General features: G+C 40.7%; 3 protein-coding genes across 4 annotated transcripts in view; 2 read left to right on the top strand and 1 right to left on the bottom strand.

The window, feature by feature from the left end:
• Positions 1-22,696: 22,696 nt before the first annotated feature.
• LOC146665864 (uncharacterized) lies at positions 22,697-55,135 on the bottom strand. The gene is made up of 11 exons (XM_085413649.1): positions 54,781-55,135; positions 54,012-54,089; positions 53,788-53,872; positions 48,038-48,073; positions 46,293-46,432; positions 45,828-45,951; positions 45,337-45,481; positions 44,269-44,379; positions 41,648-41,775; positions 33,947-34,034; positions 22,697-24,863 (listed from the first exon to the last, which is right to left on the bottom strand). Exons 1-11 carry the CDS (start codon positions 54,968-54,970, stop codon positions 24,702-24,704), a joined length of 1,287 nt encoding a protein of 428 aa, XP_085269775.1. The 5' UTR covers positions 54,971-55,135; the 3' UTR covers positions 22,697-24,701.
• Positions 55,136-56,337: 1,202 nt separating this feature from the next.
• On the top strand, positions 56,338-119,177 carry LOC146665863 (5-hydroxytryptamine receptor 4). The gene is made up of 7 exons (XM_085413648.1): positions 56,338-56,446; positions 74,883-74,964; positions 78,449-78,625; positions 79,306-79,506; positions 80,606-80,759; positions 84,327-84,991; positions 118,162-119,177. The coding sequence occupies exons 2-7, from the start codon at positions 74,942-74,944 to the stop codon at positions 118,253-118,255; spliced, it is 1,314 nt and encodes a 437-aa protein (XP_085269774.1). The 5' UTR covers positions 56,338-56,446; positions 74,883-74,941; the 3' UTR covers positions 118,256-119,177.
• Positions 119,178-135,395: 16,218 nt separating this feature from the next.
• The window catches only part of slc26a1 (solute carrier family 26 member 1), a 17,968-nt gene continuing 9,184 nt past the window's right edge, over positions 135,396-144,179 (top strand). The window contains exon 1 of one of the 2 annotated variants that reach the window (XM_085413647.1): positions 135,396-135,532. The gene's annotated coding sequence lies outside the window, so the exon portion shown is untranslated. Of the gene's footprint in view, positions 135,533-141,377; positions 141,517-144,179 lie in introns of those variants that run through there. The other variant, XM_085413646.1, reaches the window with a different exon arrangement.

Raw genomic sequence — 144,179 nt, 5'->3', positions numbered from 1 at the left:
AGTATTCACCTGACAAGGGATATATCCTTGGTTTGATTCCAGGAGAAGACAGAAATCCCTTTGGGGTTGCACGAGGAAGGCCATCTGATGTAAAATTGTGACAAACGTCATTGTTTGCCAATTTTCTACCAAGGTTTTTCCTCTTTATTTGTCACCTTATCAGACTTGATACTTTACATCTGATTTGCCCATTTTATATATAAAAAGAAACCGAGAGTTGGAACACCATGTTTAGCGTATGTGTATGGACTGCAATGGGCAAACAGCAGGAAAAAAATGAATGAAAGGACTGTGACTGTGAGCCGGAGAGTTGACAGAAGGTGAGATGGAAGCCGACACAAAGAAAGGCAGGGTGGGAAGGAAAACGGAGAAGGTGAGGAAGAGGAGGAGGAGGGCGGGAGGTAGAAGAACAAAAGAAGAGGTGTCTACTTGTGCTGGACTGCAGCCTCTGGCATCCCATATAAACACAGACACACACGCACAACACCGCACATTACTATCAAGCCTAAACAATGCCTCCAACAGACGGGATGGTGCTGCTGCCGTAGCAACAAGGGAGAGGTGTGGGAAGGCGGAGACAGAAGCCAGGGGGGCTGCGAGGGGATTGGCCGGAAATCAGTTCTGTGCTGATGTCATCCTCCCTCCCTTTGCGCTCTCATGTCCACCCATTCATCCCCTCACATCACATCCCTCGCTGGCATGCCGTCATCTGTCAATACAGCAGACGGGAGAGAGACAGAAACACAAAGAGGGAGGATATCTCCCGCTTCTGTTTACTCCGTTTCCATCTCACACATCTGACTCTGCCCATTCCACGTTTAATTTTTGCTTATTCACAAGCTCTCCTTGTGAATAAGCTCAGGAGGACAACAGGGCTGTGAATGCAGCAGAGGCAACCAAAGGGTTATTTATTTACCCTTGTTTTTAATTGTGCACTAATGAAAGTAACAACAATGCAATAATAATAAATGTCAGTGTAAATTATATATTCACATACACAGCACAAGTATACTGTTGACTGATAGCAAGATTACAACAGCATATAAGAACAAGACACAAAAAAGGTCGCCTCTCACAGGCCCAGCTCCTTATGCCTGGATATCAAAGTGCCTTTGAGCAAAACACTGATTCCTTCTTTAGTGACAGTTTAGGTTCTGGAAAATTACTCATGGTCTTTCCTTGTCAATTCTGTGTGATATAATAAACTGGAATGTAGAGACCAGAAAATGAAGGAACACAGAAAAGAGTTTACATAAGAATGAAATAACTGAGTGTTTCAGAACAAACAAGTGGATAATGGCAATAAGACCTGTGACATTAGAGGAAAAAAAGAGTAGGAAAATTGTGGAATCTAAGATTTACAGAGTCTGTCTATGTGTGCAGCAAGCATTTTGTCACTGAGGAGTCAAATATCCAAATGTCAAAGGCCACTATGTATCTGTAAAATACACAAAAGCATTTGTGTTATAGTGCAGATCATTCAGAAAGTTGTTTGCAATTCTAGTCTTGTAGCAAAACGTTTTGGTGTTTAATAATTATCACCGAAATTCAAAATGATGCTTTAAGTTCACGGTTGGTTCAAGTTTTCATTTTAAGCTACCATGTACAGTGGGGCAAAAAAGTATTTAGTCAGCCACCGATTGTGCAAGTTCCCCCACTTAAAATGATGACAGAGGTCAGTAATTTGCACCAGAGGTACACTTCAACTGTGAGAGACAGAATGTGAAAAAAAAATCCATGAATCCACATGGTAGGATTTGTAAAGAATTTATTCGTAAATCAGGGTGGAAAATAAGTATTTGGTCACCTCAAACAAGGAAAATCTCTGGCTCTCACAGACCTGTAACGTCTTCTGTAAGAAGCTTTTCTGTCCCCCACTCGTTACCTGTATGAATGGCACCTGTTTGAACTCATCATCTGTATAAAAGACACCTGTCCACAGCCTCAAACAGTCAGACTCCAAACTCCGCCATGGCCAAGACCAAAGAGCTTTCGAAGGACACCAGGAAAAGTATTGTAGACCTGCACCAGACTGGGAAGAGTGAATCTACAATAGGCAAGCAGCTTGGTGTGAAAAAATCAACTGTGGGAGCAATCATCAGAAAATGGAAGACATACAAGACCACTGATAATCTCCCTCGATCTGGGGCTCCACGCAAGATCTCATCCTGTGGGGTCAAAATGATCATGAGAACGGTGAGCAAAGATCCCAGAACCACACGGGGGGACCTGGTGAATGACCTGCAGAGAGCTGGGACCAAAGTAACAAAGGTCACCATCAGTAACACACTACAACGGCAGGGAATCAAATCCCGCAGTGCCAGACGTGTTCCGCTGCTGAAGCCAGTGCATGTCCAGGCCCGTCTGAAGTTTGCCAGAGAGCACATGGATGATACAGCAGAGGATTGGGAGAATGTCATGTGGTCAGATGAAACCAAAGTAGAACTTTTTGGTATAAACTCAACTCGTCGTGTTTGGAGGAAGAAGAATACTGAGTTGCATCCCAAGAACACCATACCTACTGTGAAGCATGGGGGTGGAAACATCATGCTATGGGGCTGTTTTTCTGCCAAGGGGACAGGACGACTGATCCGTGTTAAGGACAGAATGAATGGGGCCATGTATCGTGAGATTTTGAGCCAAAACCTCCTTCCATCAGTGAGAACTTTGAAGATGAAACGAGGCTGGGTCTTCCAACATGACAATGATCCAAAACACACCGCCCGGGCAACAAAGGAGTGGCTCCGTAAGAAGCATTTGAAAGTCCTGGAGTGGCCTAGCCAGTCTCCAGACCTCAACCCCATAGAAAATCTGTGGCGGGAGTTGAAAGTCTGTGTTGCTCGGCGACAGCCCCAAAACATCACTGCTCTCGAGAAGATCTGCATGGAGGAATGGGCCAAAATACCAGCTACTGTGTGTGCAAACCTGGTAAAGACCTATAGTAAACGTTTGACCTCTGTTATTGCCAACAAAGGTTATGTTACAAAGTATTGAGTTGTATTTTTGTTATTGACCAAATACTTATTTTCCACCCTGATTTACAAATAAATTCTTTACAAATCCTACCATGTGGATTCATGGATTTTTTTTTCACATTCTGTCTCTCACAGTTGAAGTGTACCTCTGGTGCAAATTACTGACCTCTGTCATCATTTTAAGTGGGGGAACTTGCACAATCGGTGGCTGACTAAATACTTTTTTGCCCCACTGTACATCCTGAGACCAAAAGTTCTTTGGTTTGGTTGTGGAGACTTGCACAGACAGACATGCAGCTAAGTGATGAAACCAACATATCTACATGTCATAGTATTCAGGGTAACTGATGAAACTCCACACTACAGGTGAAATGTTATCATATCGAGCGACCATACACAGGTGTAGAATGTAAATATCTTGGAAATCAGTTATTGTAATTGACACATATTTGAAATCCAGAAGAACTAGCACATTTTTAGCAAATTTGTGAGCAGTGTAATTAATTGCATGAATGGACAAAAAAAAACAAAAAACGCTCTGTCTGGAAACAAAAATGACACAAAGCTTTCCAAATATCTGTGAACCTAGCATGCTAACCACTTTTATACACAATCTATGACCCTAACACAAAGCTAGCAGACAAAGAACTCTGGACCTAACATGACGGGTGCGCAACCAAGCAGCTAGAACTCAATTTACAACAACAGCAGAAATGAAAAAGGCTTGTGGGATTGTACATGTCCGCCTGTAGTCTTTCCTACACTAGAATCACTATCACCAAATTTGTTGTGACTTGCACCATGGCTTGTTTTTCTCTGACTTTGTGCCCAAACGATATTGTGCGACGTATCGAGTGATTTAAAAGTGTCGCTATTTTGAGATTACATTTTTTTATTGCATGTACATGCATGCTATGAGTAGTCAGCCATCGATGAGAGTGTGCTGAATTTCCCCATATATAGAATACAAAGTCCAAGATATGAGATAACTTAAACACCAGCATACTATAATAAAACAACACACACACACACACACACACACACACACACACACACACACACACACACACACACACACACACACACACACACGTATAGCCAAATCCATGCCTCCCTTTAATCCCATAATCCAGTGGTTAAGCCTTGACTGAGTGCTGCTACGCTCTCATGAATGAGTTCGTGTTTTGTCATGTGTGACTTTGACAGAGGCAGAGAGGCAGATGTGTGTGCTTTTTTGAGAGTGAAAGTAACATGTAAGAAAAAAAATGTCCAAAAAAAAGCACGAGGAAGCAATAAAGAAAGCAAAAGAATAAAGTAAAGAGAAAGGGTGAGGGAGAGAGGTGGCATGATTTAAGCAGCGGAAGTGGGCAAGCGATGAGGTGGGGGTTGTTCCTGTTTGCAGCTGATCTATTTTTTCTCTCAGAGACATGTTGATGCTTATGCAGTGGAGATATCGCTTTTTTTTTAGCTACTAAGAAATTTAACCTTGCCAGAGGAATGCTTAAAAATGCTGATTTTTAAATCAGTCATAAAGTAGTGCCCCACCAAATAATGGCAGCAGTTTCAGAGGCCTAAAGGGGTAAATTATTTACTCCTCACAAGAGCAAATGGAAACCGTCTTGCTACGTAGGAGAATATTTCTTCTCTTTTGTAACCAGTAGTACCAACTCTGGCCTGAGTTTGTGATCAGCAATGAGTGAAGTGAGGAATTATCTCCAAATCTACATTTTAGTATTTAGAAAAGCTAAAAATGCAGTCTTGATTTTAAGGAACTGTTCTAATAAACTCATATTTTATAGGTTTGAACTATTTTAAGAAAAATAGTGAGCGTATTTTAAATTTGATGGCAGCAACAAGTCTCAAAAAAATCAAGATGGGGCAACAAAAAGTTGGAAAAGTAAGCGGTACTAAAACGAAACAGCAGGTGGAACTGGCAAAAGGTAAGTAAAATGATTGGGTATAACAATTTCACAATAATGTTTCACAATTAATAGATGCAGTAGTTTTTTTTAAGCTTATTTAATTGCAAAGACTTTGAATATCTCATCCTCTACAGCACAAGGTTCAGAAAGTCTGGAGAAATCTTTGTGCGCAAGACAAAAAGCCAAAAATCAATACTGGACAATGGATCTCCCCGGGCCCTCAGGTGGCACTGCATTAAAACAGGCATGATTCTGTCATTGAACTCACTGCATAGACTCAGGAACACTTTCAGAAATCATTTTTTGTGATGCCGTGCCATCCACAACTGCAGGTTACAGCTCTATCATGCACAGAAGAAGGCATATGTGAACATGATCCAGAAACATCATCATCTTCTCGGGCTCATCAAAGCTCATTCAACATGAAATGAGGCAAAGTGGGAAACTGACCTATGGTCAGATGAACCAACATGGATGCCACTTTCCCCACAATGAAGAAGAGAGGGACCATCCAGCTCGTTCACAGTTTTCAGTTCAAAACACTGCATGGTATGGAGGTGCGTTAGTGCCTATGAAATTGGCATCTACATATCTAAAAGGCACATCAATCCTGGGAAGTATATACAGGTTTTAAAGCCACATATGTTCCTATCTTTTAGGCCATATTTTATTACTGCATCTATTCCAACAGCATGCGTCACAGTGGAAGAGTCCAGATGCTGAAGTTGCGTGACTGCAGTCCAGACCTTTCATCAGCTGAAAATATTCGGTAAATCATGAAATGAAAACATAACAAAGAAGACCAGAACTGTTGGAAAAGAAAACTTTTGTGAAAAGAATGTGAATAAGATGTTGGGTTTATGAGATTTACAAATGGTTGGATTCTGTTTGTATTTGCATTTTACACAGCAACCCAACTTTCTCAGGGTTGGGTTTGTATATTATAGATTTATCTGCATTTCTCTTGCTTGTCTGTCACAGACAACAAATGTTGCTTTTATACCTTCATTCTTCGTGATTGAGTTCAATGGCAAAATGCTTTGGGCTTTCGTGCCAGTGTAATGTTTGCCCAGTCCTGTTTGTGGAGACTGCATGCGTTAATGAGTAATACATCTAACAGGTCACCAGCTACTTATCCCCATTTCAATGCAACTTAGCAGGGACACACACACACACACACACACACACACACACACACACACACACACACACACACACACACACACACACACACACACACACACTCCCACCAGTTTCCTTATTTGTTTTTTTTCTTGCCCACTTCCTTCTTAGCCTTAAGCACAAACAGCCTGACTTCTCCCATGAATGAGCCTCAGTTTGTGGAAACTATTTGTGCAATTTTCAGTTTTATCCTAAAGGCTGTTACTTTTAATTGAATGCAAACCCCCCCAAACAATAAATACGATAACCACAGAAAATATAATAGAAGTAAAATTGTAGTTTTCAAAAGATTCATATAGAAATTGAACCCTTTTTGTAAAGTATCTTTGGACAGAGACTAGCTTTGTTTAGCTGCTGAGCACACTATCTCTGGTCATTGCTCCAGATTCACTGACAAGATGAGAAAGTGGTGACAAACAACTAAATGTTTTTTTCTTTTTTTCTAAGACGCTAAATAAATTAACCTCTGTGAGGAGCACTATGAATACCTACAATCCACATTACAGTGTGAATCAGCTTGGTTTCCCCTTTGCCTCTATCTCTTTCTCTCTCTGTCTTTCTCACACACACACACACACACACACAGAAAAACTCACTCGTCATTCAAATATCACTGCATATTTTGAATAGTCAAAGCAGCACAGGATGAAACAGTGAGATATATTCAAAGCTATTCACATTGTGTATGACTACAGCATTCAAACTATGTTTTTTAAATTACCGCATTAAGACAAATATTGTTTCAGTTGATGTGAACACGATTACGATCGTGGCCAAGATGAAGCTATTGCTCTTTTGTGGTACCTTCCTGTCATAAATACTGTCTCACAGCCTGGGCATGAGTCCAGAATGCTTTAATATTTGGCATTTGGCATAATATAAACAGTCTAGTGCGGAGGGGTGTACAGACAGTTGGACTGCCAAAGAGCAATGACGATAGGCAGTCATCATGTAGTGGAAGATATTAAACAGTGCCCACCAGAGTTTTGCATCACTTACTGTTAATGCTTACGTTCTATTGGAAGCTTTTCTCCTGTACTGAATACTTGTACTTGGTGTGTGTGAATGGGCTGTTACCTGACGTCAAAACTGAAGCCTTCTCCCACACCGAACAGTCCATTTGACTGTTTTTATATGAATAGCTTGGGTTAAATGCACCAACAGAGACATTAATGAATGCCCCGATGACACTAGAGTGAAAACAGGAAAATCTATGGTTGCCTGTGGATTGCATTGATTTATTTTGCTAATGGAGAACAATTAAAAATAGTTGTGGTAACCAACTGGTTGCTCAGAGGTTGGCCATGCAAGACCCTCAACCTCTAAGCAACCATCTTTTGATCGTAATACGATTGCACAGGTCACCTGGTGGGGGGCAGCCTATTTCCAAGCCTATTTGGAAGAGAGTTCCAACAGATTGTTCTGATTCAACTGGATGACAAATATTGCATGATACTAACCCCAGGTTGTTCTGCGGTGCATCCTTCTGAGTGTGAACATTAGATAGAAAGCACTTACGTGGAAAGAGCATAGAAAAAAAGTGCTTGGGTGAATGAGGCAAGTTGTGTAAAGCACTTTGAGTGCTCAGAGTAGAAAAGCACTATGTAAGAACCAGTCCATTTACCATTTAATTGTCAGCTTGAACCAAACTGATAGCAGACTGACTCTGTCTGACTGATAGACCAAAATTGCCCTGAAGATGATAAGTGGTCACAGACCTAGTCCCTGTCTTTGAAGCAACCATTTCAAAGACAAAGACACAGCAAGTTCATGGCGGCCATAGCTTTTATTGTGCCATAGTCTCTAACCATTATTTTCCCCAAAGTGACTGCAGCATAATTTTACGAGTAACTTTAATGGCGGCAACTATTCACTAGCATTAAACTCAGACACACAGTTCGCACAACAAGCTAACTGCAAGTTGTTTGTCAGCTAGCTGCTAAGCTAGGAAGCTTGTCTGCTTATGCGCCACATAAGCAGACAAGCTTCCCTTTGCTAAAATTTGCCAGAAGAACGAGTTAGGTCATGTTACATCTAGCGATGCCGGAATGTGACCAAAAAATGCAAAAAATCAAGTTCAACATCCGCAGGTCATTCAGTTCATGGAGGAAGCTTTATTTTGGTCTGCAGATCAAAAGAGTTCCCATAATCTTAAGTCAAATAATAAGGGATAAATAAACACTCACTGTCAACATGCCTTACTATTGGTACACAGCATGAGTTTGCCATTCAAAGTTCACCAGTCTTGATTGAGTCAATCCACTGGAATAAACGGCCTTTTACCTAGATTTGCAACTTGATATCCACCTATTTAAGACAATAAAACAAAATGAAACGAAATATACAGCATACAATAAACACTTGAATGTGTGCACAAAGTAAACCGTTTAATAACCGTTAAAAACCTTTACATTTTAATGGGTCATCTTCTTCTTCTTCTTTTTGTGACTGGCTCATCCACAGTGTATTTGTGAATGAATGACTGTGAGGATTATCTGCAGGTCAAAAACAGGGAGGACTAACGCGTGACAGGCCGCATGTGTGTATGTGAGTGTGTGTGTGTCTGACATGTGGCAGTGTAAGCAGAACACAGACGCAGGGATTAAAGACAGGAAACAGCTTGCTGTTGAAACCCTTTCCACATCTGCACAACAACACACACACACACACACACACACACACACACACACACACACACACACACACACACACACACTGTTGGCTGTTTACGTGTCACTCTCTTGTAGTTTGTTTGTAAACGGTGCAATTAATTTGGAAATCTGTATGCAAAAGTTGTAAATTTTCCTACTGCACACAAACAAAGACACACACAACCAGGCACCACTCTCTGTGTTATGTGGCAGAGGTGCATCTGACCTGACACAGGTTGACGTCATTAGTCTGTCATATTTTTTTGTCTGAGAGTGTGACAGAGCAACAAACTGTGGTTACTAAGGCAACGACTGGGTGTGGTAGCAAGTATGACCAGAAATGACAGGTAGAGACGCAAAAATACGTATTTGTACATAGGTCCTCAAATGCATTTATAAAGAAAAGCAAACTACGCTGAACTCACGCTGACCTGTGTCTCCTATGACGTCCTGTTTATTTTCCTAGAAAACAACAAGAAGGCCAGCTGACCATGATACAGGATATAGGAGGAGGGGAGACAGGGGTAGGACGGGAGATTAATAGGGGAGGAACAGGAGGAAGTGGAGTGTCCTTGTTAATGTGACATTGTCACATTTAAGTGACTAGATTTCCTGTGTGTGACTGTGTGTGTTTGTGTATGAGTGCATTGAGTCAACTGCCCAATTGCTTGACAGCCAACATTACCAACACACAAGTGAAAATCTCCCTCCCCGCCTCCCTGGTGGCTCCTTGGTGGCTCAGAATGAAACTCTGGGTTTGAGGTGTTATCACAATCTGCCGCAGTACAGCATCGCTGAATCACTCTATGTACTGTCTGTGGTAAGATTTGACAAGCTATCATTTCCTGTCTGTTTCCTACAGTACTCATGTGTCTCCCTCAGCAGTAAAAATAAGCACCAACAAAGTCACGATGAAATGTAAGGTTTTAGTTGTTTCCACCCTTTTATTCAAACTCTGTGGTGCCCCATGAGATTTAAATAATAAAGCCGTTAACTGTTAAAACTAATGTTGCTTTTTAACTGTTTTTTGTTTTTGTTTTTTTTTTGTTTTTGTTTTTTTTTTGTTTTTTGCTATAGTCTGCAGTGTGGGAAGATTTCTTTTCACCTACGCTTCTTCAAAATGAATTCAAGACATGCAGATTTGAAAATTTGGTTGTATTATGCAATCATGTCAAAGTTTGGTTTAGTTCCAGTTAGTTTCCACTGTGGGTTTGTTTGGAACAATTATCACATTACAGACACAACATATAATCTGTAGCCAGTCACAAAAATACATATACATCAATGGATCCTAGAACATGTTGGGTTAAAAGATTTAACAACACTGATAAACACATGATTTTTAATAAACATGTTTCTCAGCAACTCTGTACTACACTGTAAGAAATTGTTAACTGTTACGAACTAACTACTTCTGTCAACTTTTCTATTTCAGCTAATTTAGTGACTCATATATGGTATATTTTTACATTAAAACCTTGGATAGTGCAACTCAAGATCAGAAAAAAGCAGTGAGAATTGGACTGGCTGCTAAAGACGACCAATTTAAATTCACGGAACGATAAAAATACTAAGTAGATGGAGGCGAGAGCAGTGCAATCATGACTCTGATGCATGCGTTTTATTTTTAATTCTATGAGTCAACGTTTCAGCAAATACTGCCCCGGAAAAACCCACAGTAGTGTATAGGGCATATTCACCTACAACTTGAATCACCACATAGGAAAAAACAAAAATCTAAACAGAGGTCATTAACAGCCAGACTTTTCAGTTCATATTGATGTTTATGCTCGGATAAATGAAAAACATAAAGGAAAAGATTTATTCCAATTAGTCAGTGATTTGCCCATACTGCATGACTACTATATAAATATAGACGATGGAGAAACTAACAACCAACACCACACTATCCAGTGGCCCTACCGTTGAGGGCACTGCTGTTCTGAAAATGACTAATCACATTAGGATAGAAATGTTTATCTGCAACAATACAACTTTGTATGGAATCATGTGGGTCTAAATCACGACACCAAATGACTCCACGGCACAGCAGAGCCACTCATTCCTCACTGTAAGTCAAGGATTAAGATTTTTGTTTCATTTAACCCCATGATTATCATTTGGTATTTTACTGCTCAAACTTAGCAGCTTTTTAATTTAAATAACACGAACTTTTTCATGCTCTTTTGCCTAAGTTTGTTGTAACAACTGGCTAGTATAGTTACTGTTACCTTCCTATTCCATTTTCTCTGACCTCCGCAACACTTTTTTATTTTGCTCAAAGATTTATTCAAAACTTTTTTCCACACCTTAGCACTTTCACACACATTCACACTCCAATGAAAGAGAGCTGCTCATTGGATTCTTTCTTTTTTTTAGACAACTCTCTGTAAACGTAAAGATGGTTGTGCAGTGAAATCCCAGTAGATCAGCATTTTCTGACATACTCAACAACCAACAACAATACAAATGTGTATTCCCTTTCATGTGATTGGCTGATTAGATATTTGTCTTAATGAACAGTTGAACAAGTACACTTAATAAAGTCTGTGAGTGTATGTATCATAAAACCATGAGGGTAAACAAAGGCATAATTGATCTGAGTAAGTTAACCTCCATTAAGCTGTGTCATGTTCCTCATCACATGGGAAATTGTTAACACTATAACACATGTGCTTTTGTGTTTTTTCTTAAAAGTTGCTGAACTTCCCGAGTCACCTGTAATGGTCAAACTGCTCTCTGCTGTAACAGGTTAGTGCAACTTCACATGGTTCTCATTCTGCTTAATCTAATCTGACGTATCCTTTTTTAGGATTAACTTCCAAGCAGGCCACAAAATAGCATTATATTTCAGAAGTGAGGGTCAAGTCACATTTACTGGACCTCTCCGCTGACCTTATTGTGTTGTGGCTGATATGACATGATATTTTGCTCTTTAAAAGCACACTCCATTATCCACTTTGACTTTGCCATGGATACCAATTGTATGTTTTCGCTGCAAGCCATTTTGCCTGTGCCCTTTGCTTTAACGTGTTGTCTATAAATACCTACCCCTTGGTAAGGGCAACTTTTGAACAATATTTATCGTGTTTTGCTGTGAGAATGTGAGGACCTTACGTAATTGGACCAGAGATTGGACCAAATTCAGGGAACCAAAGATAGTTAAAGGGATTTTCTTTTAAAAAAAAAAAAAAAAAAAAGATGACAGCATTGCTTGTTTCAGATACGTCCTACTAATCAGTGCCCACTCTCACCGCAGGGGAAATGCTTCCATACTGAAAATGTTTCCCATGAATTAAGCCTTGAGCAGCGTCACACAAATGCCTCAGGATTGTGCTTTAAAGGAACTGAAACTTGTGGTTGCCAGAAAACACTTGATAATATTTTAGGCCACTTCTCTCATTTGCTGTCTCCGGCTGGGAATTCTTCCCATCTGTGCTGCTCTTGAAATTCACCTTGTTTATCATATTCAGCAAAGACACTATTGTGGGTAGTTTACTTAATTATATCTTTAACTCTTGAAACCATTGAAACCCCAAGAGGGAAATACACTGAAGGTTTTGTTGGAAGTCAGTCCTACATCCACACAGAGGCCATCCTTCAGTCTCTAAAAATATATATTTTTGTGCAAGTATTTTCCCAGTGTTGAAACGGCTGTTATCCTTTCTAATTATCCAAAGACAAACATCTCCTCCTAAGCTCCCAATGGGATACATTTCCAAGGAAAAACAGGATGGGGAACACAGGGATGACACAATTAAAATAAGTCTAAATGTGTCTTATTCTGTCCAAAGACAGTTCTTACATAATAAAAACACAAATATTACATTTCACCACATGTGCTCAGATTGGACATTTTTAGATGGGCTAAACTAAAATCGAACTAAAAACTTGAAGAATTACTCTATGAGAGTTTGTTGTTTTTGATCTTCTGTATTTATCCCCTTTGTCGTGGTGGTGTTAAGTACTATTTTTGTTTGCTTCATTTTTTCTTAGCTTTTTTAATCTATAAAGTAAGTATGTCCACTTTCAGTCCTCTGATTATTATTACAGTGTATTTCTGCACTATAATGGCATATTTCTATATGTCATATAATGGTAAATTGTACTGTTCGTTTCTTGTGACCTTGCTTTGCTGCTTGTGGTCAATAGTGTGGTTAGACTCACTGCATTAGTCTAAAAACAAAATGTTGAAACAAGGAAACTGACCCTCCAAAAGTTGATTCTGTTCATCTGGACGTAGCGTTTTGTGGGAGAAACGTTTCGTCACGGAAACTGACATATTATTATCAATTTCCTAATAATATTGTATCAGTTCTGTGTTCCTGTTGACAACGCACTTCTTTAGGCAGTTAAATCACTGTACTTAACAGGGACATTGTGTTCATTCACATTACTTTAGTCTGCATGAACACATTTGCATGCCGATATTTTCACCTACTATGTGAAATACAATAGAGGCTCTTTCCAAAAAGAAAGAGTGCTGTCATTGGTCAGCTGTCTTTAGCACTAGGAGTGCAACTAAAGAAGATTTAGACGCCTACATGCTTAAGTTTTACATAATTTGCAATGCTTTCATCTTATGGATATGAACTTACTTATTAAACTGTGAAAACACTCAATTATCAACACAGCTCCAGTTCGATCTCTTCACATATTTATGTATATTGTTACAAACCCCCATTTTCTCACTTTTTTCATTATCAGTTGTGGACATCAGCTTAAAAATTTAAATTAACACTAACATAAACAGAATATTTGTAGGACGAACGCCAAGGTGTGAGGAAAAAAATGTGTATTCCCTATTCGTTTAGTAAGCGGTTGCTGGTAGTTTCTAAAATTGAAATTGGTTGCGAGATATTTGTGGTCTTGCAGGGTCTTTCTGTGTGGAGTGCATGTCCTCCCCGTGTTTGCGTGGGTTCTCCCCGGGTACTCCGGCTTCCTCCCACAGTCCAAAGACATGCACTTTGTGGGGATAGGTTAATTGAAAAATCTAAATTGTCCATAGGTGTGAATGCGGGAGTGAATGTGAGTGCGACTGGTTGTCTGTCCTGTGTGTTGGCCCTGCGACAGACTGGTGACCTGTCCAGGGCGTACCCCGCCTCTCGCCCTATGACAGCAGGGATAGGCTCCTGCGACCCTGAAGAGGATAAGCGGAAGCGAATGGATGGATATTTGTGGTCTTACACTGAAACCCTCCTAATTTCTTTGATTACTAGCAGAATATCGCAGTTGCCTGTTGCATGGAAGATGTCAAATTTTCTCTTAACCCTTACCAACTGTTCACTAAGCAGTACTGAAACAGTCAAAACTGCAACACAAACTGGAAACTGAGACAAATTCCCATCAAAGTAAAAGCTGTGCTTTCTGAAAGCTGTTGGCTGCAGCAGTAAGGCACAACTTCTACTTTGAAGATGAACATTCTTCATTTCTGGTTTCTGTTCTAACCCTTTTTTCAAGTTAGTTAGTAGCTGGCAAGTGTTTGCAAGACAAGTTAGCATTTTCAGTGGACACTGTTACTTTCCCCTATAAAAGGTCCAGGTGATGAGGGAAAGTAACAAACGGTGTCCAGGTTGAAAAAAGGAGACAGGGAGGCAAAATGGTTAGATTTAAAAAAAAAAAAAAGAAAAGGATTTTATAAATGTTTCTATTACTAACTAAACGAAATGAGACGGAAAAGCCGCTAACACATTTTAAAGAAAGAAAACAACAAAGCTCAGATGTTGGTCAATAAAATGAAAAAAGGGGTTAGTACCAAAACACACTCCTCTCCACAGAGTCAGAGCAATCAACCACCATACACACAGCTAACTAGCTGCAACCCAACAAGGCTCTCTGGCAGTAAAGCTCACCTTTCTCTGGCCTTAAGTATTCTTAACTGCTGATGGGAGTCAGCTGTACAAAAAAATGTGGCAAAAAGGCAGGAGAGATGTCCATTTTTTTAAAACCTGTATCGCTTAACATCCATCAGGTCACTGGCAAAATGCTTTGATTAAACCCCGCACCCTTTTTCAGCCTCACAATTTACGTGTCACTTACACTACAGTGAGCTAAGCTGGCACTCTATAGTTTCCCCCTTTTAAAGAATTTACACTTTTTGCAATACCTAAATAGAACAACTTTTTGTGCAAACATTTTAATGCTAAAATGTACGAGACTTCATTTTAAATGTAACATTTTGTAATTTCTTACAATTTGCCTTTTCAGTATGCAGCTATAACAAAACCCAAGCCTGTCATGTGAGGCTGTATGCAGGAAGGAGTGGTGGTAAGGAGGACTCAATGTGCAGACGCTCGGAGGCAGAAAGTAAAGTCAAACTTAGATTTATTGCTAGATGGCAAATAGAGAACTGGTAAGAGCGAGCGGGCAGGCGGGCACAGCATGAAATGAGGGTAGATCACAACACAGACCAAAGAAAACACAGGGTTTAAATCCACAGAGGGAGCAATCGTGGAATGAGAGACAGGAGGGAAACACAGCTGGGGCAAATCAGGGCTAACGAGACAAAGGAAGCAAAACCAGACGCATTAACATGAGATACGGACTTTCAAAGTAAAACAGGAACCACAGACTGAACTCACAGACACAGACTCACAAGCAGGCACTGCAACAGAGGGAAGAGAGACGTGGGACCGGGGCAGGCACAGACACTGACTGGACACAGAATAGGGGGAGTATGGAAACCAAAACGTAAGAACTGCATAATCACACACCAAGAAGAACTGGGGAAAACAGAAATGCAAAACAGAAACCAAAACCATCGCAATAATAAACTAAGATCAGAACACAAATAAAGGTACAAAACTGAACGCTGAACGGAATGCTGTTGTTATTTGACACTATATAAATAATATTTAATTTACTTTAAATTTAGCAAGAGAAGCTGCTCTGGCAATTACAAAAAGGTCAGACTATAATGCAGCTTCTCATTCTTTTTGTGAGGCATACCAAAGTACCTGTATGTTACATAGTGATGTGAATAAGTCACAGAAATAAAAGCTGGACTTCAAATGAGGTGGGTATTGGATAACTGGATACTGGGTTTTGCAACTACAGAATTTTTATCACGTGCAAAATAAACAGAAGTGAAAGTTGGACTCTTAGTGTCAGTGTCCTGACATTTTAATCTGAACTGTGTGAGCATGGTTAAAGCTGTAAAACAAACAAGCCTGGTATTGCTGTCTCTGTAACTCAGCGTGTTAGCAGGCGACTTTCCTAATGGCTAAGGATAAACATGCTTTTCAGAGGTGTAACTCCAAGGAAAACTGCACTGCACTGAGGGTAAAAAAACAGCAGTATTTGTGGATGCTGTTTCCTTGTTTCTTTTTACTCCTTGTCTGCTCAATTGCGTGCACACTGAGGGGAATGGGGCATGATCTGTTTTTTAAATATGAATATATATATCTCATATATATATATATATATATATATCACTGTCTGAGCAAAAACATGGCTCTTTTCCTGGACAAATATCTTATTTTATGTAAAATGTTAACTCTAACTAACAACACAAAGGAACATATTTACCGTTAAACATGCATATCATTACCAAAATCCCAAACTTAAGCAAAAATTTCATTTTAGTAGCAATACTTAAGAGATTTTATATTCTTAGTAGACTCCCGTACACTTTCTCTGGCATCACAGATTCATGTTTTAGTGACAGTTTTAAAAGGTGGATCATTATAAATGATTATATAAGTATCTGCAACACCACATTGGAACATTTTGCCCTTTGCAACACTGTATAGCTCCTGGATGTTTTTAACAGTCCCCTCCAATTCCGCCTCCTCCTCTTTTTTCTTCTCGAGCGGACGTCACCAGAGACATAACTATTACCCCGGCAGCTAAAAACAGGTCAAGTGTTGCTCCGTGATGTTGGCTGCAGTCCCAAGGAGAGGAAAAGGTGGTGAGATGGAGGGCAGCGATATGGGAGCAGTAGAAAGTGTTTAAAAGACAGAGTGAGTACATGTCACAGAGAGAGCGAGGGGGGAGTCTAGAGAGCGATGCTTTTACTCAACTGTGTTCCCGGCCTGCAACTCCCCTGTTTCCTCTCTGGCTCTCCCACTCTCCCTCTCACATTACGACCGGAACATCATGGAACGACACTTTGATTTTGAAATCATAATGACAGTCACAACAGGATAGTGAGTCTTAAAATAGTCTCCATGCACAGTAGCCTACGATTTTCAAGGTCAAGGTATTGCCTATGCAAAGACTAAAAGCAGCAGGGCAGATTGGTTTAATTAATTCCTATCCACACATCAGAGTGATCATTTCAGTTCAATTTTGTTGATGCCAGAGGTCACAGGAGGATGGCCAGATTGATTCGTGCTGATAGGAAGGCAACAATAGCCCAAATACCCACTTGTTCCAACCAATGTATGCTGAATGCACAACACATGGGACCTTAAAGCAGATGGGCTACAGCGGCAGAAGACCACACTGTGTGTCACTCCTGTCAGCTAAGAACTGGAAATTGAGGCTACAGTTCACACTGGCTCACCAAAACTGGGCAACAGATGACTGGAACAATGTTGCCTGGTCTGATAAGTCTTGATTTCTGATGCAATATTCAGATGGTATGGTTCAAATCTGCCATAATATACATGAAAGCATGGACCTATCCTGCATTGTATTAATGGTTCAGGCTGCTGGTAGTCATGTAGTGGGATGTGGGGGATGTTTTCTTGGAACATTTTGGCCCCTTAGTACCAAATGAGCATTGTTTAAGCACCACAGCCTGCTTCCAACAGGATAAGACATCATGTCACAAAGCTCAAATCATCTCAGACTGGTTTCTTGAATATGACAATGAGTTCACTGTACTCCTCCGCAGTCACCAGATGTCAGTTTTATAGAGCACCTTTGGGATGGGGAGGTGTGAGGAGATTCGCATCATGGATGTGCAGCTGACAAATCTGCAGCAGCTGTGTGATATTGTCATTTCAGTATAGACAACAATCTCAGAGGAAGGCTGCAAACCACCTTATGGAATCTGGGCCACTAAGAATTAAGGCTAAAAGGGCATTTAAACCAGTCACAGGAAGATGTACTTAATGAAGTGGCCAGTGGGCTTATTTGTAGTACACAGACATTGCAGACCTTTGGCTTTCTAGCTTTTTAGTTTGTTGAAGAATTTGAAGAAATACGACTACATGCTTTCCAAATCTCTTCCCACAAGTTGGACTGGAATGATGGCAGGGTCACGTCAAGAGTAGGGCCTGGCCTTGGATAAGCCCCTCCACCAATGCCAATAAACTAGAATACTGTTAACCTTACAATGCGCAACTCTACTGGTCGAGAGCATGGGTAGGACCAGTGGTGAGTGTCACTGACTAAATTTGTTTGAGTAAAAGTACTAAAGTAGAGATTTAATATAGCTTATTTAAATATATCTATTTTATGCTTACTCCTAATTCTACTACACATTTGAAAGCAAATGTTATACTTTGTACTCTGTACCATTCATTTGAAAGCTTTAGGCACTTATTGTTTTGCAGATTTTAAAATATAATTCTGCTTTGGTTCTGTATTAGTATAAAGATACCCAGCAGTCTATAAGAAATTACAATCTCCAGCAGTTACCTTAGAGTGAGTACATTTACTTTAGATACTAATAATATTTAATAAATAATATAATCACATTCAGCACGGTGGCACGGTGGTTAGCACTGTTGCCGCACAGCAAGAAGGTCCTGAGTTCAATTCCAACATCAGGCCGGGGTCTTTCTGTGTGGAGTTTGCATGTTCTCCCCGTGTTTGCGTGGGTTCCCTCCGGGTACTCCGGCTTCCTCCCACCGTCCAAAGACATGCAGCTTGTGGGGATAGGTTAATTGGATAATCCAAATTGTCACTAGGTGTGAATGTGAGTGTGAATGGTTGTCTGTCCCTGTGTGTTGGCCCTGCGACAGACTGGCGACCTGTCCAGGGTGTACCCCGCCTTTCGCCCTATGACAGCTGGGATAGGCTCCAGCGCCCCCCGCGACCCTGAAAAGGATAAGCGGAAGCGAATGGATGGATGGATGGATAATCACATTCTGAATAAAGTTGGGGGGCTATGCCACAGGGCAGTTAGTAGGTCTGGGCCTGAATTCTTCTGAACGTCGAATCATCAGCAGAGCTCCTTTTTCATTTCATAAACATAACATATTAACTTGTGGACACGCCATTTAGAGTCAGGAAAAGGTGAGTCAATACCATGGAACTTGGCTTTTTGACATATTTGCACATGTATTTGCATATTTGCAAATCCATGACCCCTTGGAGGCAGTACGTGCAGATATAGGGGATGCACTGATGACAAACTGATCACACGAAAGTTCACTTTTCATAATCATTTTCATAAATACAACAAAACTGCATTCCCAAACAAAGCTGGTTTTGTGCTTTTGTTGACGGAGTGAAAAAGTCTGGCCGCAGTTACAGTAGACGGCTTTTCAGAGGAACCTTAAACCATCTGTGAATTGGTCGGGGTTTGGAGTTGCTTCGCTGCCTCAGGCACAACGCAGCTTGCAGTTATTGATCAACAATGAGTTGTACATCATGTGAAAGATTACTTGAAGATAAGGTGAGGACATCTGCCTGACAGTGAACCTGAATCAGAAGTGGACCTTTTGGCTCATATTCCTTCTTGAAAATTAGCAGAGAGTTACGTCCCGGTCAAAGCTTACATCTGAATCCCACTGACACTTTATGGAGTGATTTGAAACAGACATAAAAGACAAAAAAGCCCTCAAAACATCATTGAACTGAAGGAATTTTGCATGGGAGCAAATCAGAGACTGGTTGAATATTCCATCTGTAAATATTGAGTATACATATCAAGAAATGTCCAAATATGTCAAAAAAGCAAAAAGGTTTTCTACTGGACGTGCTAACTTTTTCTGCGTAGCTTGAACTAGTTAGATTACTTCTACACATGTTCAGCATAAAAGCTAAATATGAGCTTTTCCTCTTAATTAAAGAAAACATAATACAGGCACAATTTTAAATTCATACAGCTAAATCCTCTCATGAAGGCTTTCATTCTTTGAGCAACCTGAAACTACCACCTCAGTTTCTATCAGACACAGACTGGGATATTATATGAACAATTTTCTGTAATAAATGATGATCTACTTGTATCTGCTCCTGAGGCCTCCCAGGGTGAATTCGAGCGGCAGTGCAAGGTTTAGCAGCAAAGGGAAGATAAATGAGACAATTAAACAGGGCTCGATGGCACCTCTGTGACTAAAGGCTTTTCCTTCCTGCCTGCTTAAGTACAGACAAACAATAGTAAGCAGCAAAGGACAGTGTGTCCAACACTGACGGGCACACACTTAGGTGTTTATGTGCATGAGAGTGTGACTTCTCAGGTTTGCTGTAGGAATTCAGTCAGCAAACAGGCAAAGACCTGTAGACACCTAACAACACTGTGGCTGTACTGAAACATATCATCAGTAATGTATCAATTGATAATTTCTTACACATAGTATTACTGTGACAGAGCTCAGTCTTATCATTTTGTACTGAAGAACATTTGTTATTTTTGAATTCATCCAGAAGTTTGTTTTCAGTCTTTTCAAATATTATAAATAAAGCACCGAGAAATTCTATACTGAAAACAAGAGCATCTTTTTTTAAAATAAATAAATAAATAAAAGTCAGCAAGTTCAAGACAGATCTGCTTTAGTTCTGCTTTTGAAAATGGTTAGTTTCAGTTTAATTTTTTATTAGTTTCACTATTAGTTTTTAGGGGTTTTTTTTATTATTGCAGTGTGGTTGGTATTTGTCATCAGCAGAAGCTTCAGAACAGTTTAATATGTCAGCTGGTTTTATATTATTTCTGATAGTTTATTCTTATTCTATTTTTTCTCATGTAGTGTTAGTTTTTAGTTTGGTTTTACTATGACACCCAATAAACATCTACTACATAATGTTATCAAATCGTGTGTAGGCCATTTGTAGATGTTGGGTTTCTTGTCTTTACTTCCTGTTGTACACCTCGCTGCAGGCCAAGAGCTCACTGGAAGTGGACAGATGGACAGTGAACAGTGGTGTAGTAGTTAGCCCTGCTCATTAAAACTGACCTCAGGCTTTGTTTTATCATCTGGATGCACTGTCCTCCCCCAGTCCTGTCTGCCATGTGACTGATGTGACTGCCTGGTCCTTGATGGTGCTGTTTTTTAAAAACCCTCACAGAAGTAAACTGTTTTCAAAGCTTTGCAGCTAAGCGGCAACCGGAGAGCAAACAAAGTCAATGTTTTTTTCTCAATTTTTAGCAATTAAAGTCCTTACTAATGGCACTGCATCTGACAGGCTAGTAAATATGTTAGTTTACCTATGAATGTGCAGCCTAGAATGTACTCTATCAACCGCTATCAGCTTCAGAGTGATGCTGCCACTTGATCACGTCTTCACTGCACAGAAAGCCAATTTACGACCCTGACTTTTTCTCTATAGATCCACACTGTTGTTGCAGCGTGTAGTTTGGCATTTTCTTGGTCCAATAAGCAATGCATTACCTGAAAAATACGCTGAACCATTTTTGGCACCTCCACAGACGTTCTTGTTATCTGTGGCATGTGCACTGATCCATCCCCGCACCTCTCAGATGTTGAGTTTTGAACTGTCATAGCTGAAAATGGGTGCTTTTGGATAATCTTTATGTATGTATTATCTTTGCAAGTGGCAACTTTTGCAAAAAAGCAAAAAACTTGTTCAGCCTTCTTCTACTCGAACTTTAGCATTTAGCTAACTCGGGCCTGTACAGTCTGAGATGTGAGATGTGTTTTTTGCAGTTTCTCTGAGTGTTGCATTGCCTGACCTTGGGGTGAATCTGCTGGGATGTCCACTCCTGGGAAGACTGGAAACTGTCGACGTAGAATGATGGACTTAAAAATGTATGGAAAAGGCTTAATAACCCTTCCCAGATTGATGGGCAGCAACAGTTTTTTCTCTGAGATCAATTATTTCTGAGATCATTGCTGATGTCTTTCCTTCTTGGCATTGTGCTATCAAATACCTGAATTCTCCATGTCTTTCATAGAGGTGCTGATGCTCAATTAATCACTTGCACTTGATTAGAGTCCTATGAAAGCAGTAAGGGGCTAATTCGTTTTTTCACACACTGCTTCTGTTTTTGGTTTCTGTTATTGAAATAATGACACTGGTAATGTGTCATGTGTTGTTAATTTTAGAACCTGCTAACGACCAGCTGATCTTTATTATGTCCTGTTACATAAAATCTTGGGATTGAAAGAGGGTATACTTTCTTTGTTACCATGTACTCAGTTGCAAGATGTTTCAACAAACCTTTTTTTTTAAATATTAAATGGCCTTCGAGCCTTTTAGTTTCTCTGTGCCAGCTTTAGTGAAATATTTTTGCAGCACCATATTCAAAATAAGAAAGAAAACTCTTAGTTTTGACATTGCTTATATTGCATTTCAATAAAATACTGAGTTTAAATGGTTCGCATATTTTCACATTCTCTTTAATTTCACACATCGGGTCAAATCTTATCATCTGACCATTTTATAATACATAACATGTCAGAGACAATGGAAACACTCTGTCTTTGGACAACAATAAGCCCTTAGTTTTAACTCTACAATCTGTGGATGTGATCTATCTGTTAGGACCTCCTTCACTCCAGTGTGCATGACAAACAGTGTACATTGTACTGCAAGATCCTTTCTACATAATGAACACTAGAGCTTTCACCTACTTCTGGATGAACTGAATGAACTTATCATTATCTAGCACATTCCTGAAAGTCACTCAATGCTGAATTCACAAAAACAGCTTAGAAGATCATTGTTTAAACTAGACCTAATTTTTAAATCACGTTTTAAAATATGATTATGTGGGCAACAAGACAGAGTGGTATGCAATAAAACTGCAGATATCTCAATAAGGCAAGTTAAAGGGTGCACAAAGGTTGAATGACGAGAGAATTTCACCAATTTATTTTTCAGGCTATGAACTTTTATTTCTGTACAGACGGAAACATCAAGAAAATGACAAGTCTCTCTAAGTATATTTTCTACCATAATGACGTAAATTTAAAATAAGCCAGTGAAAGAATCTTTAGACTAACTGAGCATACTCTGAAAAATAAACTGCTGGACTTAAACAGGGAGCATTTTACCCAGCGCACTTGAACACTTTAGTCTGCCAGTATCTCGACGGTGTTTTAAACTAGAAGCAGAAAGTGGACGGTTAAATGACGAGGAAAAAAAAGCTCCAATAAATAAAACAGAGCCATATGTCCTTATGCATAAGAGGATACACTCTAAGTCGCTTTTGCCTGTCATAAACTGCGAGTAGGAGCGTCAGCTAATGGACAAGTGCAGGCAGAAGAGTGAGTCATACCAGTCTGCTCACAAGAACCTCATTTTCTGCCAGATCCTGTGTGATGTATGTCTGCAAGTGTGCGCGTTAGAGAGAAACAGTGAAAAACACGGAGACGAGCAACATGCATGGCGGCAGCTTAGCCGAGTGCGTGCGAGAGAGAGAGAGAGGAGTGCAGCAAAGAGAACAGTAGGTTTGTTGAGCAGCTCCCACAGGACAAGAACATCTTTCCGAGACGTGCTTTTAGCTGATTATGCAGACAGCGCAGCTTACATTCCACATGTTAGACAGCTTAGGTGTTACTTCACTGACAAATCTTTATTGGAACAAAACAAAACAAAAAAACAGAAAAAAGAGTGCTCTTGCAGCACCTCCAACACTTCATAAATTACAGCATTAATAACTTGTTTTTAAATTGGGACATTTTAACTGTATGTGTTTTTAATACACTTCAAAATGCTTTTAAAAATACTGGCCTGTAAACAGTCTTTTCCCTGTCACCATTTTTTGCTTGACGACCTCTTAGAACCATCCTGTGGAAAATCACTGCACAGTAAAACCTAAAATCTTGAGGTCAGAAAAATAAATACTAATATTTACTAATATAATGCATAAAAATACTACAAGAATTAAATTTTAAAGTTTTTTTCAGCCAATAAGATAACATTCAGATATTCAGAACATTGCATGAATCCTCTGTCAAACCTTACGATAACATAAAAACACTACTAAAGGCAAAATGCAAGTAACAACAAGGTATCTAAGTGATACAGCACAAGATGATGCATGTATACTTCAGCTGCACATTAATAAATATGACATTAAACTGATTCTTATAAATGTAGGAGGCACAGAATCGTTTCCATTTATGACTCAAATCATTCATGGTGCTTAAAATTCAGACGCGTGCTCTGAATTGCCTTCTGGCGTCATTTACATGGAATTCAGATGGCGTGCCAAGTGAACGCTTTCAAAAATAACCAGGTTAGTGTGTGTATGTGTGCGCGTGTGAGACTTGCATACTAAAAGGAGGCAAGTCGGTATGACGAACTGTTGCTAAGCACTGTTGGTTGCTAGGTGGTGGTGGTGGGGGAGACAGGTTTGCAGTCAGTGATGGAATCTGAGGGTTTACCTCGATTTTCATCCGTGCACGTGTCCCCCCTGGATGGATTTTTATTTTTTGGAGCTTTTTCACATTCTGCTCTCATATATACAAACACATAAATGAGCACAAGGGAATTTTAAGCAAGAGGCAATGTTCATATAAAGATTTTCTCGTCAAAAATCTGGTCAATGTTTTTAAAATGTTGCATATTACTCATTAAAAAAGGCAGAACACAAACATCCGTTTGGCAGTTTCAGAGTCAACAACTGAAGAATGACTCATTTATCTCGTCTCCCATTGCAGTCATCAAGGAAAGCTGCAGAATATCTGGCAGAGGAACAGACAGAGGGAAAACCAGCACTCTCTCCGGCTTTCCCCGGGATGATTACTGTATTATATACAGCGGGGGAAAGCCTCACAGTTTGCTGGCTTCCCTCGGCGTGTCTTAAGATATTCTCCAGCGTTTTCTGCACAGGCATGTGTGACTTTTAGTAGAGTTTTTAGGTGCATCATGGAGCATACTGTGCATCCCTAGCTGGTGTCACTTCTGCCAGATAGGGTGTGATCCCGCTGGGTAAAGGTGACGGTGGGGGGGTTGGCAGGGCGAGACACGGGCAGCCATTTGTACTCGAGGTTCTGCATTGGAGGGTCCAAACACCAGTCAAAGTTGTTTAACAGGTACACGCACGCTTCCTGGCAGCGAAACACAAAAATACTGTTTTCTGGTTGTGCTTGCTCCATTTTACATAAACGAAACTTATGTAGAGTGAAGAGCTACATGGGTGTAAGTGACAATTTTCTATTTTAAAGCCGAGCGAAAACAAAATGTTAAAACTGAAGGCACTTGGCAGACCTAGAGCATCCACCAACGCTGAATAAGTCTCCAACTTGCAAAGCTACAGCCTCCACATCACTTCAAGCCTGTTTTTGTGTGTTCCTTTCCAGGTTTGAAAATAGCAATGCAACAACTTTTACCAGGCAAGCTGTAATGGAACATTTGGTCCTTTAGACCTGGAATCAACAATGCTTACATTCAGACACAAAATCGTACAGTTAGAAACACATTTTCCTTTGAGCAACACAGAAATTTGCATAATTTGAGGAGAAGACCTTTATTTCATTCCATATCATTTCTCTCAGTGTCACTCCTTTGTATTCCCTTCTCTTTCACTCATTCAATATATTGTTCTAGTCATCATTCTGTTTTATATATAACTATTATTCCATTCTATTACTCTATTTTAATATTTTCCAAATAACTCTATTCTATTTTGTTTAATTACTTTTTGTGCTATTTGTATTATTTTCTATTTTACTGTATTTCAATTTTCACTTCTGTTCAGTTCGTCTAGATTCTTTGCTTTCCCTCCAATACCCCATCATTCTATTGTATTATATTTGTTGTATTTATTCTATTCTATTTCATTACTTTCTATTTTATTATGTTTTTTCTACTGTGTTTCATAGCATTTCACATAATTCTATTCTCTTGTATTCAATTCTATTACTTTTTTCATGTAATTATATATATTCCTATTTTAATCTATTTTCTTCTATTCCACATAATTCTACATTCTATTCTATTATTGCCAGTCTATTATTCTATATTATCCTATATTATGAAGCATTACTTTCCATTCTCTATTCTATTTCATTTTCCCCATATATATACTATTCTATTCTATTTTATTCTAGTGAGAGCACTGAGAGCTCAGAACTGGTGATGTCATAGACAACACTCCTTACCGGCTTATCCTCAGCCATGGACCTGTCTAACCAACACATATTTCCCCTGCGTCTCTCCACTTTATGAATGAAGATTTTCCTTGTGAGGGGGAGGATGAATGAACGGGGAAGGATCAAGGGAGTAACGGAGAGGAGAGGAGAGGGAATGAAGGGAGAATTATGAGAGGGGGGTGGGTAGCGAGGACGACAGGGGGAAGGATGAAGTGAGGCGATGAGTCACATCTCTGACCTAGATCCCTGCAGTCTACTTTTTACTCTGGTCATGCCCTCATCCTTCTGTGTGTGTGTGTGTGTGTGTGTGTGTGCAAATGGTCACCCTGCTGAAAGCCAAGCAGATGTACTTTAATCTGCCAGTCTGATCTTTTCTGTAATTAAGCACGGTAAGAGACGTAATCAAACACATGCATCATTAAAGCAAAGCAGATAGCTCTGTTATAAATTTATCATAATTAACTATTTAAAGACAGGATTAACAACTTAAAAACTGAGATAAGGGAAGATTCTGTTTGAGCAGCAAAATAAAAGCAGTAAAAATATAGTGTACATTTGTGTTGTGAAGCAGCATCAAACACTGTTTCAGTCCTCTCTAAACTAAGAGGCAACGCTGCTGATGGATGCCAGTCTGTATCATTTAATTTAGAATGTACTTAAAAATATCCAGTAAAGTCAAATAAAAGAAATTTTATTAAAACTGTACACATCAAAAGTAGAATAATTTTTATAAATGTAAATTAAATATATAAAAGTGTAAATAGTAAAACAGGAAGAGAACACCTGTGCGATCTATTCCGAGCTCTACATCTATACAGCTTTAATAAACTACATCATTTCTTAAGCATCTGCATTTAACACTTTTTCATTTTTTTAAGTATCAGAGAGGTGGTAATTCTACTTTGTGTATTCACTACTGTGGCCAAATATATCGATATCTCCAGAGACAGAGACAAATCATGACAATCGTAAATAATCCAAAACAAGCAACTGATTATCTATGATGAGTAATCCAATTTGAAACAATAACTGTCCTGCTGAAGAGGGACAATAGCCGAACGAGGAGAGACATTAAACTGCTTTGAACTACACCTGAGCTCCACTCAATCACACCCAACATTTTCAGTGACTCATAAGTGTGAGTGCAGGGTTGAGTCATCCCTCACTGTTGCATTTTAGATAGCGTGCATTAACACCCCCATGTATCTTGCTGTTTTTACTGTTAAATAATCTGAGAACAAAAACATATAAATGATGTCTTAGTGCAGTGGTTCCCAATCTTTTTTTGCTGGGCCCCCCTTTGTTTTACAAGAAAAATGTTTGCACATCCTCCAACCACACACACCCATATTTTGCTCCATTGCGGGGTTTTTTCACACCTCAAACATTTAGTAAACAATTAAACAAATACAAGTAATCTGCAATAAATTACAGGTAGTAATAAAATAAACTACTAACTCTTTTAGGCTACGTCCGGACCTACACGGGTATTTTTGAAAATCACCGAAAATGGAGATTTTTTAAAACTCATTTTTTTGCTTTTACGTGTGGACGAGGAATACAGAGTTAGTCACGCAACATCAAAGGTATGTGCCTTTTTTCACGTCACGCTGTGCGCCCCGTTTACATGAGATGAATTGCAGAATGGCAGATAGAGACAAAATACTGTCAATCTTACTATCTTTAGGTTTTACACGCTTACATTTACACACGAAGTTACTGTCCCTCCATTTAGAAAGGCAGAGTCACGGTGTAATTATTTTACATGTAGTTTTTTTTTTCATGTGTAATAATATTCAACGTTGCTATCAATGCATTTTTCAAAAAATGCCTCTCTGTGCAAAATGGGTTTAAAAATATAAACAACTTTAGGATACTGTTAGTCCATGATTTGAACAGCCCAGCGCTGCTCGAGACACAGGGAAAACCAATTCTGCAGGGAGACCTACCTCGGCACTTGTGCAGGTGAAACCAAAGGGAAGACCTGCTTCACCATATTTTCTAGTCTTTGGCTTAGAATGAAGTTGGTTTGGAAGCATATTCAGCGATGCTTCATCTCCTGCTTTGCGTTTCTGTGGGCGCCCTGTGCTAGCAATGTCTTTCAGTGAAGAAAACAGGACAGCTCTTGACCTTGGGAGACTGCTGCCCACTGGCTAACAATAAAATGCAAAATATGAGCCCTGTCACCCATCCAAAGATTTTTCTTTTTTTCAGAAATGTGCTTGCTCTTTTAGATGTTTACTGGCAAAGTCTATTATTTTTGTTTGTTGGTTGGTTATAGACTTTGACAATGATGCACCTGCCTCCTCAAGAGCAGCGGTCCAAACCCCCGGGCCATGGATCGGTACTGGGCCGTGAGGGCTGAGGCTCGGGTGTGAAATTTATGGTTTTCATGTTTTTTACCATTAACTCGGTTTCCCTGGATCTTTTCCTGTGTTGCAGTTGTGTGTCTTATTTTGAAAGAAATATTTACGTGTTACCATTGCGACCAGAAAGCATTAAGGGGCAGAGAGGAGGATGTTACTCTTAATGTTGTTGGCACATTTCAGGAGGACGCTGCTAATAAAGTTACACAATTACACAGTGAATTCGCATTTATTATTATAGTTACAAAATACCACCGTTTTTGTCTTGGTGATATCATTTTATTTTGTTGTATTTATCCGCGACACCTTAAAGGCTGGCCCATGAAAATATTGTCTGACATTAAACTGGTCCATGGCACAAAAAGGTTGGGGACCGCTGCCCAAGAGGGTTCCTCACTTGGTGAGGTGTTGTGAAGCAGTTTTTCTCAACCATGAAAATAATTCTGTGATCATCCACATCAGTTGTCTTCTGTGGTCTTTCACTGAAGCAGTTTTTCTTTTTTGGTTTTTAGCCACTCCTGAAATTTTTGCTATCACTTTGATACGTTTGCTTTTCATCCTTTACTTGCATTCGATATATTTTTAGATTTTATATTGCCAGTACCAGCAAAAAGCTACCAAATGCAAGTTAAACAACTCCAAGGCTTAAATGTCCATGAAAATGCCGATCAGTCAATTGCACAATAAGTTTTCAGCCTCTGAAAATGGGCGATTATATCTATAAAGAATTTCCCCTAGGGATCAATAAAGTATTCTGATTCTGATTCTATAAAAATCGCTGTAATTCCTAAACAGTTAATGCAATACTTACTTTAAACCCCTTGAAATAAAGCTGAAAGCCTGCACATCAATAACATCCTGATTATTTAATTAAAAATAAACTGAGTAGGTGAACTAGTTTAACTAATTAGTTTTAGTAGATTTTAGTCTAAGTAGATTTATTAGCCAACTACATTTTGTACAGATATAGTTAAATACTAATCACACATATATGCTCTGCTTTTCCTGGGTGTGTGGGAGATATTCCTGTGTGTCCTTCATTGCGGTAATGTTAGCATCTGAGTACCTCTTTTGAGGAGGTTTAGAAAAAACTGAAACACCGTTCTAACAGTGCTCTGAGAATCCAGACTGAGTTATTACAGTCACACTAATATATGACAGAGCAATACAAGAACAAAAACGCTCCTTTACTTCAAAGTCTTGTACACAAGCAAGCGTTGTTGTCTTGTGAGCAAGGGGATTTTCTTTTCCTGAGGCATGCATGCATGCAGCTAGGCTTTTCATGGCCATCGAAACATTTAATTCATATTTATGAGTAATTTAACAGGACTCTTGTTTTGAAAAGAAACATTGTAATACATAAAAATTCATGGTGCTAACGTTATCAAATGACCTACTGGATAAAATCTGTAGCCATTTCAACCAAATCTTTGGCAAATATGCAGAAATAAGAAGCCTGCTTTCATCTACCACAGCCTAAAAACAAAGCTGGTCACAGATAAATCTGTAAATCAGTGACAACTGAAAGTCTGTAATATTTCCTGGAAATCCACTGGCTCACAGTATTTGTTGTTGACTTGGTGTCACCACTTTGACTTTCCAGTGTCAAGCTGACAACACATACGCACACGTTTATTTACGTGCCCTCCTCTTTCTAGAAGGAATGCCCCCACATGGGAAATTAAATCTCTTTGCTTCCTGTTGTCACACCTGTAACACACCTGTCTTGTTCTCATGGCTGCGTGTGTATATGCGTGTGCCCAGTATATAGGCAACGGCAGCTATGGTGAATATGCCTTTGGGATTGTGAGGTGGTTAAAAGGGGACAGTCAGTGCCCGGATCTTTCCCTCTGGTATATCTAATAAACACACAGCCAGCCAAGCATTTCGTCATTCCCATGAGCAGTGCTCTATTTACTGAATGGTTGGGGGATGGTTTCCTTCTCTGACTGGTTTTTCCACTGTGTGTGTGTGGGCATGTGTGTTGGGGGGGTTGCACAGCCACAATCAGTTGAGCCGCAGCTGTCATCCACAGCTGGCTCGCTGTGAGCGTTTTTCCCAGTGCACTTCAGAGAAAGGTAAAGTAGTTGACCTGTTCTGCTAATGAAGCTCTGCTAACTCTGTGTTAAACTGTAGGCTATAAAAGAAAGATGCGGCCACCAGGTCTAAAAAAACCCCAAAACAATGAAGCCAATACAGAAGTGCTGCAAACCTGGACTCTAATGTCTAATGGCCAGCCGGGGGTTGAGTTCTTTGATTACCCAAGGAAAAAGGCCAGTTACATATCAGTCAATTACCTTTCTGCTCACATGGCATGCAATCTCAGTGGACTCTTTATTGGTAACTCTGTGGGCTCAATCACTGGTTTCACGTCTTAATATATATGTCATGATGTCTATGTTGTAACTTGTGGTCCTTGCTAGTATAGGGTTGGACCGTAGCCACAGTTTCTTGTTCTTAGCAGACAAAGTTCAATGTGTTGTGTGTTCAATACACATTAGTTGGAGCAAGTAGGTATTTAAGCTACTGCTACCTTTCTATCATCTTGAAGCAGTCTGGCCGGACTCTAGTCTTTTTTGGACGGTTCTCTATAAAACCTAGAGATGGTTGTGTGTGAAAATCCCAGCAGATCAGCAGTTTCTGGATTACTCAGACCAGCCCATCTGACGCCAACAACCTTACCACATTCAAAGTCACTTAAATCACCTTTCTTCCCCATTCTGATGCTCTGTCTGATCTAAGGAAGGTCATATTGACCATGTCCATACATTAATGAGTGTTTGAACAGGTATACCAAAATAAGTGGCCCCATGGTGTGGAGGTTTACACATTCGCTTAGCAAGCAATTCTCCTTTTGAATTGCGTCAGAAAGGAGATCCAACATAAAACTTTGCCAACTTTGCATGTGGAGCAACTTGCTGTGGTGACCCCTTGTCATTAAGGAGCAGCTTATCAAAGTAGCTTGATAAACTGCTATGCACAAGGTAGCATTATCCTCTGTTTCTCTGTTCTGACTCACACGTTTCATCTACGTTATATTTCCTCTAACTTTGAACAATAACAGCATCTGTCAGTTTACTAGCTTAAGCTATTACTGTAACCGCTACAAATAGCAACCTCTTTACAAATGACAGATATGGTTAGTTTAGACCCCCCTCCCCCATTTACATACACAATTAATTACAGTTAAAATAATATCTAAACATACAACAATAACTGAATCCTTTAATCACACTTAACACAGATGCAGTAAACAGGTTCACGCTTAGCTGTTTTTGCATTAAAGGATTGACATGAGAAGCTCGAATCAGATCTCAGTGCAGGAAAATTTAGTAAAGATGCTGTTACAGTGGGGCAAAAAAGTATTTAGTCAGCCACTGATTGTGCAAGTGCCCCCACTTAAAATGATGACAGAGGTCAGTAATTTGCACCAGAGGTACACTTCAACTGTGAGAGACAGAATGTGAAAAAAAAATCCATGAATTCACATGGTAGGATTTGTAAAGAATTTATTCGTAAATCAGGGTGGAAAATAACTATTTGGTCACCTCAAACATGGAAAATCTCTGGCTCTCACAGACCTGTAACGTCTTCTGTAAGACGCTTTTCTGTCCCCCACTCGTTACCTGTATGAATGGCACCTGTTTGAACTCATCATCTGTATAAAAGACACCTGTCCACAGCCTCAAACAGTCAGACTCCAAACTCCACCATGGCCAAGACCAAAGAGGTTTCGAAGGACACCAGGAAAAGTATTGTAGACCTGCACCAGACTGGGAAGAGTGAATCTACAATAGGCAAGCAGCTTGGTGTGAAAAAATCAACTGTGGGAGCAATCATCAGAAAATGGAAGACATACAAGACCACTGATAATCTCCCTCGATCTGGGGCTCCACGCAAGATCTCATCCCGTGGGGTCAAAATGATCATGAGAACGGTGAGCAAAGATCCCAGAACCACACGGGGGGACCTGGTGAATGACCTGCAGAGAGCTGGGACCAAAGTAACAAAGGTCACCATCAGTAACACACTACAACGGCAGGGAATCAAATCCCGCAGTGCCAGACGTGTTCCGCTGCTGAAGCCAGTGCATGTCCAGGCCCGTCTGAGGTTTGCCACAGAGCACATGGATGATACAGCAGAGGATTGGGAGAATGTCATGTGGTCAGATGAAACCAAAGTAGAACTTTTTGGTATAAACTCAACTCGTCGTGTTTGGAGGAAGAAGAATACTGAGTTGCATCCAAAGAACACCATACCTACTGTGAAGCATGGGGGTGGAAACATCATGCTATGGGGCTGTTTTTCTGCCAAGGGGACAGGACGACTGATCCGTGTTAAGGACAGAATGAATGGGGCCATGTATCGTGAGATTTTGAGCCAAAACCTCCTTCCATCAGTGAGAACTTTGAAGATGAAACGAGGCTGGGTCTTCCAACATGACAATGATCCAAAACACACCGCCCGGGCAACAAAGGAGTGGCTCCGTAAGAAGCATTTGAAAGTCCTGGAGTGGCCTAGCCAGTCTCCAGACCTCAACCCCATAGAAAATCTGTGGCGGGAGTTGAAAGTCCGTGTTGCTCGGCGACAGCCCCAAAACATCACTGCTCTCGAGAAGATCTGCATGGAGGAATGGGCCAAAATACCAGCTACTGTGTGTGCAAACCTGGTAAAGACCTATAGTAAACGTTTGACCTCTGTTATTGCCAACAAAGGTTATGTTACAAAGTATTGAGTTGTATTTTTGTTATTGACCAAATACTTATTTTCCACCCTGATTTACGAATAAATTCTTTACAAATCCTACCATGTGGATTCATGGATTTTTTTTTTTTCACATTCTGTCTCTCACAGTTGAAGTGTACCTCTGGTGCAAATTACTGACCTCTGTCATCATTTTAAGTGGGGGAACTTGCACAATCGGTGGCTGACTAAATACTTTTTTGCCCCACTGTATAGGTGCCGTATCTCTGTGGTTTGCATAACGTTTTAACGCATATGGCCTACATATTCCCCAAAAAACCCCAAACAAGACACTGAATTTTTGTTTGACTGCGGCAAACACAAATATCTTTTTAAGAGGATTATGAAGTTTCTATTTTTACATTTAATGATAACTCTTTAACTAATTTAACTAAACGTTTAAGACTTGTTTACACAACATCTAGAAATTATATTGCTGATGTTCAGCATCCGGAGTGTGAAAATCTAAATTAAGAACTTCTTGTCAATTCTTTTTTGAAAGATATTAGTTTTGTTAGTCAAATTATTGGGGACAACTACAGACAACCTAACTGGATGCCTCAGTCTCACATCAGTAATATTTCGCTCAACTGAGACCTTACTTCACATCTGATCAGCTGCATCGCTTGCTTCGTCTCTAAAGAGGATAAATCCATTGCAAGTAAACTTTCCATCGACTTTTCAGCCGATTTCCCTCCACATGTAACCCAGAAGCCCAAAATATAAAATGCAGAGCTGAGGCTCAGAGACCACAAATCTTTCAACAAGCCATTAAATGCACCAGAGTCTCAGAGAGGAAGTAAAAAAAAAACCCCAAACCCCCCCAGAACCCACATAAAAAACCTTTTATGTTAAAGAAGTCACTTTTACAGTGATAATTAAAGAGTGTGTGTCGATGTATTCTTTGTCACGCTTGTGTGTGAAGGTCACCTTCAGAAAGACGTTGGTAAGTTTAGCTCCGATGCAGCTCCTGGGCCCGTTGCCAAAGGAACACAGGAAGTGCTCATGGCCTTCGTTCCTGCATATGCAAAACACAAGAGCTACAATTAAATTTTGCATAGGGTAGACAAATCAGAGATGCAAAAATCAATCAATAATCTATCTTGAACAGACTTCACAAACGTCAATCAAAAGGTATATCTTGAAAAAATGATTTTTAAAAAAGATGCACGTTATGCAAACTTATCCCAAATGGTATTTGAGGTTGTTTAAAAAAAATAGCTATTTAAAGTTGTGTTTCATCCATGAGAAATTCACAGCATGGCATATGACCATATTTAAATCTGATATAGACCAACCAGAGATGTATCTTGTAGATTTTTTTGTCAATACAAAGTATTTTTTAAGTTAGTTGTTCAAACTAAAACACCCTGACTGTTTTTTTCAGGTCATTGTTTCACTTTATGTTTCACTTTACTAATGACAAAAAAAAGGGCACTAAGAGAAAGCAGGTCTCCCACCAAAGCCAATTCTCTCATCTCTCACTTTTAAAGACAATGAACTGCAGCTTCTCTGTGGGCTCTTCTTTTGCCCACACTCCACCTCTGCACCAAGTTTTATGGCTTTGTAGTTGTTTGTCTATCTGATAGAAATGCTGACAAATGGCACCAATCGCTTGCCTCCATCTCAGCTCTTGGCTGGGTGAAGAAAAAATGTGTACAAAGAATAAGGAGAGCATTGCTGCACGGTGATGCTCATCATCAAAAACTCTACAATGCATCATATAAAACACCCAGAATTCTCGATCAATCCAGCTGACCCCTCTCTCTTTGGCACAAAAGACAAATAAATTAGACCTCAAAGGAAACCAACCAAGAGTGCAGCTTAGAATGAAGTTCCACAAGACAAATGAACAAAAATCAGGGACCCAACTTTACTTCATCATGCCTGCTTTCTAATATTTCTTAAAAATATACTTAAGAAAGCAGGTCCTTTCCAACCATTACTCAATATCCATCTGATGCAGGCCGTGTCTTGCCTCTAATGGATCCTGTCTTCCTGAAACCTGAGCTCTGATTAAAAGCAAACAGGAAGCATTAGTGGTGCGTATAGTCTGGGTCCACTGTGTCAGATGGTTTGTGTGTGTGAGAAGTGTTATTATTAGTGTCCTCGCTAGCATCTGACTAATGGTTTAATGTACTATTAGGTACATCCTGAAACAGTAAGATGTGCGGCGTACACTATAGGAAGGGAAAGGAAGTCTTACCAAGCACTCCATCGTAATGCTATATCAAATATGTTGAGTGGATAGGAAGTGAATCAGAGCAGTATACTCTTGTGTGAAGTATAATTCATTTTTCTGCAATAAAGTATAATGAGAAAGCTCTGTGAGAGATCATGACTGAGGCCAAGAGGGCATCATCAGATTAATTATTAGATAGGGAAGACAGGGAAGAGGACGAACAAATAGCTGCAGATCACTTAAAAACTCTCATCATTTATTTTCATTTGCATCTTGTTGCATTTAAAGTTCAATGGCAAAAAAAACCCTACATCAAAGTTGCACTCACCAGTCACTTCATTAGGTACACCTGTTCAACTGCTTATTAACACAAATATTAACAGCATTAATGACCTGCTGAAGTTCTAAGTGAGAATCAGAATGAGGAAGAAAGGTGATTTAAGTGACTTAGAAGGTAGGATGGTCGTCGGCACCAGATGGGCTGGTCTGAGGATTTCAGAAACTCATGATCTACTGGGATTTTCCCACATAACCATCTCTAGGGTTTACAGAGAATGGACCAGAAATGAAAATATCCAATCCAAGAAGGCAGAGCAATGGTTCTCTGCCTTGTTGATGCCAGAGGTCAGAGGAGAATGGCCAGACTGGTTTGAGCTGACAGGGAGGCAACAGTAACCTTGCAACAGCAGAATAAGACCATGACAGATGCTACTTCTGTTGGCTAAAAACAGTAAATGTAGGCTACAGTTCACGCAAGCTCACCAAAACTGGACAACAGAAGACTGTAAACAGCAACAGTTCGGGCTGGTGGTGTGGGGAATATTTTTTTAGCACACTTTGCGCACCTTAGTACTAACTGAGCATTGTTTAATGTCCATCCCTTTATGACCAACACACCCATCTTCTGATGGCTGTTTCCAGCTTGATAACATGACAATGCAATTACCGTACTCAAATGGCTTCCAACACATCTCAATCCAATAGAGAACCTTTGGGATGTGGTGGAACGGGAGGGTCACATCATGGATGTGCAGCTGACAAATCTGCAGCAACTGTGTAAAACTATCATGTCAACATGGACCAAAATCTCTGAGGAATGTTTCCAGCACCTTGTTGCATCTACGCCATGAAGAATTAAAGCAGCTCTGAAAGCAAAAGTGGTCCAACACAGTACTAGCAAGGTGCATCTAAGAAAGTGAAGTGTGAGTTTATAGCCTAGCTCACGTGCCAAACTTGAGGCTTAGGAACACTAGTGCACAAACTAATGGGCAGCATCTTGAATTCTATGTGTCATTTATATGCAGTCTATTATTTTAAAACGTAAAGCCTATTATCAAAACTGTTATACTTAGTTCAACTAGACTATGACAAACTCCTGGCATTATCTTTATGAACTGGTGACTCTGGTTTGTGTCGTTTCTAAGAATTCATACAGTGGCTGACGTACGCAAACACAGACATTTCAGATAATTTCTACTTCAAATTAAAAAAAAGATGTCTCTCACTATTTTTGGAGACAAGAAGAAAAGTCCCTATTCTCGGATTTATGTGAAACTAGCAACACAGCCCACTGCAATAGCTAAGATTTTTATCTGTGCTTGGTAGCATTTCTGATTCACTTATCTAGGGCCAGAGTCTGTGTGGGCGTTGAGCTGATAGGATGTTAACTTGCCAGCTCCAATATTTGCCTCCAACAGGAAAAGCACACATACACAATATACGACGAGTATGAACGGGAACACACACGGTAGATAATACACCCAGCTACTGCCCAAAAAAATAAAAAATAAACAGATGAAACTGTGGTGATTGTAGGTGGGCTTGTTATGTAACAGGACTGCAGTCATTAAATTAAACAGCCAGGTGGCAAGAAAATGAGCTGGGCAACTATCAAGAGAGACAGGAAACCGGTCACCAGGAAGACTGGCAGATGGAAAACCAGAGACAGGAACAGTTGGGAGGAAAGGGAAACAAACACGGTGATAAATGAAAAATAAAGACAAGCAAAGACAGGCAGCAGAGGTTTGCACGGCAAGGATGAAAGATATATCAGCTTTGGTCGCACAGATCGCTTCTCAGGGTTCAATAAAATTTACTGACAGTAAGAAATATCAAAAAGGTGACCAGAATCATCCATACAAATATACACATCTTCTTAATGTGGATGACTCACACCTTTATTGAGGTATAGTCAAACTTCTAGCGCCTACACTCCACGTTTCATCTTTGTCTTTTGTTTTTTTTTGTGCAGTTTCTTATTAATGACTTTTCTAGAGTTTTCTTTTACATCAGACTATCTCAAGGAAAATCTCCTCTGACTCACTCCTTAACCCTGCACCATCTTACCTGATGCTCACACACGCAGACACAAAGCATGCCATCTATTCATTCATAGATTTCTCTTCTCAGCTGAGTGCTCTGTTCACACACTTCAGAGTATTTAAAATGGTGTCCATTTCCAGGCTAAAAGTATCTGCCTGTTAGGCAGACTGAACAGATTTTTGACTCTTTTTTTTTTTTTTTTGCGCTATAAGTATCTAGTTGGATCTACGTCTTAAGTTATTAAGCTGTTTTAGGATAATTTCTTTTTTGAGTTTGTGTACCATCTTCCATCTGTGTCTCCTTACTTCACAGATGGAAGACCCCCAGTTCGAGACCAGAAAGAAGCACAAACCCAGCCTCAGGGGGTAAGAAGCTAGTGTGCTCCCAGTGCTGGTTCCCAGCTCCGATAAATGGAAGGGCTGCATTAAGAGGGGCGTCTGGCATAAAATCTGTACCAAACCAAATATGTGGAATCGTCTGGTGTGACGACCCCTTGGGAAAAGGTAGAAAGTACCTTCTACTTTAATACCTGAGAGAGTTAATCTATGCTGTAAATGCAAACCCCTCTGAAATCCAATGCCGTAACCTGACTAAAGCTCGCACTGTGACTGTTGAATTCAGCACCATCAATTCCTCCTGAGCTTTTCCGGCTATTTCTTCTGCTTCCATTTTTCAAACCGATCGGAAGATAATGGATCAGCTCAAAGAGAGAAACTCCAAACTGCCAACTGTAACATTAGATTGCTTCATTTGGTGTGATGGTTTTATCTGGTTTAAAATAAAAGTCAACACGTAATTAGGTTAGTTTTAACAAGATAAGAGTGAAGAAGAGGTCTCTACACACACCTTCAAAAATGACAACTGATGGCAGTAGATTTCTCTGCTCAACAAAAAAGTAAATAAAGTAAATATATGCAGTATATATAAGAAATTCAACATTATTACTGTTTCATCGCAAAAAGGATGGGAGCTTCTCTGACTCATTCTTCTGTAACCCATCACACTCTTTCCCAGGGCATCATGGGAGAGAAAAAAGCTTCTCCCCCCACTCTACACACAGACACACACTCACAGAAATACACACAGGGGAATCCCTATTGGTGAAGATACTGACAGGTGACCAGTTTCCATGGCAGCAGCTTCCTTCCTACATACATACATTCATAGTTTTTTTCTCCACTCTCTGTCACATGAGAGAGAGAGCATGAATGACAATAAACAGTTGAATGAAGGAAGTGAATGAACAGATGAATGGCTGACAGAGAATGAGCCAGCTTGGGTTTCATTTTACCAGAGCAGGTAACAGACAGAGAGTCTTTATGCATCTCCTTTTGTATTCAGAAGGCTTTTTTATTTTACTTTCCCAGCAGACAGTCTGAGCAAGTACATGTAAAAGCGATGCAGTCAGACTTGTGTGCTCAGGCGCTGTTATCTATCTGCATTGGTTGCTATAGTAAAGACGTGGGCGTATGTATATAAAGTACTAACCAGCACTCTTTTCTGCTTTGCGGTCATAAAACAAGTTGTAGAACAGACTATTGATTTAATCTTGCTGTCATCTATTTTAAGAGTGCATTTCTATCCAGTAAAACTGTGCATTTTAGTCTGACCGCAGCAAATGTGGCCTAAACCCCCTCAGCTATTCTTAAAGTTATCATTGAAACAGGAAGTTATTGTGTGGTACCTGCTGCAATTAGTAATCCATTATCTGTGCCTATGTTAATACAGTATAACTTTGTCATTTAGTCACGTCATCAACAGCTTCAGAACCTCTTCAGCTGTTCATACTTTCTGTATAAGCATAATACTGTGCTATAAAGACTGAACATGGTGCATTTCCAACAGGGTGAAGAACCCAACACAGAGATAGTTTTTACAAGGTGCTGAACTGAAAATATAATCGACAACACAGGTATTCACCCTGCCTGCGCAGCAAGCCATTTGGCCATTATATAATGAAGCTAAAGCATTTTGGGGATATGTAAATTGTGACTAGCATTATATTTGCCATATGTGCACCCATCAGGTATAACATTATGACCACCTGCCTAACCGTGTGTTGGTCCCACTCCCAAAAAAGCCCTGACCCATCAAAGCATGGACTCCACCAGACCCCTGAGAGTGTGCTTTGCTATCTGGCACCAAGATGTTAGCAACAGATCCTTTACAGTCCTGTAAGCTCCGAGGTGGGGCCTCTGTGGGTCAGATTTGTTTGTCCTGCACATCCACAGATGCTCGATTGGACTTAGCTGGCGTTTGGGGTGGCTGAAGCTCGAGAGGTAGAGCAGATCATCTACTATTTGGAAGTCCATTTAACTCAACTCATTTTACTCAAACTATTCCCGAATCATTTTTGCTTTGTGGCATGCCTCAAAGCAGGGTCCATTACTATAATTCTTTCTTTTCAGATTTTATCGAGTGCCTTATAAATCACTATACGTATAAATGCACACGGAAGAAAATGCTCTATTATTTATTCTTTTATCTTTTTCTTTGTGTTTTTTTAAACATCTTTTTGTGACGCATTTCCTCGATCCCTGATGTGTCACAGCACTAAAAGCTTCCTCCCACTTACTCTTTCTAATGCTGATTGTGTTTGACTGTGCAAATGTGGCGTGTTTGTAAGTATGTATCAGTAAGGGAGTATAAACAGAACTGCCCGTTTGCTTCCTTCTTGTTTGATCTAAGAAATTTTCAGAATAACAAACAAAACAAAAAAAATTCACCATTTTTTTTAATTTTACCATTTTTTCCATTGGTCCACAAAGTCCTGTCCGTTCTTGAAGCTATTTTGTCAGTTTACAATTTTTTACTCTTTGGCTGTGTGTCAGTCACATTTATTTAATGTGCAGGTCAATCCAGCAACATCAAGAAAACCTATGTTTGAAAAAAAAGCCCATGAAATTAACACCTCATTTGAGGCACAGCTCATATATTTTAAGTCTGTGGGAAAGCCTTGATTAATAATGTTTTTCCCTGAAAGACTGATACATTACCTTTTCAAGGCTGAAGTTCTAGGCATAATTGATTGCTTTTTCTAAAGACATTAATGACTAAATACTGCATGGTTTGCGACTTTCGGTGATGCTGGGAATGACTAGAAACCTTCGTTTTAACCCTCGTGCTTTTTCATGTTCTTGTACAATACTCCTCTTCATTGGTGCTAGGATACCAGAGACACTTTGGTCTATATCTGTAAAGAGCTGTTAACTCGATAATAGTGTTGTCAAAAAAGAAAGGAAAAGATACTAACTGGTCCTCAAAATTACTGTTGGATTATATACTCGTTTGCAACAGTACTGTTACCATTAGTGCTCTCCTCGTGCCCTCCAGTTGACACACAACTTCACACTGCACTGCTGTACTTTCACACTCTATGAGGAATTTTGAGAGGTCAGTAGCGCTCCTGTTTCATCAGCACTGAAGTATTAAACCGTTATCATAAATGTTTACCTGGCTGGCGCGTACATTAACATTTGCTGTTTAACTATTAGCAATTGACCATTTACTACTTAGTTAGCAGTTACAACTAAATAAAAAAACGATAACATTAATGTTGGAGTAAGTAGCAAAACATTATCTAATTTCCCTGACTGTAGTTTTAAAAGACAGCATAAGTTTTACAGTATAACATAATTATTTGGGTTTGAAAAGAGTTATTTTTCTCTTAAAGGCAGTCAGCAGATTGAATGTGAGAAAAGTTCATCAGCAACTACACAGAAACAATAGCAGTCTACTTTAACTGCTCTGTTTCATCAGCAACAAAAATATGGTAAGTCACCAGAAGCGCGGCACTACCTCACTGCCCCTCGTCCTTTTGTGTTTATGTGTTGGGTTTTTTTCACTACCATTTTACAATCTTTAAACATTTGTCATATCTACACTTTGCATTAGTGGTGCAATTTTTTGCACCATATCAGGCAACTTAAAAAAATCGTGTTGTCATTGATGTTATTGTTTGCATTGTTCTAATTTCTGTTTTGTAATGACTCTATTTTCCCCCATAGTATTGACAATGGTATCAAGTATTTCCAAGGTGTCGACATCGAGTTTGAAATTCTACTACCACGATGACACTCCTTGACAACTAGAAAATAAAATAAAAGAATGAGAGAAAAGATCCTCACCTTCCGCTCCATCTCTCTGGCAGGAAGGCATCAGGCTCCTGAAACACCTCTGGGTCGCGATGGACGGCATGGCTGATATAAATCACACCAAAATCTTTAGGAACATGAAACCCCATGAGCGTGGAGTCCTACACAAACATACAGAGAGACATATTCACATTATTTTCATATTATTAAATATCATGTGGGTAACAAACTTGGCTTTGAAATGCTTTCCTGGTCTTTTACTGAACGCTTGTGTTACTTTACACTGCATTTTACATGTGTACATACGCACCTGACCTGCAGTGAAAATGGCACAATTGTAAGAAAGAAACTTTTGACTCTTTCCCCCATAAAGACAACATTTGGCAAAAAGGGGAAAGGGTTAAAAACCCTTTTAAACCACAGTGAATAGGCCCCACTTTTAATTCTGAATAAAAACTCAATTTTAAACAAAATATCCCGGGCCCAGTTTTCCATTAAGCCCTGGTGAAAAGAGCCACCTTGGGGCAAAAAGACCAATTGTTGCCCTTTTAAATCACCTTTTTCACTACATCCATTAGCAGCCGCACTAATGGACTGCCGGAGAACATGATCACTGTTTCTCTTTCCTGTGCACACTCATTTTTCTCTCTGCCTCTCTCTGGTGGAGTGGAAAATCTCTTTCATTCTCCCTCTTCTCATTGAGAAATGCCTCAGCACTTGGTTTCATTCTTTCTCCCTCCTCCCCTTTCTCTCATTCACTCTTGCACACAGGTTGTAAAACACCACTGCATATCTTAGTTCCACCTGATGGGAGGATCCACTTTTTTCCACCTGATTGTGAATACTAATGACCACTCATTCTCCTACACACTTCCCTGCACACATAAACATCTCATCAGTCCTTTCAGAGCAGGCACAGCACTTGCCTCTTGCATTTTCTGGCAGGGCATCAGCTATGGCACTGGCAATATGTCATTATTAACAGCCAGTTGTCTTCAAAGTACTGCTTTTCAAACTTTAGCTGGAGTATCTTTAAGTATACAAATATTCTCACAGCTGCTCGAGTCACTGTAGATATTCTAGCGCCCAGTCCTGTAAGTCTTGCTCGTGCATTTGTGTTTATCTTATTTATATCTCTGTATAAACCACTGACGCTGGCAAGAATGGTGCACTGGTATGTTTCACAGGAGTGACAAAACTTTCCACTCCGCTTCAGAGCATCACCAGTTCACTTTACCCTCACTCGAAAACACTGGCACCACCGTCCCCTCCCACACTCGCTTCCTTCCGGAGGGGAAGCGGAGGAAATCGATCACAGAGAGAGATCAATGTCTCTGATTGGACTGTTGCATAAGCCTGTTTGCTGAAGTCACAGGGTTCAAAGACTGCCACGGAGGGAAGAGGCGGACACACTGTTGAATTCCTCATCCTTGGGGTAAAAGCAGTCAGTAGGCGGTAAGTCGAGACGACGTGGGCTTTGACTATCAGGCAGATGTCTGATCAGTGTACAGATTACATTTTACTAGACTTTTCTCAGCAAACACGCCTACAAAATATCAGTTTACATAATCACATGAGAACCAACGGACCATGCACAGCAAACAGGGTGAAAGGAAAAATAATAATACAATTAAACAAACTTTAAGATATTATAATAACTGACACGTGGAGTGGTTTACCTGTGGTAAACCTCACAGCTGGGCGAACCTTCACAGCTGTAGTTGTAAAAGCACACAAATAAAGGTTTCAAGAGGACTTTCACTAACACTGACTGCTACTGTGAGAGAACAGAAGAAGTCTCGAAACGACTGTAAAGTTGAATTACCGCATTTGAAGATATACAATATTTATTTACTAAGTCCTTCTGCAGGACAGCATACACAGACAACGCTCTTAGAAAAGTCTTTCATCTACAGTCAGCTGTCGCCATCTAGAGGAAGGCAGAGCAAGACAAAACAACTAATGCTTACTACAAGTACTACTACAACTACTTCTACCTCAGGATTAAAATTATAAACACAAATACAAACCATAAAATATCTGAAAACACAGGTTTGCTGGGAGGTATTTCAATAGCAACCTGTTCACATGCTGCTAGATTTATTTCCTTTGAATTCAGCAAGTTTTTATTGAAGTGCAAATTGTGCTGACCGGTGATGTCTGAGCAGGCTTTGGTTTCATGCAGGTGAAGAGTTCATGTGGACCAAAAACAGGAAAAGGATTTGCCAAAATGCAATCCACTGAAACTACTGGTCATCTGACAATGACTAGGCTTTTTAAAAATGCAACAATCCGCAACAGTAAACAATCTGTCCCAAAGATTAGTCATTACCCTAAAGGCTAAGTCACCAGACTAACCAATAAGTTCCCAATTTAAGTCATTACTGCTGCAGGGTTGTATTTTTTCAGTTGTTAAATATTCTCATGATGATGTTCACTTCCGCACTCATAAACTTTGGACCTCTGAATAGAACTAAATAGATTCTGCAAAAAGTTTTCTAACTGACCAGATGAGTGGTGGAAAAATCAGACGTGTTTGACATGGATACGAAATTAAAATCTTCATTCTCTTTCACTTTTAAGACATTACTCACGGTATAATTGTGCTAGATGAGGAGCACTGGCTCATTCACTGAAATTTACATAAAAACTACCTGATCAGCTATTCTGCGTCCACCAATGAAAGGAGGCCATAGCCTCTGCACCTCCAGCAGCACCCGGCACAGGTAATCAGGGTCTTCTGCTGCTTGACGACGGGCTTTCTCCTGAACATGGAGACAGAGACAACGAGCTGTATGTCAGAGCACAAAGATTTTTACTGAAAACTGAAACATTTTACATATAGAGCCTACATGAATCTCAAGTCCTGCTGATGCTGACGTTTGAGTTATACTGGTAAGGCTCAAAATTAGAGGCGTGGGATGACAGCTTTGATTGCTTTAGTTTTTTGTGTCTTTAAAAAAAAAAAAAAAGTAATCAGGTAATGGCATGGTGGATGTCCATCGTTTATTTTCTTTAAGTTTCCTTGAAGACGTTTCACCTCTCATCCGCGAAGCTTCTTCAGCTCTTCAGAATTGAAGAAGCTTCTCGGATGAGAGGTGAAACCTCTTCAAGGACTCTTAAAGAAGTCCAAACATTTTCTTTCCAAGCTCCTTAGACCACTGCATGTTGATGTGTACAAATGGCTAGCAAACATCGCAGCTAGCTGGCTAACCGTAGCTTCAGGTTTGTTTTTTTGTCCCTGTGTAAACTGCATTTTTGAGTATGTTGAGCATTTTTGAGTCCTTCTTGACAGTATGATTGGTGGACTCCATTTCTACCTTAACACTGGCTTGTTTTGATCACTGTTAGTATTTTATGAGGCACTAAGACAATCAGCTTAACGGGGATTTTATACTTCAGTGTTAAATCTACGCCGTAGGAACACTGTAACCAGAAACCCTTCTGAAACACTACACTGTAACGTACTGTAATGCTATCCCTGACCTGACACACACCTCCCTGGAAAAGTAGCTAAATGTTGAGTCAATGCTATCTACAGCTTTTGTGACTGGCCTGTTTACTACCGTGGATTCCTCCTGCGCATTCATGGCTGCTTTTCCTGCAGTTGTTGAATAAACGTGAAAGAACAATAATCACTGCCTTTACAAAAAGATATAACAAGTTGGGTAACACTAATGTTCCCTCTTTTTATTGTAAACTCTTCTCCTGTATTTGTGTACCTGTCCATTCCCACCGAGTGCCAATGTGAAGGAGGTGAGCAGTGATGCCAGGGCTTTCGGGATCAGCGCTGAAATGAACAACAGGAGGTGCTGGGCTGCAGAACTTGAGTCAGGCAGCGGCAAAGAACCGAGAGAGCCAACAAAACTGGAGAGGGCCGCAGAGACAGAAAAGAAAGAGAAAGGATCCTTAATCAAGGGCCACTTATACAAATCAGAGCATCAGTATAGACCCAAGGCCTCCACTAGAGTCTGATTTATGTTTGAAAGGAGAGATTTATACATCATTTAACTTCAGTCAAGTCAAGTTTATTTGCGTAGCATTATTCAGACACAAGAGGAACAGAAAGTGGAATACAAAACATATAAAACATATCTGTCTTGATATAAAACGTGCACAAACAATCCGGATAGAAATGTAACTATTTAATTGAGAAAAACTTGTTTTTGTGAAAGCAGCAGTGGCAGATGAACTGAGGTGTGTGCAGTCTCACCCCTCTTTGTCATTCTCCAGTTTATCTTTGATGATGTCCATCAGTTTGTTCCTGGCATCGAGGGCAATGGAGAAACCCGACGACCACATAGGAACCTTCACATTTACTGGAGCAGAGATCAGGCCTGCAGGGTGAGGGGGAGGAGGGCAGAAGGCGCAGAACAAAAGAGTCAGAAACACACAGATGAATGTGTGCGGTCCCAGAATGAAAGAGGAAGTTGGAGATGTTGCAATAGTCTATTGCACAAAACTTGAAGTTGCCAAAAAAAGACAAAAGAAAAAATTGTCATGTTTTAACATTACCAGAGGTGTTAAGATTGATCACTTCTTAGTGTTATATTTAAATAAAAATACGTTGCAGAAAGAACATCAATGCAAAAGGCTGCAAAAAAATTAAAATAAAAAATTAGCACGAGGGTTTTTTTGTGTGTGTGTGTGTGTGTATGATTTATCTGTATGGCCCTACCGTGCCAGTGCTGGGTGCACAGCTGACTGATTTCCTGGAAAAGTTCAGGTTGCTTCTCAGCTCGTACGTTCAGAAAAAGGCCCAACACCAGCTCTGTCCCCAGAGACTTAAAAGCAGTGTATACACTCTCTGGCTGACCACTACACAGACACACACAAGTATACAATCGGAGACACATTGATGAGTTTATTCAATTAAATTATTCAATTCAACTTATTTATACAGCACCAAAACACGATAACAGTTTCCTCAAGGTGCCTCTATATTGTAAGGTGGACCCTACAGTAATACAACAGAGAACTGAACGATCAGATGAGCCCTTATGAGCAAGGACCTTGGTGTCAGTGGGAAGGAAAAACTCCCATTTAACAGGAAGAAACCTCCAGCAGAACCAGGCTCAGGGAGAGACTGTAATTTAAGCAAGTGACTTCAAGAAATACTGATAGAAACACACCATAAAGCTGTATATGTATGTATGAAAATATGAATATTATAAACATTGGACGTTTATATTTTAGTGTCCTAACAACTACATTTAAAAAGCTTCTGTACTTTTTTCACATGGTGATATTCATCTTCACAGCTTTGGTTTCAAAGTTAGGTTGGGTGTGTTTGGACAAAATATTGTCATTGTGGTTGTGTGAATTACATCTGCGGTGGGTGGTGTACACTGTATCTGTACATCAGCACAGTGTGTTTGTAGTGAAACAATCAGGATGTGACTGAAGTGCAGACCTTCAGCTTTACTTCAAGGGGTTCAAGGCGGTTACTTGTTTAGTTATTGCAGACATTGTTACACACAGTCTCCCATTTTCAGAGGCTAAAATAATCGGATACACTAACACATTTTTTATTCCAAGGATTCTTCTTCCTTTCTTTGTCTTTCAGTGACTTGGCCTTGATAAACTCTTGAGTTGCTTTTGCAGTTGGCTTTGAGTAATTATCCATTTGTACTGTAAAGCGCTGTCTGATCAGTTCTGCATCATTGCTCTGTGCCCTTCATAATTCATCCTGCTCCTTCTATAAATGTCATCAACAAACACGCGTGACCTGGTTACACTGGCAGCCATTCACGCCCGTGCCACAACATCATCTCCACCATGTTGACGGTGATGTCTCCTTCAGATCAGGAGATGTTTCTCTCCTTCTCTATAATTTCCTCTTCCCTTCAAGTTAATCTGGATTTCATCTGTCCAAAGACTTTTTTCCCTAGAACTGTACAGGCTCTTTTAGTTTTCTGGCAAACTCTACTTTGATCTTCTTGTTCCTGAGTGTAACCAGTGGTTTGCACTTTATGGTGAACCCTCTGTATTTATATTCATGATGGCATCCACCGATTGCACACATTAGACTGATACACCTATCTTCTACAGATTTCTTATTTCTTAAGTGATTTTTTTTCTTAAACAAGGTAAGAATCTGTGATGCTACACCTGAGTTCTTTTTTAAGATCTCTTAGTGCAGCTGAGCTGTGTGATCCTTTTGATCACACAGCTCATGAAACTGCTTGTTAGTAATTTGTCTGATTAATTTTGAGCCTCTGAAATAAAGGACTACATACACAGTAAAAATACTTATGGACCTAACTTTACTCTTGCTTATCAAAGAGTATCACTTTTTACTTATTCGGACTGTGAAACAATACTTGTTGTAAATCTCATTGTATTCTTTGAGCTACATTAATACATATAAATATATCCGTGAAAAAGGTAAATATGTGTGAATATAACTGGTGTAAGTGTTACCTGACAGAGAGGTCCTTCAGACAGCGCTCACATACACTACACAGACACAAACAGACAAGCACAGACATATTTTAGTCTTAAGTAAAAGTACAACTCTTTTTTTTGGAAAGAACTGTTGTTTCTCAAACAAACAGGGACTCAGCTCTTGCAAGAGAAACCTTTGACATGGATGGACACATTTCAACTGCTGCAGCAGTGAAAGGTTTGCAGTTGCGTCACATATATCTATGCAATTATTTCTGCCGCCAAATACTGCTGCAAACATTGTTGAGTGTGTTTAAGATGCCATTTATGTTTATTAGAGGACTATAAATAAAGTTTTGAGTTGCCGTAGTGGATGTATAGTAATTGACTGAGTTTGGATGTAGATATATAAATATATTGAGTGCACTGTATATACTTAAGACTAACACATTACTTTCAGTAGTAACTTTTCTCCAGCATTAGTTGCTGGTGTGGTTTATTTTTTCAATTTCTTGTGTGTGCGGTGAGGATTAATGGAGGTTTCAATTTTTCGTTTGTTTGTTTTTGACTTGCTCTTTCTGATTATGACAAGCATGTCTAAAATACTCTTAGGAAAGTGTGTTTTGAGTTATATTCCTCAACTCTAGTCACAGTTTAAGTGTGTGAATGCGGTGACTAGAAGGTTTTGAATGATGAATAAAGGTGTGAGAGGTATTTCTTTGGTGATGTAAAGTAGGATGTTTTAAAGTTTGAAAGTGTTTTTAATTTGAGAGAGGCATGAGTGATGTTATAAGAGTTTGAGTTTCTTTTTCTTTCAGTTTAAAAACACATAAGTACATACACTTGGTACACCTGTTTACTCTTTGACTTTATTATAACAGACGGTGTATTTGAGTTTGAATTTCAGTAATTGTATGTTGATATGGTAATTTAGTTTTATGTTAGGTGAAGGAGATGTCCATCTCTGCGTCTTGCAGGATTGAAAGTGAAAGTTGAAGGTTGTGATGTGAATGCTGTGAGTACTCGATTTGAATGATTCTGTGTGAGGTGTACAAAATACTAAATAATAATAACACTATGAAAGTTGATAGTAGAGTGAGTGCAAGGTGGTGTGTGAACAGAGGAAGTCTGAGAGAGAAGTGTGTGCGTAGGCAAAATGCAGAGTGTGTGCGTGAAAGAAGGGAGTATTGTTTTTACATCAAGGTTTAGTAGAACGTTACAAACAGATAAAGAAGGTAAAATGAAGAGAGAAAATAACTGACAATTACATTAATGAATAGAAAACACACATACACAAAGTGCCATATGTGAAATTATTCTAGGAAGGAATCAGAAGTGAGATAGTTTAATATAAGATGCAATGAAGGAAGCAGCTTACACTCCTTTAATTTCCAGAGCCAGTGTGTTCCCTCCCCTGCCCACTTGGGCCCCGTATCAGGCGAGTATGGAAGGCTGGATAGCCCATGACGGGTAAGATCCCGCCTCGAAACCCTGGGACAACCTAAGGCAGGCACAGTCACGATTACTCGGCCTCACTCAGTCCCTGTGAGCTCAGACTCACTGGTGAGATGAAGTGAAGAAGACGGGACCTTAAGGGTAAAGCCGCTGGGCTAAGGCGGAGGGGGTACGTGGCAAGTGGAGCCCTACCTTCTGGCTGAGGACAAGGAATGCTGCTATTTAAGGTAGGAATTCAGAATTTGGGTTAGTAAATTTGGGAAGGAGAAAATTGACTGTTTAAAGGCAAAATTATGAAGGAGTCTGACACACTGCAAAAGCAACATATGCAAATTCACACACACAAACAGAAAATGCATTAACCTTATAAAGACAAGACAAGCTCATGATGATTATTTGTATAGATACTGATTAAACCTGGCTTAGAACACAAAGATACGCAATGAAGATCAGTTTGCTACTTGTATGAGTGGTAGAATGGTGTGAATGGTTAATGAAATACACTTGAGTTTGAAGCTGAGGAATAACTCAAAGAAGTTATATGACAAAGGGAGTGGGTTATGAAAACAAAAAAGTGTTTAAAGTAGTTTTAAAAGAGTGACTTAGGAGTGCTCTCGTACTGAGTGATCAACACTAGTGATCACTGTAGAAAGAAATAAAATAATTTAATAAGGAGATAATGTTTAAACATATGTTTCTCTTGTTACAGCAACTTCTTGAGATATGACTCAGTATGCAAATTGGTTGGAGTGAGTGGTGACGAAGGAGTTTCCTGTATGTGTGTGACTGAGGAAGTGACTTTCAGAAGAGGAAGCATGGCAGACAAGAGAAGTGCAGATTTGGGTAGGAAATTTATAGTTTAGTGATATGTTGTTGTGAGGGGGTCTTATGCTGAATGTAAGTATGTTACAGAGCATAAGGGGGTGATTTTTGTGTGCAAATTGTGTGGTTTTAATGAGACTTTCGGTGTATTGAGGAGGTGAAATTATGTGGTGGCAAGACTTGTGTGTTTAAGGTTGTTGAGGTTGTTGTGGTGATGGGTTGATTTTGTCAGTTAGGTTTGGGTTGTTGTTTTTGTTTTTAATAGAGGGAGTTTTAGGAAACATGGACATGTCTAAAATTGGGCCCATTATTTTGTAACAGTGCACTTAAAGAAAACCTGTCAGGTGATTTTGATTTTGTTTTTATGAGCTAACAATCAGCTCTATTTTTTCATTTCTGTTTTAAGGAGGCCTGCAACAGTGAATAACGGCGCTGAAAATTCTCGGGAAGAGCAAATATAAGGGGGCTTTCCAGATTACAATTGGCTGAGGAGAAAGCTACCTGTAGGGACTATTCATAGTCCCTGTAAAAAGGATTTTATGCGAGTCAATCCAGTCCAAAAGCATAAAGAAATATTTTCCTATGGAAAATAAAAAATGACTGAGCTCATTTTGCTGAGGGTGGAGAATCTGATCACTTGCTCCACTATTAGCAAATATATGGTGTGACTGCATGTGAATGTGTGACTGGATGAAGGTGTGGATGAATACATGTGGACAAACAATTTGCTTTTACCAGAGAAAATTTCTGTTTTGTTGACTGGGGTTAGATTATGGGATTATGGTATATTGTTGGGAGAAGGCCAAATGTTACGGGGGAGGCATTTTCTGATATAACTCAGTTACCATTAATTGTAGAAACACATGACTGATAATTGTTCTGTGTTAAGTTTATTTTTATGATATAGATTGGAACATGAGTGGGGAAAACTGAGCATTTTTAGTTTTGTATAGTAGTTTGACACATTTCATGTGTCAAAATAAAGGGGGGTTTAGGGTGTATTAATTTAATTGTTTAATAATTTAGGATCATTTTAGGACTTTTGGGGTTTTTGATCATTTGGATATGGTAAAACTGAAACTGTTATTTTTATGTTAAGGTTAAAGGATTAAAGAACTGAATCCTGTTTAGAAGATACAATGCCAGTGTTTTAAAGCTGTGTACAAATCTTAGAGGGAAATTGTGGGACACGTTGACAAAAAGATATCCTTTGGGGAAAATTAGTGAGGGTTGAAGGAGGAGAACAGGTTTGATTTCTTTTGATTTCTAGAAGTAGTGGTTATAATGTAGGCTTACACAGACAGATATTACACAGAAACACACATGACAGTATTGATTCCAGGCAAAAGGCCTCAAATTCATTTAGCTTTTAACTGAATTTAAAGAAGGACCAAAGAGGAAGGAAAGCATATATTTTGGTTAAGTCTGATAAACTAGAATTAGAAGGTATTGTTAAATTAAAAGGAGCAAGAGGCTATACCAAAAACGGGTTATAACATAGGAAATGTGAGGTTAAAATGAAGTTAGTGTTAACACACAGGAGTTGTTTCAAGGCAGCATTTAGCTATGATGAAATGTATGCAGGAGTAATTGCTTATATGCTTAAACTTAATTGATTAAAGTGGTTGTTTTCTTTTGGATCTTTTAGTAGAATAGGCGTTTACGATGATTTTCTTGTTAAAAAGGTGACTTAAGATTAGAGTAGAGGCACTTGCAGCAGCGACAGTTTGTGCACAGGATGTTGATGATCATATAGGGAAAAATAGAGCGAGCAACCGGACGTGAAACCAGCGCTTAAAGAATTTTAAAGTGATGAGGAACGTTGAAGAATATATATAAATACAAGTCAATAAGTTAAGAGCATAATTAGGATCAGGCTTTTGATTACAGAGTCCCAAAAAGGATAAGTTAGGGAGATGCAGGAAAAGGTGTTTTGTTTCCTTTGCAGAAGATCGATCTCGGCGACCACAGGAGGGGCGAGGATCCTGGAGATCTCGAGGCCTGCTGAACCACCAGAGAGGGACCGAGAAAACCTAAGCTTACACATGGAGTGTTCTCGAATGGGAGCTGGTTGAGCCAGAGGACGGCTAGAGAGGGTCTGAGCGAGGACACAATGTATTGCGACCTCTGGTGTTCCAGAGGTCGAGAGAGGGAGTGTGGAGCAGGGAAATTATTTTACTGCTATTGTTAAATAATCATCATTATTACCATTGCATTAATAATATAATCTGGAGTTTATATTGCATTCAGGGGTTGAACAGTGTGTGTCTTTCAGAAAGGCTAAAAGTCACAGGCTGACAGGAAACAGGCTTGCAGAGAGTTTGCAGAAGCAGGAAGTTATTTTGAGCAGCAGGCTAAGACGAGGCTTTAACAATGTAACAGATAGCTTTAAGATGGCCTTAAGATGTTTATGATGATGTTAATTTTGTATTTCAGATGCAGTTATAACTATTGTGTACACAATGCATATCTGTGCTTATTTGAGTTGATGTTCAGGTTCTTTAAAGGTCTTAAGCTTCACTGACGTGACTGTTCAGGTGATACATGCTGAGGGAAAACTAGAACATAGAAGGAATTGCAGTACATGCTTACAAAACACTTATATATCAGGTCATTTCATATTAAGGTTTTAGTAGAAGTTCTTGGTTAAAACATTTATTTAGTAGAAGACATACATATAGTCTCAGTGAGCCTCTGGTCTGGTGAAAGGTCAGAAGTGCAACAGGTGAATTGAGAAAGAGCATTTGAGGACGAGACACAGACAGTTAGTAGGTGAAGAGGTGACACAAAGAGCATGTGAGGTCAACAAACACACACACGAGTTAGATTTATTTAGAGGAGAGATTAGTCATGTCTCGGTAAGAAAGAGGAACAATTCACTTTAAGACAAGAACGGAAAGTACCAGCCATGAAAATAGAAGATGATCTTCTGGGTTAAAAGTCATTGTGGTGTTGATCTGATCTATGTATAAAATGTATCTGTGACGCATGAAGGGGCGTCAGTAAATCAAACCCTGATGCTATAAAATATCTGTTCATGCTTTGAGGAAGTCGAAGATTAATTCCTGTCTGTGTACAGATTATTCTTCCCACACGTGTGTATTCATTAAAAATCATTGTTTGACCAAGAGCTTCTGGACCAAGGGTGGTTTGTACTCTCCTTCCTCAATTTTTGAACCTTAACACCTGACAGAGAGGTCCTTCAGACAGCGCTCACATACACTACACAGACACAAACAGACAAGCACAGACATATTTTAGTCTTAAGTAAAAGTACAACTCTTTTTTTTGGAAAGAACTGTTGTTTCTCAAACAAACAGGGACTCAGCTCTTGCAAGAGAAACCTTTGACATGGATGGACACATTTCAACTGCTGCAGCAGTGAAAGGTTTGCAGTTGCGTCACATATATCTATGCAATTATTTCTGCCGCCACAACCCAAACTTCAGTCAGAGGCATCCCCCAGCTATCAAATACATGAATTACTGTTGTAACAATATTATGATTACCTTGCGATATAATCACTCCACGAGCCCAAACAGCTTCCTGTAAAGAGGCTGGTAAGTGACAGGCGGAGAAGGCATGCCTCCTCACCTAAAATATACCAATGCAAGTCACTGTTTGCAAAGTTTTTTGCTTGTATTTAAAGCATGTGGAGTAGGGAAGGGAAAATTGATACTCAAATTGAATATACTTTAAGTGTGGGCCATCTTGTATGTGTGTGAGTGTTTACCATTAGTAGTAACAATGGTGTCACCATACATGTTTGTCATCAAGTCAGTTGGATCCTTAAGAAACAAACTGGACTTCTCTGAAACACATCACATAACATCTCTGCATACTCTTCAATCAAACGTCCACGTCACACTTTGCTTCATTTGTACTAAACACAACATGCATGGAAAATCTCTGCTTTTTCTCATGAGTGCTTCTGTGATCTCATTCCTATTTTACAGCATAACAAAAATATCATCACATCACGATGCATAAGTTGAATAAATCATGCCATGGGATATTTAAACTGTTTAAATGTGAGAGGCAGAAACGACTAAATTAAGGTTGGAGATATTTGTATTTAGGGGACTAAATTTGTTTACACAAATTCCTACCGCTAGCATGTGCTTTAAAATTTAAATTATAAAACTTTAATGTCCAGTAAGTCATGTATTAAAAAAAATCTAAATCACAAATAAATACAGTGTGTTAACATTAACGCTTTAAAAAAATCTATTTTCTCTCTCTCTCTCGGTATATTTTGGTCACTGAATAGGCCCTATCCTCATTTTAAGTGTGCAATATAATATGAGTAATTTATTAAAGTGCAAGTATTTAAATCATTTGTAAAAGTAAAAACAATTAAACTTCTATAATAATAATATTTTCCCCCAATACTATCCCGAGTCTCTCCCATGGACTACTCGAGGAAATTTTTTCCATATATCCCTTTGACTGTGGAAGCAAAGTTTAACTATGTGTCGTAAAAGAGAAAGTGTTCACTATACCACACAGCAGCTCTCTCATCCCTTGCACGGAGCAGATAAAGGCTGTCGGTCTGTTCATTAGGCGGCAGAGAAACATTCTGCTCCGGTGTTTTTCGATCCTCTGCTGGCAGAAGCTCACCGGGTCCCGGTAGAACTCCAGGGACTTGTCCCCGAGCAGCGATACACCTGCATTTCCTGGTAGTTTAGTCATTCAGAATCTGAGTGCAACGACGTTTATCTTCTGTTTGGCTTGTAAATGGCACTGTCAGAACACCAGGAACTCTCAACTTTTTAAAACCAGGTCCAGGTCCGAACTAATTCCTTATTTATCTGTGACTATCCACACGAGCGACCTTGCGAACTCTTGCCAGCTTAATGTTGTTTCTGTTTTCTCTGAGGTACCGTAAAGTGCCCACCTGCACCAGAGAGTGATGCGTTGAGGTGTTGCCCGTAATTTAGATTGACGTTGTAAAGACGGATTAGTCCAGGGATGTCAAACTCGTTTTACATCAGGGGCAGTCACCAAGTTCAGCTAACTGGTCAACATTAAATTTGGATCAGGTGTAGTGAAGAGGGAGGGTCACAGGGAGAACCTCTGTGTTCACATTTTGAGAGTGTGGAGTAGTGGGATATATAAGCAGGCAAACCACTGACTAACATGGGCACAAGAACTTTTTATGGGATGAAAAAATGTAATGGGACAGTTAGGGTCATTCAAGTTCATTCAGTGAACTTGATGAGAGAAACGGTGAGCAATATCCTCAGTAAGGAGACCAGGGATCAGTTAATGGTTGTGTGTGTGTCGTTAAGCAATAGTGTGTATGTAAATGATGACATGTGTGCAAGTTTGTGTGTGTGAGAGAGGGTAAAGGGAAATGTAAGGTACCAGGATGCAATGATGCACCAAAAATCAACTGACAAAAATGTGATATATAACCCTAACCCAGACACAACACAGAATCACTTTTTTCATTTGAATCTGAAAAACTTTAGGTAAAAGTCAGTGCTGAGGTGTTTGATTAAATATTTTCATCAAACACCTCAGCACTGAGCTGCACAAGACTGTAAACTTTACTGCATTTTGTCATCCACTTTGAAAAACATATATCCAAGTATGTTTCGTATATTTGCTGCACTACTGTTTTTTTTCCCACGTCTGATTTTGTTTTGATTAAATATTCTCGTTCTTGCCCCCCTCCCCGCCCCGTGCCACCCGGTCAAAAAGGAAAAATCTTAGAAACGCCCCTTCCCGTCGGGTGTGAAAACAGGTTAACCTTCTTTCGTCACATCAGCTGCGTAAAAAGCCTGACTTTAGAAGCATTCATGTCCTACAGTGAAGGCTTTTGACCACTGCAAATGTGAAGTATCTTCTAATTATGTGGGATAGAGAGGTAAAATATGATGTCCACTCTCACATAAAGTGGGCCAGTTGGTCACCCGCAGCTGTACTATAGCATGCAGTTCCCCCCTTTGCCACGCGATGGCGGCAACGATCACCCCGCCTCTCTCTCTCTCTCTCTCTCTCTCTCTTGGTGGGACGGTCACTCCTCTGCAGCCCGTGCGTATCAGACTCGCCGGGCTCGCGGCAGCTTTCACACTTCTGTCATGTCAGTAGGAATATAAGGGGAATACACGCGCAGGGGGGAATATTTGACTGTGCGCAAGGGAGGCGTGGAGCCCGACACAGGTAAGAGCCTTACATGAACATTTTTTAAAAGTTTGGCAAAGAGAAACAGGGATACCGTGTGCTCACTGCAACTTCACACACACCTACTATCGAGAGCAAGCAAACACGACGAAATCAATAATAATAACAAAGAGAACAACGCAAATGTAAACTTTTTTTTTCTTATTTTGATGTTCTTTTTTTTGAGTTTCTTATCATCGTTATCACACTGACTGACATCTTGCAGGATTGCTTGACCAGCCAAGTAGCCTAATCCTGTCTCCAGCCTTAAAATTGATTTTAATTTGAATCTAAGCCTCTCTATAAGTGCTTGACTCTTGTGTGAATACCACTGCTTATCATCAATTATAATTTTCCAACACATTTGTTAGCCAAAAAGAATGAACAACTTGTGCCTCCACAGCTGTTTGTTTTAGTTTTTTGTTTAGTTTTTTTTTTTACATGTATTACATACCTTCAGCTGCTTTTTTTCCCTCGTATTTTTCCACTCATGCACCCAAAGGAGAGACTTACCTCATCAACTTGTATTTTCTTATCCGTACTGTCAAGCTGAGTGATTGGCACATTGTGGGAATAGACTATGTGAGTGACAAAGTAACCAGTCCTGTCTCCATCATGAAAGAAGATGCATTTATGATTTCAGTAGCCTGTCTGTCACTCCTTGATTCATGCCTGATCACCATGCAGTGTCATGAATTATAATTTTTTTGCAGCTTATCACCTGCTTGTGAGCAAAAAAAAAGATGAGGCCACAGCTATTTTTTCCCATCTTGATTCTTTACCCATGCACATGCTCTAAGAATCTATTTGTTTTCTCAACTTGCTGTGTACTATTTTCTTGTGAATTAGCTTCTAACATTTAGTATGCCACCCTTCTTCTTCTTCTTCTTCATTTTGCTGTAAGTTCATGCAGGGGAACTTCTTCTTCTTGGTCACCGCCGATCGCATGTTTTATGACCTAACATCTATTATTTGACTTAGAGGTGCGTCAGCTTTAGTGTATGGATGAGTAAACATGCACTCGATGTGCTTAATGAGGGGACATTGAAGCGTCAGTGCCTGTGTCGGGACACATGAAAAGGTCAAATGTTGTTCAGTTACTAAGGAACAGGGTGCTAATCAGTGACATTTCATCACAGAGGTGATGCACTAATTTCTCCTTTGCTGCTATATAACAACATGAGCCATGCACACATATAGATCTACTTGAGGCTGGACTCAAATACACACACCATCTACTGAATGCACTTTAGCATGCCAAGCAGCTGCTGGAGGCTGTTCTTCACTTGATTAAGCTTTTAATTGACTGTAAACAATGTAATAGTGCTCTACAGTAAAATGAGTGTTCTGATACACTGCGCTGGTTACACAAAGTGTGTGTCTGTGTGCCTTTGTTAACGAGAGTATTAAGAACAGGATTTTTTTTAAAGACATGAAAAGCTGACTTTCTAAAAGCCTCCCAGGCAGTAATTTAAAACAAAAGCAGATTATGTGCTTATGTAAATGACGAACATTCAGCCCAGTATCTACAGAAAATAGATCTGATGTGGTGTGAGGTGGTAGGAAGGTCTGGGTGGTGGAGGCAGGTCTAACTTTCATAAAGACCAGAGCCTACCTACTTTCACAGATGTGTGATCAACAATAGTCATAACCATAACATAACCTAGTGGGCAGTTTGTGTAGAAATGTTGAAAGGAAGAGTTTTAAAAATGCTGACACTGAGTGTAATCAAATTTCTTGCTTGGTGAAAAAATTATTTTGATTAACTACGTAAAACCTAACCAACAGCTACTGCTACTATAAAAGTTTTGTGAGGGTGTTTAATCATGTTTATGTGCCTTTTATTGTGGGAAAGTCTTTGTCAGCGGAGTATGTTGGATGCAGTTTAGTAAATCACTTTGTGACTTTTTATGAGGGCATAATGTTGCACTGGATTTGCCAAGCGGGGTTTTGTTTGATGAACTCACTTGAGGTATTTCCCGATTTGAGTGAGGGGATGTGTTTGATAATGTGGGTCAGTATAAAGAGTCATAATGCTCCACACTTCCTGAAAGTAGGGGTGTCAGATACATCTTCACTGAGTCCACACTGGGAACTGATATTCATATCAAGGTGGCAAACATTGACGTGGTTTATTGTCATGCCTTTATTTATTGTAAAATGCCAAGATCCAGTAGATTGTACTGTAGAACCACCCTGAGTATAGTTTCTTAATAGTTTTCTGTGTGACTTCAGTCTCTTATATTGTGGGGGCCATTGCAACACCATGATTCTCCCATTTTTCAGCCATTCTGCTATAGAGTTGCTGTTGTGCTTGGGATCATTGCCCTGTTGCATGACTTGGTTTCAGCCAACCTTTAGCTCTCGGAGAGATGGCCTTAGATTTGACTCTAGAATGTCGACATGGTCGACTGCAGTGACTGCAAGATGCTCAGATCCCGTGGCTGCTAAACAAGCCCAAATCAAATGTCAACTGACTTTGTTAATTGTTGTGTGGGGTTGGAAAAAGAGCTACCACTGACTGTACTTGAACTAGCATCTCAGTGAGTGCAAGTAGGGCTCCAAAGGTCGATCAAAGAACTTCTTTGAGAACTTTTCCAAACCCAAAAAATGTTGACAGTTTGGTATAAGGTATTTATGATAATGTAGTGTGCTTATGATAATGCAGCCTCCCTGGGAAAGTCTATGCCAGGGTGCTGGAAAGGAGAGTTCGTCCGCTAGTCGAACCTCGGATACAGGAGGAACAATGCGGTTGTCGTCCTGGTCGCGGAACACTGGACCAGCTCTTTATCCTCTCGAGGATACTTGAGGGTGCATGGGAGTTTGCCCAACCAGTCTACATGTGTTTTGTGGACTTGGAGAAGGCATTCGACCGAGTCCCTCGGGGTGTCCTGTGGGAGGTGTTGCGGGAGTATGGGGTGTCTGGCCCATTGCTACGGGCCATTCGATCCCTGTACAACCATTGTAAGAGCTTGGTTCGCATTGCCGGCAATAAGTCGGACTCGTTCCCGGTGGGTGATGGGCTCCGCCAGGGCTGCCCTTTGTCTCCGGTTCTGTTCATAATTTTTATGGACAGGATTTCTAGGCGCAGCCAAGTGGCGGAGGGCTTTCGCTTTGGTGGCCTCAGAATCTCATCTCTGATTTTTGCAGATGATGTGGTTCTGTTGGCTTCATCGGGTGAGGGCCTCCAGCTCGCACTGGAACGGTTCGCAGCCGAGTGTGAAGCAGCGGGAATGAGGATCAGCACCTCCAAATCTGAGGCCATCTTTCTCAGCCGGAAAAGGGTGGAGTGCCCACTCCGGGTCGGGGATGAGTTCCTGCCCCAAGTGGAGGAGTTCAAGTATCTCGGGGTCTTGTTCGCGAGTGATGGGAGAAGGGAGCCGGAGATCGACAGACGGATTGGGGCTGCGGCTGCAGTAATGCAGACGCTGCACCGGTCCGTAGTGGTGAAGAGGGAGCTGAGTGTAAAAGCGAAGCTCTCAATTTACCGGTCGATCTACGTCCCTACCCTCACCTATGGCCACGAGCTGTGGGTAGTGACCGAAAGAACGAGATCGCGGATACAAGCGGCAGAAATGAGCTTCCTCCGAAGGGTGGCTGGCCTCTCCCTTAGAGATAGGGTGAGAAGTTCGGCCATCCGGGAGGGGCTCAGAGTAGAGCCGCTGCTGCTCCACATCGAAAGGAGCCAGCTGAGGTGGTTCGGGCATCTGACAAGGATGCCCCCTGGGCGCCTCCTGGGTGAGGTGTTCCAGGCATGTCCCACCGGGAGGAGGCCCCGGGGCAGATCCAGGACACGCTGGAGAGATTATATCTCTCGGCTGGCCTGGGAACGCCTTGGTGTTCCCCCGGATAAGCTGGAGGAGGTGGCTGGGGAGAGGGAGGTCTGGGCCTCTTTGCTTAGGCTGCTGCCCCCGCGACCCGGCCTCGGATAAAGCGGATGAAGATGGATGGATGGATGGATGGATAGTGTGCTTGTTTTTCATCAGATATGATGCGGTGACATCCACTGTGGCAAGACATCTACACTTTGGTCTTGCCTTATCCAATTTATGTGGAGGCTGGAGCTGCATTTAGTCCCAGCTGCGTTTAGTCTTTTTCTAATGTTACCGTTTACTGTTGTACTGCTGACATGCTAACTGATTGTAGATTTTGAGATGTAGCTCTTGAATTGATCTCGTTTCTGTGAGCGTTGCACAGTCTGAACTTGGGGTAAATTTGCCGGACATCCACTTCTGGGAAGACTGCGCATTGTTTTAACACACACCTGAATGCTCCAGACTAGCAACCTCCCAAAGTTTTTGTTTTGATAGAGGTGCTCACATTTGCCGATAATCAGTTAATCAAGTGGATTTGATGATCAGTACCATGCTGCTTTCCACCCTCTTAATTCTTATGGAAGCAGTTATTGTATATGTACTTTCTCACAGGACTACATAAAGTCCTGTGAGGAACTTTCTTTTTCATCTGGGTGTACATTGTTTGCACACAGGATGCATCAGCCATTGTTTAATTCCACTCTCTCGTAATAAATGAACTTGACGTGGCTTCAAAAATAAGGACCACTAGAGCGTCATTGTCTGTTTTTAAGACTAAATACCCCCAATCCTGTATCCTTTGGTAGCATCTGGTATAGGAACATAAAGTAAATTTTAGAAATCAAAGCATTAATTTTAATTTACTATTATTAGACAACATATGTTACCAAAATTATAAATCATGGTAAAAAAAAATTCTAATTTTTTTTATATCCGGTTGTTCAGTGATGACGCGACGAATCCTACTTCCGGGTCTAAAGTAGTCTGCGTTTAATATGGCTTTTGTGTTGTTAACATGTTTAATGTTATGTATTTTCTTCTATTTGATCTCAAAAAGCTCCTAAAACAGTCAGTGATCACTGTTGACCTCCCTCGGCTTTTATTACCGCTAATCATTTATTTAAGCTCAGTTTTTAAAACCTTAGGATGTAACTACAGCCCAGCCCATGCAGCAGTATATGAATGACTAACCTCGTATTGTGGATGGATTATCTCAGTTGTTCTCCTGGCTGAAGTTTGGTCCTTTTACAGCATCCTGCCATGCGATTACATTTGTTCCTGACCACCGAGAACACTCACGGTAACTTTTATCGAGTGGAAAAAAAAGTTAGCTTGTTTATATTATGCTAACGTAGCTGTGTCGCTAGCGGTCACGCAGCACATCATTATATACCAGCTAGCCCAACTTCAGTAACCCTACAAACGTTACTGCTGTTTAGTTTTCTGTCTTCATTTATGCTGGAAGTAATAACAGAGCTGTAGGTTTTAATTTGTTTCCAAAACCCCGCAGTCAGGACATGCTATATTGTATTTAGATAGAAGCTAGCGAGCTAACTCCCTGCTAACTTCTAACTCCGTTAAATGTCATAAATTCCGTTTTCATGGATGCCTGGATGTTAAACTCAATTGTTACACCTGGGAGAGCAGAACGCTGATCATTTTATTAAAGATGAAAGACTTTAGACAGTTTTTCAACTCTCAGTAATGCCACAGTGATCGTTTGATATATGGACCTGCAGCGGAGTTTAGACCCAGACACGGCTAGTGACGTCAGACTGAACAACCGGATTAGAAGAAAACTCACACTCCTAAGGGAGGTGCAAATCCAGTGCTGGACAGCAGCCAGCAGACTGAAAGCTTTGACCAGATTACAGGTATGGGTGTCTTAAGGTGAATCGGGCAGATGAAACAGGATAGTGTTTAGAGACAGTGAGTGAACTAGAGTGACCTTCCAGCAGTCAAACAAGATTTTAATATTTTAAGGTCCCAGAAATAGTTAGTTTCCTGGCTCTCCCATCACCTGCTCTACTGTCCTTATTAGCCACTCTCTACAGACATGTAGGAAAAAGCCACCGCCTTCAGGCTAAATTTAGGCCATCTGTACAAATGCCAACTCATTAGCCTGATTCCCAGCATGGACCAGGACTCATTCATTATCAGTGTTACCTCACCCATATCCGTCTTTTGCATCTCAGTTTATTGACAAAGATAGCTTATCGTAATATGTGCTATAGTAAACAGACTACTGTCAACACAGATATACTGTAAGTTCTTTGTTTTGGTGTCCTGCTAATAAAAACTGGAAATGCTTTTACATTTTTACAGCCAGTAAACATAAGTCATTTGATTTTGCTTATTGTTGTCTGTTTTGAAAAACAGCTTCCACTGGCTACGCTTGAACTAACATCAGCATAGTAAGTAGCATAGTAATACTGGTCTCTCCGTATTACTTAACATGTTATATATGGTGATAAATCAATAAATAATGGTGACTTATTAGACATGCGTGTGAATGACACTGCTGACAGCTGATTAGTGTTCTGAAGATTGCCTGAAAGTACCCTGCACTAAGTAAACGACTGAGCTACATCCCTGGTCACTGATGTTCGCTTGTCATGCTCTAGTGACAACCGAACATGGTCATCATTTCCAAATTTGACTGTTATCAGATACTAATCTAGGTGAGGGAGCTTCTAAAGCAGATAATAATCTGCTGTGCAGAAGTGAAACCTGAGCGTGAGCCTCGTGTTTGGTGCAACAGGAATTAAATGTCAAATTTGTGATTAAAATGCCCAGTAAAAGAATCCTGTGACTACAAAAAAGGGTAGAGTTTCATTACTGGAAAAATGTATTTTTTTATTTTAAGATAAGAGATAAGATAAACCTTTATTAGTCCCACCCGTGCTAAATTTTTTGGTCACGGCACAAAGTTAAGAGCAGTGAAAATTAAGAAAAAAAGAAAAAAACAATAGAATAGAATAAGATACGATAAGATAAGATAGAATAACATACTATACAAAATAGAATAAAATATTATATACAATAGATACAAATAGAATAAAATACTTTGTTATATTGGGAAAATTGCACTTGGTACTATTGCACATCAGGGAGACAGGGCAAAAGTGTGTGTGTCTGTGTGTGTGTTTCCAAGAAAAATTGAATGAGACTTTTTATTCTGTAGAGAGATGCAAAGTTACTCGGAAACAGCTTGTCACATGCTTCTATTCTTGGTGATATATACAGTTGATGGTATCGGTTTTTTAGTTAAATATTATCGCAGTAAAATTTCGTGAAAGAAGAACTTCAAATGGACCATCAGATAGGAGTTCAGCTTCAATAAATGGACCTTTGTTAAAAAGGAGGCCATGCAAAGCAAAGTGAAACATTAAACATCCTTGAATTAATGTCATTCAGCATGACTTTTAAATAGTTGTTTCCTTTATCACTTCTAATTTTAATTTGGTCTAATTTTTTTCTTGGTATTGTTATTCATTTTATTGCATAATAGTTTCCTTGAGTGTCTTGTAAGTGTGAAGTCGACACTAGCGCTCTGAGAAGAACTAAGGTCCAAAGTAGGTGATAGCACTTAGTTGATCTTTGATTTCCATAGCCTGCCTGCCTTTTCCACACAGCCTCTGTGCATGCATGCTTATATGCTGCACATTGTACTGTATTATTTACTCATTGTCCATTCTTCCCCTTTTCATTTCTGAGCTTGCATGCTGATTGTGACGAGCACGCTCGATTACTCGCTCACAACCCATTACCCACATAGCTTTATCCACAATACACACTCCATGTGCTTAGACTTGCAGCTTGTTCCAGTCATGCATGTAGCACACTAGTGTGTGATTTAGGGGGTCGCTGTGAGGACAGGGTTTGAATATTAGAATATTACTAGAATATCAGAATCGCATATAGATGTTAATTTGAGTGTTGTAGCTGTGCTCCACAGATGATCAAAGAGTTTTTTTTCTTTATAGTATACCTCTGAAATCAAAGAGAGGAACTATGTACTCTCAAATGAATGTAAATCAATTGAGAACTGGAAGTTGACTGAGAGCTTAGTTTTTGTGAAACATGTAATTATAGTTATCAGTGGAGTTCATCTGTTTTCAGCTGTAGTTGATATTCTAACAATTTAGCGATCCTCTTATTTTTGGCTGCTAAGTGCGATGTTAAATTAAAAAAAAAAAAGCAAAAAGCGAATTGTTTGTAGATGTCAGCTGGTTATAAAAATACCAGACCAACTGTCCTGTTCTGACATCAGTGCTACATCTTTAGAGCTTTTGTTAACAGAGAAAGAAGCTTGTGAGTGGAGTATGCGTTGGATTTGATTTACTGCAGTCATCTCTAAATTGCTACCTAACACTGGAGCCTAGTTTGAGATGTTTTTCCTGTTTGACTGGTGTCAGTTGCTTTAGGTGACTAATACAGCAAAAGTAATTAATCTGTTTGTGTAAAAGTGAAATATTATACAGATTTTTGTTTCTTTCTGAATTTCTGAAGAACTGGGTACTGTATACTAGTGCTGTATAGCATGGTAAGTTATAGTTTAAAAATCAGGTGGTCCATTTAGTTTATAGCTCTCTAACAAAAGGAAAATTGTGGCTCTTGAAAATCTGACAATTCAACAGTCTATTAAAAGCCAGTAGTTCTGGAGTTCTAGAGAAACAATTGTCTTGGATTTCTTTGCTGTTGTAGACTGATTGCAAGTAACTAGGGTGACCAGCTTTTGATTGCAAGGTACTTGCACACCAATCAGAGTCAAACAACTTTTTGGACGTCGAGTATTGGAGTGGCTGTATGTAGCTCAGGAGGTAGAGCAGGTTGGTGGTTTGATCCCTTTGATCTTGGGTACGATACTGAACTCAGAGATGCTGTTGTTAGATAGAAAGCACGGGTAGGAAAAAGTGCTTGTGTGTATGTTGTATAAATCGCTTTCAGTGCTCACTTAGTTACAATAGTAAAACGCAATATAAGAACCAGTTCATTCTGAGTAGTTAATGTGATTTTCTGTGTATGTAAATGGCAACAGATTTGCGATTTTCATCTGTTTATCACAGTTAATCATTCTGTGGTCACAAACAGATTGCGTGTGATTGCCACCTTGAGCACATTCAATCACAAAGGAGCTTGCAAAGAAAAGCGTCTGGACTTCTTTAAGTTGCTTGAAGACGTTTCACCTCTCATCCGAGAAGCTTCTTCAGTTCTAAGGTCAAATGGTGGAGAGTCCCAGATATAAACCTACTGGGAGTTTCCCCCCACAGAGGGACAAAAGGACCCCCTGATGTTCCTCTAATTGCCTGAGCCAAGGTGTGAAACTGGGTGTGGGTCCCAATCAGCCAGGGTTTCGGGTGAGCTCATTGTGAAATCTGGCCCCACCTTATCATGCGAATTTTTCTTTGCAAGCTCCTTTGACTACGATGACCTGGATGACTGAGAACCTTCACAAACATTCAATCACAAACTGATTTCAGATTGGTTCCATTTCGTTGCCATTTCACCATCTGACTGTGACAGGTCACAGACCTGATTCCTGTCTCTAAAACAACCGTTTTAACGGAAACCGGACTGCAAACTCATTGCACACCGATGCAATAATTTTGTTCTGCTGCGGTCCCCATTCACTGTTTTGCATAGCGTGACTATAGCGTTAGATGACAGGATTTATGAAGATCCGCTTGTAGTCACTGAAGCTGCCACAAGCTTTTCACAATGATTGTGTATAAAGTATGTGTACTAGTCATAATTCAGCTGAAAATTGTCCAGTAAACCACAGACTATGCCTCCTGCCTGCTTGCATGATGATACCAGTGCAGAAGTAGTTTTGTTTTGAAACAGTTTATAGCCTGTAAAAGCTAATGTCCTCAAAGCAAATGGCACAGTGACTCATAACAAAAGAAGTGCAACGAAACAGGGAAACAAAAGCAAGTTGGTACACTGGAATTTCTTTATTGCCATCAGTTAGCCCTAAACCACAGAATCAGAATGTAGAATCAGTATGTAGATCTCTCAGTGTCTTATTTCCTCCCATCAGCCCAAAGTTAATTAGTTTCCTAAAGCTTGCCATTATTGTATGCTTTTATTTTGAAAAAAAGAAAACTAGGGTAAATCTGAGGAATTCATTTATATGGTAGTGCTAAATTGGGTCACCAGAATCAGAGTTACCAGGTCCCAAAGCCACTCAATACCCAGAGTAACTGCTAATAAAACACCAAAGTACTAATTAACTAGCACAAATGGATCTACCGTGGATTTGCACCATTCATCCAAAAATATATTCACTTTTCATCTGTCATTTTTTGTCATTTTTTGTGTAAAATGCCTGTTATCCTGACTGGGTGTGAATTTATCCAGTTTACATTTCATTTCCAATTATTATGACACACACAAGTAGTATTGAGAGGGGGGAGCTGGGTGGCTCGGAGGATTACAGCACAGTGTGTGAGTGTGTGTGTAGGTGGCTGGCATGTTGGCGTTTATACTGTAAGCGCTGTTCTAGAATCACTTTGGTTGGATTTGGATACAGGCAAATGACTTAATTGGGAAAGATGAAACAAAATGATCTTTTTATAGATTTATGGATGTGTAATATGGAACTGAATTAATATAATGAATGCCAGAGCTGATATTTTCTTGCTATCGTTAGTATTAACTTGCACTCCACAGCTTCAGGTGGTGAGAAAAGCCTCCCCAGCAGCAGTTTGCTTACTCAGACCTTACTCTCAAACAATTAAAACTGCAGGATGAAGGACTGAAGATCACGTGTCCTCGGCAATGGAGCGAGAGGCTGCTCCTCCACATGCAAGCAAGCAAACAAATGTGCATATGGGCACACACAAACGACTCAACAAGCTCACAATCAGAGGTGTGAGAATATGTGAGAAGTATTTAGGTCCCACCTGACAAGAGACAAGTGAGAATTAAGGAGGAATTAATTAGTTGCCTTTACTTCTTTATAAGCAGTACAATGGTCTCCACACACTGCTGTTGCTGTTTAGCAGAAAAAGAACATTTGCATCTTTCATATGTTTGACAAATAATAGCATTAGCTCACATTTGTCAGAACAAATTATTTGAATTTTATTACACATGCTGGGAAACCTTCACTTTTACAGAGTTTGTAAGTGTAGCATGAAGTAAATTTTACAGCTTACAGTGACAAAAGTGATTGCTTGATAAAGAAGACTATAGTTGTACATTGATTGTTCTAGATTGTCTTTACCTTACTGTCTTCCCATTGATATAGAGTTAGAGTTAGTTAACAAGCACATTTCCAAAAGTCTAATGAACCGCTAATTGTTTGTTGCATTTCTTATCTGTGCAGTCCCGTATTCTGGCCTTTGAAGAGGTGTTTTAGTATTTACACACATTTAATAGTGACTGTCAGCGTAAATCAAGAATCACAGAAGTGATTCTGTGTCTTTTAAGGCAGCGGTCCCCAACCTTTTTTGCGCCACGGACCGGTTTATGCCCGACAATATTGTCACGGACCGGCCTTTAAGGTGTCGCGGATAAATACAACAAAATAAAACTAGTACCGGCACCGAAAAAAAGAAAATTTATTCATAACACACATGAAAAGACCCAGGAAAACCGAGTAAACGATAAAAACGATAACAAAATAACACTGAAAACCGATAAAAACCCTGAAAACTATACATTTCACACCTGAGCCTCAACTCTCGCGGCCTGGTACCAAACGACTCACGGACCGGTACCGGTCCGAGGCCCGGGGGTTGGGGACCGCTGTTTTAAGGGATATCTTTGACTGGGGCACAAACCTGGTGGAAATTAATATCCACATATTCATTTTTTTTTTCACTTTGTGCAGCCCAGCAGATCAGGAAGATGCCCAGATGGCGAGTGAGCATCTTCTAAATGCAGCTCAGTTCAGATGAGTCTGTCAGTTCTCCTGCATCATCTGACTGCCTGTTTGTTTTTGTTTGTCACTCAGCCTCTGTCTGCATCTATACAGTCTACATCTATTAAGACATAAAGGTGTTTGTATCGAGAAGATACGTGGATCTGTTTGAAGTTGTGCGTGTATATGATGTGATATTTATTTATCTTCATTTTCTACTGTATAGCTGTGCTATGATGTTGTAGGCCACACAGTGCTTGCATCTCAAAACCACCTGTGGGTACTGGGTTGATTTTTGAGTTAATTTTACTTTTCTCTCACATTATTTTTTTTTTCCGATTATTTCTTCTTCCATTTCAGCACAAATCTGTCTGTCTCAATCCTTCACTTTGAACTATCCAACAGAGTTTTGTCTGTTGATAACTACCTATATATTATCTAGTACACTACGGCACATAGTAGGCCTATTTCCACAGAACAGTTTGGTACTGTTACTACAACAAGTCTGGTCTACCAGTCCCTGGCTCGTCTAATGCACATGTTTAAGATAGGCTCTGAATTGTGCATCCATTACTGTCAGAGTGTAGACAGATAAAGCAAGTTCATGGAACAAAGTGTGAGTGTCAGAATAGTTGAACGTGGGCTGTAATATAAAAGTGCTTTGAGTGCTCTCATAAACAGCCCACTTCACTTCGAGTCCGAGTGACGCAAATTTTGTCTGCGCAGACATCTGTGGACCCTCCAACTTTTTTGTTTCTGTGTGGACTTTTCAGCTTGAGCACTACACTACAAAATACCGACTCATCGTACGCTCTCAACATGATGCTCTGAGTTCCGACACATGTAGCACTGTGCATCTCAGAAGTGGCTTTTCTCCCTTAAAAATAAAAAAAGTGTTTTGTTTTGGGGGTTTTTAAACAGAAGCTACATCGAGTTTCACAAAGCAATTGGGGGTGCCAGGAAGTTAAAAGCAGGAACAGCATACAGACAGTATAAAAGATGAGTGCCAGTCATTGGTTTTAAACTGTCGATTTTGGCTATAATTACCTTGTTTGGATGAAACGGTGGAGTGCTAATTTGTCAGCTAATGCTAGCTGGTTTGGTTAGCAAGCTGCACTCATAAATTGCCTAGGGGAACACACAACGCTCATACTGGCTAATTAGTGCTACTAAATGGACTAATAAAATGATAGCATTTTATATAGATAATCCATTAAAAATGCTCATGAAAACTCACTCTAATCAGAGTTTTTATCAGGGGTAAATTACCCATAAAGGTCAAAACTATATATTTCTTACTGCGCTGTAAATATGCCTTTTAGTGCTGTAAATTTAGACATTTTAACATAAGTCAGCTGACTGCCTTTTGGAGCCGTCTTCAAGCGGCACCCCAAGGAACAGTAGCTTTTTGTTTCTGCTTCCACCTTTTTCAACTCTGGAGTTTGCTCTGTGGAACTGCATAAAGAAGCTTTCTTTATTTTTTTTAAAAAAAAAGATCACATGTAGATCTAAACACTCTGCAGCTAAAACGCTCCTGGTGTATTTTGAAACCATGTGCAGGATAAAAAAATTGTATTGACATTCAAAAACATCCATTTATTCTGCTCTTATCGTTACTTGTCTATCTATTTAGGAGGATGTCCAGCAGATCCACATAACATTGCTCTTGTAAATCACAAACAGCTGCACTAAGTCAAGTCAGTTGCCCAGTTACTCCAGAACAAATGGAAAAATGAGAATGAGAAATGCTCTTTCTTTTGTGCACCATCTAGCCATCCATCTTCTACTACTTATCTAAGTCTGGGGCACAATTTAAGGTGTTCCCAAGTCAGCCAAGAGGTGTAATCCCTCCAGTGTGTCCTCGGTTTGCCTCAGGAAGTCCTCCTGGTTTGACATGCCTGGAACACCTGATCTAGAAGGTGCCCAGTAGGCATCCTGGTCAGATGCCCGAACCAGAGTAAACCAACGGGTCTACTCTATATTTCTATATTCTGTCTTTCTCTAACACATCCTCACTCTTCTTCCTTTTCCACTGATAAGTTGTTGGGGGTCATCAAATGTTGACCCTTGCAGCTCCTTCGTGTCCATGAATTGAACATATTTTAAAATGCTCAGTCTCCTGGCTTCACCTGTGTTGACCACAAAGAATCACGTGCATTACATTTCCTCAAATGTAGGAATGACACATTTTTTGTTATTGAGCCAAAGCAACTGAGATAAAGAGACATGGCGCACTGGTTTCCTGCCTTATTCCTTTTATTTAGGCTCAGAGCCTATGATGGCAGTGACGGTGATATTAACATTAAATAAATGTTAACATTGTCAACTGTTGAGTATGCTGCAGATAAAAAGGAGACATAAAAGCAATCTAGTGCCTTCGTGCTCTCTGCTTTCCAGAGTTCATCCTGTTCTGTTTGGCTGTCAGTCAGATGTGAAATGGACACGGTGAGCTGTGAAAACACACCCCCCTGGACTCACATCATACAAGAAAATTGCAGTCAGAAATATGGCTCATCTCTCCTCTCCCTTTCCTCCCTTTGTAGGAAATTCCAGATTAAGCAACTATTTTTCTCATTTCCGACATGTGAGTAACTGAGTGAGCAACGACTAGCAGGGTGGGTTGTGTTTGTTTTGTTGTTGTGGCGTTGATAGCGTATGAGTGTGTTTGTGGCTGAAAGAGGAAAAAATGCTGATTAGTTTGCTGTGAACACCATTTAAGATGCAAACAATAATCAGTAAATTTCAGCTGACTATTGAACACGGGCTGAATGTAAAGCTGAACACCATCCAATCTGTGCACCATTGTTTAGCTGAATTATTCCTTCAGGAACGTCACATTCACCTATTTTTACTGTGTTTGTAATCAGTGGTTTTGTGTTGTAATTGCTACAGATTACGGACAATCGGCTTAGCTAGAACGTGCTCAGATGTCTAATGAGCCGGGGGCCAGCTAAAGGTGTTAGTATACTTGTTTGAGCCTGTTGAATTGGCCAGGTGTGTGATTGTGAGCAAAGAAGCAGGGTTATAGGTATTTTCTCTTGAAAAGCTACGCTTTACAGGGCCTCTAAAGTTGACTTTTATTTCATTATTTATGCTTTATGGCCTGAAATGCCGCAGTTTTGATTTACACTGGCCATTTTGTTAGGTACAGCTGTTCAACTGCTCATATCTAACCAGCCAACCACATTGCAGCACCATGACCCAAACTCAAAAATACAATTTGTTGCAATCAAGGTATGCAGAAAAACGTCTCTGAACCCACAACACATCAGTTGTGAAGCAAATTGCCCAAAGCAGCAGAAGAGCACACTGGGTGCCGCTCTTGTAAGCTAAGAACGGGAAACTGAGGCTAAAATTAACGCAGGCACGCCAAAATGGACAAACAGAAGATTGAAAAAAAAAGGCTTCCTGTTTTGACAAGTCTCAATTTCTGCTGACACCCTCAGATGGTAGCGTCAAGCACCATGAAAGCATGAATCCATCCTGCCTTGTATCAATGGTTCAGGCTGCCGGTGAAGCTATGATGTGGGGGATATTTAGTGGGCACACTTTCAGCTGATTAAAATGAATAAGCGTAGCTGTAGTTGTTGACCATGTCTATCTCTTTATGAGCCCCCAGAAGATTTACCTATCTTCTGATGTCAGAAATCTCAACTAATCTCAAACTGGTTTATTGAACATGTCCAGATGGGCTTTACAGTTACAAGATCTCACTGCAATAGAGCACCTTTGGGATGTGATGGAGGGGAGGTGCATTCTATGCATGATAGAGACAGTCTGCAGCAACTGTGTGATGCTGTCATGTTAATATGGACCAAAAGATCTGAGGAATGTTTCCAGCGCCTGTGTCATGAAGAATTAAGGCAATGTTGAAGGCAACAGGGGGTCCAACCCCATACTAGCAAGGTACTTCAAATCAATGCCTGTATTTTTTTTTTAATAAAGACACAGTGATCGTGGAATCGTGGATTTAAAAAAATGCCTGTGAATACTGCCCAATATGGTGAACAACCCATTCAGGAACATTATGTTTTTAATAATCTATCCTCACGAGTCCCTTATGTGTTTGAAAAAAACCCTAAAACTTCTCGGCTCTTGTAAGTACAAATGGTATGCACTGTATGCTCTTAAGCAGGATGCAGCGGAGGTGGTGTACTCTACCTGGGTCATGTTATTTCTCTAATTGCTTTAAGGAAGTGGAGCATTTGATAAAAGACAGATTGAACTTTCTCTGTTTTGTTTCAGCCCACTTGTTCAGCGCCACTATATTTTTCATGTCTAGTAAATGTTATGTACAAGTACATACGTAAGTCTGGACAGGTCAGAGCGAGAAAAGCATTGCTTACTTTTTAAGCCAGGATTAAGACTCATTATGAATCAGAGGAAATAAATTAATATTAATTTTAAAATCTACACTATGTGTCTTATTATAGTCAACACAGGAACAGACACGAGTTCAAATTCAACTTAAAGCTGGATAATACACAGATATCGCATGCAGTAAACTGTAATCTGTCCACAGGAAGTAAGTACTGTTGACAGGAGCGTTGGCTTTCACAGTCTGTCAGGTAATGATACTGACCCTCAAGTGCAATAAGCTTGGACAGGGATCATAAAACGGCAGAAAAGCACATGTTGAAATAGGTGCTTAAAGCTGATAAGGCATCGGCAACTGTGCCAATGAAAGGTTGTTCCTCATGAACAGATGCTTAATGTCACATGTGAGAGCATATTCTCCAAGTATTTTTAGAGGTTTTTTTTGTCATTTCCAGTCAAATAGTATGCAAACACTATACAAACAAATAGTATGTACTTTTGTCCTGAGTTGGTGTAATATATTTATGAATCCTAACCTTAACATCAGCTGATAAGTCTGCCTCTTTGGTTTGACATGAAAAAGATTTCAATGGGAATCCAGTCACAAGAAAAAAATGTCTAATGTATCACATTTAGCTGTAGCTATGCTCCATGGTGTATTAGTTTTAAGTAACAGCTGTGAGACTCAGAGATTCCTCCTCTTTCTTTACTATATTTTTAACCCAGGGCTTGTGACTCTGGTATCCTAGCCAAACGTAAAATGGAACTCTAACATGCGCTTCATGTTGCAGAAGCATCATTTCCTAAACTTAACCAAGCAGTTCTGAATAGTAACACAAAACAGTGACTGAAAACAAAAAGAAATGTGACAGAGAAAGAAACTAAAATCTAAAATAATGATACAGCACTGGATACAGACCCCAGACCTTGTAGAACTTGTTAGTTTTTTTTTTAAGGCAAATCACAATTTTCTTTGATGTAAAAGTGGTATATTTCTCACCAGCAGTAGGGAGTTGATACTGAGTTTTGTTGGGATTGCAGACACTGAGCCCAAAAATAAATTGGCCATCCCCAGAATTTTTCCATGGCCATAAAGTTGATATTTGTTGTCCAGAATGCATGTAGCCATCCATGCATCTATCCATGCATCCATGCATGCATCCATCTATCCATGCATCCATCCATCTATGCATCTATCCATCCATCCATCCATCCATCTATCCATGCATCCATGCATGCATCCATCTATCCATGCATCCATGCATGCATGCATGCATCCATCCATCTATCCATGCATCTATCCATCCTCTTCACCTTATCTGGGGTTCAGGGTTGTGGTTGTGCGCGAGTCTATCCCATCCCATATCTGTCATACACACTGGAGAGTTTGCCAATCTGTCACAGATGCAGTAACATGAAAGATGTAACTATGACTACACTGATTTTTTTTCTGAAATCATTCTCTCATTCAGTCCTTCTTACTTCTTCTTTAGAGAGTTCAGGGTGTGTTAAAAGCACAATTCATTTAGCCTTTTATCAAAGTGTTTAAAGTGAACAGACGTTTTTTTCCCAAAATGAATACTTTTATGGCTGTTTATGCACTCTTTTCTCTCGTCCATCTGTTATTTCTCTTCCAGTGCCAAGCATGATTGTATACAGTGCTCGGATAGGGATAGTGCGGCCCTCATGGTACACTGCAGATTTACTACTTATTTGCACTACTACTGCTACAGAACTTTGGGTTGCATTAAGTGCGCTATATAAGGAAAAGGAGTAAGAACCATACATATGCAAAACACGAGAAAATGGCAAACTCACTATCTAATAGCAAGTGAAGAGCAATTTCTGACTCAGATGTTCAAAAAACATCCAAGATTCATGCTCGATAACTCTAAACCTTGATAATTCTTTGACTTTTAAAGTGGTCTCACTAGGATTGCTTTCTTCATTGGCATAATTAAGAGCAGCAAACGTAAACAGCATTTCTTTCAACGGGAGAAACAAAGGTTTTGATCTTTACCAGTCCCGGCAGTCCATCAGTAGATGGAATCCGACTTTTGACATTCATGAAAAGGAAGTAAGAAAGGAGAATTTCCCCTTGTGGTACTCACTCATGTATGATATTATTATTTCATTACCAAGATAAACTAACATGCTGATTTAATCTGGCAGCAACAGCTGCTGCCTGCCCGCTGCAGACTGTTTGCCCTATAAATATCGCACGTTTTCAAGCTGTGATCTAATTACTTATTTGAGGTACAAGTACCACATTTTTGGCTCCTTAATGGGTGCCACAAGATGGACAAACAAGAATGTGAAATCCAGTCAGTTCAGATTCAAGAAGGTCAACTACTATTTTCAGAAAAATGCAGACTTACTTTAGGAGCCAGTAACATTACATCATGGTTGTGTGTGTGTGTGTGTGTTTCAACAGGGCTGTAGCATGGGGTGATGAGGACTCTCCTTTGCTAATCTCAATGCAGATGACTAGTGATGGCCACAGCATCACCTCAACAGTAAGTCATAACAATCATAAGCCAAGTATGTTAAGTCCCTGCTAACTTTAGCATGAATTTCACAGTTTGGGGCTTTTTGTGGTTTATTTCAATTGTTCTTTTTCCAGGATAGAATTACTGAATAGCATGCGACTTTAATTACTTTAAAGAACAAGAATTGAATGCACAAGTTTGAATATGTTTTGGATTTTTCTCTAATCCGAAGAGGATCAAAAGTATACACAGAGGTTCAAATATATACATACACCTCCACTAATATTTAGTTAAATGTTCCTTAGCAAGCTGCACCGCAACTAGATGCTTCAATATCCACTGGTCAGATGATTGAGCATTATTTCTGGCAGAATTAATAGAGTTCATTTAAATTGGCTTTTATGGCATGGACCTGAGTTTTTAGCACTAATTTTCAGTAGGGTTGAGGTTAGGGCTTTGGGAAAGCTGTTCCAGAAGCTTAATGTTAGCCTCCTTTATGTATTCCCAAGCCAGTGTTGTTGTGGTGAAGTCTAGAGTTTGAAGGTAGTCTTTCCTTTTCATTACTGCATCCACTTTGTGTACCAGTACAACTGGTAGTAAAACATCTCCAGAGCATGATGCTACCACCACCATGCTTGATAGTTGGCACAGTGTTTTTACCTTTACGTCTCCAAACCTGTGGCCAAAAAGCTCAGTTGTTTTCTAGTCTGACCATGCATTTCGAACTTGAAGGTGTTCATTTTGGAGCAGGGGCTTCTTTCTTGGTTGGCACTCTCTCAGTCCATTAGTGAAGTAGTACCTGTGTTGATCCTGAACATCCTAACCAATTTCCTTTCATTTGAGGGGGGCAGTTTGGGTCTTCTTCCAGACCGTGTTTAAAGATGGCTCCAAGAGACCTTCCTAACTTGTGTAAACCTACAATTCTTCTTCTTAGATCTTCACTGACTTTTCCATTGTCAAACAAACACTTTTTCTGCTGCCAAAAAGAAACTACCAGTTGTTGCACTAATGAGCAGTGTTGGGACTAACGCGTTATTAAGTAACGCGTTACAGTAACTACGTTATTATTGTGGTAACGAGCACGGTAACTAGTTATTATGCCAAAACCGGGAACGCGTTACTCGTTACTGGGATTTAGATAGGCTCGTTATTCGTTACTTCGTGTGGTGGCTATCGCGGAGCTTCCACAGATTCAATAACATTAGCAAGTGGTGGAGGCAGCAGGTGGATGAAGGAAAAGGGAGGCAGGAGGAGAGACCCGAAGCGGCCGCTGGTCCGAGTGTCAGGTGACCTGAACTTCAGGTAAGAAGTTATGACCTGCAGTCCATCTGGGTCAGATATGAACCAAGTTTAGTTGGAGTTTATTTTTGTTATGCTGACTTTTTCGTACTGCGTGCTAGCTAGCATGACGGGGTTTCTATACAGCTGGGTGGGTGCTATGTTACTGATGTTGAACTTTATTTTGTTCATAAGGTTAATTATTAGAGTTGCCAACCGTCTCGTAAAAAACTGAATCGTCTGGTATTCAGAGAAAATATTACGCGTTTCGTATTGAGGTGAAAAGGAACAGTTTGTCCCGGACTTCAGCTACAATGAAAAAGGCACAAAGCTGGAGTTATTCTGTGTTTACGCTGCACAGCTGCCTCTTCTTCTCTCATCCTCTCACCCTCCCTGTCCTGTTTCTACTTCAATCATGAAACTGATCAGTGATCAGCTGATCGGCTTTTCTCTCTTGTTTGTTTATCGCCCACTTTGCGCCAGCAGCACGTTTGATCAGCTGTTGTTAGAATTTATTTAATATTAATTTCTAGTATCAGCTGATGTTTGCTGGAGCCACGGCTGTAAAGCTGCTGGTCATGATATCGGTTTGGTTATCTGGTGAGAGGGAAACATGAAGATGAAACCAGGAGATGTCCTGATGTTACTGAATCATCAGAGCTGAACAGGTGATGGAGAAACAGGTTTACCTTTTAGGTGACATGAATGAGTTGAAGGGAAGTTATGAACTGTTTCTGAGAGACAAATAACACCAGGATCCTTTTCTAAGTAGCTGACAGCTGGTAACTGTGCAGGGGCGGATCTAGTAAAGTGTTGCCAGGGGTCCATGTAGGGCATTAAAAGGGAAAGGGGGGCACAAGGAAATACTTTCTTATTCTCATTTAAAATGTCTCACTTAAAAAAAATAATTTTCTGAGTCTTGCAACAAACAATTGATAGATTGATACATATATACCATCAGAACAGTGTACATCACTGTCACAACAGTGTTTATTTTCATTCAAAGGCTTTATGATTTTTCCTATAATTTTTCCTATCCAAAATGCCCGGGACGATTTTTTTGTCCCAGTCCAGCCCTGTATGCAGCTCATCTGCAGTCTGATGTTACCTACATCTTCCTATTCAGAAGGCAGAATTTCCGAGTTCTGAGTACAATCAAACGCACCACGACTGCAGTTTTTGTGTTGGATGTAAAAAGCAGGCTAGGATAGAATCAGGCGTGGGATTTCTCTCGTGGAAATGTGCACATTATTTTTTCCTTTCTATTGGTAGGTGGCACAGTGCACTTGTGGCAAGTAAGCAAGCTAGAAGACTGGCAATCTTGCTGGGTATCCAGTTACGGAAGCAACACATTAACAAGAGAATTCTGAGTAAAACCAAAGTTACTTTCCCTAGTAACTAGTTACTCTGAAAGTAACGAGTAACTTGAAGTAACTGAGTTACTTTTGATAGAAGTAACTAGTAATGTAACTAAGTTACTAATTTAAAGTAACTTACCCAACACTGCTAATGAGAAGTATTTAATAGGCCTTGGCTTTATGAAGTTAAAAAACAATGTAGAAACTTCACTCATTACAACATCACTTATTAAAAGATTAATTGCGAGTATGTATGTATAATTTTGACCCTGTGTGGATTCAAGAAAGTACTAAATAAATTCAAATTTGTTGAAGTCATTAAAGATGCATGCTGTACCATCTTTACACACTGGAAAAAAAACAGTGCCTCTGTGATTAATACAATTTGATTCTGGTTCTGATTATCTGAATTGTCATGACAACCATGAGTGATTATAACCTTCTGATCACACTTACAGGTGTCAGCCCAACTATAATTACACAGTGTGCTAAATGAAAGCACCCCACAGCCATTTGATTGATTTTTTTTTTTTTTAATTTTCTGAGGGAACATGCACAAAAAGAAACATTTATCACATTTGGGGGAAAAATGTCTCGTCCCAGCTTAAGCTGTTAGCTGATTTTCATCTGCATTGTCTTGGTAGCTACATATAATATCAGTTGACCCATAAAATTCAGATACATGTCAGAGAGACAACATACAAGTAACATAATATAAAATAATCAAATTTGCATGCAAAGATAAACTAAGATAAATCTATCCATACCCATTGTAAAACTTACATCATGCATATCCCATTCAATAACCAGACTATAGCATATGCAACTAATAACTGATTTATTGGTCGGTTACTTGTTTTATTTTTCTCTTGCAGTTTGTTGGATGATATAAAAAACTCTGAAGAACAACAGCCAGGCCAACAGGAGCAGCAGGAATTCTTGAGCTCCCTGGAGACCATCGCTCTCTCTATCTTTCTCTCGCTCATCATTATCATGACAGTTTTTGGCAACCTGTTGGTCATGGTGGCGCTCTGCAAGGACCGACACTTGCGGTGAGCACTGTTGTCTTTCTCAGCAGCAGCTGTGTTTTTTGTGACTTCAGCAGAGAAGAAGGTTTAAATCTTCTGTCTGCAAATGCTCCCTAAAATCTTTTTTGAGAACGTCCAGAAAAGCCAAAATAAAAATCTAGTAATCTTAAAAATAAATACAATAAACCTGACATAATGTAGCAAAGTTTTTTTGAGTGAGATAATGACTTTCAGAATTTCTTTTTCCGTCTTTTAAAATTAAACCAGCATTTGAAGATCTGTTTTTTCTCAAACTACATGGTTCTCATTTTGGCAGTAATATTTAAACAAACCCATCAAATGTCAGAGCACTCAAATTTCATTCAGCCTGTCATGACAAACCCCGTCAGGTAGACAGAAAGATGGGCATTAATTTGTTTTGACATTTGGTAACTTCCCCAAAAATAAATTTTTTGGATCTGTGCCTCAAAAGTTTTGAGACCTTATTAAAGACCTTTATTTAAGATAGACTTTACTGCAGGAATGGAAGTTAATACTATTTATTTATAAAACTATACTCAAAAACATGCCTGTCTTTCATATTTTTACAGAGTTGCGCCGACTAAGCCGCTTCCCTTTTTAAAGACAGAACATTTAGAGTAAATCAAACTTTTTCTGGATCTTTTTTTTCCTCCAACTTCTATATGGTTGTCTTCTTCTCCCAGAAAGAAAAAGACAAACTACTTTATTGTCTCGCTGGCGTTTGCTGACTTGCTGGTTGCTCTGGTTGTGATGCCCTTTGCTGCCATCGAACTGACTACTGGCCAGTGGCGCTATGGAGAGATTTTCTGCCTGGTGCGAACATCTCTGGACGTCCTGTTGACCACAGCATCCATCCTGCACCTCTGCTGCATTGCACTGGATAGGTTTGTGTTTGTGTACAAAAGGCATATATTGATGGCACAATGTGTTTCCCCACTGAAAACATTTTTTTAAAATAGGGTTTGATTTAATGTTGAAGACAGTCAGTTACTTACGTTGCACACCTAACAAATGATCCGTCTGTATTTTTCTACCACTTATTTGGGTCGTAGGGGCTGCCCTCTAAGCAGGTACCCCAGACTATACTCTCTTCATCCAGAGCCTCCCACTCTTTGAGAAGAATACAAAACATTATCAAACTGGCAGAGACCTAATCTTTCGTGTGTGTCCAGGTCGGCCCTCGGGTAGTGCTCTTGGTAGGACATGCCCATGCAGTGCTGTTTGTAGATTTCAAACAGAGAATAATCATTTCTACTATTCTCACAATCCTCTTCAGCTTATGGCTATCCTCAGACCTGCTGTTTGCAAACCAAGAAGTGATCCAGTATGTAATAATGTTTTTGATGGCCCATCTGTATGAGACTGTCAGTGCTGAAGTGAGGAGGTCCGCTGTCTTCCTTCTGCAGAGGAGGGAGAGAAGCTGCTGTGCCTTCTTGATGACAGCTGTGGTGTTGTCGCTGGAGGTCAGCCCTCCAAAACTCAATGCCCTTTACCCTCTTTACCGCAAATTCGCTGACTGTCGGTGGTGGGAGATAACTGAAGGTAGCCCTCCTAAAATCTATGAGATCTCAGCAAAGGCTTCTGATGTCCCTTAGAGAGTCACAAACAAAAATACGACTTTGACAGGCAAAGCTAGCTGTTGCCTTATATTGCCTTTACTGGTGTAAGCAGATCCTGCAGCAAGCATTGGTCATGCCACCATGTTGAACCTAGTATTTCTGTCAGAAAAAGTGAACAGAATCAGCTATGAAGAGCAGCCAAACAGTTTAATATCACAGAAAGTCAGTAAGGTTTCCTACAAAAGTAGGAAAAAGTCTGATTTATTTCACAGCAATGGCTGCTCTACCGTCATACAGGGATCAAATAAGCCAGAATAGAGTATGGGCCAATACCCCATACCTCTGAAGCACAACCCCCCATTCATTTTTAAATCTGTATGTTAGTGTAAAGTATGTGTGTGCTAGTGTCTGTGTCTTATTTCAGGTATTATGCCATCTGCTGCCAGCCATTGGTGTATCGACACAAGATGACCCCGATGAGAGTGGCAGTCATGCTCAGTGGCTGTTGGCTCATTCCCACATTTATCTCCTTTCTACCCATCATGCAAAGCTGGAACGCCATCGGGATCGAGGATATTGTAAGTCCTCATTAGCTCAGATCAGAAACCATCACTAATGAGATCAAAACAAGTGGCTACATAGTTCTAATGCTTACATTTCTTTACTACGACCCCTGAATCAAACCAAACAGACAGTATGTTTAAACAAAGTATCACAAAGAAAAGTTCATACCGCTCTCAAATGCCTAAAGAGAGGTATGTTCTTTCTTTGAGGGCAAAAGCGGCATTAACCTCTCCAGTCTAATATTCTTTTTTTTTTTTTTTTTTTTTTTTTTTTGCCTGTCCCGTTTGGCTCTTTTGCCATCAGAATTGTTGTCTAAAGGCAAAGAAAGATGCCCAACGGATTTACTTTACCAAACTGACCATCCCAGCCTTGCCGTAATGGTCCATTTGATTCACCTTTTATTGTTTATTTTATTTTCACTTACTGAATACGGGACAGACTTGACTGGGGGAAAGAAGGGGAGAAAGAAAGAGGGAAAGAGAAACAGCTGAGAAGAGGGACGGGGGAGAAGGGCAAAAGACAAAAACCAACAGAACGGGCAGAGAAAAAAAATGCATATATCAATCACCTGGATCACCTGCTGAGAAAGAAAAAAGAAAGCAAGCAGAAGAGAACAAGAGTAATAGAATAAACAACATCACAATGATATATGGGAATATGACAGTAAATACTAAATGTTAAACATTATTGTGCAGCACATAAGATCAACAGAACACAGTGTGCTTTGGGGTAGGAGCCAAAAAGGGTGTAGTTTGTGGGTGTGATCACCCGTGTGTACACCTGTGAGCATGGACGCGCTTGTTTTTTGTTTTTTAAAAGGTTCCTTCATGTAATAATCTGCTAGAGGGTGTGGGGGGGGGCCACAGCCCCGTCCTCCAGGGCGTGAAGCAGGTGTGGAGGAGATCAAAACTCCAGACATCCAGAGGCCCCCAGAACACAAGAGACCAAGGAAGACCAACAGAGGGGCAGCCGCGCCACTGTCCCAGAAAGAGCTGAGGAGAGTCCCAGATGAGGGCTCACTCAGCAGCCGCGGAGCAGAAGCCAGGGGGAGTTGCAGTGACGCGCCCGTGAGCTCCGCCGGCAGCCAGCTGCGCCTGAGTGTTTCTAATAACATTTTCAATCCCTGAAACAATGGCACAGTAAAAGAATGATCACAAAACAATTCCAGTCCCTGTGGAGGCTTTCTCGCTGCGAGCAAAGACAGCACTTCAACAAGCATTTTCTTCTGGTTTAGGTATGTTCTGGCATGAGCTTGTTTCAGAGCTGCCTTGAAATGAGCAGCAGGACTCCCAGAGGCAGGCAGGGACAGATGAATTTATTCATCCAGACTTAATGAAAAGCTCTTTTCTCTTATCTTTCTGTCTGGCAGCGTACAAAGCCAGTGTTACTTTTTTAATGGCTGTCTCAATGGCTAGAAGTCATACACGGTATACAAAATTGCATAGGATTATTTTAAATGCTGTCTGTGTGTGTGCCGATGTGTTTTTCATTACGCTTCTGTTCTGTTTCAGAGGGATTGTTTGAAACTGAAATTTCTTCTCACTAAGCACAAGCTAAACCAAACAGTATTTGTCTGGTTGGTTTTAAAGGTGTCTGCTCAGGGATAGTGATCTGAAACTGATCTCTGTCTTGAAATGCTCAATTTGGGAGATACCGTCTGCAGCAAAGTTTTCTGTCAGTAGAATAAAATCTAATTAAATTGAGCTGGCCAAGTTGATTTCAGATAGAAATTTACCTTAGGGACTGGTTATCACCGTGGTCTATGCCATAAGCTACACGGAGCTTATACCTCAAGCACTTCTATGGAATAATAAACAACTCCCGAGCAGAGACAAACCAGATAACTGGGCAATGTGGCAGAAAGCTGGAAGTACTTATATTATTAATTTATTTGACATCAACTAGTAGAAATCTGTAAATTATTACAGTTCTAGAGGTTTGTCCAAATGAGTAGTGCTCTGTTTAAACGGTTGGGCCGTCCTTTCAACTATTCCACAGGTAGTCCACTCAAACAGCTACTAAAAAAATTACAATCAGGCAAAGGAAACACTTCCAAAATTTAGAATTAATTCCAGGATTCACATATCTCAGGTATGCGACCCTTTGCTCGAAGCTAAGAGGCAATGGATAGAGGATCTCTCAGTGCATATATCTGCCGATGGTCTGCATAATATTGAGGCATTGTACAAAGAAATGTATAATAAATGTATACGGCTGAAAATAAAACACAGTTGGCAACAGACAGCAAAACAATTACACAGATGAAAGTTACCTTTCGTGGACTTTTGCTGTAAGTGTGAGGCTCCTGTTCTGCATGTACTTGGACTTGTTGCAATCACAAGGCTGGAGGAATAATATCAAAAAGGCTAATTTTTTAAAGTATTAAAATAAAAATTTCACATCTCCGCAAAGTCAAGATTCAACTTCAAGACTCTGACATCTCATCCTTTGAAAAAAGCTAGATTATTCTGGCTCTTATCGCGACTAAGTGACACTGTGCTGTGGGAGTAAGCACCCACCTCCATATGGAGAATGGACAACAACAGCGGCACAGTTGGCTGTCTGTGACACGGTTACTTACAGTTTATTCAGTAGGCTTTGTGAATACATGTTTACCATGTGGCTGTTGTCAGCTTAAAGAACTTTTTGGTTACCTAGTAAATGTAACACAAAGATGAACGTCACATTCAATAATTAGGGAGGAAATCGATGTGATGGACTTCCTTTCTTTACTTTCTTTTGATAATTATGTAAGTGTGAAGCTTTGATTAAACCTAAATCTTTTTCCAATTAACACCCAGTTGCTCAAAAAGTATACAAACCTTATTGTGTGTAGTTTCATTTACAGGTAGGAACGATTATTGTTTTCATTTTTCACCAAACTATCAAATCAGAAACGTGTGACAAGAGGCTCGTGCTTCTTCCATCATTACTGAAATCTCCCCTCAGCTGAGTTTCTGCTAACTCTTGGATGTAGACAGTAGAAAGAATAATTATTCCTACATTAAACAGCTCACAACTGCAATTGTAGCAAGGTTGTCTTTTTTGGATAGAGACATTGCTATTTAGCTTTTCAAATGCATTATTTTGGCACTTTAAACACTAAAAGTCCATTAAGAGTGCATTTTCAATTCAAGATGAGTCACGCATTACTTTTTGTTCTGCTTTGACAATAGTTTGGTTTTATTCTAGTGTCCCAGGGTGCAGCATTACCTTACTGCACCCAAATGCTACATAGAGGGATGAGATAAAATTAATCTTTCAGCTCAAGGCAATTCTCCGCCTGCACATTTTTAATTTACTTTGACCTACTCATGGTTTATATAGAGGACAAAGATATGGGCAACTGGCCAGACAAAGGATATTCCAAAGTACTTTATTATTACAATATGTAGCATTTACCTCTTTCTTTAGCCCGCCTTAACTAAAAGGCAGGAAGCAGAGGGAAACAGCTGGCCTAAGTCTTTCCATAGTTCCAGTTTTTTTTTTAATGTTTTTGTTTTTTGTTAAGTTAAACTAATCCCCTCCTGGGAGCCCCATATTTCACTTGTTTTTTCTTCCTGTGTCTTCTCTCTTTGCAGATTGAAGAGCGGCGAGCCTTGGCGGGAGGCTCGAACGACACAAGTTGTGTGTTTCTAGTTAACCGGCCGTACGCCCTGATCTGCTCTGCAGTGGCCTTCTACGTGCCGCTGGGCCTCATGGTCCTAGCCTACCAGCGTATCTATGTTACTGCCATGACCCACGTGCGGCAGATAGAGACACTTCAACGTGCCGGCTCTGCTCCAGTCACCGGCACAATTCCAGTCATTACCGTGAGGACATCCACTTCCTCAGATCCTTTGGAGCATTACCGCCTTAGGACACCAACAGGTTCCTCCTCCTCAGAGCAGGCTCCTGTAGGTCACAGCCGCATGCGCATTGAGACCAAGGCAGCAAAGACGTTGGCGGTTATAATGGGTTGTTTCTGCCTGTGCTGGGCTCCATTCTTTATCACCAACATAGTGGACCCTTTCATCCACTACTCGGTACCCTGGCAGCTGTGGACAGCCTGGTTGTGGCTTGGGTACATTAACTCAGGGCTAAACCCTTTCCTGTACGCCTTCCTAAACCGGGCTTTTCGGAGGGCGTTTCTGGTCATTCTCTGCTGCGGGGATGAGCGGTACGCACGGCAGGGGAGCTGCTCCTATGGACCAACCCACAGAGCATGCTCAGCTGCATCAGTCAATGGGACATCCATGGCACTGAGGTAAACACACAGGCAGGCACAAGTCACATTTGTACCAGTCTATCTATAACCAGTGGCCTAAGACATATTTGATCATGTAAGACTGATGGCAGACGTCCCTTAATGTTAATGTGAAGGGAAGTAATTTCAGTGAGTGAAGGGGTGTAAGTGGATCTGAGTGAGAGAGTGTATGTTTTTTTTGCTCAGCGATCAAGGCTTTGATTGTTCACAATAAACAAGAACCTGTTTCAGGTTAACATTAAGGTCACATTTGTCATTTTTCAGGGCAATAACTTGTGGATTGTAATAAATACCTAAGCCGGATGCGCTTAGGCCGATTGTCCTCACTGATTCAAAAAGAAATGAAGGCCTTGGGCAAGAATGAACTTTAATTTGTCATTTCCCGCGAAAAGACCTACACCTAAACCTTTCTGTGTCATCTGACTGAAAGATTGTTTGTTTTCCTTAGTCTTTGCCTGAAAAAAACTGAGACGAGGACGACACACTGGACTTTTATTAGTTCATTACTCCATCTATTTGACACACCAAAAAGATAATTTTTAATGTTTTTAATTAACTAGCAGCTGTTAAGAAGAAGAAGAAGAAGACCAGCAGATTAAAGATGTTCATCATCTTGAAAAGTGGAAAACTGGAATTGTCCCTTTGTTGACCTCCTCGGAGTGATCAGTTGCAATTAAGAAACACAGTTATGGTCCTACATGACACAGAAGAGACACTCACATCAGTCCCTGATGAATGTCAGGGACATTTTGAACATTTTGGACGATTACCTCAGTGCCCTTCACAAGAGAAATTTATTGCCACTAAGTCTCATTTGGAGTGTTATACTCGTGCACCTGGACGAAGATAATCCTGTGGCCTATTGTGAGCTGCCAAACTTTATTTTGTTGCATTATGTTGAGCCACATAACTCCTGCAGTTTTATGAAGGTAAAACAGGACTGCATCGCAAATCTGTAGAAGAGGGGGAACATAGTGAGTGTAGTTTGACATTGCGTCATGGAGCTGTGGAGGGAGAGAGGGAGTGCCAGCCAAGGACTTTAATCTGAGCAGTAAGAAGAAAAGTGGAGAAATCGCACTAATTGTGATAGAAAAGGGTTGTAGCTGCAGACATGTAACTGTGGGGAAGATTTTCATGGCCCGAATATTGCTAGCTGGCAAGGTATTACTCACTGAGGGAAATGGACATTTCTGTTGCTGTTTGAATCCAGTTTTATTCATCACACTGTTTGGATTCCTGCATCAGCTGACACAGAGATCATCCAAAGGACTGTGGCTGAATGAGCATGGACAAAAATGGATCTTGGTCAACCTTTGCACCACTTGCTGGACAAGCAGCTGAAGACTTTCTCTAACATCTGTTTCAGCTTTACCACCACAAGGATAAAACACAATTCCACATACCACAATCCATGTATCCACTGTGGATTTAAGCTCCTGAGTAAATCACATTTACATTTTGATTTATTGAGTGATTGTTTTGCACTGTGATATTTATTTAATCACAGTTCTTTTTCACATTTTGAGTACTGTAGCATTTCCCAACTTTGGGGATAAATAAGGTATTTCTTATTGGATCATATATCATTTTATCACATACTGTGTGCAGCTAGTTGCTATCCTAGGCTCACATTTGTGATAAAATGAATTTAATAATCATCCCTTCTTTTAATCCCTTGTTTTCTGATCATGAGATGTGTCAGATACTTTTCATGGAACCGTTTGGGAAATTTTGAAAGAGAACATTCAGACTTTGACCCACACTTGCACTTGTGCTGTGTTTTTCTGCAGAAACTTCTTTAACGTTTAATCATGCCATTTAATGCAGCACGTGCACAGCAGCAGCTGGGGAGAATGATGAGGAGATAAACTTGTATGGACAGCAATAACAGAATGTAGCAACAGCAATATGAAGATCAGCCATTGTGTTTTTTCTCTTGGTAGTCACTGAAATAGAATTTACCACTAAAAGTTTTTTATTTGTAGTTTTTATTCATCACAAAGTGTAGTAAATAGAAAAAACTAGAGTCAAATCAATATTTACTGTGACTCACCTGCTGGTGTTAGTAAATTACAAGTTGTCCTTAATGTCTCCATCACAATAGGCTAAAAGTAGGATGACAACCACTCATTGATTTTTTTTTTTCCTTTTAATGATCACAATTAGTTTCAGTGATCGGTTTTGAGCCCAAAGAAATTGCAGTCTGACTGCAGTCACTCTCAGACAGATTGACGAAGGCTTGCAAATAATTGGCTTCCAATTTATGCAAAGCCTTTTGTCAATCCTTTTGCTGTCCTGCAAAAGGACATCACTATTTTTGGAGGAATTTCTATTTCAAATCTATGATTTCACCTGGCTATACTCTGAATATATTCTGGCTATACTGTGAATATATTAGTTCATGTAAATTTCTATAGAAGGCCAAATCTTTTCAGGTTGAATTTAATTACCAACTTCAGCTAATTCAGTGGTAAAATGAGAGCAGATAGACTCCATTTCTGTGACTGTCTTGATGCGCTAAAGTTGCTTTGACTATAGCATTTTGCACTTGGACAGTTCTTAAGATACTTGGCAGGCAGGTTACTTCAAGCATCTTGGAGAATTTCTCTCACTGTCTTCTTCATGTAATCTGAGACGGAGTCAGGCAATAGAGGCCCCCAGGGGACCAAACCATCTTCCTGTTGCTGGAGAATTTGTCTGGGTTTTGTTTAGGCAAACTAGCACCAATCTAACATGGTGAACTTTGTAAGTATTAAATTATAGAAAAGTGGAGCAAAAAGCACCCTTCAAAGAGCAGCTAAAATGCCCAAATCTGGCTAAATCTTGGTTCTTAGTGGTTAAATAGCACGGACAGTGGACAGTTTCATATTTGTCTTTTTTACAGATTGGATCTTCAATGTAATTATAATATATAATAACACTAAAAGTCCAGAAGGCTTTTCACACCAGGACATCTGTTGATGTTATGGTGCTGATTTAGTTGACGGCTGTGTTTGTGCTCTCAGCTTCCGCGAGCTGGGAGAAAGATGGAGGAGACCTGCTTGTGTCTGCACTGTTTAACTCTAATACAAGTACTTCACTGCTGAAGAGAAACAGTGAGAGTGCGTGTGCACTCATGCACACGTGTGACAAATGAATTCATACAAAATACATGCAAGCACAAGCAGTCACACCTTCTGAACGTGTCGAGAAACCTTCTGCGTGTGCATCATCTGTGCGTGTCTGTTATATGAAATAAGAAAAATGAAACACGCTTTCCTGATATCTCAGCTTATGGCATACTAGTTTTAGCTGTCACGTGTTTCCATGGATTTCTGCACGTCGGTGTGTAGGAAACAGAAAGGCAAACAGTGTTAACTCCAATCTGATGTCCTGTCTTAAATCTGTCTCCGATGGAAAACAGACTCGGACAATCAGATTAAGGCCGGCAGGATACTAGAAGCTGAAATTACTGGAGAAATCCTGTTGAATCTCATTTTTATTTCAGTGAGATGACGGCCTTTAAGGAAACTGTTTTTCAAAGTTACATTTAAGTGTCCTCTGCCTTTTTAAAATGTCTTTGTCCATGTGTGATGGCACATATGGAAAATGTTGGCAGAGTAGTAGGATATGAATCCAATGGAAAGCAGAATTGCTTTACAACAGATTCTAACATTGGTATTTCTTTGCTTTGGCCTGCTTTTAATGACATGCTTTATATTTTAAACACTTTAAACTGTTTGTTGTTGTGAATTGGTGCCATAAAAATCAAACTGACTTGAATTGAATTGGTGTTATTTAGAATACAGTCCATTCTTTTCTTACTTTGCCTAATTACTTTCTCCACCAGTCATTTCTTTAAATGTGCCACCGTCTTTTGTTTTTCTAAAATTGAAAACAAAAAAACAAAAAAAAAACATCCTAACAATTAATATTTCGTGCATATTTTTTGGTCATTTGGATTTTCCCTTACCCAGTATTTTTGTCCATCAGTAAAGCTTTAAATACTTCTGTAGAAAGAATAAAGTTACGTTGAAACCAAGCACACCATTGTTTTTCTTATGACATTACGAATAAGTTTGATGTGTCACATGGCCCTCTTCCTATTAAAAAAACAAAAGTTGTATCCAAGATGGCCGACTTCTAAATGGCCACCATGGTCACCACCCATCTTGAGGAGTTTGCCCTCTCACATATACTAATGTGCCACAAACAGGACTTTAATATCACCAACCATTCCCATGTTATTACGGTGTATGCATATAAATGACCCACCCTGTGGAGACAAAAGCATCTGGAGATTTGAAACAGGTTAAAAATGTTGAGTTGCTCCTTGTCTTGTGTCCTTGCGCCAGTATGGTGTTTACAGCATTTTATAAAGTATGTCTTTCTATAGACACACAATATGGACACGAGTATTGGGCCACAGTCCCATTACCACGGCTCCTTGCCATGCAGTTGGGAATGAATGGGTTGTTCGAAAAACTGTGCACTAGGAGACTCGTGGCATGGGTTTCCTTGGATGAGCTGTTCCTGCTTTTTTTTCCACAATTTTGCTTATATAGTATAATTTAAGTGTTGTTTTATCTTATATTCATTCGACCGGCACATCAGTTGTCACAGCCAGATAACAGTTAACTTGAGCTAGCATAGCACGAGTGGATGCAGCTAAGCAGTCTGTTTTCAAGGACAGATTAACTGTCAGGACAGAAATTATTATTATTAATAATAAGTAATAGTTTTACTAGAAGTACGTATTTGAAATATATATATATATATATATATATATATATATTGCATAGATATATTTGATTATTCAGTGTTTGTAGTTAAAGTGTTATGGTAAGCAATTTTTTTTAGCATATCACATACTATCTTCTTCTTATTATTATTATTCTTTCAACTTCAGGGGCCACCACAATGGGTCATGTGCCTCCATTTCACTGCATCCCTAGCATCCTGTCACACCAACCCTCTGCATGTCCTCTCTTCCTCTCCATATTCAACATCTCTTTGTCCAATATATCCCTCCTGTGCACATGACTGAACCATCTCAGCCTTACTACTACTCAGCCTGAGCTGTCCGTCATCTGTCCCTCTGATGTACTCAGATCTAATCTTTCCCATTCTGGTGACTCTCTTGTAAAACCTTAACATCTTCAGCTTTGTTAGGCCAAACAGGTGACGGTACTGTCTTGCTCCCCCCAACACTCACTTCAACTGCACGCTCTTCTTCGTGTAGTCTCTGTTACTTTGGATGGTGACCCAGGGAATTAAAACTCATATACCTTCACTGTCTCCACTCTTTGATTGTTACCCTTTCCACCCGTCTCAGTCTAATTCACACATATGTATTCTGTCTTATTTCCATTGATTTTCATTCTTCTTTTTTCCACCTCCACCTCTCCAGGCTCTCTTCCACTTGATCCTTACTCTCACTGAAGATCACAATGTCATCTTCAAACATCATGGTCCACAGTGACTCCTACCTGACCTCACCTGTCAACTAGCAAAAACCAGCTCAGAGCTAATCCCTGATGTAATCCCACCCCTACCTTGAACCCAAATGTCACTCCTATCGCACATCTCGCTACTGTCCTGCACCACCATCACATACATCTCTGTCGTACTTCCTCAAACAGTACCACAGTTCCTCTCTTGTCACCCTACTATATGCTTTCTCAAAATAAAGCCATACTGCAGCTTCCTAATCATGACCTTTCTTCTTAACCTATGTTTGTGATATGTCTTTTATTATTTCCCCCTTCTGTAAAACTACAGTATTGAGCTAGCCAGGAGTTGAACCTAAAATATTTTGATCTGTAATCAGATGTGTTTTCCATTGCCCCACTAGCCCTGTGGGTCATGTCACACTATGGGGTTCTCGTCACTGGTGATCTTTGATATTTTTTTCTATTCTGACCCATTGATACATGAAACACAGTGGACACGGGTAAATGGTCAAGTTTGTTTTGCTACAGTTGTAGGATAATGATACGTTTTCCAAGTTGAATCTCACCTCTCCTCTGCTCTTCTGTCATTCGCTCAGCTCTATCATCTTTACCTCCCTCAGAGCAGCTGTCATCAGTACTTAAAACAGTGTGGGCTGGATGTGTGAGCTTGAGTTAAAAAAGTAAAAGAAAAATAAAAGAAACAGAGTTAAACAAGAGTGAAAGGTGCAAGATGATGATGATGCATAGTGTGGTGAAGCCGCAGTCCAAGCTGCACATTATCCTCGGACATTTTACTGGAAGAAAAGAAGAAGAGAAAGTGTACATACTGAAGTACTGTGTAGTTTGATATTTTGGGGAAGCCAGATTCTTGTTCCCTTAAGTGTTGAATGTCTGGTATGAGAAATAACCAACAACTCAGAATATCATACCATTCCCGTAACACATAATCAGTTTGAGTGTGATGTAGCGATGATGTACTGTTGAATTCTGTTAATTCCGCTAAGTAGCGGATACTGTTATCAGCTGTGTGATTGTTATTGAGACTGAGCAGGATGATCTGCTGTAGCAGAGCACTTCTGTTTAGCCACTGAAAAACAGTAGAATTTGAAATCTCTCCGGAATGGAAGACATCTGGGACGAAAGATAGATCACTCAAAGCCACGCTGGCATGCCCTGCTGATATATGACTCTCTTATGTTGAGATAAGATGAAACTTTAGATTAGATTAGATTAGATTAGATTAGATTAGATTAGATAGAACTTTATTAATCCCTCGGGTGGGTTCCTCTGGGAAATTCGATTTCCAAAAAAGCACAGCACCGACAGAAGTTACAGAGTTACAGAATATTATATATATATATACACACACACACACACACACACACACACACACACACACACACACACACACACACACACACACACACACATATATAAATACAGAGACAATATAAATAAATATAAGAAGGGGATAAATAGAATAAATAGGAATAAAAAATAAAAATACAAGTGAATTGCACATTTCAAGTATTGAGTCTATTGCACTGTTGACTATTTACAAAAAGTATTGCACAAAAGGTATTGCACAGTGAGGTGAAGAGGCACTACAGCTTAGTTGTTCCCCCCTCCTTTGTCCTCCTGTTTCCCCTCCCTCTCCCCTCCAGAGAGGAGTTAAACAGTTTGATGGCGTGTGGGACAAAGGAGTTTTTAAGTCTGTTAGTTCTTGTCTTGGGGAGAAGCAACCTGTCACTGAACAGACTCTTCTGGTTGTTAATGGCCGTGTGCAGAGGATGCCTGGCATTGTCCATAATGTCCATCAGTTTCTTTAATGTCCTTTTCTCTGCCACTGTCACCAGAGTGTCCAGCTTCATGCCGACCACAGAGCTAGCCCTCCTGATCAGTTTCTCCAGCCTGGATGAGTCCTTCTTTGCTGTGCTGCTCCCCCAGCACACCACAGCATAGAAAAGTACTCCAGCAACCACCGACTGGTAAAACATCCTCAGGAGCTTCCTGCAGATGTTAAAAGCTCTATATTGGAAAATGAAGTCTATTCCCAAGGATTTAGAAGACAAATAAGGAACGAGTGCAAAATGCAACACACAAATTCTACGATAATGACACCAGGAAGGTATTGAAAACAATTGTTAGGAATATTAAGGGGGAATTCCAGATTTTTTTAAACTTTTTTTTTTACATTCACAAGATGTATTTTGCAGTCAAGAGAAGTACCTCTCAGCCTATCAAAACACATGTATATCTTCCCCTGTGGGGCTTGTGTCAGATCACCCACAGTGATTACTTCTTTTAGATGCTATCATTATTAGCTCTGGCGGGTCTTAAAGACAGAAAGAAAAATGTAAAAAATAAAAGAAGCTGTGTTGGAAACTGGCACTTGTAGTGTTTGGAAGCACTCTCAAGCAGGGAAAGTTTAGCAAAGGGTTTTTTATTAATCCCTAAGAGCAAAGAACTAGACACTAGTGAGCAACTGTCTAGCAACCACTGGTTGCTAGTGCCATAAACTGGCTCAAAGTGGGTGACAAAGATGGAGGTGTACTAAAAGAAATGATGAGACAGAGAAGTTTATCTGGGCCTGCTTGTGTAGTTTGGAAGACTATCTATAATTGCAGGTCAGGACTTCTTTGAGGCAGTGAGAGGGTCTCGTCACACTAGGGAACAGTGAGTAATCCCCAGCTGATTGCAACAGGTTGCTAGCAGTCACTCTGGAATCAATCTCTAAAGCTCCAGTAACACAAGCCTAGACCCCCTGGCGACCACTATCGCTAGGGAAAAATCTGTGTTCCCCAACCGGTTGGCAAGTGTTTGCAAGAAGTGGGTAACTGTTGCCAGTTGAAACTTGTTGTGGAGAGATATGGTAAGAACAGGATTAAAGCATACCTGTCTTCAGGGATGTATTCAACTTTTGCACTCCATCCTGGCTGAAGAACTGTGAAATATTATTATTATTACTATACCCAGTAACATCAGGTGTATCGAATATGCATACATGAGTTTTTAAACCTGCATATAGGTTTAAAATATTATTAGTTAAAACTTTGAGGCCGAAACATTGAGGCTTTTTCTGGTTTTAAACATTCTTTGAAAAGATGATGTAATCACATCATCATTTCAAGAGAAAATGTGCCCTCCATCGCTGCAGACAATCAGACATTTCAAAACATAAGTGTTACATATTATGCATTGAACTCATTTTGAATGATCCCAACTTAAGTAACAGGGTTTGTTAAACATCTTCCCATCTTGTAGGCAAGTTGTGATTTCACCGTCTAGGACTGCATAAGATTTGGTATTTTCATGGATGAGCTTTTGTCAGTCTCTCACGGTTTTCTTTCATGTCATTAGAAGACTATAAAGCATGTTAAAATGTATTAAAGTCAAAGCATGATCACGAAAGTGTAAGAAACTTGTGGTTGTCAGTGTAATCCCCAGCTCCTCCTGCTTTGATATAAAACTTTCTCCAGGTGTGTCACTGTGAGGATGAGAAGAAGGTCAGTGGTGAAAGTGAGCGTGTTATGACTAACCACAGACAGTTTAGACAGGCGAGGCAGGACAGTATAAACACTCCAGTCTGTGATTTATTATGAGACTAGTATGATTTATTATTGTTTGATCGAAACGTCAGATCCTCCAGCAGCTCCTCTCTGTGTCTCACTGCTCTCGCTCTGGGTTCCTTACTCAGATTTCTATCTTTTCCTTTGTTCCTTCGTCTTGTTAAACATAACAATGTAAAAATGTTGGACTGTGTTGCGATTATCACCTCTTTTATCTAATCTCCAGCCGCAGCCTACTACTTCCTATTCTATTTTGTTATCCTTGACTTCTGCATTTATCTAAACGGATCGTTTCCCTTAAATTGAGAGTGAAGGAGGGAAAAGTACGAGAAAGACAAATTACATGCAGTGCACTATTTGTGCCGTTTGTTATGATACATGTAATTGAAAAGCAAGACACTGGGTGAGTAAAACACAAACTGACTGCATGAAAAATAATTAGACAGTAACTAAAAGAACAAAACTACTAACATCTCTTGGTTTTATTGCTTCATTTGTTCTCTTTGGGTGAGGTATATCAGTCGCTTGGGCCAGACTTTCTGAACCTCACTGGAGACTCTTAAAGACACTCATAAAGCCCTTAGAGCCAATTTCCATCTCTGTCTCTGCGCTTCTGTGCTGTAATTGTGACAAGTTGGACAGTAAAATTGACCCACACTGGCTAATCAGGTCTTTGAAATCTCATTTAATCAGCCTATTTTCTGAGAGGGACAAAAGATGTGGGTTGTTTTTTATTTGCTTTCTTTAAATACAATTTAGGACTTTTTGAAACCTTTCGCTGCCTTCGGCTCATCATATTTAGTCAGCATCCTAAACAAGAGCTGAACAAGTTTTTAAATATCTATACAGCAGGTCATGTAGCATTATCCTTTAGGCGGCTATTCTTAGATTCTTGACACTTAGCAGTGTTCTGGTAAATAAAGAATAAGAGTTCAAATATTTCAATTAATATCTTTATGTTTAAATAAGTTAAAATTTTGTATTAAAGTAAATAGTTATGGTGAGGATGACTGTAGACACTCACTGTTATACCTCTCGCTTCACCTCCTCTGTAAACACTGACATATATTTCACTAGAAATTCAAATTTGCATTCATCGCTCCGTAAGACCTGTTGCCACTGATTTTCAGACCGGTTCTTGTGTAAGTCAGCATAGCTCAGCCTTTTCTTCCGGCTTCCCTTCCTTAAGGTTGACTTATGACATGAGATGGATCAACTGATGGCCCTGATGAATTCCTGCTTCAGATCTTTTACTGGATTTTTTCCTATTTCTTCTGGACATGACTTTCAGATGCTGTTCATCTGCAATAGATAGATTATTAGGATCACTTCTTTTGTCCTTCTCTTGTCCAGTTTCCTCAAATGTTTAAGGACACACTGCTCAGTATGCTGAGAAGTTTTTGGCAAATAGCACTTTGGGAATTTGTTGGTGCAAAAGTAATATTTTATTCTTCTCAAACTTTGTTATTGTTGGAATTTTTCCATAAATTCAACTCAGGAAATCAGAACAGAATGTGTTTTTGCAACAGGCACTTAAAAAAATTACAATCTGGCTTAGTTAATCTGTTTGAATAAAAGCCAACTTTGGAGTTTTGCTATCAAAAAGAAGGGTGTAACCAATGTAAGAAATACTGGTTCAAAATCCCTCCTGATCAGAAACAGGAAATGCTTGTTCAAAGTCAGTCCTGTCAGCAGAGCTCTGGCCACTTTTTATATTAAATCCAAGAGTTTCACCAGCATGGTGTGTTTAATTGATTTTTACAGTGATTTCTTTTCAGTAATGACATAAAGTATGCTATTAGCTTAGGTGAATAGTTTGTAACAAAAACAATGCTAAAAACACATGTAGCAAAATATTCCGATACTTCTTTCCTCTCTGAATGCTCAGTTTTATACATTACATTTGTGTGTCTGTGTTGCTTGGCAGAAGTCTTCAACTACTTATTTTAGCTTCAGGTGAATCACATACTTTACATTTCTCAGTCTGCCCAAAAGAGTGAAGAATAACGGACTCATGTCCGATACAAATGATGGGAAAGTTTAAATCTGACATAAACTCAAGCCACGAATATGTGCACCGCACAAAGCTTAAATTAACTTTGGGGTTGAGATTGAGATGTTCAAGGATTTGTGTGCTCATTTCATGTTTCCATTGCTCTGCTTGTGTGTTTTTATTCCAGACTGACTGCAGAGCAGTAAAGATGTCATTCAGCTCTCTTGAGTTAAATTGTTTTTGAGGAAACTAGTTGTTCTGATGTCAAGTAGGACTTCAGAGGCCTCTCCCTGCATGCCTGACAATAAATATGACTTTACTGCCCCTTGTTGCATGAGGGACTATAAACTGATTCCTGTGTCACTTTCTGTTTTATGTAAGTGTGTGTAGACAAGATCTGACATTTTATTTATGTGTTTTATAGGTTGTAAAATGTACAGCAAGCTAAATACAGATATTGTTCTGAGAAAGACTGATACAATGAAAGCACAACAAAACTCTGGATTTAAACATGCAGCAAAAACTATAATTCCAAAAATATAATAAAGTGTGTGGGAGGTGTTGCGGGAATATGGGGTGTCTGGCCCATTGCTACGGGCCATTCGATCCCTATACAACCGTTGCAAGAGCTTGGTTCGCATTGCCGGCAATAAGTCGGACTCGTTCCCGGTGGGTGATGGGCTCCGCCAGGGCTGCCCTCTGTCACCGGTTCTGTTCATAATTTTTATGGACAGGATTTCTAGGCGCAGCCAAGTGGCGGAGGGCTTTCGCTTTGGTGGCCTCAGAATCTCATCTCTGATTTTTGCAGATGATGTGGTTCTGTTGGCTTCATCGGGTGAGGGCCTCCAGCTCGCACTGGAACGGTTCGCAGCCGAGTGTGAAGCAGCGGGAATGAGGATCAGCACCTCCAAATCTGAGGCCATGGTTCTCAGCCGGAAAAGGGTGGAGTGCCCACTCCGGGTCGGGGATGAGTTCCTGCCCCAAGTGGAGGAGTTCAAGTATCTCGGGGTCTTGTTCGCGAGTGATGGGAGAAAGGAGCCGGAGATCGACAGACGGATTGGGGCTGCAGCTGCAGTAATGCGGACGCTGCACCGGTCCGTCGTGGTGAAGAGGGAGCTGAGTGTAAAAGCAAAGCTCTCAATTTACCGGTCGATCTACGTCCCTACCCTCACCTATGGCCACGAGCTGTGGGTAGTGACCGAAAGAACGAGATCGCGGATACAAGCGGCAGAAATGAGCTTCCTCCGAAGGGTGGCTGGCCTCTCCCTTAGAGATAGGGTGAGAAGTTCGGCCATCCGGGAGGGGCTCAGAGTAGAGCAGCTGCTGCTCCACATCGAAAGGAGCCAGCTGAGGTGGTTCGGGCATCTGACAAGGATGCCCCCTGGGCGCCTCCTGGGTGAGGTGTTCCAGGCATGTCCCATCGGGAGGAGGCCCCGGGGCAGACCCAGGACACGCTGGAGAGATTATATCTCTCGGCTGGCCTGGGAACGCCTTGGTATTCCCCCGGATAAGCTGGAGGAGGTGGCTGGGGAGAGGGAGGTCTGGGCCTCTTTGCTTAGGCTGCTGCCCCCGCGACCCGGCCCCGGACAAAGCGGATGAGGATGGATGGATAATAAAGTGCTTCAGTATGAAAAAAACAAAAGAGACAAACGTGACCAGTGTTTTTATTACTTTTTTATTTTTGACTTGTGTGGTAACATTTTTTTTTGTTGAAGTTTAGCCAAGAGGTCAGTGAGTTTTAATTTGTATCATTTAGACAAGAGGCCAAGAGGTCCAAAGAGATATGGATGTAAGTGAAGGAGGTCATGATTAGGCTGAAAAATCTGAAGGTAGCGAAAACTTTAACCTCATCAACGATCTGGTAGATTCTTAAAAAGAAGTGTTACCCTGATCAGCTCAGCGACACCAAAAGGTCTGAAAGATCACATAAGACATCAAAAGTTCATGATTCCAGAATTATTTCCAAAGTCAAGAAAACAGCTTCCACAACATCTAACCAAGTTGAGAACACTCTTATAAGGTCTGCATCTCACTGTAATCCAGAGATGCCTTCATGGGTCTAACTACAGACGGTTTACATGCAACAAGGTGGAAACCACGGGCTGTTTTCCAGAGCAGAAGTACAACCCATCCCTTCCATTCACTTTCGCCTGTCCAATTTAGGATCTATGGATCAGCTGCTAGCTACACCATGGACAGCTCAATGGTTTGTTAATACTTTGATGGATTTCTGTTGCTGGAAAACAAAGGCCACATTTGGGAAGCTATAAATAAAAATAACTGTAATTCCTAAAAAGTTAATGCAATACTGTTGTTAAATCCTTTGATTTAAATGAAGGTTGATATGCAGGACACAGTTTACTTATTCCCCCAGTTAGCTATTAAATGTCTAAAACCACTGTATATAATCATAATCTCAGCGAGAACTTTGATTTTTGTTTTGCTTAAAGCTTGTTAATATTTTGAATGAGACTGTCAGGCTGATATTGAACTAAAAATAAGATGACACAGTTCTGCAGGCTGTAGACAGACTGCAGCAGAGGCTAAACAAGGTCACTTCCCAATCTGATTAGCACTACTTCCTTCAGTACCTCAGTATCAGCACATGCTCACTATGTAATTGATTTTCAGTTTTTCTTTTGTTGTCGTTGTTGTTTTTTTGCTTTGTTTATTCAGACAAGCCTTACTGTGTATTTTTAGAAAATCCTGGTTCTCAGCGAGTCACACATATCCACACAGCTCGGTTTAGCCTCAAGGCTGCTAAGCTGCTCCATGAGCTTTGCTTTGAGCCCAGATTTTTGTGTCTTGGCATAAGCTCTCCAACAGATCACACATTTTAAATGTTGTATTAAGCTAAAAGAGACAGAATTTGAGAGAAAAAACAATTAATTTTAACTGACCTGTTAGTCATCAAACTGATTTAACTCCTGGTGGATGACAGAATTAAGTCTGACTTGCAGAAACCTGGAGATTCGTGGCATGAAACCTATCTGTAAAGAGTCTGATGGACTGAAGAGAGGAAAGAGCTCTCAGAGCTACCATCATCCATCAGTTCTGATGTTTTTCTGCTGCTGCTTTTGAGTTGGACTTTTCACTTTAATTATTACATTTTGCCAGAAGATGGATGGTGGGGGGTTTTTTTGTCTTGGAAGCTACGTCCATCTTTTATATAAAGTGCATGATGCACTCAGGCAACTGTAGCCAGGAACTATCTGCTTCAACTCCACCAGTTAAAGTCACTGAACTGAACTTCTTGGTCCCTGTGTGTTCCAGCTTTAGCCAAAAGATTCTATCTGTGAGACTCGTTTTAAATATTCCACTTACCATGACCCATCAGCATGGCCGTGAGTTCGATCGACAGAAAGATAGTCGCCTGTTCTTTTGTCTGAGGTGAACAATTTCCATAGTTTTCAAGTCCTCACAGCTTCTTCCAACATTTCTGGTGATGCCAAATAAAACTCAGTGTAGATCGCTCCTTTTATTTTAACCAGTTTTTAGAAAGAAAGAAGAAGAAAGTGTACTTTATTGAATAATAACAACTTTCTCTCTTGGCCACAGATAGATGTACTGTAGCAAATCTCTTTGGTAGAAAAACGTTATTAGCAGAATTGATCCTCAAAAACACACACACACACACACACACACACACACACACACACACACACACACACACACACACACACACACACACTGCACACATGTCAGAAAGGACAAGAAGGAATCCCAGTGGCAAATGGGAACCACTAGGAAAGCCGCAATCATGAACATGACAAGCCTGGGAAGTCAGCTGAATGGGAAGACCAAGATCCAGGCAATCAACAATGTCAAAAAAAGTGCTTGTGTAAATCGATGAATGTACAAGTTGTGTAAAGCACTTTGAGTGCTCAGATAGAGTAGAAAAGTGCTATATAAGAACCAGTCCATTTACCAACACCTACCCCCTGCTGGTCATCAGATACTTTACTGGGACAGCTGGCCAAAAGTTTAGATAGAATTCACTGATATCAAGAAAATGCATGCAAGCACAGCATCCTTAGACTGCGTGCTAAGGAGAAGGAAGGAGGCTGAGGACTAGTGAGTGTTAGAACCACTGTCCAGGAAACAAAAAAAGATCCATGAATACATTAGGAAGATAGCCATAACTAATCACGTTTTGTGAATATCTCAGGCAGCAAAAACACAAGAAAGAAGAAGAGCAAGAAGAGAGCCATCATGAAAAGACAGGTCTCTTCACAGCATGTACCAGATAGAAGGAGTGGCTGGTGTTGAAATAATCTATAAATGGCTGGACAAAGCTGGGCTAAAAGACAGCAGAGAGACAATAATCATGGCAGCACAGGAACAAGCTCTAAGCACAAGCTCGATAGAGGCTGGGGTCTACCACATCAGGCAAGACCCCAAGTTCAGGTTGTCCAAAGATGCCCCTGAGATAATCCAGCACATAAAAGCAGGGTGCAAGATGCTAGCAGGGATGGCATACATGGAACGCCATAATCGAGTGGCTGGCATAGGAACATCTGTGCCGAGTATGGCCTGGAAGTCCCAGGTCAACATGGGATACGCCTCCTAGGGTGGTTGGGAATGACTGAGCTAAGATCCTGTGGATACTTCCAGATAGAGACCAGCTGGACAAAGTAGTGGCGGACACTCAAGGTCCCAGGCCTCTGGTAGAGGATCCGGTTTTGAAGGATAAAGACCTCCTGTTACAGCTAAAATCAAGACTATATCCATCTTTGATATTACTCTGTCAAAGGGAGGTTGCTTTGAAAACTTGTGGAGGGTGGCACAAGGTGTTTGAAACTTGTAAAGAATTCACTTTAACTAGTAGTTGCCTCACATTTAAAACCCAAATCGTAGTTGTGTTCCATTATTAGTTTGATAACTCAGTGATAGCTGGGATCTCAAGAAAACTATGGGTCCCAGAAAATGGTGCGAAGCTCACTGTAGTATTCATAAATAACTAGCTCTGAGTCACAAGGTTCAGTTACGTTTGGCAAGGCTTCACGAAACCCAAAGATAAAACGACTTTTAAAAAATGCAAATGAAAGACCAACGTCAAAAATACATGTAGGAGCAGCACCTCATTATCAGCAGCTAACTTCTATTGAGCAGGAAGTTAGTTGACTTAACTTCAGTGGGAACGAATCAGGACCAAATGTCAGTCAGATGAAATCATTTTCATACTTCTCTAACAAAACAAGGTCTGTTTGGAGAAAGGAGGGGATTTACCCTTTGTTTTCTTAAAGTTAGTGCTGGATATATGAAGGGAGCCTCCGCAGACACAGCTGCACAGCACTGAGGCAGAGCGATATGGTGAGAATTAATCTGTTCACATACGAAGAAATTTAAGATAATGATACACCCAGAACCAGATTAAATATTTAAACTGATTTAATCACGCTGTGCTATGTAACCACATAACATCAAATTTAATCAATGCTTCTAAAAACCTCCCCATGATAATTTAGGACATCATAGCGTAGTGGTCTGTGATGGAAAGGAAAATAAAGTCAATAAAAATTGTCATGTTATGAATTTGTAATCACGCCTGTGCTCATCATAGTTTCTCTTGAGTAATGTCTTGAGCTCAGCCTTCAGTCAGAATGGCCTCACATTCATCCATAGCAAACACTCAGAGGATTTTCTGTCCTAGAAAAGCAGCACAGATTGATGGTACCGTTTGTGGTTTGCTGGTTATTATTAAAGTTTGAGACATCTCATGCATTTACTACCAGTGCCAAAACAAATCTCGGGGAAACGGGTGGAAGTGCACAAGGTGCTGGGAAAGAAAGAGGAAATTTTTATCAGTTATTGTTAAAATGGCCATGTATGCTGAATTAGATTCTCAACTTCATGCACGGTTCCCATGTACAGATCACATGTAATGCATGAACTGTAGTGTTCGGGCATAAATCTGCTAATAGCGGAGATAATTGTCCAAATAAGCAAGTGGATGCTGTGTGGCTACACACTCCTCTGAGGCACCGCTACTGGTGTGCAATACTGCAGATTTTAGTATCAATCTGAGAGCAAGTAAATTCAGAGCCAGTACAGCCAAAATTATAAAGGCAGCTTATGCAGGGGAGAGCAGTGTGTCATGATTTATGAGATGAATCATCATCAATTTGCAAATTCTGAATACATCTTAATGACAACTAAATCACCGTTATTGTTACATGAGCTACCTGGTTATTCTTTGCCTCTCTGAAAGGACTGTGACAGTGAGCTCTGACGCCGTGCTGACAGTCTGGGTATGACTGAGGAATTTCCTTCACCTTCTCATTTCTTTTGCTGCTTGTTCTGGGACCGAGTTCTATTTTTTGTGGTCTCTCATGTCTTTATATAAGTTGCCAGTGTTGCCACTGTGTAGACTTATCTTCCAACATGCATGATGTTTGCAGTGTTTTCATTTACAGCTGTAAAGTAGTTCCACGCGTTGCTCCGCTTTCTCACTTACTGCCGCATGGCTCTTCTTGGTGTCACCGAGTCACATGATCGCTGGACAACTAAACACAGCAGAGCAGGGAGGAGGGAGCAGATCAAAGTGTGCCCGTGTGAGAGGTCATGTGTAAGCAAACTAAAACAACAATCGGTCACACTAGTATCGATCCAATACCAGCAGTGGCATCAATAACGGGCATAAGCGCTGTAACATCATCATAAGCTGGTTTATTAAAATATGAATATGAGCATGGTCATCAAGGAGGGGCTATAGACTATATGGCTGCGTAACACAAATGCACATAATTAGTTTAGTTTACTATATTAGTTAATAATTAGTGCTCATAATTAGTTTAAAAAAACCTGCATATTAGAAACTAGAATTTGACTCACCCAAAGCAAATCAGAGGCTTCTTCAAAAGTTGTAATGGTCAAAATGCACACAAACAGTCACAGATCCACAGATAAAGCTCAGCGAATCTAATCAGTGGAGGTGAAGCCTAAAAAACGGCCACCTGTTTTTAGGCTTCACAGCCTATACAGATGAGAAAGAAAAGCTTTCTCAGGACTCTCTGCAGTCCTGTGAAAGACCAAGTACACTCCACAATTCAGTAGCTTTTAGACCATCTTTAGCAGAAAACTTAAAATAATAATTTCACTGAAGTTTGCAGACATATGGTTCTGTCTGATTATCCTGCCACAGCATTTCAATCGTTCACGATGCTCTTTTGTAGAAATCCTGCTGTGTTGGGATCATTGTCTTGCTGCACCTTGAGACAACTTTAGCTGTCCAACAGTTGGCCTCACATTTTACTCATGTCACCGATTCATTGTCAAATATTGATTTGATTTGATCTGCAAGCTGTCGTGTCATGTGGCTGCAATGTAAGCCCAAATCATTATCCCCCCACCGCCATGCTTAGCAGCTGAGGTATCAGGTTTTTGTGCTGATATGCTGTGATATACTTTGATTTGCTGTGATATCATATGCCGTCTCCATTTTTGTACCATCAATCTAAAGAAAATTGCTCATGTGGTCTGTTCTGATGCAGCTTTGCACATCTAAGCTTTGCAGCAACGTTCTTTTTATAGGCTAGAGGATTTCTCCTGACAAACCTTCCAAACATGCCATACTTGTTCAGTCTTTCTCTTGCTGTACTATCATAACATGATAACTGAGGCCTGTAGAGTAGTAGTTCTGTTTCCAATTTTAGCTTTCAAGTCATGTTTTGTTCAGAGGACTTTGTGTCAGTGCAGTTCAGGTCAGGTCCCATGCTACTAAATTATAAAAACCACTTCTAGCCAACTGTAACTACTCACTGATTAAGGCCAGAATTTACATTCACCTTAAGTCATGCTTGGATTTGAGGTCATTGCATCCTTTGACTCCCAGCTGATCTGTCTGTTGACCTCGAAACACTAAAGCCTTACTGGCCCAGAATCTGGGGTATCAGTTCAGTTCATACCGTACAGTCAATTAGTTTGTGAATTTTCTGGTGCAGAGTCTTAGCCTGTACTTGATGTTCTATCTGTGTGTGTGTTTATGTTTGAGAATGGATGATGAATTGCAAATGTAAACACAAATGAGGACAGAGAAATAAATATACTGAATTTATTTATTTGTTTTTTTAATAAAGTCTCTTTTGAGCATTTATTAGTTTCTTGTGACTTTGTTTTCTGGCCTAAATACAGTGGATCTAAATGCTTTGCTTAATGGTAATGGTTATGTCAATTACACACACTTATTGAGCCCAAACGCCTCACATGGACAACTCATTAACACCTTTAACACATCCAACTTGTAACGTTGAGGCTGGCGTCCCCACTTTATCTCGCTAACCTACTTCTTGGCGTTCCTGTGGGAAAACTTGTCTTTTTTTCCTCTATCAGCGCTCTCTCTGTCTCACACACACAGAGTGAAATTTGATTATTTAATGTCCTCAAAAGATATTAGGACAAAATTAAAGGAACGCAAACCTCTCCTCTATCTCGTCTTGATCTATTCTAAGGTCACGTTGTGGATCAGATGATGTTTTCATGCAAGCGACTCGGTGTCTGTAGTTTAGAACGCTGATGTTGTCTTGCGGTTGAGAAGGAGATGAGGAATTATTGAAGACCAAGCGAGAGGAAGTGGAAATATGTGGGAAAAACAGTTGAAATTTGAGAAGCTACGTGGAGTATAGGTAGTCTGGCTTATTGAAATGTGCACACTGCAGGCAGCTACTAATTGGATAAAGTTGCTCTAAGAATATGTACAGTAGTGTTCATGTGAATCATTTCCTGGCACAAAGCTGAACTATATATGAACCTGAATGTTTCCCTTGTAGTGCCGTCCATCTGTCTAGATTGAGCTGTGGTGTAACTGAAACGCTCCTCAAGCTGCGTAGATACGACACCTCCAAAAATGTATTTGTGAAGCAGTGGAAGTTGCTGCCCCTTGATTGCATTCAATAATTAACTGTTCTCTGCCCTCTGGCTGTGTCCCAGAATACTTGAAGACAGCCTGTGTGCGCAACCACTCAGTCAAAAACCTGGCCTTGACCCATCAGATTAGAGAGGACTGTCAGTCTACGAGCATTACATCAGAACATCTCTAAGAAACTTCACTCAGGTTTTGGACAGCATCACAGTACAGAGACTGCAGTTTCAGGACCTTAAAATTTGGGGGCAAATATCTGGTACTATGAATATGGAGCTCAAGTTGACATAAAATGATTGATGCTTGAAAGATATCCCGATGTCTGATCTCTGACAGCAGATTTGGAGGCCTGTAGGAACCACAGTTTTTCGTGCAGGGGGCTGAGATTTTGTTTACAGCCTCTCGTGAACAAGGCACATGATACTCTTTCAAACTGTCCAAATCAGTCAAAGGGCTTCACAGAAGGTAGAGCTTTTTAAAAATGGACACACTTTCATCTGAGTTTGATGTGTTAATCTCCAGATATGACACCGTTCCATTCATATGGATTCCAACATTCAAGCTTCAGATATTTTCCCGAGAAAATGTAGGAACTTTGCTCAAGTATTTTTTAAAACAATCCTTAAAAAAGTAAAAGATGCTAGATAAAAATGTACATTTTTACTGGTATCTTCAAAACTCATTTTGGGGTCTTTAAAAGTTCAGAAAGTTACACTGATGCTGTCGGTAAGTTTTCAAACTTTACTTAAGCATCAGAGTAAATTTTCCAGAAGAAAAATGGAGCAAATGTTGACACTGCAAAGAAACAGAGGAAATCACCATCGCACACAAAAAGCAGCGTGAAGAAAAAATAAAGCTCTTTAAACATTTGTTCAAGGAGACCAAGTTCCCTCCTTTATTCTTGAGTGACGGTTTGATCTACAGCCTCGATTTGTCAGACTGGATTTGAGCCACAGATCAAACTGACAGATAAGATCAAAGCTGGCAGCTCATAGATGCCAGATGCAGTTATGAAATGTGCTGTATTTGGTTGTTTTCAACCTTCTGACTGAGAACTGCTGCTCAGTATCTAAGAAATGTTTCCATTTGTTTTTAATAAAGTTGTTAACAGTTATTTTCTTTAGAATCTGATGCAGCACAGCTGAAGAGTGCTGTTTTCCATAATTGGCAGATCAGTTAATTTATTATTTCCTATTTAATTTAATTATTTATATGAGTTCCTAAAATTTCACCAAATGAAACCTTTCTGATATGTAATTTAAAGTAGCACCATATCTCTTACTTGGTGTAAAACTCGAAAGTGTCACGGTTTGGCATGGCAGACCGTGGGGGGTGTAGGGAAGGAGGACCCAGGCGCGGTGCTCTGTGTGCGAACAGGGCGTTTATTTACAGTGTGTGGTACAAAACAACAATAAATCCCCGTGTTTTTTCCCCAGACTCCCGTGTCGTGTCCTCCTAGTGCTCTCTGCTCCCCTGTCTGCACTCCCGGTGCTCGCTGCTCTTCAGGCCTTCCACGCTCCTCCTGCGGGAAACAATAGCGGCAGCTGTCAGGACACTAAACAATGGCAGGCATGCACTTAACGACAAAACCTAAACTGGGTGACTAACGTGGCGTCTCAAGCAATGATCCCGCACCGGTGGGAGCTCCAAGACTCTCTAAAGTGCTCCTCAAAGGATATCGTACCATGATGATATAAACATGAGATGGCGCCAGTATGTTCGGCTCGCCGTCACTCCTCCTCCTGTTTTTTGGTTTTTTGTTTGCTGTTCTTTGCCTTAACTGTGGAAATCAACTCGCTCCGGACTTATGACCGGCAAACTCTCTTTATTATTCGAGACTCAGCAGTGTCAGCACCTTTGTCCTCTGTCTTTGATGGACAAACAAGCGGTGTGCCTCCACTGTTCGATGGTATTCCACCTTACCTACGTCGCACCTGGTTCCTCCCTCCCAAGCTACACCGGAAAAAACGTTGGAGAAGACGAGGGAAGCGAAGTGGTCTCCTGGCTCGCACAAAGGCATTTCTATCACTCTCCTGCCTGGCTGATCCTCCCCTCGCTCAGATGGGTTTCTGCTACTCTGCTGCGGTGAGGGGCTCACTCCAGCCCAGAGGACCCTGGGTGAAAACCGTCTCTCCAACTCCGCCTGCTGTTGCTCCGGCTTTACCGGTAGGCCCGCTTCTTGGCCCGCGCCTCCCTCGGTCATCTGGCTCACTCCTCGCCATGCCGGCGGCGGCGTTCTCCTCTGGTAGGCGACTCTCTGCCATCTCCGGCCCACGCCTGGTGTTTGCTCCCTTCCTGCGTGACTCTCCGGGTCCGTCGCTCGCTGTTTCCGTTCCGGGTCCTCGGTCATCGGCTCTCCTACAGCCACGGATCCGCAGATTTGGTGCTATAAACTCTAACCTACGCCCACTCACCCGCATATCAACCCCGATGACAGCTACTGATCTCACCTTATCTATGGCTTTGATCAACACTCGATCCCTCTCCAATAAGACGTTTCTGCTCAAGGATTTTTTCTCTTCTTACGACTTGGATTTTATGTTCCTGATGGAGACCTGGTTACGCGCTGGTGAGACTGTGGCTTTCTCTGAGCTTCTTCCTCCAGGCTGTTGTTTTTTAAACACTCCCAGGTCCTCTGGCAAAGGCGGAGGCCTCGCCTGTGTTTTTAAATCTGTTTATGACTGCCATCAGATTTCTTTTTCCTATTTTTCCAGCTTTGAACTACAGCTTTTTAAACTAAACTCATCCACTCCGTTACTGATTGCAGTGGTATATCGTCCTCCCAAATTTAACAAGGACTTTATCAGTGAGTTTGGGGAATTCCTTTCAGGGCTTTCAGTAGATTTCGATCATTTTCTTATTGTTGGTGACCTGAATATTCATGTGTGCTGTCCATCTAAACCCCTGGTTAGAGACTTTGTTTCACTGTTGGATTCCTTCAACCTTACTCAGTGTGTGTCTGGCTCCACACATGAGAAGGGTCACACTTTGGACCTTGTCATGTCTCACGGCTTGGGTATCCACATCTCTGAAATTTGTGAGAGTGCGTGTATCTCCGATCATTTTCCTGTTCTATTTTCTGCCACTGCACATTGTTCTGATGCTGCAGTTAAACCTCCTTCACGCCGTCACCGGATCATCAATACCCATGTACCATCTCAGTTTTCTGCTGCTTTTAGCAACTCTGAGCTCTCCACGGTGGACTGGATTGATTCCTTGTGTGCAGAAGATTTAACTGCTCTTTTCAACTCAACATGTACTTCTATTTTGGACCTCATCGCTCCCCTAAAAACACTCCGTCCCAAAGCTCACGCTGAACCCTGGATTACAGACTCTGTTCGTGCTCTCAGGCGCACCTGTAGGTGTGTTGAGAGAAAATGGAAAAAGGACAAGCTGCACATTTCTTTTAATATCCTCAGAGACTCTCTTTCAACCTATCAGAAAGCCGTTAAAGAGGCCAAGTCCTCCTACATATCAAACCTGGTTAGCAGTAGTGTCCATAAACCTCAGACTCTGTTTCGTGTTTTAAATTCCATTGTAAATCCTTACACATCCACCAGCCTCACACCTTCTGCCACCCTCTGTAATGACTTTCTAAAGTTCTTTGTAAACAAGATTTCCTCCCTGCAGTCTGTCATTCCATCTTCACCTTCCAATCCCTGTGTTTTGTCTTTGTGCCATTCTGCCTTTAATCAGTTCGAACCAATCTCTCTCTCTCAGCTGCATGAAATAGTCTGCAAGGTTAAGACTACCAACTGTTCCACCGATGCTATCCCCTCTCGGCTTCTGAAGCAGGTTCTGGACTCAGTCGGACCTTTCCTTCTGGTCCTGATCAATGCCTGCCTCAGTTCTGGTTGTTTTCCAACACCCTTCAAGCACGCTGTTGTTCAACCTCTCCTTAAAAAGCCTAATCTAGATCCATCCCTACTCTCTAACTATAGGCCCATTTCCAACCTCCCTTTTCTGTCTAAAGTACTGGAACGAGCCGCCCTCACGCAGCTCCAGCTATTTCTTGACAATAACAATCTCTATGAGAAGTTCCAGTCTGGTTTTAGAGCTCGGCATAGCACAGAAACCGCCCTTCTGAGAGTTTTTAATGATTTGCTTTTAACTGTTGACTCTGGTTGTGCTGCTGTCTTAGTAACCCTGGACCTGACAGCAGCCTTCGACACTGTTGATCACAACATACTGCTATCCCGCCTTCAACATTGTGTCGGTTTAAAGGGCACTGTCTTAAAGTTTTTCCAGTCCTATTTGAATAATAGGAGTTTTTCTGTTCACCTTGGTGAACTGTCATCTCCCAGAGCTCCTTTAACCTGTGGCGTACCTCAGGGGTCCATACTAGGCCCCCTGTTGTTTATTCTGTACTTGCTCCCTCTGGGCGATGTGCTCCGTAAACATAATGTGTCCTTCCACATCTTTGCCGATGATATTCAGATCTACCTCCCTCTGAGGTTGAACTGCAATGTTTCTTTGCAGCCGCTACTCTCCTGCTTGTCTGACATTAAGACTTGGATGACTCTTAACTTCTTACACCTTAATGAAAGCAAAACTGAAGTCATTGTGTTTGGGCTTCCTAAAGATCCAAACTTCTCTCTTGACTTTTTGGGACCCCTAACCTCCGATTGCACTTCTTCCATTAAGAGTCTTGGTGTTATTTTTGACAATGCTTTTAAACTTGATAAACAAATCAGCTCTGTAGTTAAGGGATCTTTTTATCATTTGCGGATTTTAGCCAAAGTCAAGTCTTACCTTTGCAGGAACGATCTAGAAAGAGTGGTCCATGCTTTTATTACTTCACGGCTAGACTACTGCAATTCCCTCTATTGCTGGCCTAGATCGTTCCTGTCTACATCGCCTTCAACTGGTGCAGAACGCTGCCGCTCGCCTGTTGACCGGTTCAAAAAAAAGAGACCACATCACTCCGGTTCTCTGCTCTCTCCACTGGCTCCCAGTTGCCTTTAGGATTGATTTTAAAATCTTATTGCTGGCTTTTAAGGTTTTAAATGGCACTGCACCTTCTTACCTGTCAGAACTCCTTAGAACTTATCGCCCCAGGAGATCTTTGAGGTCAGCCGACCTGATGCTTTTAGATGTTCCCAGGTATAAATTAAAGACAAAGGGAGAGAGGGCGTTTGCTGTGGCTGCACCCAGACTGTGGAACAGTTTACCTCCTCACGTCAGACTCTCCAAAAGCCTAGAAACTTTTAAAACCGCTCTTAAAACTCACCTCTTTTCATTGGCTTTTAGAAAGGTTTAATTTATTTGTTTTATATATTTTTATTTTATTTTTATCAGCGAGGTGTTATTACGAAATTGTGTTCTATTGTATTTTTATCTGTATTTACTGTACAGCACTTTGGTCAGCCTTGGTTGTTTTTAAATGTGCTCTATAAATAAACTTGACTTGACTTGACTTGACTAAAGTAGCTCCCCCGACAAGGCCTGATCAGCAGCAGGTGTGTGGCTTCGGGTGTGGCCAGTCCCCTAGCAGGGCCACACCCACCAGGCCTGACGGCGCCTATAAACGAGTGCTCAGACACACAGCCACCCACACACACATATGTACAAGCATAGAGAAGAAGGGGGAGCAACACCAAAAATACATAATAATATAACAGGTCCATGACTTCCCAGGAGTCCTGGGTCGCCCAGTCCCAGGACCCTGACAGAAACATTCAGTTCCTGGTCGTCACTGTGGTATAAACATATCCAGTTTAGTACTGTAAAGTAAAATACAGTCCGCAAATACTGCTAACGGTTTGGCTTCAAGTCATAAAACTCTTCCAGAGTTTAAAATTTCTGTGTGTATGATCTTTGCTACCCTTTCCCCGTTTGTTCAGTTCAGCCTCATTACCTGCTGTTAGGGACTTAGGCAAAAATAGGCATCTTCCCTTGAGATAAATTAGTAAAATGCCACAGAACATTTTTGTCCAGAAAAGCCTCCAGAAAGCCTGGAGAACTATCGCTCATGACTAGGGATGGGTATTGATAAGACTTTCACGATTCCGATTCCATTTTCGATTCTGTTTAACGATTCGATTCTTTATCGATTCTTTTTAAAAAAGATGAATTGACAACAACAAGAACCGGTTTTCGATACCCATCCCTACTCATGACCAGATAAAAATTACTTGGAAAATAAATAAATAAATAAATAAATAAATCGTCAAATTCCATGTTGTAGCGACACAAACAAGGCGTCTAAGGCGTCGTAGCAACCACGCCCAGCATGAGAAAGTTGTGATAGATGTGGCAATCCCAGCCAACAGTGATATCAGAAAGAAGGAGCATGAGAAAATCAAAAAGTCCCAGGGGTTGGAAGAACAACTGAAGGAGCTGCTGAAAGTAAAGTCCAAAGTGGTCCCAGAGGTACTAGGAGCTTTTGGAGCTTTGACCCCCAAACTGAAAGAGTGGCTCGATCCAATCCAGCAGAACCCGCAAACTCCCAGGCCTCTAGTAGAGAGTCCAAGCTTGAGGAACGCACACATGTATACACAACCCCCACAAGAGGGAAAAGAGGGGAAATTACTATTCATAGATATGACAGAAAATAAGACAACACATACTAGGTCTCTTTTAATCGGAGAGGGGAGACTCCATTAAATGCCTGTCATTACTTACTGTAAGTATAATAAGTGACCTCATCCATGACTTTCAGCCAAGAAAAATTGATTCAAACTTTTCATTTTGAGTCACATTATATTGGTTTTAGGCTAAAAAACTGAATTGCTAGGATTAGGCAACAAAAGTTAAGTTTAAAAGGTTAAAATCTATCTTCCCATGACAATTGAGAGTTTACACGAGAGAGTACATTCACTTGTTCACACGACTGCTGCTAATGGGCTGAGGACTGTGTGTGCTAATATTTTTTGTGAATGTGTCTGACACTAACTGACTGCAGTCAGAGAACATGCTTCATGTTCATGTTTTGCTCTTGAACAATACCATATATGTAAGCACAGGAAGTGAGCTTTTCTTTGTAGTGATAAGCAGCATAAACGACATGTTTGTGAACCATTCTTAAGATGCAGAATGAAACCAAATCCAAGTCAGATCAAGGAAGGAGTTTATATGCAGTTGTAGAACTAGGCTTGGATTTGTTTATCATGGCATTAATAGGGATTAGATAGTGTGTGTAGCTTTCACATTCAGAGTACTGGGATTAGCAGGGTTTTATTTTGAATCAGAAAGAGCAATGAGATAAATTTCTGTTGGACGGAGAGCTATTGAAGGATTTAAACAAAACAATAGAATTAAAATAAACTTAATGAATGTCTAAACTTCCTCAAAGACAGTAGGGACAGCTTTGTGTGCCAGAACATGAGAAATTTATTTTTTGAAGAGACAAAAGTTAAAATTATTTTTATGATATTGTTTTTCTACCTACTTGCAAAAAATGAGTGTGCTCAGAGGAAAGCCCAAGAGCGACACCACAGACTCTTTAGCACGTTAAATATTAAAGTCCATGAAAGTAAGTTATAAAAAGACTGAACAACTACGGCTTTCCAGGAAGAGAGACTGTTTTCTCTAAAAAGAAGATGGCAGCACTTCTTACATTTGCTAAGTTGAATCCGAACAAATCACAAGACTTCTGGAACAATGTTATTTGGACAGTTGAGACCAAAATGCCACAATGTATATCTTCACGTCTGGTAAAAACCAGACATGGCAGCGCCTTCAACACCTCAAATCAAATGTCAAGCACGGTGGTGGAGGGTTGGTGATGATTTGGGCTTGTTTTGTAAACACAAGACTTCGGGCACCTTGCAGTCACTGATTCAACCATAAACACCTCTTCCTATTGGACAATAATCCCAAGCACGTGAAACCTAAAAGATAATCTGTTCACCTGAGCCTCAGGTACCTTGGTGTGATCTTTGATTCTGCCATGTCCCTAGAACAACACTCTCGCCAGTTGATTAGGAACTGCCCTTTTCAGCTAAGAAACATCTCCAAACTGCGAACTTTGCTGTCTAAGTCTGAGTTAGAGATGGTTATTTATGCTTTTATTTCATCTCGCTTAGATTATTGTAACAGCCTTTTTCTTTGTTTGAGCAAAAGGAATCTTGACCGTCTCCAGTTAGTCCAGAATGCTGCTGCAAGGCTTTTAACTAAGGCACGAAAAAGAGAGCACATTACACCAGTGTTACGTTCATTACACTGGCTTCCAGTACATTTTAGAATTCATTTTAAAATCTTGGTTCTGACTTTTAAAGCTTTGAATTGTGATGCCCCTGCCTACATTTCTGATCTTTTAGAACCCCACGCTCCCTCTCGCAGCCTGAGATCATCTAATCAAAGGCTGTTGGTAGTCCCACGAACTCGTTTTAAGACCAGAGGTGATAGATCTTTTAGAGCGGTGGCCCCCAGGTTGTGGAATGCTCTCCCTCCATCATTACATTGCCTTGATTGTATTTATTCTTTTAAAAAGCAGCTTAAGACTCATTTATTTAGATTGGCTTTTAATTAGATTTGTGCTGTGTGTTTTATTATTAATGTATTTTATGTATTTCTGTTTTATATTACTGTGAAGCACTTTGTGGTTTTTATCCTGTGAAAAGTGCTATATAAATAAATTGATTTGATTTGATTTGATAATGTTCCAGTCCAGAACTCAGCCCGAGTGAAATGCTTTTTGGGGACCTTTTCTGGGACCTTAAGAGAGATGTCCCGAAGTAAATTCCCACAGTCCTCAATGAACTAAAGCAAAGAAGAGTGGGACAAAACAAAAAAATGTAAGAGATTAAAAGTTTTACAGAAAGTGGCAATTCGATCCTCATAAAGTGTTCCATTTTTATGTAAGATTGTGACTTTTTTCACGTCTTTTTTCAAAGGTTTTAGTATCCTAAACTGTAATTTTACCACTGATCCTGGTCTTTGTTGCCTTTTTGGCACCAAACTGTTCCTCCTGAGCTTTAGACTAACACAAAAGCAAATTGTTGCTACAGTTGCCTTTCCTCAGATGCATATTTGCCAGTGACAATTAATTGTTTATAAGTGTAGATTTTGAGGATATGTTAATAGTTTGTTTTTTACCCCACACACTGTCAGTATGTATTTATTTGTATGCCCGTTTCCTTGAGTCAGATCCTCAGAGCTTGAGCGTGGTTTTGCCAGATACTCACGCTGATCCCTCTACTGGCTTCTGAGTGATAGGCATCTCTTAACTGACTGTGTGACAGACGGACAGAGATAGAGCTGTGTTTGAACAGTAAACAAACTTGCTGTACCGAAAACACACAAAAAAGAGAAGAGCAGAAGCTAACAGAACATTTCTGTTTGTCTTTCTCCCATTGCCTCCTCACCCGGGGCATGCCTCCACATTGGACTCAGTGTATGCCTCTGTGTGTGTGTGTGTGTGTGTGTGTGTGTGTGTGTGTGTGTGTGTGTGTGTGTGTGTGTGTGTGTGTGTGTGTGTGTGTGGTCATTGTGGCGAATGATCTGATAAGAAGGAGCTAATCCTGTTGAACCTCTGTGGTCGGTCACCAGTCTTCACTCAAAAGGGAAAATTAGATGTTGTGCCTCTCCAACTGCATGTTTTTGGGTTTGTGACTCATACTGTGTTTGAATGGAAATGATAATTTACTCTTTAACTACAAGCAAACTGATATTTAGATGTATACTCATCTGAGACTTTATTAGGTTGACCTTGCTGGTACTGGGTTGGAGCTTTTTACCTTTAGAGCTAGCTTAAATTCTTAATGGAATAGATTCAACAAGGTGCTGGAAACATCCCTCAGAGATTTTGGTCCATATTGAAATGATAACATCAAATAGTTGCTCCAGATTTCCTAACTGCACATCCGTGATGCAAACCTCCCATTCCACTACATCCCAAACATGCTCTATTGGATCGTGATCCAGTGACTGTGGCAGTCATTTGAGTATGTTGTATTCAAGAAACCAGTTTGAGAAGATCTGAGCATGACATAACAAATTGTCCTCCTGGAAGCAGCCATTGCAAATTGAGTACTCTGTAGACACAATGGGATGTACATTGTCAGCAATAATACTCAGATAGGCTGTGGTGGTTAAATAATGCTCAGTTGGTACTAAGGAGCCCAAAGTGTCCCAAGAAAATACCCCCCCACACCAATACACCACCAGCACCTGAACTGTGTATGCAAGCCAGGATGAATCCATGCTTTCATGTGGCTCACACCTAATTTTGACCCTACTGTCTTAATGTTGTTGTGACTCAATGAATTAGAGGTGGTTGGGCAGAAAATTCCCATTAGATCAGCGTTCTCCAAAATGATCAAAATAGCACAACATAACAACCGTGCCACATTTAGGTCACTAAAATCTTTTTTTTGTTCGATTCCGATACTCCGTTTGAACTTCACCAGGCTCTCTCCAATGCATTTAGGCGTCTACATGCCTAAATGCATTGACTTGCTATCATGTGGTTGGCTGATTGGATAGTTGGGTTAGTGAACAGTTGAAAAAAGTGGCCTGTGCGTACATGATGCAGCTCATGTCCACTGCCTGAACTAGCTTTCAGAACAAAAGAAGAGAAAACAATCCAATACACAATGTGTTTGGGATCCTGTATCATCACTCTGCCTCTCGTTGTCAGCCACAGCTCCAGTTGACTGATACTGCTGACAATTATCAGACTCACCATTATGACTCATGTGAAAAGGTTGGATAATCGTCACCCCTGGACGGACTTGCTTTGGGTACTCAATTAGAAATATTTTCTCTCTGAGCTGCAGAGACATTAGTAAATACCATTAGCTGAGTTCAGAGATAAAAACCAGGACATCACATCAGTTCTAAACTTAGGCAAACTGGTTTTCATCATATAGAAACTAAGTACCTGAAAACTGGGACTTTTCATTTAATTCTTTCAAAAAATATTTTGCTGTTTTAGTTACTTTGAGAAGCAGGATGAGAATGTAATTTCATTTTATATATGTGAGAGTATCCACACTATATATCCATAATAATATACCAAAGGTTTCCATTAACACAAGGCTGGTTAATGAGGAAATGTCAATTGAGCGGCAGTTTTTAATGTTACTGCATTATCTTTCAACTACAATCTTTGGGAACTTAATCATCAAATGCCAAAAATGACTTGATGATGCTCTTTAAGTAGGTTTCTTTAGGCTGTACGAAGTATTCACTCTGACAATATTTCCAAAAGCACCACAATGTGCTTTATAAATGGACTGGCTTTGTGATTATAAGTAATCTTTACATGTGTTGGTTGATATCTACAGTTAAAAGCCTGATAAATGTATGTTTCTACATAATTTGGAAACAGTAGAAGTATCCCAGCTGCCTTCATTTGGAATATAAACATATAAATGTTGCTGCTGTTTTGTTCGGCTTGCTTCAGTGGGTTGCAAACACACCAGTGGAGCCAGACATGCACACTAAATCACAAAATATCTTCACTTGTGCTATGTAGAGCTTTTTTTTTTTTTTTTAATTTTGATTTGTACTCTAAATAAACGGTCCTTGCAAAAACAAATGCTACAATTCTCCCTTTTCCATTTTGAAGTATTTTCTCTGTTTGCTCCCTTTCTCCCATTCCCCCGTCCTCCCTCTTTTCCAGGGGAACTTTGTGCCTTGCTTTGACAGCAGTTCCCCTTTTTTCTGATTTCCCATGCCTTCTTCCTCTCATATTCCCACCGACTTTTCCACAAAAGCTCTCCTCTGGTGGTTTCTGCCAGCAGAGCTATGATACATTTGTGTTTGCCTTGACCTCAACTCATCCTTCAAACATGGAACTTAAAATTTCACTCTATATGACATACAGTAAGTGACATTAGCCGTTAGAAACAGAAGCACATTTACAGTGGGGTGAAAAAGAAAGTACTCCATCTTTCACTTCTAAGGTTTTATGTATCTGAGCATAATTTAAAAAAAGAATCGCTGACCTCAGATGACCAGAATGACATGATATATTTCATCATATCAGTGTTTATTTAAAAAAAAAAAAAAGTAAGGCAAAATGCAGAAGCAGTGTGTGAAAAACTAACTACACCTTTACTGCTTCCACAGGAATTAAGAGAGTAATCATCATCAGCAAGTGTGGCCATCTCTATTAAAGCAGAAGTTTTGGCAGTTTGCTGTTCTGGTGTGCGTTAACACAATGCCAAGTAGGAAAGACATCAGCAGTGATGAATGAGAAGCCATTGGAGCTCAGTCAGGGAATGGTTATATGGCCATTTCTTCCATTACTCTATTGTGAGTTGCATTCTTCCTAGAAGTGGACATTCCAGCAAATTCACACCATGGTCAGATTGTGCAGTGCTCAAAGAAACTCCCAAAAAAGTTTTTGATAATACAATTGGAAAATATTGCACAAGTATGTCTTGTTTGCCAGGAGAAAGCCTCTTTTCTCTAAAAAGAACTAGACAGAGCTTAGGTTTGCAAAGTTACATCTGAACAAATCACAAGCCTTCTGTCCTTTGGACATACAAGACCAGTGTATAGATGTCTGTATATAACGCAACTAAAACCCAGAATATCAAGACAAATACCTCATACCACCACCATGCACAGTGGTGCTGGGGTGACTACAGGACCTGGGCTCCTTGCAGTCATTGAATCGACCAAGAACTCGTCTGTATACCAATGTATTCTAGAGTCAAACGTGAGGCAATCTGTCTGACAGCTGAAGCTTGGCGTACCTTGAGCTATGCAGCAGAACAATGACCCAAAGCACAGCAGCAAATCTGCGAGAGACAGTCCAGACCAGCTGAAATGCTGTGGCAAGACAGCACAGCATGTCCACAAACCTCAATGAACTGGAGCAATGCAGTAAAGAAGAGTGGGCCAAAATTCCTCCTGAACGAGAGACTGATAAAGTCGTACAGCAAATTATTACTTCAAGTTTATGCTGCTGATCTACTGAATCACGGGGTGGACTTAGTTTTTCAGACACTGCTTCTGGCTTTTTGGGTCAGTGTTTTTTAAATAAATAATGACACGTGTGTTGTTGTGCATCCAAGGTGCTAAATAATTTTAGATATGTATACATATAAACACACATAAAACCTTAGAGTTAAAAGAGGGATACTTTCTTTTTCACATGACTGTATGTACTGTATGTACAGGCTGGGGTGCTTCCCTTTGACCTCTGCTGAAGGGAGAAAAATCGCTAAAAAGAATTCATCTTCCATGATTAGCATGAAAAAAAAAATAGGGCTTTTAAATGACCTCATTTAACATGTCAGCTTTCTTTCTGCCTCTGCCTATAGCATTGTAGATGTGAAGTGTATATGAAGTTTACTTTAAGACTGTCTGACTTAAGGCTTAACTAACGTGTACTAAAGGCACCTCTGTCTAATTTTCAGATTGTCCTTCCTGCCAAACCGGAGCTACAGCGACAATGGACGGACAATTCTGGCCAATGAGCAGGAATCCCAGGACTCTCTTGGACCTCTATGAGGATGACTATTTTAAAAACAGAACTGTGATGAACCTTGAGGTGGACTTCCTCAAATAATAGTGATTGTGTCCCTTCTGGATATTCGAGCTATGATAATGCATCATCATTGTCTGATTTACTTTACTTACTGGTCCTGTCCATGGATCTCTAAAGATGTTCATTACTCAAGTGTGGAGCATCAGAACGGACTTGTTTGTTATAAAATAGTTGGATCAAGGAACTGTGCAAATGTTTCCAGGCATGCTCTTATTATGAAGCCCAAAGAACTAGTCTGGATCCTGGGATCAGCGAACTGCAAGCCCATCCATGTTAACATAATGTGAGACTCATTAACCTAACTTAAAACAACAAGCTGTGGCAGAGCTACCTGCCTGCTGCTCATACAAATGTTTGTTCATATAAGAATACGGCTTCTTTTACAGTACTGCTTTCTTTTCCTGTCTTTTACCAGCATAAACTAAACAGCTAAGGTGGCACTGGAGTCTGACACAGAGTTTTTAAAAAGGACTTCATAATTTCTGTTTTTCATTTCTAATCCTGCTGTGAACAAAAACACCAAAGACTGAAGACATGGACATTTTGATTTGATTTCTCCCAGGAAAGGCATCAGCGGCATCATGCAGTTCAAACAGTGCTGAAGCACCTGCATAACGTTTTCATGGAACATAAAACATGGCCGGACTTTTGTATGCAGGCCAGTCGCAAAGTTGAAGTGTAGCTTTACGCCAATGTGAAAAAATGTATGTCAAAACATTTATCGTGGTTTTCATCGTTCTGCAGAGAATGACGGTGATCTGTGTTGGAGAATATGCTTTACTTTTGTAAATTTATAAGATAAACTTCTGTAACAAAGCACTGAAAGTTCAGGCGCATTGCCATAAATGTGTCTGAAAAAGTGAAGGTTTCAGGAATGTGAAGAAAAATCCGCTCTGGTGTTTGTGCTTGTGAATGAGTCCAGTTTCCTGTATTCTTTCATGTAAATAAGGCTGCTGTGAAACATGAAGAGAAATCACTGGCGCATACAGTCACCGGCCACTTTGTTAGGTACATCTGTGAAACCACCTGTAGGTGCAAACATTCAGTTAGTTAATCACATGGCAGCAATTTACATTTACACATAGTCAAGACAAACTGCTGAGCTCTGGAGGAAAAAGAGGGTCCAACCTTGTACTAACAAGGCATAACTAATCAAGTGGCCAGTGACTGTAGTTGGATGAATAAGACACTTTGAAACAAGAAGCAGTCTCACATATCAAAAAATAGATACAACAGCAATATATTAGAACACCAGAAGTAATTTCTAGTAGCCAAAGCTTAGTGTATACAGGTCAATGTACAATTTACAAACTGAACCAGCTGTACATGGATCAGGATCAGGAAATACCTGCAACCTTCTGTCACATATTCAGTTTATCTCAGAGTTGGGCCTTAAATCCTGCAAACCTTTCTCAGTCATGTATTTCATTATGTGTGACTTAAGGAAAGTAATAGGTATTACACTGCCAGTGCTGGGTTGGACCCCCTTTGCCTTCAAAATTGCCCTAATTCTGTGTCAAAGATTCAACAAGGTGGTGGAAACATTCCTCAGAGAAATTTGGCCCGTATTGACATGATGAAGTTGCTGGAGATTTGTTGGCTGCAAATCTGTTATGTTGTAAGGTAAAGACCTACAATAATACAGAGAAAAACCCAACCAGGTGACCCCCTGTGAGGAAACAATTGGCATCAGTTGGAAGGAAAAAACACAGAGGAATACATACACATAGCATATCAGACTTGAATACACTCACTGGAACAAAGTCTGACAATTGCTCATATAATCAATTGCCCTCCCTGTTAGATGTCATGTTTCACAACATGAAAAAAATATCAGCAGCCTCGTGCTTGCATTTACAGAAGCACTGCATCTGCTGTAGATTGTAATAAATTCAGGATCGGGTTTATTTTGCACAAAGGCAGTTTTCAGCTGAGGTGGGTATGAAGGTGTGGAATTTCACAAATGAAGAATAACAGACTTGGAGCTTTTGAGTTGCTTGATCAGTGGACTGATCAAGTGGACTGTTTTAAAGGCAAATTAGGTGACATTTGACCACTAGAGGGCAGAAACACTGTAAAACAACCTCAAAGAGCCCTTCAGTGGGATTTACAACTCAATGTTAAATCTACGCTGTAACTTACTTACCTAGGTATGTGCTAATGCAGCTTGTAATGACTGTAATTTGCCTATTCCAGCACCATCTAGTGTTTCATTAGAGAAACTGCAGAACAGCTGCACAGCCTGCAGCCCAGGCTCTACATAAATTCATTGCATAAGCCTAAATCAGACTTTAAGGGAGTACCTGTAATTACCTATTAGTACTAATTTTGTCTAATTGAACATATGAAAACAAGTTGATGTGACATAGTGCCTACATTTAAAAACAACAACTAAAAGCAGTACAGTTTGGCACCACTGGTGACTCCTTTACATTTTCCAGACTCCTTTGATTCCAAGGTTTATTCTAAGTTTAGCCCACATGTTGTCTGTCTAAGTTGGTCTCCATCTATCACAGCGCGTTTTGAGTTTGACTTACAAAGGCGTGAAGCTATTATCCGCCTACTGTCTGTCATCACTAATATCTGCGTTATATTGTCCTTCTGCATTTAAAGCATCAGTTAACACCTCTTCTTTCTTTTTCTTCTCAGTTCACAGCCTCCATGTATTTCATGTTTATTAGACATGATAAAGATGCCAAGAAATGAAAGCATTTTAAACATTTTGACTTCCAATCTGCAACAAGGTGTAAACAAAAATTTATAGATTTGTCATATAAGGCTCATATGTTGCACATGTTAACAAAGAGCGGTTTATTTACACATTGACTCTGCACCAGGCAACATTAGCGTTTTTGGCCACCTAACAGAATAACATCCAATAGACAAGCTCCTTTTAGCTCTGTTTCTTTAATATAGTCCATCTGATTGCTGAAATCATTAAGATCCATCTTCTGCTGGAAAGAAAATACACATATATGGTCCTTAGAGTCTGTATTTTAAGCAGATTGTCCTCTTTCCCCCAGATTTTGGCAGGGGGAAGCCTATTGTAGTATTTGTGCCTTCTATTGAACGTTCACTTGTCTCAAATTGAGCTCTGTGATGTGATCCTTTCTTCAGCAAGCCGGCATGAGAAAGCAGGCTCTCTGTGAGGCTGAAGCATTTTTAACAAGCTTTCATTATTGTTGGAGGTGGTAGGCAGTAATTACACACAAAGCCCCTCATCAGAATCCTGTTTGGTAACAGCAAACCTGAATATCTCCAATCATTCCCAGTGCTGCTAAAAAAAGAAAAAACAAAACAAATGACTTAGGTTGGGAGTTTGCTGGCCGTTAACTAAACGGTGAATTCATTATATTGTGAGCCTTCTCACAACTCTCTGACTCCGCTGCAATCCTTCTGGGGTTATAGCCTGTCCAAGACCTCGAGATCTCAAGGCTCTGGCTCATATAGCACCACAGTGCCAGAGCTGGACCCGGTCTTCTAAAAACATTTGGCTCGAGGATTAATCTGAAGCTAACACAGGAACAGAACATCATTTTTAACCTAACAAGACATAGATTTATACTTCCATCTATGGTACTGAAAAAAAATAATGTTGACTGCAATGGAGATGTTTTTGTTTCAGGGTCTGATCTCTTATAGCAAACAGGCCTGCACAACGCAAAACAATTTGTTTGAGGATATAAAATGTGGTACCTCATCATGGGGGTTTATCATTCTTTCCACATGGAGGCAAGATCTTAGAGTTAACTTCAAAGCACGGCCCCAAGAGCCACTTTTAGGTGTGTCTCATTCATTGGGAAGCAGTCCCACATGGTTCCTACTGGAAAAACTTAAATAAGCTAGCTGTAAGCAGTTCATTAAGCTTATTAGACATGCTCCTGCTCAACCAACCTGTTAGTCTCAACCAACAAGTATTTTCTTTCATAACACCAAAAAAAAAAAGAATTTGAAAATTCCTTCAGTGAAGCACAAATCTTACTTTAACATGCAGCAAGTTTTACTCATCGTGTACATCGAGTTGTAGCGGGCTCTCTACTGCCCCCTGTTATCAGAGCTCAAAACAAATCCCACTGGTTGGGCAAATTTGTAGGTAATTTCTATTGGGAAAACTGCGCTAAAGAACAGTGCATAGCCACAACCAGCACCACCCGGGCCTGTCTCAAACGCAAACAGTTGTTTCTTCAAGCCAAGTAAAAGATGAGCAGAAGACATCCAGCTGCGCAGCAAAAACTAGTACCGACACACGGTGCTACTTGGAATACAACAGATGAGCCAGTTCAGGTGAGGGGGTTTGTTTTTCCCCATTAGTCTTATAAAGCGACGGAGTATAGATGTCTTTAATGGATTTGAAAGTTTAGAAAATGACTGGTGCAGTGCAGAGAAAAATTGGATGGGGATAAAGAAAGCAGAAATCAGAGACTCTCATAGACTTCCTGCTTAATACCACCAGATGTCGTCGCAACACTACTAACTGTGATGGGCTTTTCTATTCAGCGGGTAGAGTAGGAGTTCATATTACTGAGGGGGGGGGAGGCTTCTGTTTGTTTGTTCAGATTTTGACAGGAAAAGCATCATGCCTGTTATAAGTGTCAGCTTTCCAACACAGGAAAGCCTCCATCACTATGACAAGTGCTATGAGCTACAAGTCTACCGCTGGAACTTAAGCTAAACTATCTTTTTATGATTGCTTTGTTGTTATTATTATTATTACTATTATAATTAAGGTATAAAATGGAAATCTCACAGGAGTGTAATCCAAATTCAACGATTGTTAAATAATTTTTAAGTCTATATTTAATCCAAAACAATAGTAATAGTAAGTAATAAGTGACCAAATGCTGAAAAATCTATATACACACAACTGATAAAGCTGAAAATCAGTTTTGACTGTGCTCTTCAGGCCATTACGCCACATTGTATTAAACACAAATATCACTTTATAAAATATACCTGACAATGTATTAGGTACAGATTGCTCTTAATGCTCCCCCCCAGGGTTTTTGAGTTTATTATATTATTTATAATTTCTAGTCTTTGGTTTCTTTGAGTTCTGTCTTATGGTTTATGTCTCTGTCTTGTCTAGTTGCTCTGTCTCCCCTGTCAGCTGTATCCCCTTGTCTAGTTCGCGTCTCTGTGTATCCTTAGTTGCTATATCCCCGTGTCCAGTCAGTGTCTGTGTTTGCCCTGGTCCCACGTCTCTGTTCCCTCTGTTGTAGTGCCTGCGTGTGAGTCTGTGTCTTTTGTTCAGTCTGTGTTATGGGTTGCCTGTTTTACTTTGAAAGTCCATGTCCGATGTTAATGTGTCTGGTTTTGCTTCCTTTGTCTCGTTAGGCCTGATTTGCCCCAGCTGTGTTTCCCTCCTGTTACACATTCCCTGATTGCTCCCTCTGTGTATTTGAGCCCTGTGTTTCTTTGTGTCTGGGTCGTGATCTACTGTTTACCTAGCTGTGTGTTCTGTCTGTCCTTCGGTTTAAGTTTATTTTTGATTTTTTTCCAGTTATGTTATATTTTAAGTTTTACATTAAAGCTGTTTTGAGTTCACGACTGTCTCCGGAGTCTGCACCTTGGGTCCTATTCCTGTCTGCACACAGCCACTCATAACACTAAATTCTTTGTGATTCAAGATGCAGGAAACACTCCTTAGAGATGTTGTCCATGCCATCCTGCTGGAAGAGCCATTAGATGCTGTGATCATAAAGGGATGAGCATGGTCAGCAACATTGCTAAGGAAGACTGTGGCATTTAAAGCACAGTTGATACTACGGGACAGGAACCATTGGTACAAGTCAGGAGGGATCCACGCCTTTATCTTCTCACTGTACCATCCAATTGTCACAGCAGAAATCAAGATTAGCCAGACCAGGTGATGTTTTTCCATTTTCCTGTTTGTTTCCCATGATCTTGTGTAAGTTTCCTTTCTTAGCACACAAGAGTGGAACCTGGTGTAGTCTTCTGCTGCTGTAGTCCACATTCTTCAGTTTGGCATGTTGTGCATTCACAGATCCTTTTATGCATATCTTGTTTGTAACAAATGGTTATTTGAGTTACTTGCCTTTCATCAGCTGCAGTCTGACCCTTTTCCTCTGACATCATAAAGGCATTTTCACACAGAGAAAGGCTTGCTATCAATGCACAGCTGCACTCGTTATAATAGCATGGTTCTGCAGCAAAGCCCAAACTGCAAAGTCACTTCATGCATCCCAAAAGGTTGATTCTGTTCATCTGGACATAGCATTTTCAGTGGGAGAAACATTTTGTCACTCATCCAAGTGACTTCTTTAGTCTCAGCTGACTGCAGGTTTCCCCAACCTTATAAACAGTCATTTTAACCAACATTTTAAGTCACTTCATGCATGTTTCCCAATGTTTGCAAACAGGCTTTTATGCTCCATGTTCTGTATCGTGTCTTCTTTCACGCTGCACAAATGTCTTTCATACTGAAAGAAAGTAGCAAACATTTCTTTCCGTCTGATGTACATCAGTGGTTGTAGATTCTTGTTTGCATTCATTTAAATCTAAAAGGTACAAGTGCAATCAGTGAGCCAAGAGGTAAATTAATGGGAATGAGGAACTTCTACCAAAGAGCATTTTTTTAATGAATGAATTAATGCAAGAAAGGAAAAAAAGAAAAAGAAATGAGCTTATTAAGACTTTTGTGATATTGTTTAGGCATGTATTTCTTTCTTTATGCATATTTCAGTTATTATTCATTGATGACGTGTTTTGGTGTATGTCTCTTTTCTGCATGCTCCACTTTATAAACAGTGTAAACAACATGCTTAGAGTTCACCTTTTGCCTGTGTAGAATAAATAACTAGGTCTTTTGGTTATCGGTTGATATGTTAGTGCTTTGTCAATAAACAGCTGTTTTGGGTAACTTTTTAACCGAAACATTATTATCATCATTCAAGGGAAGTTTGAATGGTAAATGGCCTGCATTTGTATAGCGCTTTTCTAGTCCCTAAGGACCCCAAAGCGCTTCACACTACATTCAGTCATTCACCCATTCACACACACATTGGCGATGACAAGCTACATTGTAGCCACAGCTGACCTGGGGCGCACCGACAGAGGCGAGGCTGCCGGACACTGGCGCCACCAGGCCCTCTGACCCCCACCAGTAGGCAAACACAGGGTTAGTGTCTTGCCCAAGGATATTTGGCATGCAGTCAGGAGGCAGCCGACCTTCTGATTAGTGGCTGACCTGCTCTGCCACCTGAGCTACAGCCACCAGAAGGGTTGTACTGGAGCACCACAATGGCTCTTTGTGCATGAGGCTCTAAAACTCAAGTTACTTTCCATAAACTGCTAATCTTCCCTAAACATTTACATCCCAGGACAATGGCTAATTCTAGACAAATGGAGTTAAAATGTAGTTGACGGAGCCTTTGCATGAATCCATCAGTGTCTTCTGTGGGATCCATTCAACTGTTGAGAAATCCTGAAGATGCAGAGAAGGTGATGTCGTGCCATGAGGTTGTCAAGATGTAACTTTGGACTTGTGGCAAATTACTGTTTAACGTTTTGACAGGGCAGTTAAGCAGTTAAATGTGGCTGCTCTCGTTAGCAACCCAGATGGAACAACTACAGTTAGGAACACTTGGATTAAATGCTTTAAAAATTAAAAAAATAAAAATAAAAAAATTAACCTGATTACAGAAATCCAAGGATATCAGTTGATGTGTATAACACAAACCTTTGTCTCACCAGGTGCTTCTTCCAGAAATAAGTGCTCTCTGCAGTCCTACAAAACACTAACCACAGTGTATGATTGATTAGCTTTTAGAACCACCTTTAGCAGCAATAACTTGAAGCAAATGTTTTCTTTATGACTTTATCAGTCTCACATTGTTGTTAAGGAATTTCGAACCACTCTTCTTTACAACATTACTTCAGTTTATTGAGGTTTTTAAATATTGATGTTTGTTTAGGCTCAGCTCTCTTAAGGTCTCGACACATCATTTCAATCGACTTGAAGTCTGTACTTTGACTGGGCCATTGCAACAGCTTGATTCTTTTCATTTTCAACCCTTCGGTTAAAGATTTGCTTAAAATCATTCGCCTGTTGGGTGACCTAATATTGGCCCAAGGAAATGACCTCACATTTGACTCTAAAATACTTTGGTATACAGACGAGCTGACTTTCAACTCAGCGACTTCAAAACAAGCCCAAATCTTCACCACCACCAGGTTTGACAGCTGCTGTATTTGTGTGATATTGCGAGACGTCTCCACCTAACCTGAGAAGATACTTTCTCCTGGCATCCCTTCCAAACAAGAGATACTTATTCAGTCTTTTTATACTGTTATAATTAGACTGTATAACAGTCTAATTATACTCTTAGAAGCAACAGAGGGCAAGTTCACTGCTGATAATCGTCCTCCTTGGAATGCTCCAGACTAACAAATTCACAACACTCACACTCATTGGTGCTCAGTTACTCAAGTGCATTGGGTGTCCCTGTTTTCCACATACTGCTTCAGGATTGGTGCTTCATTTAAATAATGGAAAGGTGGAATATTTCATGTGTTGTTGTATGTAAATATTTCAAAACCTGATAAGGACCAGATGACTTTTCATTCTATCCTGATATCCTAAACGTGTGATTTCTTTTACACACAACAGTATATACGGTTACTACAGGGTGGGCCATTTATATGGATACACCGTAATAACATGGGAATGGTTGGTGATATTAAAGTCCACCCTGTATTATTTTAATAATAAGGTTGTTGTCACCTGCTTTCACCTGGGCCCTATTTCAGGAAGCCGGTTTAGTGCAAACTCTGAGTAAGTATACCCTGAGTTAACGAAAACTCTGGTTTTTCGGTTTCACAAAGCGAGTTTAGATTAATTCTGAGTGAGTTACTATGACGACACACTCCGTGAAGCTAACCTGCCCCCTAGCAGGTTTACTTCAACTAACCCTGACTTTCTCCGCCTCTTTGTCGGAAACCTGACTGTAGGAAGTGTCAGACATGGCGTGCCCCTTCCTTGAAGAGCCAGTAGATGTTGAAGCCCAAATTCTCCGCAGAGCTCTCCGCCGGGAGAGAGTGATTAGAGCGCGTTTGGACATTTTATCATTTCCTGATGATTTTCTGTGTGAACGTTACCGTTTTTCAGCACAATCTATAATTTATTTGAATAACATCCTCAGGCCTAATATTGCTCATGTGACACATCGCGGACATTCGCTCAGTTCTGTACATATTATTTGTATTGCACTTCTGTTTTTTGCAAACGGGAGCTTTCTGTATAATATTGGTGACGCTGAGCACGTTTCCAAGGCTACCGTCTGTCGGGCAGTCAGGAATGCTACAGTTGCACTGAAACGTCTCCTGTACTCGTTTGTGGTGTTCCCCGGTCATAGACCCACAAGATTTATCAAAGAGGGATGCCACAAAATTGCAGGTATCAGGATGAACGAAACTTAATTCATGATGTGATGATACTTGAACTACTACTTAAATTTTACATTTATTCTCACGGTTCCCAGGCGTGAGTGGCTGTATAGATGGCACTCACATTCCAATCATTGCTCCTTCAGCAAATGAAGGAGACTATGTGAACAGGAAGTCTTTCCACAGCATTAATGTACAGGTACATAGTTCCCTGTAGCATTTCAAACTAACAAATTATTTCATTATAGTAATGGATGCTAATTTGTTTTCTCTGCACTGTGAAGATCATATGTGATGCTGCCAACATTATCACAAATGTGGAAGCCAACTGCTCAGCCTCTGTGAGTGGTGGTGGTGGAGGACCCCCACCTGTTTTTCGGGCCTCCGCTTTTTTTTCTGTTGGCTATAACGGGTCAAATTTGAGCATACAGAGTAAGCAAATATGTACTTGTAATGTGCTCAGATAATTTCAATAAGTGCTTACAGAGGGGAAATTAATGTAGCCTCTAACTGCAATTGATTTACATCGGACAAACAGACCAAGCACTATGGCTCATAATACAATTACACCTCACCTGTTTGGACTATATTTTTATATTTCATTTTTACTTGCTGCCAGGAACGTTTGGGGCCTGTTGGGTTGCACCTGCGCTCACATCACATCACAAAATAAAATGTATGAAATAAAAAATAAAATAAAATATAATAAAATAACGTGTTAAATGGATGGAAATCCCTAGATCAATGTTTAAATTAACACTCACGCATTGACTCTGTCGGCTTTGTTTTGCCATGCATGCTCCCTTTCTTTTGCAGCTGAGGCTGTGTTACTTTTTTTCCGCAAAATTTGCATGTTATCGGCATATGCTGCCATCAGAATTTCGGCCTCAAGCGCTGTAAAATACATTGACCGCGCCTTCTTTCCCTCCGTCTCCATGGTGACTCGCTTAATCTGTGCTCCACTAATCAGGGCTTTATGTATCCTCGTGCGCGCGTTTAACTTGGGGTTAAAGCAACTCCGCGTTGACTGAACTAATTGTTATCAGCCTTTCTGAAACCGAATATTCCGAGTTGGACAGTTCGGGGTTACTCAATCCTGAGTATCGTTTTTCACTGAGTTTTCTAAACCGGCTTCCTGAAATAGGGCCCTGCTGTTCAAACCTGCTGTTATTGAAGGAAAGCTGTTACGGCCGAGAGGGCCAGGCAGTGGGTGTGGACTCAAATGCAGACACAGAGGGAGGCAAAACGGGCGTGAGCACAGAGTTTATTTACAGAGCTGAGCGAAGTTACAAAACAGAAAACTAAGAATGCTATAACCTATGCATGCTATGAACTGTGAAAGCTATGAGCGGAAAACTGTGAGGCAAGACTGTGAACGAGAAACTCTGAGGGCTGGATTCCACAGAGGGATCCGGGGGAATGGAGAAAGGGGGCAGCGGCTTGGAGGGAGGTGTGAAGTCAGCGTTGCAGATTTGGAGTGTCAATCGAGGAGGGAGTGTCCAGGGGGTTCCGGGTGAGGAGTGTCCAAAGCAGATCCAGAATAGGCTTGGAGTGGGGAGCTGAGCAGGGAGGCAGGCAGATGGGTCCTATGGCGAAAAAGGAAAGAAAACACGGTGAGGAGAAAAAACAGTAATCCAGAGTTCTCGCAAGGGCTTGGCGGCCTAGCACTAACATGTGTTAGCAGAAGATCTGGCAGGGGTCTGTCGTGAACGCTGGTCTTATATGCAGGTGACTTGATTGGAACCAGGTGTGGAAGCTGATTGGAGTCTCCGTCTGAAGGTGGAGCCCAGCAGAGTGGAAACACCCCGTATTCACCCGGACCATGACAGTACCCCCTCCTCAACGATCGCCCCCCGGCGACCGAGCAGACCCGGACACGCGATGAGACCTGTAAAAATCAGAAACAAGCGCCGGGTCCAAGATCAGAGACGGAGACACCCACGAACGCTCCTCAGGCCCGTACCCCTCCCAGTCCACCAAAAACTGCTGGCCCCTGCCCCTCCGCCGCACGTCCAGGATACGCCGCACCGAGTAGGCAGGATGACCATCGACGAGCCGGGCGGGAGGAGGGGGGTCGGAAGGAGGGCACAGAGGACTAGACAACACCGGCCTGACCTGCGAAACATGGAACACCGGATGGATCCGCAACGATGTAGGTAATGCAAGCCTGACTGCTGCAGGGCCGATTAGCCTGTCAACCTTGAAAGGCCCGATATAGCGCGGAGACAGCTTGCGGGAGGTTCCCTGGAGCGGGATGTCCTTAGCCGCCAGCCACACCTTCTGCCCCGGAGAGTAAGTAGGTGTCGCCGTGCGCCGCAGGTTGGCGTAGTGGCATTGGCGAGACACAGCGCGCAACAGCGCCTCACGAGTCCGCGTCCAAGCCCGGCGGCAACGCTGTAGATGATGCTGGACCGAAGGCACAGCAAGCTCGGCCTCCTGCTCGGGGAACAGAGGTGGCTGGTAACCTAAGGATGCTTCAAAAGGCGAAAGACCCGTGGCTGAGGCGGTGAGTGTGTTATGCGCATATTCAACCCACGGTAAGAACGTGGACCAAGAGGCTGGATTCTGGGCAGTAACACAGCGAAGAGTGGTCTCAAGTTCTTGGTTTAAGCGCTCAGTCTGGCCATTGGTCTGTGGATGGTAGCCTGAGCTCAAACAGGGCTTGGCCCCCAGGGCCGTACAAAAGGCTCTCCAGGCCTGAGAAGCAAACTGGGGACCCCTGTCAGACACGATTTCCATAGGGATCCCATGGAGTCTGAAAACATGTTCCACCAACAGTTTAGCTGTTTCCGAAGCAGTGGGCAGTTTATCTAGAGCTATGAAATGTGCGGCCTTGGAGAATCTGTCAACTATGGTAAGTATGGTAGTCTTCCCTGCCGAGTCTGTAAGTCCCGTAACGAAATCCAACGCAATATGAGACCATGGCCGGTGTGGGATGGTTAGTGGTTGAAGCAGTCCGTAAGGACGGTGATTCCTGGACTTATTGCGAGCACAAACCGTGCAAGCAGCTACGTATTCACGTACATCCCTATCCAATGTTTCCCACCAAAAGTGTCTCTTCAGTAGCATAGCCGTCCGGCCTCGGCCCGGGTGACCTGCGAACTTGGCCGTGTGAACCCATTCTAACACCTTGGAGCGGGCTGCCGTGGGTACATAGCGCTTGTTAGCAGGCCCAGTGCCCGGATCAGGTTCTGCTTGAAGAGCCCGCTGAATGACGGAGTCTACCTCCCATGCGACAGCCCCCACCCGACAGCTGGCAGGGAGTATGGAGGGCACCCCTGACTGCTCTGAAGCAGCTTCGAACTGGCGGGAGAGAGCATCTGGCTTGATATTCTGGGTACCTGGGCGATATGAGATAGAAAAGTTGAAACGAGCAAAAAACAGCGACCAACGGGCTTGGCGTGTATTAAGTCTCTTTGCATTCCGTAGGTATGTTAAATTTTTATGGTCTGTCCAGACAATGAATGGGTGCTCAGCCCCCTCCAGCAGGTGCCGCCACTCCTCCAATGCCAGTTTCACGGCAAGCAGCTCACGGTCCCCAACATCGTAGTTTCTCTCCGCCGGAGACAAGCGGCGAGAGAAGAAAGCGCAGGGTTGTAACTTTGCTGATGGACCAGTGTGTTGCAACAACACTGCCCCCACTCCAACATCTGATGCATCCACCTCTACGATGAAGGGCTTGCTGGTGTCGGGCTGAATTAGCACAGGAGCGGTTGCAAACAGCTGTTTTAGCTTGTTGAAAGCTCTGTCGGCCTCAGCAGACCATGTGAATGTGTGCTTGGTAGATGTGAGGCGTGTTAGGGGTGCGGCTACCTGACTGTAGTTCCTGACGAATCGCCTGTAGAAGTTGGCAAAGCCCAGGAATCGTTGGAGTAGCTTGCGGGACGTGGGCACCGGCCACTCTGTGACTGCCTTGACCTTTGCCGGATCCGCCTTCAGCTGCCCCCCTGCCAGGATATAACCAAGAAAAGAGACTGACGATGCATGAAACTCACATTTTTCCGCCTTTATGTACAGCTTGTTCTCCAATAAGCGCTGGATGACCGCACGGACATGAACATGATGTTCCTGGAGCGATCTGGAAAAGACGAGTATGTCGTCCAGATACACGAACACAAATCTGTTCAGAAAGTCCCTGAGCACATCATTCACCAAAGCTTGAAAAGTGGCTGGGGCGTTCGTTAGTCCAAAGGGCATGACCAAGTACTCGAAGTGGCCCAGTGGCGTGTTGAAGGCCGTCTTCCACTCATCTCCTTGCCGGATACGTACCAAGTGATAAGCATTACGCAGATCCAGTTTTGTGAAGATAGTGGCGCCTTGCAGGTACTCTGACACGGAACTAATGAGTGGCAATGGGTATTTATTCTTTATGGTTATGTCATTGAGACCACGGAAATCGATACACGGTCGTAGCGACCCGTCCTTCTTACCCACAAAGAAGAATCCAGCTGCAACAGGTGAAGACGACGGTCGAATTAGTCCAGCAGCAAGTGACTCTCTGATGTACTTCTCCATAGCAGCACGCTCTGGTTTGGATATGTTGTATAACCGGCTGGAGGGCAAAGGAGCCCCGGGGAGAAGGTCTATGGCACAGTCATACGGTCTGTGAGGCGGCAAACATTGTGCCTTACTCTTGCTAAAAATCTCTTTGAAATCGTGATATTCTAGGGGCACCCCAGTGAGATCGGGGGTGGTTTCATCCAACGCATAGGGCTCCTCGGGACCCGGGGGGCACGCTGACATCAAACAGTTAGAATGGCAGAATACACTCCAGCTTGTTATCTTTTGTCCCGACCAATCCAAGTGTGGATTGTGCAGCTTTAACCAAGGGTAGCCGAATGTGAGGGGAGTGTCGGGCGATGAGAGGGCGAAGAAAGTGAGCTCCTCCCTATGATTACCTGAAGTGATTACAGTCACTGGTTCTGTGTGGTGAGTTATTTGTGCAAAAACCTGGTTATTGAGTGCTCTCGCTGAAATAGGCGGGTCTAACGGCACCAGGTGCAACCCTAACTGTGTGGCGTAGTCAAAACTAATTAGGTTTTGCTCCGACCCGGAGTCGACCAGAGCCTGAAGGGAGTGCATGACACGGTTGATAACTAAACTGACTGTGAGAAGCAAACGGGGTTTGTCATCACTAAGAGAACCGCCCACCCGTATCCCCGAATCTACTGGCGGGCTGGCCCTTTTCCCCTCTTAGGACATGCTGCGATTAAATGTTCGGTTGACCCGCAATAGAAACACGCGCGTGCACGAAAACGACGCTCTCTCTCTTCCGGCGTCAGCTGAGCGCGGCCTATCTGCATCGGTTCCGGCGCCGCGTCTACGACGGGGGGAGAGGCAACCGACACAGGCAACTGCATTATGGGTGGAGCTGGCACCGCCGAACACGGAAGTGGACGGAGGAGGGAACGTTGGGGTTTGTAGTTCCTTTCATACTCCCTCTCTCTCAGCCTGTTGTCAATACGGAGAGAAAGGGAGACTAGCTCCTCAAACGTAGCGGGCTCATCCCGAGAAGCAAGCTGATCCTTCATGTTATCATTCAGGGACTGTAGAAATATTCCCTGCAACACGTGATCCGGCCACCCCGTTTCCGCGGCGGCCGTACGGAAGTCTATGAGGTAATCAGCGACACTGCGGCGACCCTGGCACAACTTTAACAACTTGCGGGCCGAACTGCCCTCAGAGACAGGATGAGCGAATGTCCTTTTAAACTCACCCAGGAAGTTATCGTAGGAGCAGGCTTGCAAGGGATGGCTTGACAGGTATCCTTCCGCCCATCTTAGAGCACGATCCCGTAATTTCCCTATGAAATAGGAAACCCGAGCGGCGTCGTCAACGAAGGTGCGCGGTGAGCGGCCGAATACCAGGTCGCACTGACGCAGGAACCCCGTGCAGCTCCCCGGATCCCCAGAAAAAGATTCGGGCTCTGGAGATGATGCGTCGCGAAAAATCAGCCCACTTTGGAGCGCGGAAGCCGAGGCGGGGGACGAAGCAGACGGCTGAGTGACTTGTGCGGGGACCGCGGGTTCGGGGGCGGGACGCGGCACGGGCGTGAGGTTAGCTTGTAGGGCTTCCAGGGCAGCAAAGATCTTAGCCTGTCCCTCACCAAGGTCTTTCTGCGAAGCCAGGAGATATTGAATGGATTGCTCGTGGTGACCTAGGATGGCGCCTTGTTTCTGAATGGCAGTCCGCTCTGCGTCTGCTGCGTCCATATTGTGGCCAGATCTTACTGTTACGGCCGAGAGGGCCAGGCAGTGGGTGTGGACTCAAATGCAGACACAGAGGGAGGCAAAACGGGCGTGAGCACAGAGTTTATTTACAGAGCTGAGCGAAGTTACAAAACAGAAAACTAAGAATGCTATAACCTATGCATGCTATGAACTGTGAAAGCTATGAGCGGAAAACTGTGAGGCAAGACTGTGAACGAGAAACTCTGAGGGCTGGATTCCACAGAGGGATCCGGGGGAATGGAGAAAGGGGGCAGCGGCTTGGAGGGAGGTGTGAAGTCAGCGTTGCAGATTTGGAGTGTCAATCGAGGAGGGAGTGTCCAGGGGGTTCCGGGTGAGGAGTGTCCAAAGCAGATCCAGAATAGGCTTGGAGTGGGGAGCTGAGCAGGGAGGCAGGCAGATGGGTCCTATGGCGAAAAAGGAAAGAAAACACGGTGAGGAGAAAAAACAGTAATCCAGAGTTCTCGCAAGGGCTTGGCAGCCTAGCACTAACATGTGTTAGCAGAAGATCTGGCAGGGGTCTGTCGTGAACGCTGGTCTTATGTGCAGGTGACTTGATTGGAACCAGGTGTGGAAGCTGATTGGAGTCTCCGTCTGAAGGTGGAGCCCAGCAGAGTGGAAACACCCCGTATTCACCCGGACCATGACAAAAGCAAGAGAGAAGGGAGCTAAAACAGCTTGTTTCACATAGTGAATCACACTAATCACAACACTAAGCTCTTAAAGCAGGAAATGAGCATAATTCTGCCCCTTTTCCAGATGATCATGAGAGGCACAGAATATTTTTATCTGTTATTTAAAACAGCGGTTCCCAACCCCCGGGCCTCAGACCGGTACCGGTCCGTGAGTCGTTTGGTACCGGGCCGCGAGAGTTGAGGCTCAGGTGTGAAATGTATGGTTTTCAGGGTTTTTATCGGTTTTCAGCGTTATTTTGTTATCGTTTTTATCGTTTACTCGGTTTTCCTGGGTCTTTTCATGTGTGTTATGAATAAATCTTCTTTTTTTCGGTACCGGTACTAGTTTTATTTTGTTGTATTTATCCGCGACACCTTAAAGGCCAGTCCGTGAAAATATTGTCGGGCATAAACCGGTCCGTGGCGCAAAAAAGGTTGGAGACCGCTGATTTAAAAGACATCATTAATCGTTAAATTAATGACAGCGTAAATATGAGCTGTGTTTATGAGCTGAATAGGAAAGAACGGGATTTGTTTGTTCCCTTATGATAATACTGAAATATGATAAAATTTTATACTCAAAATGCATCATCTTTACTAATATGCACACACACGCACTAGCAGGAGCTTAGTTACCATGGTTTCCATCATCCACAGACAACGGTTCCTCTCTCTCACTCTCTCCTTCTCTCATATTCTCTCCCCATCCCCCCGCCAGGCTCTTCTCCACGGACAACAGGCTGCCAAGGACAAGAGGGGCTGCTGCTCCCATCATGCTTTGCAGTAGGAAGCAGGAAGAAGCCAGATATTGTCAGCAAGCAGCAAAGTGGACAACAGTACAGAGGAAAACAGACTGATAGTGAACGAGGAGGCAGGACTCAGGGAGTTATGGCCAGTGTTGCCTTCAGGACACATTCAAGCTCTTTCGCTCTGGGTAAGTCCTGCCTCACATTGCTTGTGTTTAACCAAGACTGTGTCCGAAAAGCATGATGAAGCATGTAGATGGTGGAGCAGGCTTGCAGACATATGCATGCTGCCGGTGGATTTAAAGGGGCAGTGCAGTAATCCTTTCAGATGGAAAAAGATAAGGGTCTTTACTGAAAGAGACAAACAAATGCTACAAGACTGAAGAAACTGTCACTTCAAAGACGAGTGCAATATCAACAGCGCAATAGTGACTGAGTGAAGATAAAGAAGCAAATTACCACATCTCACTGACAAATATGCCATTCAGTCTAGCATATAATGCATTGAGGGACACACCCACACACTTGCACACATAGAGAGACACAGTGTCCTTTACTGTGAATTTCAGCCCTATTTATTATCCCTTGCAGACTTATTTAGATAACAGCAACAAGCAGATAACAAACAATCTGTGCCAAAATTTGCATGTTTGTCCCTCAGGAACAATTAATCTGAAAAAAAAAAAAAAAGCTACAGAATCTTAAAAAGTTTGACATATTCCAATTATGTTATCATTGCACTGTTTCACTGGAGAATTTCAACACCTGATTACATTTCTTTGGTCTTACTCTTGAAGGTTTTGACTATAACTACATCAAGTTTAGAGTTTTAAAAACTTCTTCAGAGCTCCTTTGTTGTTAAAACAACATATAAATACTATGATTTAGCCACCCCTCATTCACACCCCTGAGGCAGGGAGGACGTAATCGGTCATGTTTGTTTGTCTGTATGTTTGTTTGTTAGCAGTCTAGTGTGCTCAGTTTTTAAGATATGTTCAAACTTTGTCAGTAACAGCTCAAGCTGATTTAATTTTGGTGAAACCAATCAAGGTCACACCAAATGTGAAAATCAGTAAAAACATTATATTACCCACAGTGTTTTTATTCATTGTCTTCAAATTTAATGACAATATACTAGGCCGTGGGAGACATGAATACCCTGACGGGCTAAGCATTTGACCTTGAACTTCATTGTTAGTGAACAAGGTCAAAGTTCACCTAGACAAAAAAAATCGAGTAATCTATCACAAATATGGAGCGAGCATGTACAGCATGGAGAGAGCAACTCGGCTCCAATCACAGAGGTAAAGATAATAAAATACAACAATATGGTATGTAATGTTTCAAAGTCATGGGTCAGACAGCAACATGTTGTAATAAAAACAGACTAACGGCAGCATGTTGTAATAAAAACATCATAAACATCACTGTTTTAGTATAACTCTTGCCCTTCTGGGAGGGGCAGTGTGCACTCAGAGTGCTCTTGTGTCATTTTGTTTAGCTAAAGTGGGAAATAAGTACAAGGATTTTTCTAAAGGGCAAAATTACACGGAAATACGGTACATTATCCAAAAACAGAGTTTGTACATTGCTAACAAACTTGAAAGTCAGTATTTGATTTGACCATCTTTATTCTTTAAACACAGCCTGAACCCTCTTTGGCAAGCTTTCTTGTAATTTCTTGAAGTCGTCTTCAGGAAAAGTTCTCCAGACTTCTTGAACAAACATTATAGCTTTTTAATTAATATTGACTGTCTTTTGTTCTGTTCTCTGTCAGCATGATCCCAAACTGCCTCAGTAATGTTCAGGTCCAGGCTGTGGGGAGGGAAGGATGATCTGATATCCTCGTGTTGGTGTTGTTCCCAGACCATCATGAAAATGTTGTTCCAGGTTCACCATTGCAAGTGACCAATCACATTGTTGTGACGTTATTCCTTTGCGTGCCAAGCCATTTGTGCATTTATGAAATTCCAATGTTGCAAGGACAATATCAATTCTGCTTACTGTTTATTAAAGGGTTAGGGTTAGGGTTAGGGTCAGGGTCAGTTGATCGGCGGACAGAGGCGGTTTCACGCAGCTTAAGTACAGTTTTTTGTTTTACGCCGGTTTTTCCCGAAGTCGCAAAAGTATGACGTCACAGGTGCCTTTTTGGTTTTGCTTTTACAGCTTTCGCGAAGCAGGTAACGCCTTGTCACAACTAACTTCTAGTTAGACTTGTATTTCTAACTGATCCACCTCATGTTGTGTAGCTTTCTTGATTTTATTCTTATTGGGCTACATGTTTATTTATTACATAGATTATACAGTACTCAAAATTCACCTTTTTATATAATTGAGTGTCTAATTATCTGGGCTGAAACCAATAAGAAAGTTACAGACTATATTTATATGAAGACTGGTTATACTTGCTCTATTTGATGTATTTTAACCATATATAGTACTTATTACAGAAGTAACACCTGCATACGTGTGAAGAAATTGCTTTGATTTTGCCACCCCATCTGATTTCCATGCCACCCTAAGAAAATTTCTCTAGATCCGCCCCGGTGTCCAGTCTTTTTTCTTGTTTCTTAAGGTCATGAATTTCAGATACTGTTCATCTGCTACAGATAGTTTTAGGCCTGCCACTTTCTTTGACATTATTTGGAGATTGAACAAAAAGAAAAGTGACCAAATTGAGAATGTTTGTAACAAAGTTCCTAAAGATATAATTTAAAATTGGTTCTTTTTATGTGTAGAAACAACACTGGTTAGACTCAGGTGTGTTTTTTAAGTTTGAATGATTCAAATGTCAGTGATAAGTAGCTTAACAAACAAATCGGTTTCCTCTGAAAATTATCAGTGCAAAGATTGGATTGAAAGTCAGTGAAAAAGCAGCCAATGTTTAAAGAAGAACTCTGAAGGACCTTCAGAAAGCCTGCTCACAACCATTTTTAAAAATCACAAGAAAGTCTGGCTCCTTGGAAGCAAAATATAAAGAAATGAAGGGTTGCTCAAGAAGAGTTTTTTTTGCACAGCACTGTAATTGTCGTAACACATGTTTTATGTTGATTGTTAGCATTAGGTCCTGTACAGCTACATTTGGACATTTAACATTTATTGGATGCCAATTTATTCCTTTGGAATTCTGTGGATTTCATGTACTCAATGCATGAAGGCTCTGTTACCCTTGGCTTAACTCTCTCATAATTAATTCATTATTATTAGTAGTATTAGTATTTTATTTAACAGGATAACACAGATTCAAATAACCAATCCATGAACGCCACCAGGTATTTTGGAATCATCAGATAACCTGACGGTCATGTCTTTGAACAGCTTTAAACCTAGAGTCTTCTTACTATGAGATGACAGACTGATGATTTGTTTTATTGGTTTACTTATGTAACTATCATAAGTACACTATCAGTTTCATAAGGTTACTTAGTGTTTTCTTTATTCTACTCCATGGTAAAGTGCTTTTACCAATTGCTTTTCCCCCCATTATCGTTTTTCTCATTAATGATATCCTCGGGTTTGTTCAGTCCACATTTAGATAGAAATTCTTCATTCAAAATGGGCTTAATAGTTTTGGCCCCTCGTGCCCTGCCAAGCATTTATCTTCATATTAGAAACCCTCGGTCACAGGTGCAACAGAAACAGCAAAACATCCCTGGAGGCTGTTTGGATGTTGAATTTAGCTATGTGACAAAGTGTGGCTATTAAATGGTTTTATTAGCAGTATGTCATGTTCAGCTTTCTGTTTTGTCTACCCAATTGTATTGAGGTTTACAGTCCTACATTGATGTAATAAAATAGTTTGCAGAGTCTGAAATGTAGCTTTTGTTTGGGGTTTTTTTTGGCAATTTCTGTGATCTCACCTTGGGGTAGATTTGCTGGGACATCCACACCTGGGAAGACTGGCAACTATTTTGAATATTTTTCACCTGTCAGTTTAGATAAATTTAGACACACCCGAATGTCTGTGTAAGCATGGGCCATTAATTGCCAATATTCCCCTTTTCATACTCCCAAGACACATACAGCAACTGAACGCTGGTACTGTCAAACTCACGATCTGTTAATCATTTGATCGATTAATCAAGGTCCTACGAAAACGTTATTTTTCCCAATATTCTATAAAATGTTTTTCTACTCTGTGAACTCAAATCACTTTTTACTACATTTAAGGTTCAACCATTCATACAGAACTTCTGTGCCATCAAACACCTGTCATATTCAGACTCTGTATCTTGTCCATGGAAACTTTAAAATGCAAAGCGAACCACTAATTTGATCAGAAGACCAGCTGAGACCAAGAAAAAGCGACAGGTACAAGCATCAATGACAATTGATACTGTGATTATCTGATTAGGTCAGAAACATCATTTAGAGCAGGACCGGGCTGGCTTGCAAATGCACGGCAGCATTAAGACAGCTTAAATATTGGACCTAAATTAGATTCACCAAGTGGATGTGTGAAAAGGCATCAGGACAGCTGTTAGCTGATGTGCAATAACGCTGAGATCAGTTGGTGTCCCAGGATTGTGATTGAGTTTATTTAATAAAATGCTTAATGCCACACTTGCAGACTCTGTACAATGCAATTCACCAATGTTTCATAAACATCTCACATGCAAAGGCTTATTGGAATGAGCTGCTAATATAAAACAGATTAAGCTGAAATATAACAACTGCTCATCCACACGACCTCACACTTCACAGTGCACTGCCTTGGAATATAGTGATGAGGTATGAAGTGGAACAGCTGCATAGAAATGCTGGTTTAACCTGTTAAAGTGTAATAAGCTCAGTGCAAAGATACCAGGACTGTTTTCCTGATCGTTTTAGAAAGATTTTAACCAGAGTAACCGAGTAATTTCATTTGAGCCTGGAGCAACTCTCACAGTCCCCCATCAGGCGAGATCGCCTTTAAAAAGCTACTGATTCAATCAGTAACACAGCTACTGAGTCAGTATAGGTTCCTCAGCTTGTAAAGGGCTGGTGTGTCACAGTTTCTCTGCAATATTCAGTCAATGCACTAAAACTGAAAGTTTTCAGTGTTCGTGCGCACTGCTGCGAAATGTTATGTTGGCACATTTTGACTGCTGAATTTGTTTTTCCACCTCCCAGGTGCCTTTTTGGTTTTGCTTTTACAGCTTTCGCGAAGCAGGTAACGCCTTGTAAAACAGTATGTATATGTTTATTTTCATCAAGATCTCTGACAAATGTAGGCAAAGTGTTGCCTTCCCTTCTCTAGTGACAGGGATTCACAATCTCTGTGGAAGATTTACATGCTAATGAAGCAATTTGACACCTGCAGTTGCCTATGACTTGAAAAAAGCACATGTAAATTGGTTAGTAAGATACTAATGCCTTTTTATCCGGAAGCACAAATACCATATTTATTGTAAATCCTAATTAAATGTGCTTTGATGAAAAAAAAATACTACCATGTCAGATTTTTCTTTATATTACACAATACTGAATTATTTTTAAATGATTATATGTGTGTCTATTAAGAACTTTAATCAATTACCGAACCTTGTACCTTATAAAATAGCTGATATAACCTCAGATTAGATTAAGGTGCTAATTCATTAATACGCTATTGGTGCAATGTTACTCATTCTGTGTGTGCTTTGTGTTTTTTAATCCAGTCATATAGGAACAAATCATTGTTTAAATCATTATGCAAAGACCACTTAACTCACAGGTGACATGAGTTTATTTTAAGGAAAGCTGTTTCCCAGCAGCAATTCTCTGCTTGTCACACCTTAGGTTCTGTTTGCCTTGTAATCCACTCTGTCTACAAGATATATTTAAATACTATGGATATGTTGACACAGAGTCTAGGTCCATTTTAACATTGCAAACACAATCACGGCCCGAGCCATCCAACAGAGTGGATAAACACTGTGATCCAGTAAAAAATTGACTCAATTTAACCTCTTGCCAACAAACACACTTGCATATAAATACAAGACCCACCCACTCCCAGCTATCAACCCAGTAGGGAGGGAACAAAGCGCTGCTCTTATCTCACCATATACATTCAGCTCTCACATCGACTGGTCTGACTGCTTGCATGACATCTGAGATTTGAGGACAGGAAGAGAAAAATACACTCAGAGTTGACTTAAATATGACACAGTGAAGACGGCTATTTGTAGTTGTGCCAGTGACTCTACAGGTGAGTGCATTATTAAATTTCACTGACTGGAACTTTTCTATGAATTTGGATTTGGACGTAGAGGAAATTCTGGCTTTGAAAGCTGAGTTTGTTTTTCACTGGGAAGCACAGTTCAAAGTTGTTCTTTATAGTGAGAGTAGTTAGTCTGCAGGGAACAGATGTCTGTGTTATTTCAGGAGTTTTTGTAATTATTTATTCCCCATTTGCAAAGGTTTTGAACACCACAGAGAAAGGTGTTTTATTTAGTTCCACCCATTTCAGATTAGAGATGTTTCAGCGGTATTAATGATAAATTACACCTACTGCGCTAAGCTGGCATGGAGCGGTTGTGTGACAATTTAGCTTACTCAGTGTTTTTCTCTCTAGATCAGCGGTCCCCAACCTTTTTTGCGCCACGGACCAGTTTATGCCCGACATTATTTTCACGGACCGGCCTTTAAGGTGTCGCGGATAAATACAACAAAATAAAACTAGTACCGGTACCGAAGAAAAGAAGATTTATTCATAACACACGTGAAAAGACCCAGGAAAACCGAGTTAACGATAAAAACGATAACAAAATAACGCTGAAAACTGATAAAAACCCTGAAAACCATACATTTCACACCTGAGCCTCAACTCTCGCGGCCCGGTACCAAACGACTCACGGACCGGTACCGGTCCGAGGCCCGTGGGTTGGGGACCGCTGCTCTAGATGTTATCCTCGCTGTCATTTTTGACATCACATCTGTGTGAAACAATTCTGGAGCCTGACTTAAACGAGTGTAATGACTTGCAAAAATGCCGGTTCTCTGACTTGAGGTTAGCTTCAACACAAGTTGCCTGCAGAAGGACTGTTGGCTTTGGAAGACCTCAGATTTAGTGCTCATTATGTGGAATGCCACATTTTCTATCTGTGTACTTTAGGTCACTGCAATACTATGAAAGTTTCTGCGTATGCACATAATATGCAGACCTGGCATAATTTAGTCACTTTTTGTGGTATACACAAATTTATATTTTGAGATTAAATGACAGCTGGGATGGACTCCAAGGTGAATTCTAAGCAGCTGAGAAGTGCTTTCATCACATGATTAAAGGCAGAAAACTTTGATTAGAAACGGCTGACTGTCACACCTTCAATCAGTTGGTTTCGGTGCTTTTCGGGGCTGACACTGAACTAAATGAACTAAATTTGTTTGGGTCCTCAGTGTGAGTTCTATTCCTCAAAGCAGTTAATCTTTACAGATTGTATCTGCTGGCGGGGGTGAGCTACCAAGCAAACAGCAAGCCAGCTCTTGATTTCTTTTTATGTGTTTTTCGTCAATGAGAACGGTCACAATTTATCTCCTGTCACTTCTATCAGTTAGAAACTTCAGGTGAGATTTATGATACCCACATGAACATAGACTTGTTTGTTGCTTCAAAGGAGCCGATTCTGTGCTGCCTGAACAGTTTTTGCTCGCTAAACAAAACTACCCAGAGACAGCGAGTTTAATAAAAAGCAACATAAAAGTTAAATATGAGCAAAACTAATCAGAAACAAAAACAGCAAATATATAAAAGATAAACAATTCCTATCAAGCCATTGACTACATAACAGCCAGCGCTGCCACAGGAAGTCTACAGTAAATCACAGCACATGTCAGCGTTCTGATGGCACAGACAGATTATATGTCACTTGGTTTTTTTTATGGTTTCTGAGACATGTTATCTTAGCTGCAGCGCTGCTGCTACTGTATTGTTGAACACCAGGAATGTGCTGACAAGTTAATATCTATATATAAATTATACTCGGTGCAACTGTAATGGCTTTTAAAAGCTAGTTGAACATTATGTGTTTACAAGCGACAAAGCTCTGATAATCTTCCCTAGATATTTAGAACAAAAAGGTTTTTTTTAAAAATTAGAGGTTTGGTTAATTTAACACTTCAGTAAATAGTATTGAGGCTTCATTCCAATAAATGTCAAGACCTATGCAGTCAAAATGCTGAGTAACTAATAAGCCTGTAAAACTGTGAAATCATAATGCTTTGCTTATAGGTCAGAGCTGATCCTGATCCTGATGACATTGAAGGAAGAAAAATCAAACATAGAGTGGCCTACTAATACACCTAGCTCAAAAAACCCTGTCCTCCACATAGTCCTCATTTATGAAATAGCTAGCCAGCGATAATGGACCGTCTGCTGCTTAAGAAGCAATGATTAAAAAGGGACAATACAGTTTAATTATGATTTATTGCAGCGGTCCCTCGAGTTATGTTCTAAAAATAACCCGCAATGAGTGAAATCTGCGAAGTAGCCAGTTTTATTTTTTACAATTACTATAGCTGTCTTAAGGCTGTAAAACCCCTCACTACACACTTTATACACTTTTCTCAGACAGGCATGAACATTTTCACACTTTCTCTCGTTTAAACACTCTCAAAGTTCAAACCTTGTAGAAAAATAAGTCCAGTATTATAGAATGAAACCAAAGGCATCTGCAGGTGACGACGTTTCGTCGACCTTTTTGTTTTTGTTGGGGAGAAAACTTACAAGCATACAGTACAGCACTTCAGAATCACACTGTTTAACCAGGTGAGCTATAGCAGCATCTGTATAGATAGTGGATAATTTTTTTCATTCATCCCTGTCACCAAAAACAGTACCTAAAGCATTTTTTTTTTGTTTAATTTGACTTA

This window comes from Rhamphochromis longiceps, linkage group LG7 (genome assembly GCF_057381845.1).
Source record: "Rhamphochromis longiceps isolate RC_006_pf linkage group LG7, R_longiceps_female_GT1.1, whole genome shotgun sequence".
NCBI lineage: Eukaryota > Metazoa > Chordata > Actinopteri > Cichliformes > Cichlidae > Rhamphochromis > Rhamphochromis longiceps.
Note: the sequence above shows the minus strand (reverse complement) of the source record. Positions and strands in the feature narration are given on the sequence as shown.

Excerpts from the sequence above, each read along its gene's own strand:
- LOC146665864 (XM_085413649.1), bottom strand. The coding sequence starts at position 54,970 with ATGACTAAACTACCAGGAAATGCAGGTGTATCGCTGCTCGGGGACAAG. Across the intron at positions 44,380-45,336 it reads CACTCGGTGGGAATGGACAG|GAGAAAGCCCGTCGTCAAGC; the intron begins GTACACAAATAC and ends CTCCATGTTCAG. Across the intron at positions 41,776-44,268 it reads GACGCAGAATAGCTGATCAG|GACTCCACGCTCATGGGGTT; the intron begins GTAGTTTTTATG and ends ATGTTTGTGTAG.
- LOC146665863 (XM_085413648.1), top strand. The coding sequence starts at position 74,942 with ATGGCCACAGCATCACCTCAACA. Across the intron at positions 74,965-78,448 it reads GCCACAGCATCACCTCAACA|TTTGTTGGATGATATAAAAA; the intron begins GTAAGTCATAAC and ends TTTCTCTTGCAG. Across the intron at positions 78,626-79,305 it reads TGCAAGGACCGACACTTGCG|AAAGAAAAAGACAAACTACT; the intron begins GTGAGCACTGTT and ends TTCTTCTCCCAG.